Source organism: Schistocerca americana, chromosome 6 (assembly GCF_021461395.2).
Source record: "Schistocerca americana isolate TAMUIC-IGC-003095 chromosome 6, iqSchAmer2.1, whole genome shotgun sequence".
Taxonomy (NCBI): Eukaryota; Metazoa; Arthropoda; class Insecta; order Orthoptera; family Acrididae; genus Schistocerca; species Schistocerca americana.
This window is the reverse complement of record NC_060124.1, coordinates 362,498,996-362,620,891: the sequence shown is the minus strand read 5'-3', so window position 1 is coordinate 362,620,891 and position 121,896 is coordinate 362,498,996. Positions and strand designations below refer to the sequence as shown.

The 121,896-nt window shown below is 42.4% G+C and overlaps 2 protein-coding genes across 4 annotated transcripts; one reads left to right on the top strand and one right to left on the bottom strand.

The window, feature by feature from the left end:
• Positions 1 to 5,033: 5,033 nt before the first annotated feature.
• Positions 5,034 to 32,690, top strand: LOC124619621 (dynein light chain roadblock-type 2). Its single transcript, XM_047146129.1, has 4 exons — positions 5,034 to 5,192; positions 5,273 to 5,351; positions 32,088 to 32,255; positions 32,377 to 32,690. The coding sequence occupies exons 1-4, from the start codon at positions 5,190 to 5,192 to the stop codon at positions 32,418 to 32,420; spliced, it is 294 nt and encodes a 97-aa protein (XP_047002085.1). The 5' UTR covers positions 5,034 to 5,189; the 3' UTR covers positions 32,421 to 32,690.
• A 1,793-nt stretch (positions 32,691 to 34,483) lies between these two features.
• LOC124619615 (transmembrane protein 234 homolog) lies at positions 34,484 to 71,069 on the bottom strand. 3 transcript variants are annotated; one of them, XM_047146122.1, is made up of 5 exons: positions 70,800 to 71,069; positions 58,725 to 58,876; positions 58,491 to 58,557; positions 36,914 to 37,006; positions 34,484 to 34,658 (listed from the first exon to the last, which is right to left on the bottom strand). In XM_047146122.1, exons 1-5 carry the CDS (start codon positions 70,813 to 70,815, stop codon positions 34,564 to 34,566), a joined length of 423 nt encoding a protein of 140 aa, XP_047002078.1. In that variant the 5' UTR covers positions 70,816 to 71,069; the 3' UTR covers positions 34,484 to 34,563. The 3 variants fall into 3 exon arrangements, with proteins under 3 accessions (XP_047002078.1, XP_047002079.1, XP_047002077.1); XM_047146123.1 differs by lacking the exon at positions 70,800 to 71,069 and adding an exon at positions 70,410 to 70,743; XM_047146121.1 differs by lacking the exon at positions 70,800 to 71,069 and adding an exon at positions 70,011 to 70,091.
• Between the last annotated feature and the right edge of the window lie 50,827 nt (positions 71,070 to 121,896).

Sequence of the window (121,896 nt, the reverse complement as noted above, 5' to 3'; positions counted from 1 at the left end):
TTTGATGTCCATATATAACATCTCCTTTTGTCGTGTTCAAATAATGTGTTATCAACTGCTAATGAATTTTCTTTACAGAAACTAATTGCTCGTTCACCTCTCTCATTTCTTATTCCTAATCCAAATTTTCCTGCTGTATCTCCAGCTCTTCCTTCACCCACCACTGCATTCCAGTCCCCCATGATGATAACGCAGGCATTTCTATTTTCTTTCATTATTCAGTTTCCTGTACCTCTTTTTGCTTTCTTAAGTTTCTTCATATATTCATCCACTTCCTCATCTCTATGCTGGCTGGTTGGCATATAAACCTGTATTAACACCAAATCTTTTGAACTATACTTAGTTGTACCATCAATATATTGTAACTTCATTACCTTATTTTTCCGCTTTTTCCCTAACAACATTCCTACTCCGATTTCACCACTTTTGATTTTCTCTGAGTAAAACAGCTTATAATCCCCATTTTCTATCTTCCCATTCTCTCCCCATCTCACTTCACACAAACCGAGGGCATCGAATCTGTTCCTTTTCATCTCCTGTTTTGCATTCTCTAGCTTTCCTGCTTGCTATAGTGTCTTTTCATTCCATGTTCCAATTCTTATCTTTCCTTCCTTCACTGTCCCTTTCTTCCTTTCAAATATGTCTACTCTTTATGTGTTCCTCTCCCAAAGATCCAAATGAAGGGAAGTTTTAACTCCGGAATCTTCCACATGGAGAGACACACCATGTACTGCTTGGGAATGTAATGTGGTAGTTTCCCATTACTTTCTACATAGGCAGTAGGATCCCCAGCCTAAAATCAGCCACTCACTATGAGTCAGATGCTGTCTATATCCACCCCTCTGGGGTACAGTCGCTACTTGTACTCTTTTTGTACCCAAAGAGAGAGAAGGTGCCTCTTCCACCAGCTCCACCATTCTGAAGTCCATCTTCTCCACCTTCATTGCCGTTGAGGTCTTCACTGTATCCCTGGCAGGAGCCCTCACGGGGCACTACCTCCTGGGCCAGGTGAACCAAGGTTTTTTATCGAGGCATTATTCCTCCTCCTCCTCCTTTCGCAACCAGGCTTGGGACCAGCTATGGTGGATTTTGATCTATTTTAAAATATAATAATTAATACTCTGGGGAAATAGCAAAACAGAAATGAAATTCTTGTAATTCAGAAGACAATTAGAGTAATGGTAAGAACAAATAGCAGAACTCATTGCAAGCCTTTGTTCGCTAAGACTTTAACTCTAATTAATTTATGTATGTAGAAAGTGTTAATTACATACTGATTGAACTACCAAATTTAAGTGTAAGAAATTAAAGGCATGGTTATAATACAAGAACCAGTACCACTCTGCTCTTACCACAAAATAGACTAGCAAAAATAAACAATAGTCATACACACATGGCAATCAAAATATATAACTAACTGTGTAAAAATGTCACGAACATCCCAGTCAAACCATTTACTTAAGGAAAAATTGCATGGCTGCTTGCTAGCTAACCCACTTTCCTCTTTAGAAGAATTTTTAGAAATATCACATTCGAAAATGTAAATAGTGTATGTATCTAACATTAATAAGCAAATATACTGACAAAGTCTATTGCATGAACAAATGCTGGAGACTAAAAAGCAATCGGAATCTATTGAAGGATTGAATGTTTTAGATCCCTATATAAATCATTTTTGACCTTGTACTGAGAACATGATAGACACTGTTGGAACAGTTTATGTCACAGTTCGGGAAATCTCGGCTTCTGTTCGATCCTTTGATCAACCTGCATTCTAGTGACCTGTTGGTGCTATCATGATTATCTATAATAGCTTTTTAATGTACTATGAATTTCGACAATAACTGTGAAACACGCACTGAAATTCCATATAAGGTGGAGATCATACAAAACAACGGAAACTACACTGAAGCGCCAAAGAAACTAGTACAGGTATGCGTGTTCAAATACACAGATATGTAAAAAGTAGAAAACGGCACTGCAGTCGGCAACACCTACAAAAGACAACAAGCGTCTGGCGCAGTTGTTAGATCGGTTACTGCCGCTACAATGGCAGGTCATCAAGATTTAATTGTGTTTGAACTTGGTGTTATAGTCGGGGCACGAGCGATGGAACATAGCATCTCCGAGGTAGCAATGAAGTGGGTATTTTTCCTCTGCAACCATTTCATGAGTGTATTGTAAGTATCAGGAATCTAGTAAAACATCAAATCTCCAACATCGTTGTGACCGGAAAAAGATCCTGCAAGAACGGGACCAATGACGAGTGACGAGAATCATTCAACGTGACAGAAGTGCAACACTTCCACAAATTGCTGCAGATTTCAATGCTGGGCTATCAACAAGCGTCAGTGTGCAAACCATTCAACGAAACATGATTGATATGGGCTTTCAGAGCCAAAGGTCCACTTGTGTACCCTTGATGACTAAAACTCCGCCCAAACAGGCCACGAAGGCTCAAGGGTACCCTGGTATGTCTAGGTACGACTCTGACAGGTGACATATCTAAGCATCTTGTGTGATCACCTGCATCCATTCGTATCCATTGTGCATTCCTACAGACTTGGGCAATTCCAGCAGGACAATGTGACACCCCACACGTCCAGAATTGCTACAGAGTGGCTCCAGGAACACTCTTCTGAGTTTAAACACTTACGCTGACCACCAAACTCCGCAGACATGAACATTATTGAGCACATCTGAGGTGCCTCACAACGTGCTGTTCAGAAGAGATCTCCATCCCCTCATATTCTTACGGATTTATGGACAGCCATGCAGGATTGTTGGTGTCACTTCTCTCCAGCACTACTTCAGACATTAGTTGAGTCCATGCCTCGTCGTGTTGCAGCAATTATGTGTGCTTGCGGGGGCCCTACACAATATTTGGAAGGTGTACCAGTTTCTTTGGCTCTCCAGTGTCATAAACAAATAAAAGATTGCAATCATGATTTTGTGTAGTTCTCGAGCCCATAATCTAATGATGTCTGATGGCACTATCTCCAAGGTAGGTCATTTAGGTGTAATTTATTCTCATGATAAAAATTTACAGTCACTTTATTATGATACAGTTCGTTTGTTCGGCATTTAATTCTTGATTAGTTTTCTTGACTGTTTCATCTAAATGGTGCTTTCTTGTTTTCAGACTGATTAATTGTGGTAATGTTTTTATCTGTTGTACAACTATGTGAACAGGGGTGGAATTGCTCATTTGCAAACCTACTTGGTAAACCATTACTGCCTCTCATAATCAAATAAAATGTTGTATTGGCTTCATCAAGCAATATTTTTTGGAAGACAACATTTTCACCTTTGTTACCTTTACTTAAAAATCGACATAAAAGTTTCTTATATCCATACATATATACATACATACTGTATGAGAACGCATATTGTAAATTTGTTCAAATGCAATAGGAGTTTGTCCAGTGGTACGATTTAATGCTGTTTCTACAACTGTTTCAAGAAATTGTGTAATTGATGCAGAGCCGTAGCTTATCATTGTGGCTAGTTCATAGTTTCTTTCGTATACCTTGTACTCAGGCCACTAGGATCAAATGTAACATGATTGTTCAAATATTCTCGATATTGTATGGAGCACTGTGGTGAATTGGAAAATCTTGATCCTGCTCGAACACTAGTATCGTTTGCCCACCTCTATAATCCCCTATTATATGTAAAAATGAGAATAGTTATTCGAGACAAGACCATAAAAAGAGCAAGTGTTATTGAGATGTAGTGGCTAGTATTTGGAGCTTGCAGAAGAGATTTCAGCAATAATATCTTTGATGATTGCCTCTCATGATTCTAATTAGTCTCTTTTGTGCAATAAAGATTTTTGGGTTAAAGGCCAATTACCCAAAAACATTATACCACACCCCATAACAAAGTGAAAGTACTCAAACTAAACAGTTTTGATAGCATTCATATCACCAACAGTGGTGTAATTAACTTTTAGATAATTATTCAGATTATTTTGAAGTTAACAAATCACTTTTTGGAAAATTTGATTTCACCCTGGTCAGTTAGGTAACTCATTTTCCACTCTACATTTGGCTATGAACATTCGGACAAACACATGTAGCAAAAACTAGTGTCACTCTCCTTGATCAGGTATGTGTAAACATGGACAAGTGTACATCAGAAAACTTTGATACTGGCTATAGTGACCACCTCTTCGCAATTACAAACCATACCTGCAAGCTTTTCAGGAAACAAACGGCAATTATAAGATTAATGAAACAAGTGAACAGCACAAAAGCATGTAAACCTTTCTATAAAGAACTACAGATCTTAGCCCTTCCCTGTATTTATATACTGTAAGTAGTCATGCCTGTCAAAAAAAGTACACTGAGGATATCTCTTGTCTCAAAACAAAAGTGTCCATGACTACAGCACCAGGTCAGACAGTGAAATGCATGTTAATCATTGTCACACCACATTATGCCAAAAAGATGTATATCATGCAGAAACAAATCTATACAACAGCTTACCAAGCCATATAAAATGTCTTACAGAACTACAGATGTTTAAAAAGTCTGTCACAGCCTACTATCTGAAAAACTGCTACTATTCAATGTCACAGTACCTTATGTAACAACAAATGTAATTTGTATCTTTATCTGTAGAAATAAGTTATAAATATACAATATTTAAAAAAATGTAATTATTAACCGTATGGATCCAATCTGTTATAAAAATTTACATAGTGTATGTTTGATGTTTAAAAAATCAATATATAAAAAGGTTTTGTGTCCAATATGCTGTGTACGATATATGTACTGAAAAAGAGATTTATGTGGACAAATAAATAATTTCTAAGGAGTCTTGTTTTCACTCTGCCAAACGTCTAACAAATAAGGGTCGAAGTGTATTCTGTTATATTCTTTATTGCAGTTCTCTTTGGTTCTTGTAGTATCATAATAAATATAGCATTTGACAGGTATATGAACTGTTACGGTCTCCTTCAACTCGTAGGAGGCTACGAGGCTACAAATTACACATGAGCTGGTCTCAGTGAGGATTCTTCGATATATATCGTACAGGACGTTTATCGGAGTGAAGAGGATAGTCGATAACTTTAAAACTCCTTGCATTGTTGATTTGTTGTCAAGTACTGGAAGTATGTGCTAATGTCAGTGTCAGTGCTGTAAAATAATCGTAGTGGTGTGAAGTCCTGTACATTTATTACAATGGTACTCTTATATTTCTTATCTTCTTGGGCCATTTATTGGTGTCATTTATGTGTAACAATTATTGTGTATTATTCTTTCAGGCCAGTGAAGTTGAAGATACCCTTAAAAGGATTCAGTCCCATAAAGGGGTAGTTGGGACGATTGTAGTGAACGCTGAAGGTAAGTGATTGTTAATATTGTAATACATTGTTTTGTTTGACTGGCAGAACTGTTCATCAGCGTATGAATCATATACCGAAAAAGCGCTGTTGGTTGCCGCTTGATACGACGGTTAATAATCATGTTATTTACTTTCTTCATTTTCTCAGCGTCAGACTTTTTAACCTTAAAATGAAGCAAAGAATAACAATGTTTTCATTATTTCGTGAAAATCTTTCCCAGTGATGTGTTGTCGTTTTCTTTCAGAGTGTTGGATTCTGTAAGTAATTTCCAAATAGGAATGTCTTTTCTTTTAAAGTATCATTCAACATACGTGCTAGGTATATGCATGTAACATCAGAATGCGCGGGGTGGTTTACTGCATTGAAGCTTTTCGTGAAGTAAAGTTACTTGATGTTGTTCAACATACAACGGTTCGAAATGTTTATACTTGTTCGTGGTTCTCTTATGTAAGTAGAAGGATTGTGCTATCACTGTAATAGGAATGTGCATAAGCTCTGTGCCCCACATTTACCATTCACGCAATTACAGACAATGTAATGCATGATTTGAGAAAGAAAAAATTTAGATCTGATGTGCAGTCTGCTACAACTGGAGAAAGTCTTATGATGTAATGGAAATACTGTCACATCCACATAACTATTGTAGAGTCCATATTAGTTTTGATCAGACACACTAAGCATTTACAGTACAACATCCTTGCCATGTTGGATACACCAGTTCTCACCCAGACACCAATGTGAAGCATCATTGGGCTGTGTCATTACTTGGAGGTCTGACCAGTTAGGAACATCTGGTGTCATTGGCTCAGGAATATGCTTGTTGCTGAAGTGTAATCCAGAGAAAGGCTGGCACCAGGCCTTTCAGCCATACGGCACTATTACTATTAGCATTTGCAGTGCTGTAAATGTGTCTTAATGGTTTCTGTCTGACATTTGTGCTGTCTGAATCGTATGGACAGTATAACTTCCCACAGATGGTGCTGGAGAGTAATCCTAGCTCCCTTTGAAACCTACTCTTGTAGGATGGACAGCATTTAGAGCAAAAATGCATCACTGTTTTTATGAAAAAGAGGTGACATACAAAGGTAAATATTGTTTAAGTAATTTTGTATAATAAAAACTAAGGTTTTGTGATTACAAAATATAGACACATTTACTAAATAAGGTTGACAGCCAAATGAAACCAACTTTGACAGATTTACTCTGATATCTAGCTCCCAGCATCCAGCATGAAGAGTGCAAAGCAGTGTTTTTAATGATTCCTCTGCTCTCAGTATCCCACATTAAAAGTGTGAAGCTATGTTTCAGGCCTGCTATGCCCTGCATATGCCTTAATAGTTTTGATTTTATCGTACTGACTTGGTGTGAACCATATTTAAGGGTCAGTTTGTGTTCTTACAATATTGCGAAAAGATGTACTCTGAAAATGTTGAACAGTCTTCCATAAACTGCCCGATATCTTTGTTGGTGTGGCCCATTGATTTTTGCCATAGACCTGTGGAAGCACAAGACATACACATAAATCATGCAGCCCCATTTTCTTCCTACTGGTGTTTCTTCAGCAATAAGATCTGCTGAGCTTGAATGAAAAAGGCCTTAGAAAATGCATTGTCAGAAAGCTTAATGGCAGTGGCAGTTTTACTCATGTGCTTGTCAGCTGCTCAGCGCCTGAGTTGTATGGTAAGCGGTTACCTGTACTTCTTCTCTGGAGAAGTAATTTTCAGGAATGGCTTACATGAGGTTCCGATAAGTTACTTTCTCTGTATCTAAGCTGTTGCTGTTGTTGTTGTTGTTGTTGTTGTTGTTGTTATTGTTGTTGTGGTCTTCAGTCCTGAGACTGGTTTGATGCAGCTCTCCATGCTACTCTATCCTGTGCAAGCTTCTTCATCTCCCAGTACCTACTGCAACCTACATCCTTCTGAATCTGCTTAGTGTATTCATCTCTTGGTCTCCCCCTATGATTTTTACCCTCCACGCTGCCCTCCAATGCTAAATTGGTGATCCCTTGATGCCTCAGAACATGTCCTACCAACCGATCCCTTCTTCTGGTCAAGTTGTGCCACAAACTTCTCTTCTCCCCAATCCTATTCAATACTTCCTCATTAGTTATGTGATCTACCCATCTAATCTTCAGCATTCTTCTGTAGCACCACATTTCAAAAGCTTCTATTCTCTTCTTGTCCAAACTATTTACCGTCCATGTTTCACTTCCATACATGGCTACACTCCATACAAATACTTTTAGAAATAACTTCCTGACACTTAAATCTATACTCGATGTTAACAAATTTCTCTTCTTCAGAAACGCTTTCCTTGCCATTGCCAGCCTACATTTTATATCCTCTCTACTTCGTCCATCATCAGTTATTTTGCTCCCCAAATAGCAAAACTCCTTTACTACTTTAAGTGTCTCATTTCCTAATCTAATACCCTCAGCATCACCCGACTTAACTCGACTACATTCCATTATCCTCGTTTTGCTTTTGTTGATGTTCATCTTATATCCTCCCTTCAAGACACCATCCATTCCGATCAACTGCTCTTCCAAGTCCTTTGCTGTCTCTGACAGAATTACAATGTCATCGGCGAACCTCAAAGTTTTTATTTCTTCTCCATGGATTTTAATACCTACTCCAAATTTTTCTTTTGTTTCCTTTACTGCTTGCTCAATATAGAGATTGAATAACATTGGGGAGAGGCTACAACCCTGTCTTACTCCTTTCCCAACTCTTATAACTGCCATCTGGTTTCTGTACAAGTTGTAAATAGCCTTTCGCTCCCTGTATTTTACCCCTGCCACCTTTAGAATTTGAAAGAGAGTATTCCAGTCAACATTGTCAAAAACTTTCTCTAAGTCTACAAATGCTAGAAACGTAGGTTTGCCTTTCCTTAATCTTTCTTCTAAGATAAGTCGTAAGGTCAGTATTGCCTCACGTGTTCCAGTATTTCTACGGAATCCAAACTGATCTTCCCCGAGGTCGGCTTCTACTAGTTTTTCCATTCGTCTGTCAAGAATTCGTGTTAGTACTTTGCAGCTGTGGCTTATTAAACTGATTGTTCGGTAATTTTCACATCTGTCAACACCTGCTTTCTTTGGGATTGGAATTATTATATTCTTCTTGAAGTCTGAGGGTATTTTGCCTGTTTCATACATCTTGCTCGCCAGATGGTAGGGTTTTGTCAGGACTGGCTCTCCCAAGGCCGTCAGTAGTTCCAATGGAATGTTGTCTACTCCGGGGGCCTTGTTTCGACTCAGGTCCTTCAGTGCTCTGTCAAACTCTTCACGCAGTATCGTATCTCCCATTTCATCTTCATCTACATCCTCTTCCATTTCCATAATATTGTCCTCAAGTACATCGCCCTTGTATAGACCCTCTATATACTCCTTCCACCTTTCTGCTTTCCCTTCTTTGCTTAGAACTGGGTTTCCATCTGACCTCTTGATGTTCATACAAGTGGTTCTCTTATCTCCAAAGGTCTCTTTAATTTTCCTGTAGGCAGTATCTATCTTACCCCTAGTGAGATAAGCCTCTACATCCTTACATTTGTCCTCTAGCCATCCCTGCTTAGCCATTTTGCACTTCCTGTCGATCTCATTTTTGAGACGTTTGTATTCCTTTTTGCCTGCTTCATTTACTGCATTTTTATATTTTCTCCTTTCATCAATTAAATTCAATATTTTTTCTGTTACCCAAGGATTTCTACTAACCCTCTTCTCTTTACCTACTTGATCGTCTGCTGCCTTCACTACTTCATCCCTCAGAGCTACCCATTCTTCTTCTACTGTATTTCTTTCCCCCATTCCTATCAATTGTTCCCTTATGCTCTCCCTGAAACTCTGTACAACCTCTGGTTCTTTCAGTTTATCCAGGTCCCTTCTCCTTAAATTCCCACCTTTTTCCAGTTTCTTCAGTTTTAATCTACAGTTCATAACCAATAGATTGTGGTCAGAGTCCACATCTGCCCCTGGAAACGTCTTACAATTTAAAACCTGGTTCCTAAATCTCTGTCTTACCATTATATAATCTGGTACCTTTTAGTATCTCCAGGGTTCTTCCATGTATACAACCTTCTATCATGATTCTTAAACCAAGTGTTAGCTATGATTAAGTTGTGCTAGTGCAAAATTCTATCAGGCGGCTTCCTCTTTCATTTCTTAGCCCCAATCCATATTCACCTACTACGTTTCCTTCTCTCCCTTTTCCTACACTCGAATTCCAGTCACCCATGACTATTAAATTTTCATCTCCCTTCACTATCTGAATAATTTCTTTTATTTCATCATACATTTCTTCAATTCCTTCGTCATCTGCAGAGCTAGTTGGCATATAAACTTGTACTACTGTAGTAGGTGTGGGCTTCGTATCTATCTTGGCCACAATAATGCGTTCACTATGCTGTTTGTAGTAGCTTACCCGCATTCCTATTTTCCTATTCATTATTAAACCTACTCCTGCATTACCCCTATTGGACTTTGTGTTTATAACCCTGTAGTCACCTGACCAGAAGTCTTGTTCCTCCTGCCACCGAACTTCACTAATTCCCAATATATCTAACTTTAACCTATCCATTTCCCTTTTTAAATTTTCTAACCTACCTGCCCGATTAAGGGATCTGACATTCCACGCTCCGATCCGTAGAACGCCAGTTTTCTTTCTCCTGATAACCACATCCTCTTGAGTAGTCCCCGCCCGGAGATCCGAATGGGGGACTATTTTACCTCCGGAATATTTTACCCAAGAGGATGCCATCATCATTTAATCATACAGTAAAGCTGCATGCCCTGGGGAAAAATTACGGCCGTAGTTTCCCCTTGCTTTCAGCCGTTCGCAGTACCACAGCAAAGCCGTTTTGGTTATTGTTACAAGGCCAGATCAGTCAATCATCCAGACTGTTGCCCTTGCAACTACTGAAAAGGCTGCTGCCCCTCTTCAGGAACCACACGTTTGTCTGGCCTCTCAACAGATACCCCTCTGTTGTGGTTGTACCTACGGTGCGGCTATCTGTATCGCTGAGGCACGCAAGCCTCCCCACCAACGGCAAGGTCCATGGTTCATGGGGGGGGGGGGGGGGGGTATCTAAGCTACACAATCCAAAACCCCCTACCACTGCATGACTGACTTGGTTGCCCCACTGTTCATGACTCCATACAGCTTTGCACTAGCATTGAAATATTGGCATTGGCTCTAGTGACTTACTGGTAATGATACAGGAGACTGTCACCACAACACACGCTCATTACATTAATTACCAATGGCTGCTATCCACCAAGCTAAGCAGAGAAGAAAACAACAGATCTGATAACTGGTTTTGCCATTCACAAATTATTTGTATATGTTGAGAATAGCAGTAATGCTGTTCATCCCTCCATTAGTTTCTAGTGATGACTCTTCATCCAGAGCTACATACTGCCTTTTACCAGTGGGAAATCTTCAATCCAATTTCATGTGGAAGTGGTTGTAGCTCTTAAGGTACGCATTTTAGAGCTCATGTTTACTAGCCTTTTTCCATTGAATGATAGTTCCTGTCATATTCCTGAATATTTGACCATTGCTCCTGGGACACATTGTGTAGATTCACCTGTTTGCAGTAGATACCAGTTATAAGTGCTGCTAATTTTCCTAAATATTCAGAGTACAGTATAACAGACCATTTTTAAGTCTCAACATCTGTAGATTATCTTTATAATTTCCACATGCATATGATTTTAGAAATAAGATAAACTTGATTCACAATTTCATTTTTGTTTTGCTGTCTCATCATCGGTGCACATGAAGTTAATAAATAACTGGGCAGAATGTTTCAAAATGCTGCTGACTTACCTGATCAAAGTTGTGGGGCATGTATGATAGCTCTTTGATGCATTGTGCCTTTAAACTTGTGAGAGCCATCCCAGATAGCATTCCCCCCCCTATCCCATTAAAGTATTCACAGTCTCATGAAGCCTGTGGGACACTTCTTTGGACAGCTTGCTGATCATATTGCTAAACCACATTGGACTTCTATCATACTTCACCTTTGTTGGTACATCCTCATCCAGCATGTGTTGAATTAGTACAAAATGCTATCAGTACCAGTAAAAAACCTGCAAGTGAAATTTGCGCACATTCACAATGCACTTGATTCTGAAAGAAGACACTGGTCTTCAGAAGCAAGAATTGTCATATATATATCAGTCTGTTGCATATTTTCCCATTTATGCCATGTATACTCTCTTCCTTGGCCAGTTTTTTTTTTTTTTGTGGGGGGGGGGGGGGGTAAACTGTATTCATCCTGTATATAAAGGGTTTATCAAAGGTAATCATCAGATTTTTAAAAAATGATGACTATTATGTTATTTGAAATATGTGCATGAGCAAAGTACTGTTGGAAAGAGCAAACTGTAGAGTTTTATATGGTTCCTGCTAGGTAGCAATAGTGTAGCCCACCTTATTTCTAGTAAAAATGGTGTCGGGACAACACAAAGCATTTTGTATTTTATGTTTTGCAATTGTGGGCGAGTGGTAACTGTTCAGCATGACTATCATACTAAGTATGACGCTACAAATAATTCAATACCTTCTCTTGCTGACAGTACACGTAATGTAATGGATGATGATAAACAGAAGCGCCCCACCCCCCACCCCCACCCCCCTGCGGGTCCGGGGGTTAGAATAGGCCCGAGGTATTCCTGCCTGTCGTAAGAGGCGACTAAACGGAGTCCCTCCCCCTCAAGGGGGTAGTTAGCGCCTGCGTCCCGAGACGGACGGTTCCATGACATATATTTGCGGTTATTTTGGTTTTTCACTTCTTCTGGTTTCTTCCCTCCTTTGGTTGGTTCCTTTCTTTGTTCTTCTCCATCTCACTGTCTTACTTACTCTTTCCCTTGCCTTCTTCTCCTTGCCTTCTCTGGTCTCTGCCTCGGCGTTTGAGACAGTCTGTCCTTTCTCTCCCTCTCTCCCCTCTTCTTCCTTCCTCCCTGTGCGTGCCTGAAGGCCGACCCACGCGTTCGCACGCATAGCCGGTGACGGGGTAACGCGTAACTCCCCGCCCTGGGTAGACAAGTAAGGCACGCACGTACCCCCTGGTAAAGGCCAGGCCGATTGGTCCCTCTGTCCGTTTTTCAGGAGGTGTGACCTGAGGTGTAAACATTCACCTAAGGCGGGAGTGCCCTCTGAGAGGGTCCCCACAAGGAAGGAGCGCGCCATCGGAGACGCTGGCAATCATGGGGGATTCCTCCGTAATGGATTTCTCTTCTTCTTCTCCTCTCTCGATTTCTGCCCAAAAACGGAAACTTGACCAGCCACCAGTGACAAAAGTACTACCGCTTGCCCCAAAGTTCCTCGTAGTTTCTTGATCTGAGGACGGAAAGGAGTTTTCCTCTGTCAACCCTTTCGTGATCCAGAAGGGCGTAGATACCATAGCCGGATCTGTCAAGTCTTCTACCAGGTTGCGTAACGGTACCTTGTTACTAGAAACTGAGAGCACCTTTCAGGCACAAAAACTGCTTCGGGCCACACTCCTGTACACATTCCCTGTCCGGGTGGAGGCTCACCGCACTTTGAATTCGTCTCGTGGTGTGGTATATACTAGATCACTCGACGGATTGACTGACAAGGAGATTCAGTCTTTCCTCGCTGAGCAGGGCGTGACGGCTGTCCATAGGGTCATGAAAAAGGTCAACAATGACCTTGTACCGACCCGGACACTTTTCTTGACCTTTGATAGTGTTCAGCTGCCGTCTCGCATCAAAGCGGGCTACGAGGTTATTTCTGTTCACCCCTATGTCCCGACACCTACGCACTGCTACCAGTGTCAGCGTTTTAATCACACTCGCCAGTCTTGTTCCAATGCGGCTAACTGTGTCACTTGTGGCAGGGATGCCCATGAGGGTGACTGTCCACCTCAGTCTCCTCGTTGTGTGAACTGTCAGGGTGACCATGCAGCGTCCTCCCGCGACTGTCCCATCTACAAGGAAGAAAGCTGTATACAGGAAATTCGGGTCAAAGAGAAGGTGTCCACCTCGGCTGCTCGCAAGTTATTTGCTAGTAGGAAGCCCACGCTGCTCCCAGCGGGGAAATACAGTACTGTCCTCACCTCTCCTCGGACTACCAGGGAGGTGGCGACGCAGACATGCGATCTGACCTTGAGCACTACGGTCGTCCGTTCGGCCAGTGCTAAGATCGCCCGGTCGACGTCTCCTTTTCCTCCCGTCACTCCTCAGCCACAAGCACCTTCATCAGCTTCTGCCAAGACGAAGACCCAGAAGTCAGACTCACGGACCTTCAAGAAGGAACCGTCCCGTGCAGACTTCCTACGTACCTCGAACTCCCAGCCATCGACCAGTACTTCCCCTAAACGACCTTCCAAGAAGGCTCATAGGAAGCGCAGTTCTCCTTCTCCGCCACGGCGTATTTCTTCTGCTGTGCCACCCAGCGGTTGCCGCCCCAGGCCGTCATTCATTTCGCCTGGCCGCACCGCTGGTAGCCAAACATTTGGCCGTTCACCGGCGGAGGAAGCTCCCCCTCCCGGCCATCTTAACAAGATGGCCGATGAACCTATAGAACCAATGGACGATGACTGTCCGTCTACTGATAGCGGCGGCAGTGCTCGCTCGAAGCCAGGCCCTCAGCGGCCTTCGAGGTGACCCCTTCTTGCATCTTCTTTTTCTTTTTTTTCTCACGATGGCACTTATTTACTGGAATATTCACAGCATTTGCTCCAACCGAGAGGACTTGAAGTTGCTGCTCCGCTTGCGCCGTCCGCTCGTCGTAGCCCTCCAGTAAACGAAGCTATGCCCATGCGATCAAATTGCCTTGGCACACTACACCTCTATGTGTTTTGACCTACCCGCTGTGGCAGGTATTCCGGCTCATGGAGGGGTTATGTTGCTGGTCCGGGATGATATTTACTGCGATCCCATCACATTGCACACCGGCCTGCAGGCAGTTGCCGTCCGAATTACTCTCCCCACTTTTACATTTTCTATTTGTACCGTTTACACTGCATCGTCGTCTGCCGTTACCAGGGCAGACATGATGCAAATTATTGCTCAGCTACCTGCACCATTTTTGTTAACTGGAGACTTCAATGCCCACCATCCCCTTTGGGACTGTCCAGCATCCTGCCCGAGGGGCTCCCTGTTAGCAGACCTTTTCAACCAGCTCAATCTTGTCTGCCTCAATACTCGTGCCCCTACTTTTCTTTCGGACACATCTCACACCTATTCCCATTTAGACCTCTCTATATGTACTACCCAACTTGCACGCCGGTTTGAGTGGTATGCACTTTCTGATACATATTCGAGCGACCACTTCCCGTGTGTTATCCATCTCCTGCATCGTACCCCCTCTCCGTGCTCAACTAGTTGAAACATCTCCAAAGCAGACTGGGGGCTCTTCTGCGATAGTCAGGTCGCACACCTCACGGAAGTCATTCTCACTGCTGCTGGTGAATATTCCATCCCTCACACTACTTCTTCTCCACGTCGAGTACTGGTCCCCTGGTGGACCGCAGCATGTAGAGACGCTTTACGTGCTCGTCGACGTGCTTTACGCGCCTTTAAACGCCACCCTACAGTGGCGAATTGTATCAATTATAAACGACTACGTGCGCAGTGTCGTCTTATTATTAAAGAAAGCCAGCTGGGCTGCTTTCACAAGCACCTTCAACAGTTTTACTCCTTCTTCTGTTGTCTGGGGTAGCCTGCGCTGGCTATCTAGCACTAAGGTCCACTCACCAGTTTCTGGCTTGACGGTCGCGAATGACGTCCTTGTGGCCCCTGAGGATGTCTCCAATGCCTTCGGCCACTTTTTCGCAGAGGTTTCGAGCTCCGCTCATTACCACCCTGCCTTCCTCCCCCGAAAGCAGGCAGAGGGGGCTAGGCCACCTAACTTCCGCTCCTCGAATCTTGAAAGTTATAATGCTCCATTCACCATGTGGGAACTCGAAAATGCACTTGCCTGGTCATGGTCCTCCGCTCCAGGGCCTGATTCTATTCATATTCAGATGCTGAAGAACCTTTCTCCTGTGGGTAAAGGTTTCCTTCTTCGTACTTACAACCGCATCTGGACTGAGGGACATGTTCCCGCATGCTGGCGCGAGTCTATTGTTGTACCGATTCCAAAGCCAGGGAAGGACAAGCACTTGCCTTCCAGTTATCGACCCATCTCGCTTACCAGCTGTGTTTGTAAGGTGATGGAGCGAATGGTTAACTCTCGTTTGGTTTGGCTGCTCGAATCTCGACGCCTACTTACCAATGTACAATGTGGATTTCGTAGGCGCTGCTCTGCTGTTGACCATCTGGTTACCTTGTCGACCTTCCTTATGAATAACTTCTTGCGGAAGCGCCCGACCGCGGCTGTGTTCTTTGATTTGGAGAAGGCTTACGACACCTGTTGGAGGGCGGGCATTCTCCGCACCATGCATACATGGGGCCTTCGCGGTCGCCTCCCTCTTTTTATTCGTTCCTTTTTAATGGATCTACAGTTCAGGGTACGTGTGGGTTCTGTCCTGTCGGACACCTTTTGCCGGGAGATGGGGTGCCACAGGGCTCAGTTTTGAGCGTCGCACTCTTCGCCATAGCGATCAATCCAATAATGGATTGCCTCCCAGCTGATGTATCAGGCTCCCTTTTCGTGGACGATTATACCATCTATTGCAGCGCGCAGCGTACATGTTTCCTGGAGCGCTGTCTTCAGCGTTGTCTTGATCGTCTTTACTCCTGGAGTGTCGCCAATGGCTTCCGTTTTTCTGCCGAGAAGACGGTCGGTATTAACTTCTGGCGTTACAAAGAGTTTCTCCCACCGTCCTTACGACTCGGTCCCGTTGCTCTCCCATTCGTGGAGACAACAAAATTTTTAGGTCTTGCATTTGACAGGAAACTTAGCTGGTCTCCACATGTGTCATATTTGGCTGCCCGTTGTACCCATTCTCTAAATGTCCTCCATGTTCTCAGTGGTATGTCGTGGGGAGTGGATTGAACCATCCTACTTCGCCTATATCGGTCGATCGTCTGCTCCAAGCTGGATTATGGGAGCTTCGTATACTCCTCTGCACAGCCGTCCATCTTACGCCGCCTCAACTCCATACAACATCGGGGTTTACGTCTTATGATCGGAGCGTTTTATACTAGTCCCATCGAGAGTCTTCATGCTGAAGCCGGTGAATTGCCACTCACCTACCGGTGCGATACACTACTTTGTCAGTATGCCTGTCGGCTACTGTCAATGCCCGACCACCCGTCTTATCGTTCCTTTTTTGACGACTCTCTCGACCGTCAGTACTGGTTGTATGTCTCTGCCCTGCTACCCCCTGGAGTTCGCTTTTGTCGCCTCCTTCAACACCTTGATTTTTCACTCCCTGCAACCTTTAGAGTGGGTGAGAGCCACACGCCACCTTGGCTCCAGGCTCAGGTTCGCGTTCACCTTGACCTCAGCTCGCTCCCAAAGGAGGTTATCCCCGGTTTGGTCACCACTCCCGTTTTGTCGAACTTCGTTCGAAGTTCATTAATATGACCTTCATTTATGCAAATGGCTCTAAGACCAATGACGGGGTCGGATGTTCTTTTATTGTCGGGGCACAAAGTTTCAAATACTGGCTCCATGGCCATTGTTCGGTCTTCACAGCTGAGCTCTTTGCCCTCTACCAGGCTGTTCTTTACATCTGCCGCCACCGACATTCTGCTTATGTCATCTGCTCAGATTCCCTGAGCGCCATCCAGAACCTCAGTGATCCATATCCGGTTCACCCTTTCGTGCACCGGATCCAACGCTCTCTTCAGCAGCTGGTGGATGACGGATCTCCGGTTAGCTTTATGTAGGTTCCAGGTCATGTCGGTATCCCTGGGAACGAAGCTGCAGATGCCGCGGCCAAGGCTGCAGTCCTCCAGCCTCGGACAGCTTCCTGTTGTGTCCCTTCCTCAGATTGCAGCAGGGTCATTTGTCGGCGCATTTTATCGCTGTGGCATGCCGATTGGGCTGCACTTACGGACAACAAGCTTCGGGCCTTGAAACCTCTTCCCGCGGCTTGGACGTCCTCCTCACGCCCTTCTCGGTGGGAGGAGGTAGTTTTGGCCTGGTTACGAATTGGACACAGCCGGTTCAGCCATCGCCATCTGCTGACGGCTGCGCCGGCGCCGTTCTGCCCATGTGGGCAATTGCTGACGGTCCGCCACATTTTAACGTCCTGTCCGGATTTTAATACACTGCGTCTTGATCTTGGCCTATGACCCAGGAGCAGCTGCTCGCGTTCTTCGTTTTGTCAACTTGACAAACCTGTTCAAGGACATTTGATTATGCTGCTTTTTTAATCCTATGCCTGTCAATCTGTCTTTTATTGTGTTTTCCCTTTTAGTTGCTGTTTTAAACTTGTGCCTCGTGGTGCATTCCTAACGTAGTCTGGGCGCCAATGACCATTGTAGTTGTGCGGCCTAAAACCACAAAAACAAAACAAAAAGGCCGAAATTCTAAACATAGCTTTCAAAAACTCGTTTATGGTAGAGGACTGCAGCATCATTTCCCCTTTCAGTTATCGAACAAACGCAAGGATGGCTGACGTAGTGTTTAGTGTATCTGGGATTGTGAAACAGTTAAGATCCTGCCAGGAAGGCATCTGGCCCAGACGGTAGCCCCATAAGATTTTATGTTGACTATCTACAAATATAGCACCATTCATATCCATCATCTATCAGAGATCATTGGAGCAGTGGAAAGTTCCATGGGACTGGAAGAAGGCCCAGGTCATTGCAATGTATAAAAGGGTAGAAAATCGGATGCACATAATTACTGGCCAATTTCACTGACATCGATTTGTTGTAGAATCATGGGACATATTTTGTGTTCAGACATAATGACCTTTCTAGACTCTGAGAAGCTCATCTGCAGAAACCAGCGCAGTTTTAGGAAACAGCGGTCATACGAGACACAACTGGCCCTCTTTGTGCATGATTTAATAACAGGTTCTAGATACTGGCTCCCAGGTTGATGCCATATTCCTCGACTTTCAAAAGGTGTTAGACTCAGTTCTACACTGTCACTTGCTCCAAAAAGTGCATGCTTATGGTCTATCTGTCGGCATATGTGGTTGAATAGAAAGTTTTCTAACCGATGGAGAGCAGTATGTCGTCCTGAATGGAGAGGCTTCAACAGAAACAGCTGTACGATCAGGTGTGCCCCAGGGCAGCATAATAGGTCCACTGCTTTTTACGATTAACATAAATGATCTGGTTGATGGTGTTGACAGCAGCATTAGACTGTTTGCCAATGCTGCTGTAGTCTGCAGGAAAGTAGTATCATATGAAAGTTGTGAACAAATCAATGAGGATTTGCAGAAAATAAATGCATGGTGTAATGACTGGGAGTTATCTCTCAATATTAGTAAGTGTAACCTACTGCGCATAACAAAGCAAAAATCCCCTTTAACGTAAGAGTACAAAATAAATGCCCAGTCTTTTGGAAGTGGTAACATCCGTCAAGTATCTGGTTGCGACTGTTAGAAATGATCTCAAATGGAATGATCAAATCATACAAATAATGGATAAGGCAAACTATAGATTGCAGTTTATTGGTAGAATCCTGAAGCGATGCAGTCCTTCAACAAAGGAAATTGCTTACAATACTTAAGTTTGTCCAGTCTTAGAGTATTGCTTGTCTGTGTGACCCTTACCAGTTGGGTCTGATTCGAGAGATTGAGAAGGTCCAGAGAAGAGCAGCAAGATTCTTGACTGATACATTTAGCCATCACGAGAGCGTTACAAATCTCATAGAAAGTTTGAAGTGGGACACACTTGCAGATAGATGACGCGCTAAATGGAAGGGGCTGCTCACTAAATTCCGAAATCCGATCTTCGCCGAGGATGTAGAGCATATTATTACCACCAGCTTTCAAATCACGCAATGATCACCATTCAAATATAAGGGAAGTTAGAGCTCGTACTGAGGCGTTCAGACAGTTGTTTTTCCCTCGCGCGATCTGCAAAAGTGGAGCAGAGGGGGGGGGGGGGGGGGGGGATATGACTTCGGCGTGAATAGTGCTCTCCGCCACACACCGCTTGCTAGCAGAGTATATCTGTAGATGTATGGTATGGATCCTCCTACAGCACAGAGCATTCGATGGTAGTATGAACAACTCTGAGAAACAGGTTGTTAGTGTAAAGGCAAATCGCCGGGCCGTCTCCGAGTGTCTGACACAGATGTTGAATGCATCCATCATAGTTTCACAAGGACTCCAGAGAAATCCGTTCACTGTGCAGTTGGCAGCCCAAAATGCCCTTGATCCTCCTAGCTTGTGTTGCATCGATGTTAACACGTGAAGCCATACAAAATTCAGCTACTGCAAGCACTTCATGAAGGTGACAACAACTTGTGGAGCTCTGTAATTTTGTTTCTGCAAAAAGGACGACGACAGTTTTATTCCACGCTCAGTGTTGAGTGATGAGGCAACTTTCCATTTAAATGTAAAGGTGAATAATGCGAGAATATGGGGAACAGAACAACTACATGAAGTTGTATAACATGAGACACATGTCCAAAATTTAATGTGTTTTGTGCAGTTCGAATCACATATCTCAATATGCTTGAGAACTTTTTTTTCACACTGTTGGAGACTGATTCAAATAACTTCATTTACCAACAGGATGAGGCACCGCCACGCTGGCACCTGGAAGTGTGGGAACTCTTTAAGTCAAAGGATTACTGAATGACGGATCAGTCGCACTGGACCAAATGATTCAGCCTTACATTACTAGCCTCCAAGGTCACCATACCTCACTGTACGTGATTATTTCTTGTGGGGGGGGGGGCGGCGGCTTATAAAAGACTCCATTTATGTGCCTCTGTTGCCAACAACAATGAATGAACTGAGACACTGCATAACAGTGACTATGGAAGCTGTAACTCAAGACTTGCTCGATCTAGTGTGAGAACAATTTGAGTACCGCATTGACGTGCTGTGCATCTCTGGGGGGCATATTGAACACCTATGAAAAGGTATAAAAAATCTCTTTGGGTATCCTGTTCATCAAAAAAAGGAAAAAAAATTAAGTGCAAATTTTTATTAGTTTCAGAGATATCAATGTGCCAGATTGGAGGATTCTTTTTGATACACTCTGTATATTCCAGTAGGAAAAGTAGGGACACACAATGAACAAACCACCTTCCTTATGAAAGTCACTATGCACTATTCTTGATACCGAATGTACACAGAAGATGGTCACACTGCAGAGCTAAATTTACTGAGAAAGATTTTTATATAGGTGGACAATGGACCAGAATCAGCTGTCATCACATTTTTAGAACTGAAAATGTTCTCTGTAGGAATCAAGATGGCTTATGAATACAATGATCATGTGCAACCCATGTAGCTGATGTGTTTCTTGATTTCTGGAAGACTTTCCTTACAGTTCCGCACTGCCATCTAATGAACAGCTGTGTGACTGGATTTAAGAGTTTACAGCAAACAGAACACAGCATGTCACTTTCAGTGGAGAGAAGTCTTCAAACGTAAACATAACTTCAGACCTGTCCCAAGGGAGTGTTACAGAACCAGTACTTTTCACAGTGTCTATAAATGAACTAGCGAATACTGTTGTATGTACCACAAAGGTTTTCGTGGTTGATGCTGTTGTAGATAAGGAAGTCACCACGCCAGAAAATTGTATCTAGATGCAGGGAGATCTACAGAAGATACACTTGGTGCAGACGATTTAAAAGAAAAATTCCCTTATGGTTTGCATCTGCAAACATCTTTATCAGTACCCTTTTAACTACAGGAGAGTTCTGCATACAGCCACATGGCCAGGTAGTGGAGGTAAAAGCAGATCTTTGTTGTCAGTGCTGTTTAATAGAGCATCATTTGGTGTGTTTAAATTTGTTTGTGAATATTTCAAATTCCAGCTGTGAAATATAGGCTGTGATTCGTTTCCTCAGTGATAATGGCATGAAAGTGGCTGAAATTCATTGTCAGATCAGTGATTTTTATTGAGAAAACATTGAGTGATGGGATGATATGGAAATGGGTGGGAGCTTTGAAAGATGGCCATACAAATGTGCATGACTAGGAACTAAGTGGGCGACCTTCATTGATTACCGTCAGTTTGGCACAGAAAGCTGGTGAAAAAATGAAAGAGAACAAAAACTTTACGATTTTACAGAACTTTTAAATTATCGAAAGTTACGCTCATGATGGATACCAAAAATGCTGACTGAGGTTCACAAAAGCAGGCATTTAGCCAGTTCTTTGACTTGCCTGGAGTGGTACAGAGGGGAAGGTGATAAGTTTTTAAGCCAGATTTTTGCGGGTTACGGAACGTGGTTGGCTTACTTTGCACTTGAATCAAAGCAGCAATGCGCAGAATTGTGGCATTCAACATCGCCCAAAAAAGTGAAGTTCTAGCAAACAATTTAAGCCGGGAAATTGTATGTACTATTTTTTGAGACAATAAGGGAATATCACTTGTGGATTTTTTGCCTCATGGTAACTCCATAAAATCTAAGGCTTAATGTGAGAACTTAAAAAAACCACACTGTTAAATCCAAAATGTAAGGTGTGACATGCTGAGTAAGGGGATCACATTACTTCATGACAGTGTCTGAGGACATGTGGCCAATCAAACTCAAGAGCTGATTGAATCATTTTGCTGGGAATAACCTGTTCACCCTCTGTACAGCCCCTATCTAGTGCCCAGTGACTATTTTTTGTTTCTACATTTAAACACCAACTGGGTGATAAGTGCCATGATGATGATGAAAATGTCGGAATGACCCTGTTCCATTGGTTATCTAATTGGACATATCTCTACGAGGACGGTATTCAAAAACTGGTTCTATGATGCAATAAGTGCCTCAGTGTCAGTGGGAATTGTGTAGAAAAGTAGGTTAAAGCACAAGCTTTCATATAAAAGTAAAATTGCTAAGTCTACTTGTTTTATTTTTATTGTAAAATGGTACTTAAAAATCATGCCTCGTATAATGCACCCTGGGGGCTCAGTTCAGTCTGCCGATGTGTCTAGAAGGATCATTTGAAATGTAGACACTGCACACTTGTCATGTTGCAGCAAGATTTTTGCGGGTTACGGAACGTGGGTGGCTTACTTTGCACTTGAATCAAAGCAGCAATAAATAAAAACAGCATCCTATGTAATGAACAACATGGATTCAGAAATAAGAGGTCAACGACAACTGCTGTCTATGAGTGCATAAATTCCATCCTAAACCTGATGGACAAAAAACAGGAAACAATAGGAGTCTTTATTGACTTGTCAAAAGCTTTTGACATGGTGGACCACAAAATTCTGCTATCAAAGCTAGAAAGATATGGTATTCGAGGTCTGTCCAACAAGTGGATCAGTTCCTTCCTGACAAATCGTATGCAGGCAGTGTGCGTCAAGCACACAAATATTGAACTAAAAACTGTATCTAATCACTTATCTGACTATAAACAAATAAAATGTGGTGTACCCCAAGGATCCGTATTGGGACCCCTTCTGTTTCTTCTGTACATAAATGATCTAAGCTTAAATATTGATGCACACAAATCAATCATATTTGCAGATGACACCACGATTCTACTAAAAGGAGACGACGATGAACAGTTACAGCAGACAGTAAACACGGTCACGAAACAACTTAGCAGCTGGGCACAGAGTAATCAGCTTGTAATAAACAGTAAGAAAACCGTTGCTCTAAAATTCCACAATGTTCCTAACAAGGACATGTTTATCCCATCAGTCTCTATCAATGACGAACCAGTTGGTAACAGTACTGAAACCAAATTCTTAGGACTTTGGCTGCAGAGTAACATCAGATGGAATAAGCATATTGAATGTCTCAATGCAGAACTGAGCAAAACATGTTATCTTCTTTGTTCATTAAAATCATGCTGTAGTGAGAAAACAGTATTGAATGCATATCATGCGTACTTTCATTCTCGTCTTAGATATGGGGTCACCTTCTGGGGAAACTCTAAAATAGCTAATAGCACTTTTAAACTACAAAAAAGGGCCATTAGAATCTTGTTTGGGTGCAAGCCTAGAGACTCTTGTAAACCCCTGTTTAAGAAATCTGCTATTCCCCCATTACCGTGTGTATACATTATGGAAACCCTTTTGTTCTTTAAATTAAATGTAATAGGCAAGGACCAGAGGCTACAAAAAAACTGTGATATACATGAGCACTTTACCAGACAAAACAGGAACTTACATATGACTCAAATCAGCACAGCACTGTGCCAAAAAGGTACTTTTCACATGGGAGTTAAGCTTTATAACAAACTTCCTGAAAACATAAAAGCTATCACTGAGGTCAATACATTTGGAAAATCTCTAAAGTCATATTTACAGCATCACTGCTTTTATTCCATTGAAGAATATTTAAATTTATGAAATGTGTTATATAAATACTTGTGTGTAAAGTGTATTATTGTAAGCTTAAATATGTATGCCTTGAAATTACTTTCAGTCTGTATATTTATAACTTGACTTGTCCAATGTCTTATGCATAAGCTGCTATGTAGACAACAGGACCAATAAAATACAATCTACAATCTACAAACAAGAAGAGTAATCAGCATGGGAAGTTAGTCACTGAACTGGTACACATCACTGCAGTGTCATTTGGATGCAAGGAGCATAGAATGAGTTCTCTTCAGCATTGTGTGCAAGATTTGTCAAACACATGGCGATTTTTGTAGAGAGAATGTGGAAATGGCCTGGTAACAATAAATTCTCAGGAATTGTGTCCCATAGGTAGTATATAGGGCCAGTAGCTTATATGGATGCTGGATGCCTCATTGTCAAGGGTAATATAAGAGCTTTTCAGTGTCAGGAATGGGTCCTCCAACCTATTGTCCAAACCTGCAGTCCACATTTTGGTGGTGGATTCTTCTTGAAAGATGATAATGCAGATGCATACTGTGCTCACCTCATGAACACCTTCCTCCAGGATACAGGGATCAACCGAATTGAACGGCCTGCAGTAATTGCTGAATAAGGCCTGTTGAACATAATTGGGACCACTTATAACCTGCAATGTATCATCACAAGAATCTTCTTCCCACACTTTATGACCTAAGGAGAGCCCTTGCAAAGCATTGTACAGGCTTGAAGAGTGATGTCTTGTCCCCTTTGTTAGTAGCATACTGGGAAGGATTCAAGCACATTATGATGCACAGTGTGAAACAGCACAGTGTTGAATGTTAAAGAGCTGCAGATTTTGATTTCACAGATGTGCAATTTTAAAAATATTGCTTTTATATTGGCTTGTTTAAGGTAGGGAAGGTTAAAACAGGAGGAAAGATAAGTCAGACCCCAGGATGAAAGAGAGAATCTATCGTTAAGATGAAGAGAGACAATAGATGAAGGGGGAGGCTCTGACAGCTCCTCCTCCATCTTTGTCTCCCCTCATCCTCACAAGTGCCTCCCTCTCTTCCTGAGGACCAGGCGAACTGCCTTTCCTTTTTAATCTTCCCAGCTTTTGGAACTATTAGCCTTGTACGTCTGCATTTCTATAGGCAGTACTGAAAATTTTTCCTGCAGAGGGGAAGTACTGGCCTGCAGTTCTCTCATAATTTTATAGTTTCCTCAAGTGACTCTTCATTTTGATGGCACTATTGTTTTGTTTTTATTCCACAGTACAGTTATTGATTTCAGATTCATAAGACTTATTTTTTCCCTTCTCCCCATGAATCCAAGCCTACACATGTGTGCAGATATGCAGGTGGTGCAATTTTTTGTAGTTTGTATGCTGCAGTAATAACTAATGTTACTGATAGTTGTGCTTTTACACAGTTCAGATTTTAATATGTACATCCAAGAATGTGCCCTATTCATAGGCTTCTGTTCATGCTTTTCATTAATTGTTGCTGCTGACAATAACATGTGTTTTTGTGCTGTTAAGGGAGTTACTTCACAGGAATCACTTACTAATTCCTTGAAACATATTGACAATACTTCTGTCATTGTCTGTTTAATTGTAACACTTGTCACCCAGAAAAGTTACCATCTTGTCATTGTCTGTTTAATTGTAACACTTGTCACCCAGAAAAGTTACCATCTCTTTTTGATGTACTGAAAGCAAAAAGTCATGCACATGTACAAAACAAATAGGAGTATACCCAAAATTGAGTGCTGTGGGCTCCCACTGGTGATTAGTCTCTCATGACTAAAATCCCCCCTCCAGTGTAATTTGGTTTATTCGGCACCACTTACTGCATTCTTTTTGTTAAATACTGCTCAAACCAATTGTTTCTAAACCCATTAATTAAAGCTTTTCAAAAATGTGCTTCTGGTTTCATCTGCAGGTCAAAATGGTGCAAAGTTAACTATATTAGAAACTAAACCTATGTAGTGTGTTTGCATTGAAACCAATAGTCATGCATTGCTGTCTGTAGCTATGATCAGAATATAGTTTTGACACTTAATTAGTTGCATCATTTTTAGTACATGTTGAGTTTGTTTGCCTTGAAATTAAAAAATGAAAAAGAATATAGTATTCCTTTGCACCCTGAAATAACCATTTACAGTGTGGATTTTTATTCCTTTTTTGAAAGAAAAAGATGATAGCTATTATTTTTTTAAAGAACCTTTTAAATTCCAAATGACTGCTTTTTAAATAAAAGTTCCAGTAATCTGTTATCAAGTTATATAGAATAAAATGTTCATTCTTTATTGTCTTACTCGCAGGCTGTACAGGTACCTTTAGTGTGAGTTGTAAGTCTGCTTCTTCGACAGTAAAGACTTTACTAAATACATATTTTGAAAAAAAATAAATACAGAAAATTTTTGACACTTCCGGAAAAACTTCTGGAGGGGGATACTTCTTGGCCAGTACAGTTTTCTGGATGTTTTGTTGCATACTCACACTTTCATGCGGGATCACTGTGGGTTCTACTGGGTAGCACCTGAATGCAAACCATGTATTCTGTGCAAGTATTCTGTCAGTTTGTGTACCGAGACCACAACAGTTAGCTGAAAGGCGAGCAAAGACTGCATTAGACAAACATTGATGGTAGGTAATAACAAAGCCAAAATAGCAGCCCTACAGAGAACCGTGCAGTGCATGGTTATTGTCAGTAGGCGGCAGCCGCCAACTCTGCCACAAGCATTTTGCCACATGACAAACATGGATATACTCTTCCACACTGTGCCTAGCGACATCACTGGATGTATGCATAACTATAGCGATTAACCCATCAATATTTTTGTTGAATCTGTGAGTGGGACCAGAACCATTGTGGACAGTTTGGGGAGGATAGGGCGGGCATGACCTGTTGCAAAGGTTGGGGTGTGGCTTCGAATGCCAGTGCAGAGTCGGGGGAGAGACTGATGTGCCTGGGTCCAGATCCATAGATAGGGTTGATGGACAGTGGATGATGACTCGAGAACTAGGAATTCTAGGCACCTACTACCTGAATTTTGTCCTGAAACAGGACCTCGGATCGATGACTGAGTTTGCCTCAGATGGCGTAACTGTAGCTGGCGTGGTACCATTACCAGTGAAGGATATCCCAACTTGTGGCAGCTTCGGTGTTCAGTTTGATTTCTGCACCTGGACTGTGTGATACTTTTACAATTTTGCCATTAGACAGGTTAGGTCAGCTGAATTTCCTTTTAGTTGACAATACTGATCTCTCACAGTCCATGGAAATTGAAGCTTGAATTGCTTGGGAACTCTTCAAAGCCTTAGCAATACAGATAACAAACTTCAGATAGAGAGAGATCTAATTGCAGTCACGTTTGAGCAGAAACTTCACTGTTTGGTCCTAATCTAATCACTTTGTCATGGAGTAATAATTGTGAGTTTGACGTTCCACAAGATTATGTAAACTTGCATTTTATTCATTAGCTTGGTAGTTCTTTGATTCATGATGCATAACTGTCTGTGTTGCCTTATGATATCAAAGGAACTCTCAAAAAGCAACTGACACATGCATTTTTGTAGCAAAATATTCACTTAAAAATGACTGAATAGTGGTGAGGGGCAGCACTGGCCACTTTTTGCGTAAGATAATAGATCTTTGGGTTTGTAGATAATAGAAAGGCTCTCTGTTGCTCAGGGGACAGTCCTGAAAACGAAGTGCTAAACACATTTGCTACCCTTCCCAGTCCTCTTGAGAATCATTGAATGACTGGAAAACCGTGATTGCAAGAAGCGAGATTGTATACTTGCCGGATCCATCAGCTCCTGTACAATTTCAAGCTACTGCACAAGTTATTGTTTTCCAGAGCATGAATAACTGCTTGTCTATAGGGTTTGAAATACTCAGCAAAATAACTGGACAAGTCCTATTCCAGCACAGGATTGATTTCAATTCAAAAAAAAATCTTCGCCACCATTTTTTGTAAGTTGTTTCTTCAACAACATGAATTTCATGAAGCAAAAATTAATTACAAATGAATCACAGAAGGTATACTTCAAAGGTGTAGAAATACACACAACAAAAACTTGTATGATACCTCTTGCCCTCTGAAAGTTTCTTGAATAACTTGCATGTTAGTGTAGGGGAAGACTGTTGGTGGTTCAACTGGGAAGCACTTAAATATGAACCATGTTCGTTGCACACCCGTATGCCGTTGGTTCGTTCACTGAAAACACAACTGAGTATTGAATGGTGATCAAAGACTGCACCTATCTGCATAACATTGATAGTAGGCAACAACAAAGTCAAAATTGCAGTCTAGGAGACTGCCATCAGCAGTTAGACCATAGCACTTGCTGCAAACATTGGCTGATTGCAACAAGTGACGCGTGGGGGCCCATGGCATGGTTAGCTAGGGGAAAAATAGATACTACCTATAGGAAAATTACATGCACTTGCGGGGAAAAGAGAAGCTACTGCATGAATATCAAGAGCTCAAATAGAAAACAGTTACTGAGGAAAGAAGGGAAAGGTGCAAAGGGTATATAGAAGGTCTATACAAAGGAAGTGAACTAGTGTTTGGGAGACAGATCCAAAAGGGAGGGTTTGTGAATGAGCCATTGAAATTCAGCATGTTGTGATCAGCAGCGTGTGCTACTGGATGGCCAACTCTACTTTTGGCACAGTTTGGCAGTGGCCATTCATTCAGTTGAATTGCTGGTTACTTGTCATGCCCATGCAGAAAGCTGTGCAGAGACTGCAGTAAAAATGGTATATAGCATGATTGCTTTTATAAGTTTTTCTGCTGTGTTGTAGCATCAGGCTTTTTCTCCTCAATACCAGCTTTTCCGAACTACATAGATGGGAATTGTCCTTGCAACACGCCTTCATCCCTGCAATGCTCCTGGTCTGGTCTCCAGTAGCGCACTGCCCACATCAACCTCCTCCTAGGCTCAGGATTGTAACTGCATCCAGCTTTCACCCACATCCTCTTCCCCAAAGTCTTGCCTTTGTGTGTTCTGTAACCCCCTCCCAGTCCACTCCTCCATGTCGTAGTCATTGTGTACTGCATGAATTCAGTGGTGCCCGTATGTTGCATTCCTACATCATGCACCTGCTGCCTCTTCCGTTCACATTCATATCCCACACACATGCTGCCTCCCTCAGAGCTGTCAGCCACCCTCCTACCCTCTGGCTCTCCAGTCTCCCTTCTCAAACTTGACCCAACACAAACCCTCTTCCTAGCATGTATACACATGGGCCTGGGTGTGCATGCACATGCTCTATGTCGAGAAAGGATTCATACAAAAGCTAGTAAGTTTCTAGTCTTGTTTATGTGCCTCTCAATGACTCAGTGCCTCTTCTATATGGGAAGACAGCTGAACTTAACTGTGCATTATCACTCATTAACATCACTTCCCTGCCACCATCATTTACGAGTGATGCAAGGTAATGCTGTGGAATTGCCTAATTCACACAGATTCAGCAAGGCCTTAATGACCATGTTGTTGACCAGCATTGTACCACTACCATTGCCTTCTACATCTACATCTACATCTGTACTCTGCAAAACACTCTGCAGTGCATGGTGGAGAATGTGTCCCAATGTACCAGTTATTAGGGTTTGTTCCCATTCCATGCCCATAAGGAGTGCAGGAACTATGATTGTTTAAATGCCTCTGTGCCTGCCTTTGAACAAATACCAAGATCCTGTCTCCATTGTGGGCTTGAAATATTTTTGAGCCCCAAAAAAAGGCCATCCTTAGAGACTGTGAACATAAAACTAAGACTAATGCTTCAATCATCTCTCTGTATCACTTATCACTTTTGCACTCGAATAGTTACCAGCACTGTTCATGTCTACCTGCTGTAATTTGAATGTGCAATTCCTCAGCAAGTAGTATTAGTAATTTTTCAACAGCATGGTAGTTGTTAGTTAACCCAGATAACCCTGACGTCCTTCTGGAAGGACGACGTAACTCACTCTTGAAATTATTTATTTTTGCGAATAACGCATTGTTGCAACGGACTGTGACGCATTGTTATATGACATAGGCAGAGTCAGTTGTGCGCTGCGACAGCCAGTTTGACGCTGTCGTTCATAGTGAGTGAGAACCTGTGTCTTGAAAATAGGGCAGATTTTACCGTGGACGAACTGACTGACTGACCTTGTCATCGATGGGTATATATATTTTCTTTCATATCGCGTCAATAATTCTGAAACTTGTCATATAATATCTTCAAGAATTAACCTATATTATTTATGGGCTCATATTACGATTGAAAGTTTTCGTCATTTGTAATACAATAATGTTTTCAACCGTCCTCCCAGAAGGACGTCAGGGTAATATGTTGTCATTTTGTATTCACAGAAAACGATGTACACTTACGGAACTTTTGGACATGTTAGAATCAAAAGATGAGGAAATACCTAATACTGGTGTGAATGTAACATTACATCCTCCTCTAAATTCAACTGATGACGTAACAGATGAAGAATCGGGTGCTGAAGAAAACCCAAGTGTAGATAAATTACCAGCAAGTCAGCTCAATGCTAATGCACTACATGACCTAAAAGAGAGGGGTGTGGAAGCAACAGGAACAATAAGAGGAAACAGAGTTAAGAATTGTACTCTATCATTTGTAGATAAAATGATAAGAGAAAATAGAGGATCATATGAAATTTGTTCTGACTCAGCATCCGGGATTTCCATTGTACGTTGGAATGACAACAATGTTGTCACTGTAGCCACTAACTTTGACAGAGTGCAACCACTACGCTCTGTAGCAAGATTTTCCAGGGAACAAAAGATATGGATTAGCGTGCTTCAACCTAACTTATTACACTCCTACAATACTCATATGGGAGGCATAGATCGAACTGACCAAAATGAATCCCTATATAGATGCTCTATAAGAGGGAAAAAGTGGCATTTCCCGATCATTGCACATTTTATAGACATTGCAGAGCAAAATGCCTGGGATCTTTACAAGCACAACGAATAACCCATAGATCATCTGACATTTCGTCGTTGAATTGTCACTGCATTTCTTGAAAGTAACAAAAGAGTCACTACCAGCAGAGGACGTCCTAGTAAGAGGGCAAAACTAGAGTCCAGATTTGATGGAAGAGAACATTATGTTGCTGAATTACCAATGGGCGGGATGACAAAAAAGAAGCAGCAGCTGAAATGTCGAACTTGCCACAAAAAAAACTACTACTAGCCCTATGTGCGTAAAATGTGACGAACCACTTCATATTTGTTGCTTTTTGTCTAATCATACTAGTGCATAAAATATGTGCTTAGGTTATTTTCTTTGTTTTTTGTATTTATTAGCTGTTTTAGCCCATACTTCAAATTTATTTATGTTTATTTGAAAGTATAAAAACCAAAACAAGTTAATTGTGCAGTGTCATATACTTTAAAAACAAGTTCCCTTATTGTCCTGATGTCCTTCTGGAAGGACACCCATTTTTGGAAATACTAAATAAAAATAAATACTCAAAATTGTTTTTACTTTCTTCCTTACAACCTTGTGAATGAATGTAGATAAGATATAAATCAATTTTGAAAAACAAATAATTCAGGACTATCTGGGTTAATAATAACATTGATTTAATTTCAGTGTGATTCTGTTAGTTCAGTTAACACATGATTTACCTGTTATGGTGATATAATGCAATTGGCAGATGGCGAATTCATATTAATTTTGTAAAGACTGATTCCAGTCTCCATTTAGTCACCTTTATTTAGGTTTTCCATGATTTGTGTTTGTTGTATTGAGCAATTTTTATGGTTCCTCGAGCAAAGTTATGACTGCTTTTCCTTTTGTCTTTGGCCCCTAGGGTAAGAGTTCAATACCGTTTTGGTGAACATTTCTCCAGTATTACTTCCACATGCAACGACATTGTGTAATGCTGAGTTCAAAAAAGAAATGTTTCAGCTTTTCAAATAAATAATGTGTTTAGTTAAAAAATGTGCCTTTGTATTGGTACACACTTTATTTCCAGAAATGAGTTTTTGGTGTGATGTAGCATTATGAAGTGCCATTAGTGTATACCCTAAATAAATATTAAAATAAAAGGAGCTGTCGGAACATATCAGTGTTGGGTGTCGTAAGTATGCAGAAATGGTGTGTATGCCTATAGATACAAAAATAAAATATGCAGACCACATTTACCAGCAGCACCATGTATATGATGATTGTCATCCTTGCTCAACACAATTTGTTTGGAATTCAGTGGGTGGGAAATGGTTTTTATGCCCCCCCCCCCCCCCCTCGGTTTCTTTCAATCTTTGTCATATTTCTGCTACCTGTGTATGTTGAAATGTCAGAATGTGTTACTAAACTGACAGAGGGAAGAGCCGTCATTACAAAATTAGTTTGTTCTTATTTCCAGGAATTCCTATTAAGACGACAATGGACAACACAACTACTGTTCAGTATGCGGGGCTGATAAGCCAGTTGACAGACAGAGCTCGCAGTGTTGTTAGAGATTTAGATCCTACCAATGATCTTACTTTTCTTCGGATACGGTCCAAAAAACATGAAATATTGGTAGCGCCAGGTGAGAAACCAAATTTAAACACGATTTGTTTTACACTGCAATGATATAAATTTTGAATAAATTGTTGAGTAGTTACTGTTTTGAAATGTTACTGTTTCATTTTCTTTTTTTTTTTTTCCAGACAAGGAATTCATTCTTATAGTAGTGCAGAATCCAACAGAATGAACTGCAGGCCAAAGTGGTGTAATCTGGCACAGCGTGTGTTCATCAGTGATCGTGAACACAGTTTTAATCTGTTGCAGAACTTCACTCACAAATAATTTACTGGAATATATTCTTGTTGCATTTGCTGCAACATGATACTTAACATTTTTGCAAGCTTTACTCCTTATTTATTGCCATATGCTGATTTTGCAAAATAATGGAAAATGATTTATGTGTATTTCTGTATTCTGTTAGCATTTTTACTAATAAAATAAATATCATGTTACCATATACATTCTTAGGAGTACCAGCTACTGAGCTGTGCATTTGTTGAATAGTCACTGTATTTTTAAGCTTTAAATAGTAAGATGTCACTCAAACTAATGCATGATCATAAACCATTGTTGATGAACAGATGTTGAAGCCCAGCATGCATATTGACTTCCAGATGATTCTCAACGAGTTAAGAGTGCAGTACCTTAGATTTTGTGTTGGTATAGTGGAAGTGTGGTAGCTGTAAAATTTTTAAAATGTGTAATGCAGACAAAGTTACATTCCTGCATATGACACTACATCATAACCATGTAATTTATACAGTACAGTTAGTAAAAGTTTACCTTCATCTGTGTACTACAGTTTGCAAAACATTTTGTTACAGTATTAATTTCTCTCACTTTGCCTACCAGTGCGTTTACGAGAGAAATTAATTTCACATCTGTTTGGAGAGATTGAGCCATAAGATGACTGAAATGAGATCTTCCAGTTTTCTACACTAGTTTTCACAAGTCCACCATTTACATTTCTCAGTTAAAAGAGCTGCTCCTCTAGTATGACCGATGGTCTTGTTTTGTGCTCTTCCCTACTTCTCATATTAGGAATTAATCATTTTGATGAAAGTTAAATCACTTGATCTGCTTTATATTCTGGGCAATACAATCTGCAGTCAGCCATAAGAAAAAGTGCTTGTAGTTTAATGTTACTGACAAGAAAAATATCTAACAAAAAAGCTAAATGTTTGCTAAAACAATAAATGTGAGTAGAGAAGTACTTTCAGAGGCATATTTCCCACAACAGAAGTTCCTGTGTTGTTGTATGCTCTTCCATTATTTGTCAACGAAGCAGCAGAAATGTGACTTTTCATTAAAATGATTGGAAAAACAGTGGAATGGAATGGTAAGCAAAGTCGAACTTGTAGACATGCTACATCATTTCTGGTGCATCTGCACTGCAGTTGTCCAATACCAAATGCAGCATCACTTTATCAAATGATGCAACAGGAGTATCATCTTAGTAGCCTGGTTGTTGCCACATGTATGGCAACATAGCTCTTTACCTGGTGCAGAAAGTTGATTGTAAGTAGATGATGAAATATCAGTCGAGGGTTAACAAATATTGTTTAAAGCAAATATTTAACTGTGTGCTATATAATTTCTCATTTATTACTCTTCTGAATTTGCTTGTGTATTGCATAGTTTTGCTTCTTATGTGACGTGTCCTTCAGTAGACTTTAGATTCGTCAACCTTGAAACTACTCTCTCTGGTAAGTGTTTGTTTTGGAATAGAACAGCAATATTCTCAATGAAAGAGCAGCCTTTACAAAGCATACACTTTTTTCTTGGTTGAGGTCAATGGAGGCTGCAGGAAATGGGAGTAACAGGCTCAATGCCCTTCCCACACTGCAGCTCTGAACTTTTGCTTGTGTTGCATACAAAACATTTACACTCACTGCTAGAAATGATTTTCCTTTTCAGAGAAGTCATAGGTAATGCTGCCATAGTACCTGAAAATGATTTACCACCTTTCTAACACCAGCAGCTTAATCAAAGCATGGAAGAATGTAGTACAGCATTCAGAAAAGCTTCTACAGTGCTTCTTCACACAAAAGTGTTTGATTCCTAGGGTTGACAGTGAGGGGACATAGTCCACCCTCACTGAGGAAAAGCCAGAATGTCCAGACAAAGCCAAGAAAAATGTGTAGCTGTACAATATGCATAGTGCCCCCCCCCCCCCCTTACACACACACACACACACACACACACACACACACATCAGGAGAGAGTAAGGAGATGACAAACTTCAGAATATTAGGTTAATACGCAGTAAAGAAATCTTTTATTTTATACCGTCTCATTTATGAAACAAATACAAAAATGATACCATAGCTTCATCCAGCACCACCTCCTCCATTTTGCATGAGGAATTTGTCCACACAGCAAAGTGATATTCCACACACTATCAATGTAATGCCACACACGGTCTCTGTAGAAATAAGTTCAATATTGATTAGCAGTAAATTAGCAAGCAATGTGAACAAGTATAATTTTAAAGCTATAAATATCATTTGTATTACTATCAAATTCTTCTTCAAGTAACACTGTGTGGAATCAGACATGCAGTTTCAACAGAATAAATATAGGATAATATACTAACAGTATAAAAACATACTTAAAAATGTGGATTTATTCCAACCTGTGAGAGCCCAGGTATCTCATATTGACATAATTTATCTTTGTAGTTTTTTAATGTGACTGCAGAACTGCTGCTACGTCCACTCTAAAAGCTAGATAGTGTACCATCTCTATTTTGATATTTTATTACTCTTTTCTGTGTAAAATTAACAGAACTTAAGTTATTGACCTTAATAAGTTCATCTCCCCCCCCCCCCCCCCCTCCCCCACCCAGTTTGTACCAACCAAAGTTGCCTTTGTGTAGGCATTTGATTAAGTGAGCTTTTGTTCAAAGCAACACAAGAAAATAGTAAATACGGAAAGGAAAACTTCAGAAACAAACCACACGTGAAAGAGGTAGGTGTGTGTGTGTCAGAGTGTGTGTGTGTGTGTGTGTGTGTGTGTGTGTGTGTGTGTGTGTGAGATATATATATATATATATATATATGAACTTCTTAATGATATTCTACACTCTACAAGAGTGGGCACATTGTACCAGTTGTCAGGGATTGACATTCTGTTCAAGTATGGATTGCAGGAAGAATGGTATGCATTGTGGGAAGAATGATTGTGACATCTCATTGAATCGGGTGTATTGCCGGTGGCCTGCGTTTTTCTGCAACACAACCTCGGCGTCTTCATCAGGTGCTTCCTGTGACTGAACTTTCAGCACGTGATGAAGACGCCAAGGTATGGTGTCGAAATATTGTGTCAGAAAAACACAGACCACCGGCAGTACACCCAATTCAACGAGATTTCACAAAATCGCCAGGAAAGTCTAAGGAATTAAGAATGATTGTGTTTGGCTCTCTCTCTGTGTGTTGTAATTATTCTAATGTTGTCCTCACAATCCCTGCTTGAGCAGTACATAGAGATTGTAGTATATTTGTAGAGTCATCATTTACAGGCGGTTCTTGAAACTTCGGCAATACACTATCTCGGGATGATTTACATCTATCTTGGAGTGTCTGCCCCGCAGGTCAGGCAAACCTGTGACCATTCATGCTGCCCCTTTCTCTATATGTTCAATAACACAAGTTAGTCCTATTTGGTACAGGTTCTACACACTTCAGCAATATTCTAGAATGGGTCACATGAGTGATTTGTAAGCAATCTCCTTTGTAGATTGATTGCACTTCCCCAGTATTCTCCCAATACCCCGAAGTTTGACTGGGTCTATGTGATCATTCCATTCCATGTCCCTACAAAGTGTTACACCAAGGTATTTGTATGAGTTGGCCAATGCCAACTGTGACTCATTGATATTATAGTCATAGATACTACTATTTTTTCATTTTGTGAAGTGCACAATTTTACATTTCTGAACGTTTACAGCAAGTTGCCAATCTTTTCACCAGTTTGGAATCTTTTCCAGATCTGAGTGAATATTTATACAGCATCTTTGTAGACAACTGCATCATCTGCAAAAAGTTTGAGATTCCCATTATTTTTGTCGCAAGGTCTTTAATATACAAAATGAACAGCAATTGTCCTAACACATTTCCCTGAGGCATACCCAAAGTTACTTCTACATGTGATGATGACTCTCCATGCAAGATAATGTACTGTGTCCTACCTACCAAAAAGTCCTCATTTCAGTCACAAATTTTACTTGATACCCATATGACTCTTTACAATAAGTATAGGTGTGGTACTGAGCCAAATGCTTTACAGAAGTCAGGAAATATGGAATCTATCTGACTGCCTTGATCCAAAACTTTCACTACGTCATGTGAGAAAAGTATGAGTTGTGTTTCACATGATTTATGTTTTTGGAATCCATGCTCTTGATTAGTGCTGATCATGGAGCGCATTTAACTAAGCCAGAGATTTCACATTCTCGAAGTCTCTGACTTGCTCTGATTGGACAGGACTTGTGGGAAGTTCAAATACATTGAGCAGGCTTCTGTTTTCATGCGACATTTTTGTTATATTTGGTTATAAAAATCTTCAGAAACTATATATGTGTGCTTAATGTTGATATTCTACAGTTTTTGTGTGTCATTATTTTGAGGCATACTTTACTTTGTGGTATAATGAATTAAACACTTCTGAAGCTGTACTCACTGGCATTGGGTAAGCTTTCTCCCAAGATCCAACCTGTAGCTGCAGTGAACACAAATGTGAGGGAATTTGCTACTGGAACTGCCAAAGACATTTCTGAAACAATGGATTAGACAAATGAAATATTCAATAAAAAGTACAACTGTTCATACAAAATAAATATCCATCAATTTTACTGGAATGTAATGTTGTAAATAGTACTGGGAGCTGACCAAATAATATATAAAGTATTGTATTGAAAAGGAAATACCTCCAAATGTTTTGCAAAATTATATTTACTCGGTCACAAACCAGCTTTTGCCTTCTTAAGCAGTCTTTAGGTGTCACCTGACATTACTGAATAAATATAATTTTGCAGAACAGTGGGAAATGTTCCCTTTATAATACTATAATCTTGTACTGACAACTACCTATCAAAAAATTTAATTCATCTTTAATTAAAATATCATTTCTGGTCGAAGTGGGAGAAGCAGGACAGCAAAGAGGTAGGGAAAATAACTGTGAAAGAGATAACTATGAAAGAGGTACAAGGAGCTGGGCTACACAAATGGAAATTGGGAAATCACCAGGGCCTGGAAATGTACCAGTAGAATTTCGTGTGGCCTAAGTATTCTGTATGAGTACCTAAGCATGTTATTTAATAAATGTATGAGGTACAGGGAAGGATTTCCAGCGGAGTGGAATTTAACACATCTAAGCCCCACACGTAAAAAAAAGGGGGGGGGGGTGCAAGTAAGAAAGTGTGTAGCAATTACCATGGCAGCAGTATCACAAGTTCAATCAGCCAGGCTGTAGGTGAGGATTTTCAAATAAAAAATGCAGAACATTTGTAAATCAAGTGGAAGAACAAATTGGCTTTAGAAGAGGCAGGTCAGTGTAGATAACATTCTTACTCTAAGGCAAATCATGGCGAAGAGACTGGAAAGGAATTGAAGCAGTCATTTGGTCTCCATGGATATTGAGAAAGCATATGACACAGTGCCACTAAAGCTGTAGTTTGAGGTGCTGTGGTCAGAGGAATTAGCAAAAATTTTTGTAAGAAATATCATAAACCTCTATAAGTCAGCAGAATGTGTTATTAAAGTGGGGAAAAGAAATCTGTGGATAGGTCTTCAGAATAACTAAAGGATTGAAGCAAGGATGCTCTCACATTCTTTGAGATGCATGTGCAGAAGATAGTGGATCTATGGTGTAGAAAGTGCATGGGCATGTGAACTGAAATAGGGAACCACTGTATGTAATACTTTCCTGCACTGATGATCAGGTCATTGAAGCAAATGATGAAGGGGAGGAAGTTTTTGGGAGAGTACAAAAAGTGAGGTTCGAAAATTAATTTTGAGAAGATGGAGTATGTATGTTGTGGAGAAGAGGGAAGTAACTTGTACATTGGCGGACACCTCATTAAGTATGTTAAGCGTTTAAGTAACTGGGTAGCATTCTATCGTGATGTATATTACTGACCTTGCTGACAATATTGATAGTAATCTCAGACTTCTTGCAGATGACAGAGGTATCTATAATGAAGTACTGTCTGAAAGAAGCTGCATATCAGATCTCGATAAGTTTTCAAAGATTGGCATCTCATTCAAAATGTTCAAAAATGTAAAATAGTGCACTTCACAAAGCAAAATAAATGTAGTATCCTATAATATCAATTGGGCAACTCATGCAATATACATTGGTGTAACACTTTGTAGGGATATGAAATGGAATGATCACAAAGGCTCAGCTGTGGGTAAAGCAGGTGATACACTTCAATTTTGGTAGAATACTGAGAAAATGCAATCAGTCTACACAGGAAATTGCTTACAAATCAGTCATGCGATCAATTCTAGAATACTGGTCAAGAGTTTGTACACGTAGCAAATAGAACTGACAGGGGATATTGAACCTGTACAGAGAAAGAAAGCATGGATGATTACAGTTTTGCTTGATCTGTAGGAGAGTGTTACAGAGATACTGAACAAACTGAACTGGCAGACTCTTGAAGATAGATGTAAACTGTCCTGAGAAAGTCTACTCACAAAGTTTCAGGAACTGGCTTTAAATGATGACTCTATGAATATAATACAATCCCCTATGTACTGTTCACATTGGAATCAGGAGGACATGTTTAAATTAATTACAGCATGCAAAAAGGCATTTAAACAACCATTTTTCCCTCGCTCTATATGAGAATAGAATGAGAAGAAACCATAATAAGGGGACGCCGAGACATACCCTCTGCCATATACTTCACAGTGGATTGCAGAGTGTAGATGTACATGGAAGACGTGATACAGACAGCCAACGGACCAGGCATGGAAAGGCAGCTATCCAAAATTTAAGTCCTATACCTTGGTCTCTCAGAAATGAGTTTAAAGGATTTATATAAATCCACTGTGGAACCAATAAGAAGCTATGGGACTGAGTGCTGGGAACTCACAGAAAGTAAAGACTTAGAGCTTCAGAAATGAACCACTTGAGAAGAGCATGTAGAATTTCCCTTCTTGACCTAAGAAATGAGGAAATTAGAGAAAGGATGCAGACTGATTATAGTATTATGGATAGAATAGAAGAACAAGTTACGATGGTTTGGGAATGTCAAAAGAATGAATGAAAACAGATGGCCCAAGAGAGTACTTTCATGGCAACCTCTTGGAAGCAGAAGAGGATGAGCAAGAATAATGGGAGCACTATAACCGCTGAATCTTGTGAAAGATTAGCTCAGCAATATTTGCTATCCAGATACCCCCAAAATCAGAGACATCAGTGTCTCAAAATCTTCCTATTTCAGTTACTTCCATTCACTGATGTACTATGGGCTCATCTTCTGGGGTAATTCACCACTATTGAAAGAAGTATTTATCATTCAGAGAAAAATGTTGTCAGAGTTGTATCTGGAATTCCTGCAGGAACTCATTTAATCTTTTTACCAAGTAGGGATGTTGATAACCATATCACAATATCTCTTTTCAATCATGACATTCATGCTTCACAAACTCTCAAAATGAATAACATCACCATCACAACACAAGAAGGAAATGTGCCATATCATGTGATCCAAAGAATCTGGCTAGTGCAAAAAGCAGTAAAACACGCTAGCACAAAAATCTTCAACTCTGTTTGAAGTTTATTTTGAAAAATGAAGAAACCACAGGACAGTTGCTTGACCCACAATCTTTTATTGTGTACACAAGGGTTTTGGAACACTTACAGTTCCATCATCTGCTGTAAAAACTAAAATCACTTTATCATGTGAGGTCATCCTCACCCCAGTGTTGTCATGGAACCAAAGGTTCTGGGTCAAAAGTGTGAAAGGGACAAAAATTCCGTAACCACTACTCCTCCTGTGCTGCGTGATCTGTTTGTGATCCTGGTGACACAGCACAGGGGGAATAGTTGTTATGGGATTTTTGTCACTTTTACCCTTTTGACACGGAACCTCTGGTTCCACGACAACATTGGCATGAGAATGACTTCAGATGATTAAGTTATTTTATTTTTTTACACCAGATGGAACTGTGTGTGTTCCAAAACCGGTCATGAATACAATAAAAGATTGTGGATTGCAGCTGTCCCATAAGGAGAACACAATTCCAAGTAGTATTAAGCCCATAGGAGGTACTGACTGATTATTTAAATGTAAGTTAAAGGAATTTAGCTTAAAAACATTTATATGCTCTATATGTATTCTGCAACAGGGACAGATGAGACTATTTCTCATATATTTAGGTGTTTTCCCATTTTAATGTCTCTTGTTGCTTTAATTACACCTTATAAAACACTTTGTGTTCTGTAAGTTATGAAAACGGTCCTTGCACTTTCTTGGATCATATCTGAAATTTATATTTCAAACCTGAGGGTGTGATTCTGTGGTATATCATGTAAGGGCATCATTCTTGTTTGGTGAGCTAAATCTCTGTCAGCCATCAGCCTCTGTTGGTGAGGAGATTAGCAAGTCACTTATTTAGCTTTCCTGTTTGTTTTCATAATTTAATTCTTAAGTTAGTAGTAGTACAATGGATAGGGTGCATGTGTGCTGTGTGCAGATGCAGGAGGAGCTGGCCACAGTTTGCAAACAGCTGAAGACACACATTGCCATGGTCAGCTGTCTGCAGGCTGTTGCCTCGGGGTGTGGCGGAAGTGGAGTAACTGATGTCAGTTGTTTCACCCATGGGCTTTGCTATCGAGGCACCTTCCAGCATACCTGATGTGGGGGATCCACACTCACTGTAGAGTGAGTGGTGGGTTTTTACGTAACTGCATCACTTGAGCCAGAGTGTCAACATGGAGGCTGGCTGTCTGGCTTTGCCCATTCACTCTGTAATTTGACAGGTAGCTGACACTTCAGCAGGGTCCGAGCAGGCACATGGGCGGGGGGGTTTACTAGTTATTGGGAACTCCAATGTTAGGTGCATTATGAAGCCCCTTACGGAAAGAGCAATGAGGGCTGGAAAGAAATCCAATGCGCACTTGGTGTGTCTGCCTTGGTGGCCTCATCCAAGACTTGGAAGAGGCCCTACCTGTGGCTACTGACAATGCAGGATGCAGTAGCCTGCAAGCTGTTACTACAATCAGCACCAATGAGACCTGCCGTTTGGGTCTGAGGTCATCCTCAGTTTTTACAGGTGGCTGGCGAAGTGAGGAAGACTGCTGGTCTCACTCACAAGGTGCAATCAGAGTTCACAATTTGCATCATCATGCCCAGAGTTGATCGGGGCCCTTTGGTTTGGAGTGTAGTGCAATGTTTCAAGCAAAGGCTCTGTTGATTCCATGACATTCATGGGTGCAGATTTCTGGATCTGCATTATGGGCTGGAAAGTTGTACGACTCCCTTGATCGGTCAACAGTGCACCACACAAAAGAAGTAACTACTGAGATAGCAGAATACTTGTGGAGTGCACACGAGATATTTTTAGGCTAGGCAGTAGTTTGAGGTTCTCTGATGGATGCTTGCCAGTTGATAAGCAGGAAGAGAAATCAGATCGCATACAAAGTAAGGACACTTCGACTGTCAAAAGTTTAATGGAAAATTGTCGAAGTATATGTAACAAAGTTCCTGAACTTACTGCACTGCAGAGAACTTGTGGCATTCAGATTATTCTCTGAACCAAGAGCTGGACGAACTGAAATAGTAGGCTCCAAAATATTTCACTAGGCATGGGACACACATGAAAAAGACAGATTATACACCATATGAGGGAGAGGGTTCATGGCTGTTGACAAAAATATTGTGACTATTGATTGCAAAACTAAGTCATCTGGATCCAAGTAGCAGATCTAGGTGAACTCAAGTTAATTATTGGATGTTTTTACCAGCCACCCTGTTCTATGTCAGCAGAGCACGAATACCCAGATCATGCAGTATTACTTGGAGGCAACTTTAATCTACCAAGTATAGTCTCGGACATTTATGAATTTACTGCAGGTGACATTGGCAGACAGTCTTGTGAAACACCTTTGAACACTTTTTTCGAAAACTGCCTTGAACAAGTAGTTAGACAACCCACACACACTGGAAATATTTTAGACCTTGTAGCTATGAACAGGCCTGACCTTAGTGCGTGTATAGAGACGGAGGTTAGTGATGATGATGATGATGATGCCATAATAGTGATAATGGTTAGTAAAGTTGATAACTCCATCATGAAGGTAAAGAGAGTATTTATGCTAGAAAATGATGATAAGCAGTTGATAGCATGCTACTTAGACAATGAATGGACATAATTTTATTCCAATATGATAGACACAAAGGAATTACAGGCAAAGGTGAAACTGACTTAAATTGCTCTCTGGAGACATGTGGATGAAGGATGGAAAAGACCCTCTGTGATTCAATAATAAAGTTTGGAAAATGCTGAGGTAGTGGAGATTGTTGCATTATTGGTTAAAAAAAGAACACACAAATATCAAAAAGCAGAAGTTCATGGCAATCCGTGCGTTTGTAAGAAGATCAATGCATGAAGCAAACAGCAACTTACACCGTCATACCTTAGCAAAAGCTCTTGCCAAGAACCTGAGAAAATTTTGTTCACATATAAAATCATTTCTACTGCTGGCAACATATATTTTGCATAAGGACCATGAGTATCAGATGGGAGAAATTAGGGCTTGTACGGAGGCTTATAGCCAGTAGTTCTCCCTTGCTCTGTTTGTGATTGGAACAGGAAAGGAAATGACTAGTAGTGACACAAGGTACCCTCTGCCGTGCACTGTACAGTAGACTTTCAGGGTGACACAGAAAAACAGGAATATTTCCACAATCCAATAAAACTAGAAGCGATGAAGGAGAGAAAATGCTCTCATAATAATTGAAACTTTACAACTTTAACATTTATGAAACATTGATGGCATTTGTCATTTTTTTTAAAACTATATCCTTTAGATGGCATCTTCCTGTACGAATACATTTGTGAAATCGGCTGTTGAGAGTCCTCTCTGACTGCCCCTAAATCTCTGTTTTAACTCATCCAGGGTTCTTGGTTGAGTCGTGTAGACTTTGCTCTTGAGGTAGCCCCACAAGAAAAAATCACAAACAGATAAATCTGGCAATCTAGGGGGCCCCATAGAATATTACTGAATCGTGAGATCACATGGTTACCAAACAATTCTCGCCTATATGCCACTGATTGCCATGCAGTGTGTGATGTTGCTTCGGCCTGCTGAAACCAGGCTTCTTGAATGCTTGGAAAGTTGTTCAATGCAGGTTTAACAAAAGGTCATAACATCTCCATGTAACGATTGGCATTGACAGTTATTGTGTTTCCCTGTTCATTTGTAAAAAAATACGGTCCGATAATTCCATGTGATGAAACATGACACCATACTGTCACTTTACTAGTGTGTAAAGGGCGCTCATGAATATCATTGGGATTTGTGTTTGCCCAGTAACAGTAGTTTGGTTTATTCAAATAATCTGTGAGATGAAAAAGTGCCTCACCCGATATCCACTACTTGTTTAGAAATTCATTGTCATTGTTTATTTTTGTTATTACTTATTGACACAATCCTAATCGTAACCAGTAATCATTGTCCTTCAATTGTTGCACCATCTGTAGTTTGTATGGATGACATTTTAAATCAAGATGAAGAATGCTGCAAGTACTCTCCCGAGACATTCCAACCACTGCTGCTTGCTTATGAATTGAATGCCGTTGGCTCTGTAAGACAGACTTGCGTACAACACCAATGTTCACTGGAGAATGCACACTTAATTTGTCATTGTGTTGGTTTCTTCTTGAGGGCAGATCCAGTCCCTTCAAAGTTATTAATCCAACATTTTATCATGTGTTTTGATGGAACAGCATCATGACGTCCTAAATTATAAAAACGTCGAAACTCCCTCTGCACCGCTACCAAACTATCATTGTTTTTATAAAACATTTTTATGGCTAACACATGCTATTGTCCATTCCACTGATCCATGATTACTGAAATGGCGGACTGTTTACTCGCTAACTATCACAATTCGCAGTGATGCCACATGCCCATGGCTGCCCCTACTCATTTCAAACATTACCGTTATTCTGTATCACCCTGTATAACCTTCCCAGTAAAGTAATGGCTTCTACAAGTTTCATTGATCACATAAACTGTAGTTTCTGTTGTTTCCATTTATTGCTTCTAAATTTCTCTCAGCTTGTTCGTTAGTTTGGAGTTAAATTTTGTGTCTGCAAACATAGTCACATTGCTTTTCTGAATAACAAAAAAAATCATGTTTAAAAGCAGCAAAGTGCCAGTCAAGTCTGAAGTCATTTTCTTCCACCACACTGTAAATATCTTAGTAGACTAATGCTACAGAAAATGTAGGTTTGTGGTCTTTATCAGTCATCACCATCCTGTGTTGCTGCCATAGATGAATCTTTCATAGAACTCGCTATCAGTTGCTTTTACACCACTGTCTTTCAAAAACTGCTGTGCAAAGCATTTATTTTAATGATCAAGTACTCCATGTTATCTTCATAAAGTGTCATCTCTTTCAGCAACAAATTCAAACTATTCTTGATGAACAACTTTAACAGACACTTTCACAGTCTAATACAACAGCGATTGCAGTTTTATTATTGATTAATACCCATGATATACCACAATTTGCAACTGTTTGGTCAATTTCCTCTAGTCTAGCCTTCTTGACAGAAAGAGAGTTGCAAAACCAAATACCTACAGATACCTTAATTTTATATATTCTTGATAAGTGACCTATCTTGGCACAAGAAGAAGGCAATCCTCATCTACACCGAAGAGCCAAAGAAACTGGTACCTGTCAAATACCATGTAGGGCCCCCACAAGCGCACAGAAGTGCCGCAACACGATGAAGCATGGACTCGAGTAATGTCTGAAGCAGTGCTGGACGGAACTGACGCCATGAATCCTTCAGGGCTGTCCATCAAACCGTAAGAATATGGGTGGGTGGGTGGGAAGGGGGGGAGGGGGGGGTTGATATCTCTTCTGGACAGCACATTGCAAGACATCCCAGATGTGCCTATAATGTTCATGTCTGGGAAGTTTGGGGCCAGCAGAAGTGTTTAAACGCAGAAGAGTGTTCCTGGAGCCACTCTGTAGCAGTTCAGGATGTATGGGGTGTCACATTGTCCTGCTGGAATTGCCCAAGTCTGTCGGAATGCACAAGACATGAATGGATGCAGTTGATCAGACAGGATGCTTACGTACGTGTCACATATCAGAGTTGTATTGAGATGAATCAGGTGTCCCATATTCCTCCAACTGCACACGCCCCACACTATTACAGAGCCTCCACCAGCTTGAACAGTCTCCTGCTGACATGAAGGGTCCATGGATTCATGAGGTTGTCTCCATACCCTTACACGTCCATCCGCTCGATGCAATTTTAAACGAGACTCGTTTGACCGTCAACATGTTTCCAGTCATCAACAGTCCAAAGCTGGTGTTGACGGGCCCAGGTGAGGCATAAAGCTTTGTGTCGTGCAGGGTACATGAGTGGGCCTTCGGCTCAAAAGCCCATATCAATGACGTTTTGTCGAATGGTTCACACAATGACACTTGCTGATGGCCCAGCATTCAAATCTGCAGTAATTTGCGGAAGGGTTGCACTTCTGTCACATTGAATGATTCTCTTCAATTGTTGTTGGTCCCATTCTTGCAGGATCTTTTTCTGTCTGCAGTGATGTTGGAGATTTGATGTTTTACCATATTCCTGATATTCACGGGACACTCATGAAATGGTCGTATAGGAAAATACCCTCTTCATCACTACCTCAGAGATACTCTGTCCCATCTTGGCTCGTGCGCCGACTATAATGCCACATTCAACCTTACTTAAATCTTGATAACCTACCATTGTAGCAGCAGTAACTGATCTAACAAACTGCACCAGACACTTGTTGTCTTACACGGGCGTTGCCAACCACGGCACCGTATTCCGACTGTTTACATAGCTGTGTATTTGAATACACATGGCTATACCAGTTTCTTTGGTGCTTCAGTGTATAAGCAGACTGGTGTGTAGCACATCGACACACATAACAGAGGGAGCAGTTGCCTGGGCTGAGAGAAGTGGTGAGGGTCTAGGTAAGGATGCACAAGTCAGAGCAAGAGGGGGAAGGTTAGCAGGATGGTGCAAGACAGGTCTTTGAACATATGTCTCAGCAACTGCACAAGAAGAAGAAAGGAGTTCAGAGGGTAGAGTAGGTATGAGGGGGGTCCCCATAAAAATCCAAAATAACATTGCCATGGGTGGAGCTCATGTAGTATGCATTTCTGCTCGTAGACGAGTATAGCACAACTCATTGCCACTTCAGTGCTGCCTATTGTTGACCTGGCTTGTTCTGTTCATCTGCAGTGATTGTTTTTGCTAGTGCTGTTTTGTTCGTGTTTTGTTTTTTATGATGGCAAATTTAAGTCAACAATGTGCAGCTGTGAAATTTTGTTTTCTACTGCATAAAAATCCTGTTGAAACTGTTTTAATGTTGAAACAGCGTACCAAGACAACACTATGGGAAAAACTCAAGTGTACGAGTGGTTTGCTCAATTTAAAAATGGGAACATCTCAATTAATGATTAACCTTGTTCTGGATGTAAGTCCATCATCTGCCCGAATCAACGAAAATATTGGAAAAAATCGAGAGCTCGTGCTTACAGACTGTCAACAGACAACTGATCAATTGTCAGAGATTAGTGGTTTGTCTTGGAGCTTGGTTTAGTAAAAAAAAAAAAAAAAAAAAAAAAGAGACTTGATTTATGGCAGATAGGAGACTGATTCTTTCACCACGACAATGCACCTGCATCAGAAGTCATCTCTGTTAGACAGTTTTTGGCTAAAAATGGCATGGTTCCACTGCCCCTCACACTTTACACATCTGACCTGGCACCGTGTGACTCTTTTTTTATTTCTACACGTGAAAAGAGGCATGAAAGGACACACTTTACTCGTCTGACCTGGCACCATGTGACTCTTTTTTTATTTCTACACATGAAAAGAGGCATGAAAGGACACAGTTTGTGGAAGCAGTCAAGTAAAAAGCAAGGAAGGAGCTGTCAGCTAAGATGACTATAAAAAATGTTTTGAACAGTGGAAGCACATAGGGACAAATGTATTAGTTGTAGTGGAGAGTATTTTGAAGGGGATAAGGTTGTTTAGCAAACAATTTGAAAATATATAGCTTTTAAAAATTAATTCCATTTTTTTGGGGTACCTCCTCATAAAATACATACATAGAGAGGCAGTACACAATTAGGCCAGGGAAGGGGTGGTGTGAACAGAAGAGAGAAGGGAAAAGCTAAGGAAAGGCAGTGGGAAATAGGTTAGGAGAGGTTCAGGTCAGGGGAATTGTGAGAGGTCAGCATATGCTGGAGAGACAATTCCCACGTGTGTAGTCCACAGAAACTTGTGCTGGAAGCAAATATCCAATGGCCCCCATAGTGCTGAAATCAATTGTGTTGTGGTGCGCAGCATGTTCAACAACTGGATGGTCAAGCTGAAAGTTTGTCAAAGTTTGGCAGTGGTCATTCATGTAAGTAAACAGCTATCTAGGCCTACCTGTCATGCCCACATAGAGTTCTGTACAGTAACTGCAGCAAAACTGACACAGAACATGGCTATTTCCACATGTGACTCTGCCTTTTGTGGGTAGGAAATGCCTGTGGCAGGACTATAGTAGGAGATGGTGTGTGGGTTATGGAGCAGGTCTTCCATCTGGGCGAACAACAGGGGAATGACCCACAAGGTGCAGTACTGGGAGTGAGATTGGAATTGGGATGAACACAGATATTCTGTAGGTTGGCTGGGCTGTGGAACACTAGTTGGGGTGATGTGGGTAGGATATCTCATCTCCCACAAGAACCTTCAACTTTTCCAATTCCACCTGTCCTTCACCATCTGGTCCATCATAAACATACAATCCAAGCTCAAAGCATACTTGACAGCCTCTACTCCGTTCACAAAATCCTTTTACTGTTTGACCGCAACTTCTGGAGTGCCATCGCTGCAATAGAAACGTCTGCCCTTCAACAGTTGGAACAGCATGCTACTCCTCTCCTATGCCTGCATGGTATTACCTGCAACCAAGAAAGATCCTACCAATCTGATCTAGCCCCCACTCATAGCTCCCTCGCTGTGGCTTGCTGACTTACTTCCACATTCCCAAAAACTTCCTTACGCCTTCCATGAAACACAAAGCTCCCTTAACACTATTATCAACTTTTCTGCCAAAATTCTGATCCCTGCATAAGTTTGAGTACTTTCTATATACCGTATTTTTAGCCCAAACCCTAAGTTCAACCATACTGGGCTCGTAAAGGATCTTCTTTCCTTTATCATTCTCTGCAGTGGATACATTTCTTCGCCATGCACCCCACTAATAACAGTCAACCAAATCTCCATACAAAACATTGTTCAATCCCTTGCTGTACTTTGATGAGTCTGACTCATGAAAACAAATGCAGGCCAAACATAAACATAACAAGTTACACATGTGAGAACAGAAGTTGGGCCAAATGTAAACATCTAGCCACACACGCACGAAAAAATGTTCTGAACAAGTGTAAACATCATGATTGCATCCCATTAGACAAAACCTTGTTAGTTATAATTGTGGTTTGGTTCTTACCATTATGAGAATTGGTCACAATTTATTAAATCTACATTATGCGTGCTAGTGGTTTTGTACCCTCATTTTTGAATAAAAATTTAATAGACCTTTACATAATGTCAAGAGTGGGGTGTTTACGCGGAAATAGTGACGAAAAATCCAGAGATAGAGACATCTTTGTACAAAAGGGAAAGTTTGCAAAGCTTTCAATTGCAGATAATGATAGTAAGAGAAAATACAATGCCTCAATCATGTGTATGATGGATCAGGCAGGAAGTGAAAAACACACCAATCATTTGGAAATATTGTGAAACTTATGGCATAAAAGCCTCTATTTCAAATCATTTAACTGAACACCCAGGATTATTAGAGTTATTTTTTATTATGCTTGATAACGAATTGTGGGAAATATTTTCCACAGAAACAAATCTCTTCACATGTCAGATAACAGACCATGAAGGGCACAAAGCAGAAAGAGGAGGACACTTGATACCCTGTTGTTTTTGACAAAATGAAGGCCAACTATGCACTGTGCATCTTGATGGCTCAAGTCAGAAAACTAAACATCCAAACATATTAAGACCAGTAGCACAAATGTGAATATTTTTTTAAAAAACTAATGTCTCTTAAAATATTTAAACAAATTTGGAGTTTCTTATATTTTTGCAAAAATGAAACTACTGACAGTACCAACCAGTTTTGAAACATAAGATCTATTATTTGGCCTGAAAAAGTTAAAGAAATTCACATACCAGATGAAAATGTCAGATAGACAGGTTTTAATGAAAGATTAAGTACATTTAGCATACAAACAATCTACTCTTTCAAAAAGAGTGAGATTTGCATTAGAAATTCACAAACTACCAGAGGCAAGTACTGGTTATTGTTATGGTTTCAAAATATTTCCTGGCCAGGACAAAACTGATAGCAACAGCAGTATATCAGAGAATGCTTTCATTAACTTGTCAATTTTCATAGTGAATAAGGAATATACTATGTTTCTTGACAACTGGGACTTTTCTCCCAACCTGTTTTTAAAATTACACCACGAAAACATAAATGTTATCAGGACGGTATGCAAAATATGTCAAAGAATATTCAAAAACTAAGAAAGGAGAATGTTTATGAGAAAATTGTAAAAATTTGTTGGCTCTGAGATCAGAATACAAGCTTGATGTGTAAATGATATTAATGAAATAAGACACTGTAGAGAGGGTTGAACACACAGACAAACAGTTTAGAAAAAAAATGAAGCACCAATGCATCCTCGAATACAATAAGGGAATGGGCATAATAAATCATCAAGCTCAAATGTTGGCCTGTCTCCCAATCATAAGAAAATTCCTCAAAGGATACAGGAAACATTTTTGTATATATAACAGACATGGCTCTGTCCAATACGTACATTATCCATAAAACAATACACAGTCAAAGAATGGAAAAATATTTTGATTGTCAAATAAATCTAGCAGAGGCAATTTTTAAAAATGTCCAATTACTGGACTTTGTAAAATGAGGAAAACATCCACTAGGTGAAACACCTCTTCAATTCAAAGTACAATATTGTGCCCATTTCCCAAGGGGAACATATCAACCTGAAAACTAAAAAAAAAACACCCAATAAGGAAGTGCAAAGTTTGCGTAAAACACAAAGCATGAAGTGAAATGACTTGGGAATGATGGAGTGTAAAGCACCTTTACATCTACCATGATGTTTACAAAACTACCATACCACGCAAGACTACGGTACTAATTTTTGGAGTTGTAGGTATTTTCCTATTGGAAATTCATTAAAGCGGAGCATTTTTTCTTGTAGTTAGATTTTTTGTTGACAATATCTGTTTTTCGGAATTGTGTTATAACATACCTTCTTCAGAAGTAACACATGAAGATGCCATAGAGGATTATAATTTCTATTAAATTATTGTTTATGTATAACAATATACATTCATATTTATATTTTGAAGTAATGTTTGAAAGATTTTATTAATAATATACATATTAAAAAAGGTACATTAACTGAATTAGTTCTGATGTCCACAAGAACAGTATTGCATGAAAAAAATCAGCATTTATCTACATACCAAGTATCCAGAAGTCAGCTTGTATTGCAACTGTCTAGCACAGCATGTTGGCCTGTTTAGCACTTGTCATCTCCAACAGTTTGGGCATGGATTTCTTTGAACTAAATGGCACAAGGGGATGAAACAGTTCTGACTTCCCTCCAACCATGATCTTCCTTCTCTTTCATCCCTTCCTTGCAGTCATCCCTTTGTGACCTGACTTCACCTTCCTATCCTACATCTCTTCCCAGTGAGTTCAACACCACTCAAATAGAACATACAGCTATCTGTTATCTGGAAACCAATCAAGATCTTATCATCCTTCCCCACAGACCAAGACATTACCACAATGGTCATGAATCACAGTGACTATGTGACTGAGGGCCTCCATCAACTTTCCAACACCTCTGCATACAAACCTTACAGACATGATGCCATTCCAGAAGTCCAACATGATCTCCAGCAGTTCCTCAAACCCTTAGGTCTCTATCCCAAAACTTGACACCTGAATGCATTTCCTTCCTCACACCAGCAATCCCCCCCCCCCCCCCCCTCTTTTACTCTCAGCACCCCTGCCTTTTACATACTCCCCAAACCCAAATCCTCAGTCCTCCCTACTGGTCATCCCATTGTGGCTGGGTACAATCTGCCCACAGCAAACCTCTACCTTTGTTGACCAATACCTCCAAACTATTGTCTGTAACCTCACACCCTACATTCAAGAAACTGCTCACTTCCTTCATGCCTTTTCACAGTTTCTGTCCCGTTACTCCTAACTCCTTGTAGGTTACTGTGGGTGCAACATCCTAATACACCAACAACCCTCATGCCCATGGCTTTGGAGCCATGGAACACTACATTTTCCAGTGACAGCCTGCCTGAGACCAAACCTGTCCCTTTTTTCCTAATCCTCATAGCCAACCACATCCTGACCCACAATTATTTCACTTTTGAATTCCAAACCTATAACCAAATCAGTGATACTGTCATGGGTACTCACATGGCACCATCCTGTGTCAACTTATTTATAGACCATCTGGAGAAATCCTTCCTATCAAGTCAACACCTAAAACCCTTGACAGGTTCAGATGCACTGATGACATTTTCATGATTTGGACTCATGATGAGGACAACATTTATTCATATCCTCAGCACCAACTCCAAAACCTGCTCCACCTGATCCTTCTCAGCTGCATAAGCCATCTTTCCAAATGCCAATCTGCACTCTTAGACAACAGCTCCATGAGTACATCCTTTTACATCAAGTGCACCAACCACATACAGTACCTCCACTTTGACTGCTATCATCCACTCCATGTTGAAAAGCCTCTTCTTTACAGCTTTGACAGCCATCTGCCTTGGAAAGCCTGATTTGACAAAATATACTGACAACCTTACCAGAACCTTTATTGACAGACAATATCCTACCAGCTCAGCTGTATACAGATCTCCCTGCCATATCATCCTCTGAGACCGGTAAATCTATTAACCACCCATCGATGAACACTCCTACAAATACCCAGTATCAACTTGACCTTGAAAAGCTTAACAACCTCCTCACAAGTGCTTTGATTATGATACTTACCCAGAAATCTACTCACATCAACCAAAGCAGTGTCCCTTCACCGATCCACCTATAGACTATCCTTGTCCATCCATATTCCAACCCAGCACTCGTTGTTGTCAACCCAGATGCAAGGCCTATCCCATGCAGCCACCTGCCGCCTCCTGTAGCCCAGCAACAAGCATTTCCTACCCAGTAAAAGACAGGGCCACATGAGAAAACAGCCGTTATATGTCAGCTATGTCACAATTACTGCAAAGCATTTTCTGTAGATATGATAGGTAACCAACAGTCTAATATAATGAATAGCCACCGCCAATCTGTGGTGAGCCGCAAACTTGACCATCCAGTTGCCCAACATACTGCACACCCCTATATGAGTGACTTTCAAGATCGGCTTCATTACACAGGCTGTTGCATTCTTCCTTCTAGCACACGTTTCTCTGAACTACACACTAGGGAATTATCTCTCCAGAATACCCTATGGTCTCACAATCCTCCTGGATGACACCTCTGTTAACCCGTTTCCAACTACCTCTCTCTTTTGTCCACATCACTTCTTCTTTGTAAGATTGTGTACTTCTTCCAACATTCATCCCCCCCCCCCTTTCCATGAGGGGGGAGAAAGGAATGACAAGAAAAGGGAAGGGATTATTGATGTCAGCTGCATTGGGGCTTAATGTAAAATCAGCAGTGACAAGCGAAAATGTCTGCCGGATCGGCAGTTGTGTTAACCACTGTCACACCCAGACACAGTGTTTATAGCAATTGTGTGGACCAGCTTGGTATGCCTCTCGGCCGACATAAACTCCCACCAAGAGCCACCTATCCACAGTTCCTGCCGATGCCATGTCCTCCATGCTCACTAGTTTGAGATTCCTGCAGGAGGTCAGACATAATCATGCATCCACACTGAAGAAGGTGGATTCATTGCCCATCAAGGCATATCAATTATATGAATGCTTGATGTCTCTTCTTTCGGACATGGTTAATGCAACTGCCTAATAATCAGGAGATCATGGGTTCAAATCCTGGTCTTGCACACATTTATATTCATTGCTGCTGAGTCTACGTAAAGTCCCAATGCAGCTGATATCAATAATCCCTTCAATTTCCTTTCCTTTCTCCCCCCCCCCTCCCCGCCCCCCCTCCAATTAAGTTGTGGATTCTGCACTGTGCCTGTTCTTTCAAACAAGTCTTCAGGACATGGACAGGGACTGTGGGTAGGTGATGCTAGGTGCAAGTGTGGGTCGGCCAAGAAGTGTGCAAAGATAGTCCACAAAATTGTGATAAACACTGTGTCTGGGTGGTGCAGTGCTTAATGCAATTGCCTAGTATATGGGAGATCCCGGGTTCAAATCCCAGTTTAACACATTTTCCTAGGTACTCATTTAAAGGTGCCGCCAATAAGGCATAGTTACAAATGAAATGCCTATATAAGTTTGTGACACCTAGAAACTGACGAACTCATGTATTGTTATTGGTTGTGGATGATTCAATATCGTCTTGACTCTTTCTTGTGGGGGCTGTGTTTCATGGGTGTTGATGGTGTGCACCACTGGTGCTCCGAAAACACACTTCACTGGATTTATAAGCAAACTGTGTGCACAAAGACAGTTGAAAAGCGTGCATAAATGCTCTAAATACACTGCCCCTGATCTGGACATCACTAAAACATTATCAATATAGATAAAACAGAAATTAAGATCATGTATCACTTTGTCCATAAACCCTTGAAAAGTTTGGGCACTGTTGCATAGACCAAATAGCATCCTAGTAAATTCAAAAAGTCTGAATGGGATACACTCAGCTGCTTTGGGGATGTCCTCTGGCATGACTGGTTTTTGATAGTAAGCTCGCAATATATCCATAGCAGAGAAGATGCATTTACCATGTATGTTGTGTGCGAAGCCCTCAATGTGGGGCATGCGGTATCAATCAGGAATAGTCTGTTTGTTGAGCTGATGATAATTGCAACAGGGGCACCATCCATTAGTTTTCTGTGGCAGGTTGTGGAGAGGCAGATACCAGTTGCTACTAGATGGTTGACAGATTCCCTGCACCAGCAAGAATGCAAAGTCCTAATTTGCTGGTTTAAACTTATACAGTTTCAAACACAGTGGTCATGCATGGATGGTGTTGTGTAGGAGTTGTTAACATGTAGCGCATCATACTGTGTTGACTGGTGCAAGTGTGGGTGACTACTGCGTAATCTCCAGATACTGCTGAAGGAGTGCAACATATGGTGAATCACCCGTTACTGTTCATATTCCGGCACTGTTCGTATTCTGGCTCCTTAGGTTGGTTGTCGTGCCCAGAAGACTGTTGTGTTTGAGGTCTGAAGAAGTCCAAAGTATGAAAAAAGTCTGCTCCTAATATCCGATATTCTATGTCAGCGACTATGAATTGCCATTTGAATCAACATTGGAGACCAAGATTGAGAGCTAATGTTCATATGTCTGACTGGTGGAGCCAATGGCGGTAAACAGGTGACAATCGTCACGACTACCTGAGGTAGGCATTTGGTTGGGTTAACTGACACATCTGCTCCAGCGTCTGTCAAGAACCGCTATTTTGTGTATCGCTCAGAGATCTGTTGAGTCAATTGCCATCAGCAATGAGCCCTTGTCATTAAATGGCAGGTCACATTTCGTGGTCTCTGTACCAAATCATCTGTAGTACCAACATATCCTCAAGGTTGATGGCGAGCAGCTACGACTCCAAGTTGAGCTATGGTGCCGACATTAGTTGGTACTAGAATGCACATTCACAACCAGTGCTATGAGCTCTGCCAGATGTGCCTGTAGCGATGTAAATGTTGCTGTGGCGGGACTCTCTGGTTGTGGTGTAGCAGTGCCTTTCTAGCACACAGATACCTTTCGACTATACGGTTGGCTGTCAGCGTGAGTGCGTCTAAAGCTCTGGCACACACCGTAAGTATCTTTTGTGCGCCCTTGGGCAGGCGTGACATCCAGATACATCTCCGTATGTTACAGTGACTGCATTATTTGCCAAAGTGCACAGACGACATAATAACTGCAATGGTGTTGGATCACCAAGCTCTTCTGTGTGCAGCAATTTCTCCAGTCTCTTGGTCTCTGACTGTTACAGTCATTGATTAGTGTGATTTTAATCGCTGAGTACCATTCCACGGCAGGGGAATCACCTGTTCATATTCCGGCACTATTCATATTCTGGCTGCTTAGGACATCCTTTGCTTTGCTGGCCATCTTTTCATTTAGTGCCGCAATGACGTAGTTATACTTCTTCTCATCGGCAGTGACATGTGCCAACACAAACTGGCTCTCCAATTGAGCAAGCCAAAGTATTGGGCTTTGTTACCAAAAGGGAGACGGTTTCGTGGATACATGGCTGGCTGCTGAGATCAATGGCATCTCACTTGTGGCTGCTAGTTCTGACACAAGTGTAGTCTATGCTCCTCTGTAAGTTGCATGAGAACTTCACAGCATGGCTGGCATCGTTGTCTCATGTGTACATTGTGGTACAAAAGGTTTACATGTATGCTGTTGCCGACACAGTCATTTAACTCACTAAGCAGCGTGATAATGTGGTTGTCACCATTAAATGTTTGGTATTTGACAAGATTTGTGTCAACATTTACAAAGCACAACTACAGAGACAATGCATAAAATACATCTCTGGTTACATATGATGACCAAAAGTAAATAAAAAGAGTAAACAACACTATGACTACATAACGTCTCATAAACTTCTTTGACAAGCAGCACTTTGCAGCAAGATAATTTGCCACTACCGCTACAGATAGACTGCTACTCCTCATATAGAGGAGAAGTTAAGTAGCAGAAAGGCACAACCAAAAGACTGCTGTATGTTTAGGCTTTTGGCCAAAAGGCCTTCTCCTAATGTAGAAAACACTCATGACTGCTGTTTCTGACCACAGAGACCAGACGTAGTGGTCATATATATATATATATATATATATATATGTGTGTGTGTGTGTGTGTGTGTGTGTGTGTGTGTGTGTGTGAGGGGGAGGGGGGGGGGGAGAGAGGGAGAGAGAGAGAGAGAGAGAGAGAGAGAGAGAGAGAGAGAGAGAGAGAGAGAGAGAGAGAGAGTTGTGCTTGCGTCAATGTATTTATTTATTTTTTTACTTTTTATTTATTTAATTATTTATTTTAGAAGAATGCCTTTTGGCAGCTCAACTGTATGCTTTCTGTTGTGGCTGTCTGCGGCTCAACATCTCCATATGGTGAGTAGCAACCAACCCTTTTCATAATATTAATGTTTACTCTCTCCAACTTTTTGGTAGCTTGTTGGGTCACTCCAGTTAATATGTACAAACGTTCCAAAACTATACATAATCTTTTTTAAGTGCTCTGAAGTAATATGGTATAAAAAAACTGCATGATTCCTAATGACATCTCCTTCATGCAATGTGCTTAATGTCTCAGAGTTTTGAGGCAGCTATAAAGATAAGTTGCACCATTCAATTTTCATTCTTATTGACTCAATACATGGTTTCCATTTCCAAAAACTTATATTAAAAAGTGACCAGCTGAAAACGTTTCATCTTATATTGGCAGTAGTACAGAATAAGCATGTCACACATGTACTTATCAACTTTTCCCATACAATTTTTTTACTGTGATAATTCTATAAAGCATACTTCCCTGAATGTTGACCAGTGTATCTTTTTGGGCATATATTTTAAAATCCTGTATTTGCAGTTACAATGTACACTGCCCATCAGTTGTTGAAGGCAGATGACACAATTTGACCTCACTGGTTTTCTGGCAGTGACTGATTAATAAGGTACTTTAGAATATTCAGCCAAGTTGTTGATTCCATTTTTCTGCAAGACATTCGACAGCTGAACAAGTTGTCTTCTTCAGATGCTGCAAGCTGTGTTAAAGAGGTTACTAACTGCCTGGACTTTAGTCAGACTTTTTAAATCTTTCTTCACCCACTCATAAGAGCTGTTATCCCAGTAGGCTGGGAGTGGGGTAGATGGGTTCCCAGTCGAGAATATCTGGGAGGGGATTTCCAGTTGATGTATTTGCCTCATAACCAAAGGAAACCTCCCAAAAACTTGTGTGTGCATGTGCATGTGCGTATCAAAGCTCCTATTTATAGTCCATTTTGACTCTTAGTGTCCACTTCACCCCTTGATGCTCATGTTTTTTAAGAGCTTACAGTGACATTCAGTGAAGCACACATTCTCTTAGTATTTTCTAGGTCTGGTGGATGAGACACACAGTGAGATTTTGATAAACTAAATGCAGGATCCAGAGTCCTGGTTGAATTTAAAATTCCATCCTGGTTTATTATGTTTTTCATCTTTTTTTCAAGAGAATCTTTAGTTACAGTGTCTCAGAAGCTTGGAATTTGCACCCTGACTCTACTCTCATTACATTTCATTTCACGATTATTGTTCACATAAAATATGATGCAACCAGTAACAAGATGCAAACACCAAGTTTCTCAGACAGCCTAGTTAATGCGTCTACCAAAATAAAGATGTTCAAAAACCTAATAAACCAAGATGGAGATTTCAGTTTAAGCAAGACCTTAGATCCAGCACTGGAGATATTGAGAATTCAGCAGTCATCTCAGCCATCAAAGCAATAGAGGACATACCAGGGGCTGGGAGTTGAACTAATCTACAAACACCATTGCAACACCGACTATACTTCATGGATGGCTGGAGTTCAGGCATGAGTACACATGGCAAAACAGCATCAGTGATCAATATATCATGCTGGAAAATTAATGCAATCAATGCCTTGGCTGAACAACGAAAAGCACGCCATCAGAATGTTATTTTCTTTACAAAAATCATGGATTATAATACGCGTTTTAAGTCATATGAAGTTCACAGATTATTCACAGAATATGGTAAATAAGGTAAAAATATAGTCACCTGTATTTTGAAGAGCCAAAAAGTAAAACAGTGAACCACTCTGGTTTAAAAGGAAAGGTGTCATGTACTGTAAAAGATGTAAATTGAATTTACAGACAGCTATACATGATGATTACAGCTTATAAATCAGAAGCAAGAATAACATGAATTGCTTGTATTATAAAAAATACTAGTTGCTGAATATGTAGAAGACTATGAATGTCAAAGAAAAACAATCCATAGTAGTATACAAACCTTCCAATTACTCAATAGGAATTTAACTTCTTTAAAAAACTTTTTGGTAGAAGATTTTTCACTAATGTCCTCTACCCCTGAACTTCCTTTTTTGATGAATGGATTAGTGCAGCCCCATAGAATAGCCGCAACCACAAGGCTCATTACAGATGCTGCAAACAGAAATAGTAATTTGATACTATGTGAACGCTTTTTATTGCATAAGCGGTCATATCGTAACAAGTCTGTTTGATGTACAGCATAATATTGTGTGCTATTACAATCATTTGTTTATATCCAATGGTTCTGCAGTGAGCAATTGACTAAGGAAATAAATCAATGAATCAAAGTAGCATTGATACAGTGACTGTACACATCATGTTAGTTATCAGTCATTAAGATTGGATTTTGTCATACATTTAACACAATGCCACTCTTCTATCACAGTGTTTCTTAATGATTAGGGACAAAAGTCTTATGCTACACATAAGAAAGCTAGATTATAGACAATGTCCAAAATCAGCAAAGAGATTCTGGAAACATAGTGGCACTGGTAGCTTCAGTGTTGACAACTCCAATAGTTTCAACACTTATACAGACCATGGGAAAAATCATACAATTTCAGACTGACAAAGGACATAATTTGCAAGCTATGGCTAGGGAGGGAAAGCCTGGAGAATGGACAAAAAGTTTTACATGCTAAAAAGTAGTTATGGAAGGGGAATACAAAGCCTGGTGCAGTTACTAAGTAGCTTGTGTTTCTAAGACAAGTGAAGAGATCAGCTATCCTACCTATGAGGTAGGGGAATATTTTGGAGAAGAAAATTATTTTCAACTCTTGGGGTGCAGGAAGCAGCTTGCATTGCAACTTCTATTAGGCTGTAGAGTTGGTTACCAGGCAGACTCCTTGCACTGGTGTGCAGATTATTATTCAAGTAGTACAGTAAATTGTACGTGAACCTTTAAAGGGCAAATGTTTAAGCAGAGCTGCGACAATCACTAAAGAGAGGGAGACATTCACACATGGGCATGATTCATGGATCATCTCTCGCTCAGTATTATCATATTTAGTGTGGTCATTTAGAAAATGCTCCTGGTATGCACAACTTATTGACTGAAGCAGTTGTCTCACTAAATCAACATTCATAGAATCCCAATGATTTCCAGTGTTTTTGGTAGGAATCTTTCATGTAAATTACTTCAAAAGAGGGTATGTACCAGCAGGCAACATGTCATACAGCTTGAAGTGTACATGCATGATCTGAAGAGAACTAGGACGAGTTTACTGTACTCGCCTGGACACCAAACGCCCATGTCATGTATAATCATTGGAGAAACCTAGCACAGCTGGCCATAGCACTGGGGTTGGCATAGCTCAACATCGTTTTCAGTACCTTCCAGAATGTCGCTGACTCTCTTCCTGCATGTCTGTGCTGCAAAAGTTGGTTATTCAGACTTCTGACAGGTGGTTACATTAATGTGACTGAACCATGTATAACCTGAATGTGTAAACAGCAGTACACTTGTTTCCTGAAGCTTGTGGTCTTGGGTTTTGTTGCTTGGGCCGTATTGGATTAGGGCATGAATGTTTTTGTATAACAGAAGACGCTCAAATTTTTTGGCATGTGTGTAGGCTCAAAATGTTTCACTTGAAAACTGGGTTTCCAATGTCTATGAAAAGGAAAGTTTACAATAATTCTTTATTAGATGTTTTAACTTTTGATAGTAAAATATGGACTTTTAATGTGAAAATCATTGAAAATGTGAGAACTGTTCAGAGAGGAATAGGAAGATTCCTGTTGGGAATAATTAGTACAGACAAAAGAAAAAAATGGATTATGGAATAGGCTGGGTTGGAAAATGTACTTACACTGCCATGACATTAAATGTAGCCACAGGAATGGCTGGTGGACAGATGAAAGAAATGCTTTGCTTAATTTTAAGTGATGGTTTATGGTGAAAATATTGCCCTACAAAAAGTTTTATATTACTGTGAACCCTTTCCAAGAAAAGATAACAAATGGAGCAATGTAAAATTTTATGAACTTCATAATATAAGCATGAATGATGAGGACGAAGAGGCTGGTGACATAACAGAGTAACATGATTCAAAAGATGTAGATGTACAAACAAATGTATATTCAACACGCCAAAAGTCAATCAATCATGTACTCAGGGAATGTAATACCATAGGATATCATGCTCATCGTTGCTGTTGAGTTACGTCATATTTACACAAAAAATATGTTTGAAGTTACAATTATTTCATTATTTTTGTGGACAGTGGGATGATATGATACATCACTTGGTGTCAAACATTTAATAACATTTCTCAGTCCTTTATTATGAAATATAAGCTTGTTATGTGTCATAACTAAAATCCTTTGCATGTGTGAAGAGTGTTGAATGAGCATATTTAATATGGCATTTTATCACCTACAACTCATCATACAGCTGCAATTTTTTATTGAACTTATGTGTACAACTCTTGAGTTGATTGTACCATTTTTCATGAAGTGCAACACTTATGAAGCAAAACATTATGACTGGATGCTTAATGGCATGTTGGTCCATCTATGGAATGCAGTACAGCATCAATTTTGTATGGCACTGATTCAATAAGTCCTTCATAGATTTCCAGTAGTATGTCACACCAGATTAGGTTGCACAATTCCTGTAAATTATGAGCCAGTGTTTTGTGGGCACCGAACTGGCATCCAGTAGCACCCCTGATGTGTTCTATCATTTCAGATCTGGCAAATATGGTGTATACGGCATCAATGTCAGTTCACTATCGTGCTCCTCAAGCCACTGTAGCACAATTCTAGCCTTGTGATGTGGACAGTTATGCCAGGAAATGCCATCACCATCACAAAAAACATCAAGCATGAAGGGGAGCAGGTGGTCTACAATAACATTCACATAATCCACAGCTGTCATTGGCATTCACTTACTACAACGGGTCCTATGGCCCATTGCATTGTAATTGACAATGTCACTGCATTAGCATAGACACATTTAGGGGTCATCTACTGCAGAGCCCCATGTTCAACAATGTGTGCTGCATGATGTGCTCTGAAACACTAGTGCCTGCACCAGCACTGTACGCTTGTCATCAGATCTGCCACAGATCGCCACTTCTCTTGCTTTGCGGAGTGGGCGAGCTTCTGACTGCCACATTCTCTGATGAAGTAAGGACATCTGACTCCTTGTTCTTTGCTTGTGGATTCAGTGCCTTTCAACCACTTGCTACAAATGCTCAGGATAGTAGCATGCAAACAACTTCACCATTTCTGACAAGCTCGTTCCCTGGCGCTGGGCTATAATAATCTGCTTTTGTTAAAATCACTAATGTCAGTGTGTTTCCCATTTGAAGCCCTTATCATCAATATAATTATTCCCTGTTTGTCTCTGGTCCATTTATATACTTCCCTTACAGTGTCAAATGCCGACGACAACACCAGGTGGCATTCAATTTTGTGCTAGTCAGTGGTTATAATGATTTAACTAGTCACTGTAGGTCAATAATGATGGTGAAGAGCAACTGCACTGGATTATTTGCTCTAATAATAAGCAGGGACTTTCATAATTGCTAAAATTAGTTTTTGTAGTTTTCTGTATTTTTTCTCCTTCGAAGGAGAGGGCACATCAGTGGTTCTGAAGTGCCCTTAATGCCTAAACATAATACTTGTGTGAACTGGGTTGGTGTCATCTATGAACGTGGATTCCTGGTTAGTGAATATCATCTCTGCAATAGAAGGAACTTATTCACCTAGAATATCCAGAAAATCCTTGACTATTGTTGGTCCTTAAAGAGTATTTGGAGAGTTATTATAGTTATTAAGACACATGAACAGCAGGATTCAAGTCTTCATCCAGCAATAAAGATTTTTTATCTGCTATCTCTAAAACATTTCTAATGCAAGCCTGGATGTTTCCCTCACTAAGATTGTGACGAATATTCTCATAAATTCTTTTCCAACCTGAACATATATTCGTCTTCTAATAACTGTGGACTCAACAAAATGTTAATCCCTCTTGTTCCCCCTCCTTCATTACATTAAGTAGCTACAGGACCACGATAATACTATGAAACTGTAATCTGTACCATAACAGAGCAATATCCACAATGAACAGTGAAAATGAAATTTCATGTGGCTAGGGCCTCCTATTGGGCAGACTGGTCATCTGGTGCAAGTCTTTTGGACTGACGCCACTTCAGCGAGTTGCGTGTCAATGGCGATGATATGATGAGTAAGACAACACAACACTCAGTCCATGAGTGGACAAAATCTCCGAGCCAGCCAGGAATCGAACCCTGGCCTCTTTGCGTAGCATTCTGCCGTGCTGACCACTCAGCTATCAAGGCGGACACAATGAATAGTGCAAAGTACCATAGACGGAAGTGTTTGGGTGTCCACTGTTCATACATTCAACTTCTTGCTGAAAACAATGCAAAGGATGAGGCATTGGACCATATTACTCTTTTCCAACCAGAAGAGTTCCATGTTGCAACTTCTTTCTGGCATCTGAGTTTTTACAGAATGGCCTTTATTGTGATCTTAGGCTTGGAGTCCGTATCCAGCAGCAGTAATCCACTCTGTGTACTTCTCATTTACTATAATAAAAAAATATATGTTTTGAGATGCTGACTCAGTTCAAACACCATTATCTTAAAGTTCATTAGTATAAGTACTTTCGATTTTGGTGTTCTCGTCATACACCTCCTATGTTAAAATTACCTCAGATCTCATTGCTCTTGATACAAGTAAAATACTGGTAATGATAGATACAACTGCAGCAACTTAATGCACTCGAACAAAACATCTTAATGAAAATTCATGTGTCTTTGCCAGTTTACCTCATCTACACCTCACCAACTGCACAAAGAAATAGAACTACTATATCATCATATGGCATGAAGGCACTGCACTCTAGAATATAGGAAATTGTCCTTTACCATAACCATATGTTTAAACGTCCTTGTTTTGTTTGTTGTTGTCTTCAGTCCTGAGACTGGTTTGATGCAGCTCTCCATGCTACTCTATCCTGTGCAAGCTTCTTCATCTCCCAGTACTTACTGCATCCTACATCCTTCTGAATCAGCTTAGTGTATTCATCTCCTGGTCTCCCTCTACGATTTTTACCCTCCACGCTGCCCTCCAATGCTAAATTTGTGATCCCTTGATGCCTCAGAACATGTCCTACCAACCGATCCCTTCTTCTAGTCAAGATTTGCCACAAATTATTCTCCTCCCCAATTCTATTCAGTACCTCCTCATTAGCTACCTGAACTACCCAACTAATCTTCAGCATTCTTCTGTAGCACCACATTTCGAAAGCTTCTATTCTCTTCTTTTCTAAACTATTTATTGTCCACGTTTCACATCCAAACGTGTCTACACTCCATACAAATACTTTAAGAAAAGGCTTCCTGACACTTAAATCTATACTCGATGTTAACAAATTTCTCTTCGTCAGAAACACTTTTCTTGTCATTGCCACTCTACATTTTGTATCCTTCCTACTTTGACAATCCTCAGTTACTTTTCTCTCTAAATAGAAAAACATCATCTACTACTTTAAGTGTCTTATTTACGAATCTATAATCTATTTCCCCTCTGCATCACCAGATTTAATTAGACTACATTCCATTCTCCTCGTTTTGCTTTCGTTGATGTTAATCTTATATCCTCTTCCCACTGCATCACCAGATTTAATTAGACTACATTCCATTCTCCTCGTTTTGCTTTTGTTGATGTTCATCTTATATCCTCCTCTCAAGACACTGTCCATTCCGTTCAGCTGCTCTTCCAGGTGCTTTGCTGTCTCTGGAAGAATTACAATGTCATCAGCAAACCTCAAAGTTTTTCTTATCCATGGATTTTAGTTCCTACTCCAAATTTTTCTTTTTTTTCCTTTACTGCTTGCTCAAAGTACAGATTGAATAACATCAAGGATAGTCTACAATCCTGTCTCACTCCCTTCCCAACCACTGCTTCCCTTCGGTGCCCCACGACTTGTATAACTGCCATCTGGTTTCTATACAAAATGTAAATAGCCTTTTGCTCCCTGTGTTTTACCCCTGCCACCTTCAGAATTTGAAAGAGAGTATTCCAGTCAACATTGTCAAAAGCTTTCTCTAAGTATACAAATGCTAGAAATGTAGGTTTGCCTTTCCTTAATCTATTTTCTAAGATAAGTCGTAGGGTCAGTATTGCCTCACGTGTTCCAACATTTCTGCGGAATCCGAACTAATCTCCGCCAAGATCGGCTTCTACCAGTTTTTCCATTCGTCTGTAAAGAATATGCATTAGTATTTTGCAGCTGTGACTTATTAAACTGATAGTTCGGTAATTTTCACATCTGTCAACACCTGCTTTCTTTGGGATTGGAATTATTATATTCTTCTTGAAGTCTGAGGGTGTTTCGCGTGTCTCATACATCTTGCTCACCAGATGGTAGAGTTTCGTCAGGACTGGCTCTCCCAAGGCCGTCACTAGCTCCAATGGAATGTTGTCTAATCCCGGGGCCTTGTTTCGACTCAGGTCTTTCAGTGCTCTGTCAAACTCTTCACGCAGTATTGTATCTCCCATTTCATCTTCTTCTACATCCTCTTCCATTTCCATAATATTGTCCTCGAGCACATCACCTTTGTATAGACCTTCTATATACTCCTTCCACCTTTCTGCTTTCCCTTCTTTGCTTAGAACTGGGTTTCCATCTGAGCTCTTGATATTCATACAGGTGGCTCTCTTTTCTCCAAAGGTCTCTTTAATTTTCCTGTAGGCAGTATCTATCTTACCCCTAGTGAGATAAGCCTCTACATCCTTACATTTGTCCTCTAGCCATCCCTGCTTAGCCATTTTGCACTTCCTGTCGATCTCATTTTTGAGACTTTGTATTCCCTTTCGCCTGCTTCATTTACTGCGTTTTTATATTTTCTCCTTTCATCAATTAAATTCAATATTTCTTCTGTTACCCAAGGATTTCTACTAGCCCTCGTCTTTTTACCTACTTGATCCTCTGCTACCTTCACTACTTCATCCCTCAGAGCTACCCATTCTTCTTCTACTGTATTCCTTTCCCGCATTCCTGTCAATTGTTCCCTTATGCTCTCCCTGAAACTCTGTACAACCTCTGGTTTAGTCAGTTTATCCAGGTCCCATCTCCTTAAATTCCCACCTTTTTGCAGTTTCTTCAGTTTTAATCTACAGTTCATAACCAATAGATTCCTTACGTCTAACATATTGTATGCTGATAATTACAGGTCTATGGGTGTCACAAAATTAAAATTTAATTACCTATAATTCTGAAACTGTTAAATTCATTATCTGATAACTACAAGTACATATAAAGATTGCTGTCATTGTTTGACTTTTACAGATTACTTACTGGAAGGGATTGATAAATTTTAACAGTTAATATTTTGATAACCACATTGGAAAACAAACTTACTGCTGAAAACATGAGCTCTTTACATGCTTACGGTATTCATTCTTTTTTGTGTGTATAGAATATTTTATGATGAGACTAATCTTCTGACTCAACCATTTTCTCATAGTTACTTAGGGTCATTGACTCTTGGTGCGTATCAGTTATATTTTAGATATGTGCCTTGGGAATGATGGAAACAGATGTTAGCATCATGCATGTTGGTAGGTACTGAGACGTTTCTTCAAAGTTTGAAGGGGAGTATGTGTATAAATTCAGATGCTCCTCTGTAATGATCTGAAATTATCTTGCTTTTCTTGAAGTATATCTCCCCTCTCGATATCTTGTTTCTTCTCTTGATAGGCTTCATTTCCTTAGCAGTTTGGTCTGCGCTGAAAATTTAATCACGCTTATCTGGTTCCAAAAAACTACTACATAACATGCACAACTCTTCTAAGGGGGGGGGGGGGGGTATATATTGTTTCAGATCATAAAATATTGAAACATCACTTTGTAGTAATAATTCGGCAATTAAATCTATCAATACAGATTGTTTGACAGTTCACAGCAGACTACCTCGTCTGCTCTTTCCTTCACAACATAGCAGATTGTCACCAGGTGCACTATTCCATGTAGTGCAGTGTATCTCCGAGGCCAGAGGGCAACTTCATGGAGTTATCACCAAACCAGCAGGTGCCGCAAATAGTGACTGAATTGCCAGTGTTGCCTGATCTTGTAGAAATGCTGCAGCCATCCTCACTCAATTACATGCACAGACAATATGAAATCCCCATAGAATATTTATGTCCAAAGTCACTAAATCCACTAACTGTATGTTTGTTGATCGTCATTTGTTATCATTATAAACACTGTCAATACATCACATTGCCACTACGCTACATAAACTGTCAAATTCACTAGATGTTACTCAACGAAAATGTGGGTGATAACAGTGGCTGGAAGCTATTACATACTCAAATTCAAAGTGCATAATGAACATCAGGTAGTGTAATACTTGGCGACTTAAATAATTTTGTGTGCATAACCGGAGAATAATGCTCACTTGTCTCATGATGTCTCCATTTTCTCTAGATCCTAGTATAAATAACTTTCAAGCATGTGCAACAAGTTAAGAAATACATTGGTGTAGTGAAGCAGTTTTAATAGAATGTTTCTGTATATCGCGCTAGCTATTAACTGGTAGTAATGATGGTAAGTGTTATGAAGAATCCGAAGTTAAAGTTGGTCCCATACTCAGTGTTAAGTTTAAATGACAGAACCAAATTGCTCTCCTGCTTTCTGCCAAGGACATAGAGAGATATATTGCCCGTTTCTTGCTCCAACTGGTTAACAAAATTCCAAATGCGATTTCATACTGTGTGCATTAGTGCAGTAATTGTTAGTGCCATGTAGTGTTGATTCAAATGTGTATAGAATGTAAGGCATGAAGAAATTGAAAGCTCGCTGCTGTTGCACACCTCACTCTTCCCAAGTAGTTTCAGGATGCAGCCACCATACCTAACATCCCCATCTGACAGTCTGAATACCATCACTTTTCGCTGCTCCATTAATCACTGTGGAAGTCCTTGGGAGTTAAATACGGACAATGGTCCAATGCCTGATAATATGGATATGTAATTCATAACCTCTCCTCCAGTTTCTGATGATGAATATTTCTTCTACCTCCAAAACTCAGACCAGTTACCTTCAAGTTAAGAGTTGTCAACTATTGTGTCTCAGCATCCTCATCTGCAGAGCCACAGGGTGTGACATTAAACATAGGAATTTTCATTTCTCTCTTTATGCTAAATGATCAATTGTATATACCTTTTAATCATCAATTACATCCCAAAGTTGCTATTTGAAAAATAATAGAATCCTAAAATATTTTTCCATGTCAGGATGAATATGAAACAATAATTTATAAAATTGGGTGATACTACATACTATTAATGTTTTCTAAGTGACTCCTTGGCTGCTTTATTTCCTACCTTATGTCTGTTAGCAACTTGTTCCAAGAGTTCTGCATCAGTATACAGATCCCACTGTGGATTCTAGACAAGGTTGTGTATACATGACTGGCAACCTCGTATGTACAGTATTCATACACTGAGTACTGAGAATTACATGGCAACTCATCTGTTATGGTTTTGATTATTAGATACAAATTATATGAAAGAGCAACACTAGTGTCACTGAAGTGGAATTTCATATTTCTCTGAGAGGCATTGGCATGCTCTCTTGTATTCACTGGTGCACACAGTAATCACTGATGATGGTGAATAAAGTACTTATTTAATTCTGATATATTAATGTACAGACTATTACTATATAAAACAAGGAGTGATATCCCACATAACATGCTAACATTTTCCTCTTCTGTGCAGAACTGCCATAAAGTGCTCTGTGAGAAATGAAACTAGGCCTGTGTTTAATTGGTTTTCATTGTTCTGTCATCTAGAGATACTAAGGAATTTAAAACATCAGGTGTGTCGGCACTTGCCTCTCTTGTAAGGTTCTGGAACTGTCAAAAGTATTTTAAAAACTTGCAAGCTAAGGCATCTGTAATTCGCAGACATACTTTAAAAGGATAAAATCATATTTCAGCAGTAACAGAAGGCAGGATATGACAACAGAATCTTGATGCAGATCTGAAATCAGGCATATTAAGTATGGTGTACGTCAAGGATCTGTACTTCGCCCACTCTCTTTACCTATTTGTAAACAATATTCAAGGTAAGAAGGATATAAAAAGTATTGAATGCTTCTAACATGAAACTAGTGAATATTGAAGAAAATCTGGAAACATGAGAAAGAATTGCTTTCACGCTAGCAAATAATACAGCACAGTGGCCCATACAGAAATATTTAACTATAAATCTAAAAAAGACAATGTTCATGGTGCTCACACACTGAGAAAAGGAAGATCACATAGGTACACTCATATATGAAACAAGACTGGAAGAAGTTAGCTCGATAAAAGATTTTTGGGAATTACATCCACCAGTAAGCTTCAATGGAGATAACTTATGGACAATGTCTATTGCAAATTAAACACCATTAATACTTATTATGAAACAACTAGCAGATTATGCTAACAAAAAACTTCTACGTACAGAGTACCATGCATTATTTGAACCACACTTACAGTTTGGAATTACTGTTCGGGGAAACTCCTTCAGCAATAACACAAAAAGAATTTCTGTATTGCAGGCAAAAGGCCATTAGAAACATTTTCAATAAAACAACAAATCTATGATTCATGTAGGACTGCATTCTGTAATCTAAAAATGACTTTTCCATCTATGTACATACACGAAACAATGATTTTATTCACGAATGGCAGTACATTACTAGAAAGAAATGCAGATGGTCATTCACAAGATATAAACGCCACCTGAGAACTCCTGCTTGGTCTTGGCGTTTCTTGATCACTAAGAAAGCCAAGCAGATCAAAATACCATAACGTTGGCTGGTATACTTGATCTACTCCTACACCAGATCTAGATTTCTGAACTTTGGATAACTCATTTCGAGCATTGTATGCTGCAGTATTTTTGTCTCGGTCACTATATTCTTTACTTTTAATCTAAGACTGGTAAAGCATCATCTCAAGTCTACAGTGCAGCATAAGCAAAAGGATATTAAAAAACTTCTACACAATTCAGCATCATCATGTAAACGAATTATTTAGTGGAGGAAGAATTTAACAGTGTGAAGTGAGGAATGCTATTATTACTGGTATGTATGTATTGTAATCAATTGAAAATATTGTAGTATGATGTACGTAAATAGACCTTACGTGTAGTAGGCCATGTTGTTTCATATTGTAATATGTAGGCTAATGTTTTTAAGATTTTAGGTTAAGCTGACCTGTATCACAGACATACAAATTGTACATAATGAAATTGCATAAAAATCAACAAATCTTTCTCTCTCGGGCGCATCGGCATTTGATGTTTTAATATGCATTTTTATACCTGTAAAGAAGTGAAGAGTTTGCCGTGAGAATTTTGTGTACAGCTATCTGATGCTGCATTATTATGGATTTATTATTTACTAATGCTAGAAGCATTCTACTCTATAATAATCACAATCCAACAACGCAGTATTTTCATTGTGAGATGTTATGAGTTTCAGTATTAAAAGTATTCAGTTGTAAACAAAAGGAGATTTCAACAGCATAATTCTTTCTATTTTATTACAATGTAACTTTATTACTAAGACCACTACTATATAATGTACACATTAATAATTAAATATGAGTGGTACCGTATTTATTATTACAAATAATCGGAGCATTCGTAAGTATAAAGTACGCGGTGTATACAAGTCGTGCACCAAAACATCAGAATATTTCTCAGTTGTCTGTCACTATTCAGAAAAATTTCTGAAACACGGGTTTGGCAAAAGTGGCATTTAAAGTGCCTTGATGGCGAGTTCTGAAGGGGACGCTACCACATAAATTGCATTCTTTTATTAAAAGAAGGCAGTAACGCATAACTAAACTGTCTGCAAACACTAAACACAAGATATTTCTACATTTCACCAAGGCAGCACAGAACAACAAAACCCTCTGCAGTACGAGTGACGACTGTGTGAAATACACAACCTTCTGAAAACAAAACAAAAAAAAAAAAAAAAAAAAGATATGTCACTCACATGTTGTCCCTCCCATTTTGCGATGTTAGAAATGGTAACTGCTATCCAAACAAAACAACCATTGTAGCCCGTTCTTACAATGTGTGAACTGTGAAATTAATTGGTAAGTGCTAATAGTAATCTGAACACTGCGATATCAAAGGAAAAATCAAGTCAATTTGTAGCCTAAAATTATCATCTCAGAAACTTATTTCAAAATACGCAGATAATAAAAAACGACTTTCCCTTCGATAGGCTCTAATTGTGGACTGGACTGCGAAGAACAGAAAATCCTATAAGTTCCCTCATCGTTTAAGCAAACTGTTACGCATCCCTTATTTGCCTGGCAGTTGGTGCTGCGTTTATTATGATGAAAAGGTGACAGAAGAAGAAAACATAAAGGCGACTGTGGGTAAAAAAAAAAAGCCAGAAATACCGGGTGATCAAAAAGTCAGTATAAATTTAAAAACTGAATAAATCACGGAATAATGTAGACAGAGAGATACTAACTGACGCACATGACATGGGTTTTTATTACAACCAAAAAAATACAAAAGTTCAAAAAATGTCCGACAGATGACCCTTCATCTGATCAGAATAGCAATAATTAGCACAACAAAGTAAGACAAAGCAAAGATGATGTTCTTTACAGGAAATGCTCAATATGTCCACCATCATTCCTCAACAATGAAACAGTACAATGTAATGTTTCGATGCGCTGTTTCGAAACAGTGAAACAGTTTGTGTTTTGTAATCTAATAAACCTACACATTTTATCATCTTGAATGTCTACTGTATAAGTATGTCCACATAAACACAAATGAGTTGCGAGAGCGCTAATCATATCCCAGAAAGTATGAAATTATCACTTAGGCGTCTTGGCAGTTTCGTATTTCTGCAGAAAATGCGCTGCTTTCGTGTCGTGTGGCTTTCATACTTTTCAATTGGCTGAGGACAGCCATAGCTGAAGACAGAAAATCCACCACGAACGGAACTGGAGGTGGGAGCAAACTGCAGAAACAACGGATATGCTACTGGAATTCCCACATTCCGTTAGTATGGGTAATATACCCATCCTGCTAATTGCCATGCACACAAAGAGAATCATTGAGGATAATAGGCACAGTGACTATAGACTCACAAATAACGCCAAATTATTTGAATAAATAACAAAATATAACAGAAAAAAATTTTGTCTTTCAAGGTGTTTCGAACCGTTACTATAAATTCACCATGCTTCCTAGTCCTTCCCGTTCACCATTACACAATCAGTGATACGTCAAACAGATTGCTTGCAATTATACCTACATCAGATTTATGTATATGTCTAATAACTGTCACTCTACGCCTTTTTTTATTCAAAATGTTGTAGGCTTACTTACGTTTCTTAATATGATTACTGTACTTGAACAGAGAAGCGTATGTTATCAAAAAGTGTAATTTAACTGAATGATTTTCACATATTTATTATTTTGAATGTGAATAGTATGCGTTGTTTTATTGCTTGGTTAGTGTTTATAAAGCAGATATTACGCCATTTCGGAATATGACAGTCAGCTAGAAACGAAGCTTTATTTTCGGATATCTTAAGCTTCATGCTATCGTTTGTCACAAAGATTTTGACACTCTTGAAAGTATTTCATGAAGTGGTATGTTAAATGTGTTTCAGTACCCGTGCCGAGCCCGAATCTCGTCCGACACAGAGGGGGATGAAACATCACTGTTTCGATACAGTTAGTCCGTTCCAAGCACTGGTGGACTGAAACAGCCTTATCCTGAAACAACGATACAGTTTCTGTGTCTGGCTCGAGACCGAATGTGGCCCAGTTATCCGAGACAGGGGTGGAACGAAACACCACTGTTTCGAAACAGTGACCCGTAGCCGTTCCGAAACACTGAAACACTTCCACGTATCGATACACTGTATCGAAACATAGAAACAGTGGCCAAGTCTACTCAACAATAGCTGTAGTCGAGGAATAATGTTGTTAACAGCACTGTAAAGCATGTCCGGAGTTATGGTGAGGCATTGGCGTCGGATGTTGTCTTTCAGCATCCCTAGAGATGTCGGTCGATCACGATACACTTGCAAGCCACTAATTGCACGGACTGAGGTCTAGGGACCTGGGAGGCCAAGCATGACGAATGTGGCAACTGAGAACACGATCATCACCAAATGACGCGCGCAAGAGATCTGTCGAACATTTTGTGAACTTTTTTTTTTGTTCTAATAAAACCCCATGTCATTCCAAGCATGTGTGTCAATTTTTACCTCTCTATCTACATTATTCCGTGGTTTATTAAGTTTTCAAATTTATACTGACTTTTTGATCAACCGGTACATTTTGCCGGAGACGTTTTGTTTGCAAATTTCAGGTCACAGCAAGGTTTTCGATTTTCTGCACAGGAAACTGCTGCTACAAGGTTGGTAATACATTTCGTTAGGTGGTAGCAGGTGACTTATATTCCAGTTTGAACTATTTAATTCCCCATGTCAGTGATTAATGATTATTTAAAAAACAGAGAGATATTTAACGGAAGCTCTTAGTCGTTGTATCATGGATTATTTTATAAAAAAGTTATATACACAACTTTAATCATACAAGGTTAAGCCCGGTCCACACGCAACGATCTGTATGCGCAGACATCGGTGCAGATGTCTGTACATGCAAAAGATCGCTGCAAATGTGGTGTGTTCACACGACACAAACCCCAATATACTACTCGCCTGTCATCTGTCGGTGTAGAAAAATCAGTGGCAAGCGACTACGCTCCCCGTAAACGTCAAATATTTAATTCAGTTATTTTGAAATATAGAAACGGAGGAAGTTCTGTTGTGGTCTGTGTTCGCAACTTGTGTTGCAAAAAACACTCAGACCAACCGCAGGAAACAGAGAAAGCGGGCAAAATGGTGTAGACAGTGGCTGCTAAAGCGAAAGCAGTTTTCTCACGTAAATTTACTGAGAGAGTTGCAGGACGAACCTAACGACTGGCGAAATTATTTGCGGATGGATGTCGAAACTTATAATTATCTCTTAAAGCTTGTAACCCTTCATATTATGAGAAAAAATACTTGTATGAGAAGGGCAATTTCTCCTCATGAACGGCTGGCGGTAACATTGACACTCCAATTTCGTCTTCAATTGTACTCCTGCTTTGTCTTGGCGTTTTTTAATCACTAAGAAAGCCAAGCAGATCAAAATACCGTAACGTTGGCTGGTATACTTGATCTACTCCTACACCCGATCTAGATTTCTGAACTTTGGATAACTCAATTAGAGCATTGTATGCTGCAGTCTTTCTGTCTCGGTCACTATATTCTTTACTTTTAATCTTCCACAAACATGGGTGGTTTCTACATATTTCAATGAATTCACTTACAAACTCTCGAGAATACTGACGAGTATCAGTCAATTTAATGCCCTGTGCACACAAACACTAGACTGAGCAAACAGCTGTTTCGCGCCAGATTTGCGGCGATCTCCTGTCCACACGCTCCAACTTGTCTGCGCAGATGTGGTTTGAACCCACAGATTTGAGAGGTTTCGCTCAAACCTCCAATTCCAACTTCCAGGTTTGCACACACCTCAGGTTGGTGCAAATCTTCTGTCCACACGCAACGATCTGTCTGCGCAGATGTGACGTGCGCAGACAGATCGTAACGTGTGGACGGGCCTTTACATATAGATTGGCCCATAGGGCACAGTGTTTTCCGCTGCGAGATGGGCGCTGTGCATCAAACTGATCACATCGCTTGTTCATACAATTATTTATTAAATTTCATTAACACAGCACTTTATAAATGGAAAATATCCTTAAAGGAAGCCAAAGATGACAAAAGAGCACAACAACAATAGAAACGTTAATCATTCGATTTGCTTATCGTTAATTTCAGGCTGTTGTAATAAGTGATCAAGTCACTTTTTCATTAGCTTCTTAATAAATCTCACTAATTAAACTCAGTATAAGTGACATATGTCTTTACAGAAAGGCAAAAGTTGACATTAAAACACAACAACAATGATAATATTACTCATTCATTTGTTTCATCACTTTTGGACTGTGGTAACATAAGAGGAATTTTAACGAAGTCAGAACAGAAAGTTTCAATGTGCATCAAGCAGATTGGCTTGTGATACATTTTACAATAATATTTTGTCAGTCTTTTCCTTACTGTCCAGGTATTTCACCTTTTCCTCTTGATTCCAGTTCCTTTTCTCTATTTCTGTTTCTGTCTTCTGCTGTTTCTTCGCACTCTGACCTATAACATTGTAGCCTCAGATGAAAGTCCATGTGAATTCCTGAGTTGTCCAAGCTTTTTCGAGCTAATGCTCGGTTTACACTAGCAAGTTATTGCAGCAATTTACTTGCGCGGAGGAACTTGCCGCGCGATTTGCGAGTGTAAACATATCGCCAAGTCGACTTGCCACTGTAGCAATTTATTGCGGAAGTGACTTGCTGCACGTTTTCCGCTTCCAGTGTGAACACCACGCAAGAAGTATCTGCAAGTAACTTGCAGCTTTTAGGATTTATTTCTATTTCCTGCAAGTAGGAAGCGCAAGTTATAGTAAGTATGTCGTCTGCATAACATTCATATTTAACATTTTACTTAATGTGGTGACTTAATTTTATGCAACCATCTTACGTATTATATGCAAACAAATTTCAGAAATAGAGGAGAAACGGGAATGGATGAAGCAGGATACAGAACATTTTATGGAATCTGTGGAGAGCTACCCCGAAATACGGAACGTGCATAACCGAGACTTTAAGAATAGAGTGAAGAAGATGAGCGCTTTAAATGAAATCTCGTCGATATTCGACACATCTATAAAAGAAGTACATATAAAGTAGCATAACTTGAAGACACAACCCCTTTGCCACCTGCATCCACTCGCTTGTTGTTTATGAGTCTAGAAAAAGACGATGTGTAATTATTACATTTTCTATTTACTTAGCTTTTCACTTTCCATTTTATGAGCATTAGAAAAAAAAAACATTTTTATAAGCATATCATTCTGTAAAATGCAGTTTATTTCAATAAAAATTTAATTTCATTGTTGTGTTTTCACATACCTTCAAATAATTTTCCCTTTTCAAGACGTTAAAAAAGGCTCTACATATGTCGGGTACGATCAGAGAAATCGTGCAGACGGGAATATGAAACAAGTACATTAGGGACTTGTATGAGACTCCTACAAAAAAAATATTTCAAAATTCAAACTTTTTTTGGTTGTATGTTTCACATAAATAAATGAAATGCTTATTTTTTTCGTAGCTCACCGGTAGCTATAAATCATAGAGTGACTAGCAAACGTTCCTTTGCTAAAATTGCAGTACCGAAGTTTGTGTCTCGTTTTGATATGACAGGCGCTATCAACATCAACAAATACTCAGGATCATTTGAGGACATTCTGCAAAAGTATTCATGCTCTCGATACTAAGTTCTTGCAATAGGTTATTACAGGCACCATTTTGCGATCTTCTCATTATCTACTCTCTAACCAAAATACTTCTCTTTTTCTTTTTCACGTTTTGCATTACAATTACAAGAGCTGCAGCATATCTCACCCGCCTACTTGTCATTTTACACTTCGGCTGACACTCGTAGTGGTACTGAAAGCATATGTAAACAGTATCAGCAAGTTGTTGACGCAAGTTTCTTGCCAAAGAACTTGCGGAAGAATCTTGCTTAATTCTTGCGCTGCTGTGTAAACACAGCTGCAAACGGCTAGCAATAACTTGCTGCAGTAACTTCTGCAAGCGACTTGCTAGTGTAAACCCAGCTTAAGTGAGGTAGAAGTAATGCATGATCCAATTGTTTCAGGAATCCTTTTCTTTGCTACAATTCTCATTGTTGCCACAAGAAATTACTTGCGCGTTAATTGCACTCGTACTGATCCCTGCAAAAAGTATAACCATGGGCGAATAGCGCACATTTCTTGCAACATTGTACAAAGTAGTAAACTTATGTGTTAGCGTCGACTCCACCTTTGGTGCTATTGTAAAATGTTACAATGGACAGATTCCGTTTATCTCTAGTGTCAGAATCTATTGAATTATCTTCATGCAAACTTGATGCCAAAATCACATCCTTCCCGTTTTAGAAACATTAGAGACAAAGACATCGTCAGGAGCGCCCCAGGGAAGTGTGATAGGACCACTGTTGTTCTCCATGTACACAAATATTGGGCGAACAGGGTGGGCAGTAGTCTGCGGTTATTTGCTGACGTGATGCTGTGGTGTACGGTAACGTGTCGAAGTTGAGTGACTGTAGGAAGAGACAAGACCACTTAGACAAAATTTCCTGTTGATGTAGTAATGGCAGCTAGCCCTAAATGTGGAAAGATGTAAGTTAATGGGGATGAGTGGGAAAAACAAACCTGCAACGCCCGGATACAATATTACTAGTGTCCAGCTTGACACAGTCATGTCATTTAAATATCTGGGCGTAACATTGCAAAGTGCTACGAGGTGGAACGAGCATGTGAAAACTGTGGGGGGATGGCAAATGGTCGACTTCGGTTTATTGGGAGAATTTTAAGAAAGAGTGGTTCGCCTGTAAAGGAGACCGCCTATAGGACGCTAGTGCATACTGGTCTAGTACGATTTAAGGAAGACATGGAAGTACTTCAGAAGAGGGCTGCTAGATTTGTTACCAGTAGGTTCAAACAAAACTTAAGTGTTACGGAGATGCTTTGAGAACTCAAATGGGGATCTCTGGAGGGAAGGCGGCATTCATTTCGAGCAACACTATTGAGAAAACTTAGAGAACCAGCATTTGAAGCTGACTGTCCAACGATTCTGCTCCCGCCAAATACACCCTGCATAAGGACCAAGAAGATAAATACTAGAAGTTAGGGCTCATACACAGTCGTAGGGACTGTCGTTTTTCCATTGCTCTATTTGCGAGTGTAACAGGAGAGGAAATGACAAGTAGTGGTACATGGTACCCTCCACCACGTACCTTACGGTGGCTAGAGGAGTATCTATGTAGATGTAGACATAAAAAACTAGAGTGTAGTCTTTCTTGAAGCCAAAAAGTGAACTGTGGACAGCTGTTCCTGTAATGGTAGCACACTCCAGAGGAACTTCACACTTATTTTTCATCGTTCCAACAAAGGAAAAAAATTCCTTCCTAACTCTTCTATCAGTTGTCTGCTGTTACGTTTTGACCGAACTGAAAGTAAGTTCAAACAGTCACAGAGAAATATCTGGCGATTTATTGTTTATATGGTATAATCCTTCTGGCTGGAACCCAATGTATATTTCCAAACTATGCAGGTAAAATACTTGCTAATCTGCAAGCGCATATATCTTCCTGGTTTCCTGGGTATGTGTTGGAGAAAAATGCACCTTCCATGGAATCCTTCCAGTTCCTCATCTACTAACATTTTTCCGATGGTGTAGGAATTCTAGCAGTTTAGCACGAACATAAAAAATATTTCCAAAATTGCTGTTGTGTGTCTCCTTTCATCGCGAATCACATGACTGTCAAATCTAAGGCAGCACATAATGACTTTGCAACGTCTTATGTTAATTATAAGGAGAAATTTTGTCAATGCCACACCATCAGTTCCCCACAGATCCTCTGAGCATTGTGTGTTACTTCTGTTAACACTAGCTAAGAAACCTATGAAGGCTTTCAATTCAATAACATCTACTGGTTTTATGTCGCTCACGTGCTAAAATGAAGTTTTGATGCTCTGAATATACTGATTTGTATACAAAACTATGCTGTCACATCATTGGTCGGTGTTGAAGTTACTGTAAAATTCTTCGCGGTATCAACTGTGATGTTTATTATTAGAATTCACCGAGGGTGTCTTTTCCACACCATCCGTGCACTGGTTACCACATAATGATTGACTGATATGGCTTGTATGAGTTGGGGAAATAGTTTTGGTGGATGGACAGCAACTTCTGGGGGTTGCTAGCAGCGAAACAGTGATCGTGTATATGAGTGCAATATGAGGAAACAGTCGAAAGGGAACGCAGAGTCGTCAGCTATTCCGTCAGTGTGAGAGACGAGTCTAAATGTAGAGCTTGTGAATGACCTTCGGACTGTAGTTTGGAGACCTACGCCAACGCCATAAAACTCTTCCAGTTTGCTTATGTTGTAACTGTCTTTTATTTAAAATCATCCAGTGGTATGCTGTCTGCCGTAAGAATATGATTTACAACGTGCAACGTCTAATTTCCTTCGAAAGGCCGTGGATCAGAACTTCTTAATGTCAGTTTAGAACCTGGCACAGGCCTCGAAGTCATGGCAGAAAAAAACGACAAGTTTGGCATTATAGAAAAGTGTGTTAGAAGACAGTGTTTGAAACAACTAAACAGGACAAGAGGTATTTAGTATTCTGCGGGATACAATCATTCGCCTAGAGTGTAGCTGGTCAAACTTTAAAGTGGCCTCTGTAGGGCCTGTATATTTAATAGGCGGCAGTAGCAGTAGCAGTTTGAGGTGTAAATTCGGTGAGGGACTTGGTAAACCGTTAGGAATGCTTGGGTGGCTGAATGCTGCGGTATTCTGGGGGGCATTGCGAAATCTCTTTCCCTGCGCTGGATCCCCACTGCAGCTTTGCGTAATTGCGTTAGCATCAGTGCCTAGGTGACTTCTAAATCGGTTGAGCTTTTTTAGTTTTTAATTTTTCTCTGTTTGAGGGTAGTGAATAACGATGATAACATGTTGGGCCGATTGATTTGAATGGACAAGGATCTGTAGTACTCTTATATAGTTTGGAGATGTATCACATTGCGCGAATTTCCATCGACTGGTCAAAACATGTCAATATGTACTAGACCTCGTGGTGAACACAATGTATGCCGCCAGCTTGAATAACGGTAGTCGCGTCATCAGATGACGTCACAGACAACAGCGCCCTCTGGTGCCGGTACTGTGTACTAAGTCAGTTGGAGTTGGAAGCTCTTGATGAACGCACTGTTTTCCGCCATCATGGATTACGTTACAGATGAGAGCAGCCTCTGTTGGTGGCGATGTGTACTGGGCCTCGTGGCGAACACACTGGAAGGCCGTACTGCATTAAAATGGTTAAATAAAGACTTATGTCCAAGTCCTTTCTCCACAAATCCTTAGGAGGAGGTAGTGGTCAGGTCACTGAGGTTAGTACAAGTGTCCTTTCTTTCGCTCCATTTTCTTAGCTTAGTAGAGATACGCGAACTGAGCTTTGTTTACTGCCATAATTCAAACTTGGTGCCAGTTCATAGGATGCAGTTGCGGTCGGGTGACAGGTTAGTGGAGGTAGGCCAAGTGAGCTATCTTCCCGCGATTTTCTTAGCTTAGTAGAGATAACTGCGGTGTGATGCATTATCCTGTTGGAATTTGAACTTCGTGCCATTTTTCTGGGGGAGGTGGCGTTCGGGTGACAGGTTAGTACAAGTGTGCTTTCTTTCCCGCAATTTTCTTAGGTTGGTAGCGAAACCGCAAGTGACTTTTGTTTACCAAAAAAATTCAAACTTGGCGCTGGTTCATAGGAGGAAGTGGCGGTCGGGAGACTTACATTAGTGGAGGTAGCCCATGTGTCCTATCTTCCTGCGATTTTCTTTGCTTGGTAGAGATAACCGTGGTGTGGGGCATTATCGTGTTGGAATTTGAAATTCCCACCGTTTTTCTGGGGGAGGGTGGTGTGGCACTTTCCCACTTAAAGCCACCATCTTGACTGATGGTACTTGCATCATCACCTGACGTCATGGCCGCCACGTTGGATGATGTAATACACTGTTGCCAAGTCTACACAATGCCATCTTGGATGGCGTCATCGCTGCCATCTGGGTACATCTGGCAACATGCAGAGTGCGCTGGTAGTGGCTTTGCTCCAATACTCCTGTGATTGAATCTACCCTGCTTTTCCCCCTACACAAAATGCAATCATTCTTGATGATTTAATAATTAATGAATGTTGTTAGTAAAAAAACAAGTGATTTCCATAATTAAGTGTTATTAGTAGCTAGTAAGTAACATCCAAAGACATTATTAATTATTGTGTCTCCGGTAAGGCAACAAATGAAGCATGATCGACTGAGTGAAAAGTTAACATTAATTATCAGGAAAATCCGAAATTTAGTCGCCGTTACAGTGAAGAATTTTGTGGCTGCTCATCTGATATATAAATCTAACTAAAAGCTGAGCATATAGAGTAGATAATACATTACATCTTCCGTCAGAGAAGTCGACGACAGCAGATCGATGGAGGGCGGTTACAACTGGCGCCCAGCGCGTGGCACGAAGAACGGTATGAAAACAATTATTATGTAATAAACAGTGGAGAAATTTAACTGCTGTGACTGCATAATGAACAGTGACTGAAAACTTTCGATTATGAGCAGGTTCACATGACAAGCACTTAACGCACGTCTACAACTATATACATTTTATTCAGGCCGTACACATGCTAACGGGCGTTTTAATACAGCATGCTTTGAAGGCAGCGCTAGCGCTCGACTGTTGTCACCGCTCGCTTTGAGATCATTGGCTTTCTATGATACCATTCAGTTGAGTGCACGCTTTTGACACAGATAGACGTGTTTTTGGGTTCGCTCAGCTCATCCAGAAATAGTCCGAAATGTAAACGGAAGCTTTGAATACCGAAATATTTATAGATGAAATAGACAAAAGTCCTGCGATGTGGAACATGACAAGTAGCATTTATTCACAGAAGAACTTAAGGAGAAGGGCTTGGGAAGAACTCGTTGTCGTATTCTGTGAAGGGTATGACAATGAAGAAAAGAAGAAATTACTATGTGAATACATATATTTATACACACATAAAAAAGTTTTGGATCACCTCGGTTCTGAGAGTTCCGGATCCCGTACAGAAAATTGGAATAGAGATCAACATAAATATCATTTCCGCTCTTCTTATTGTTCGTGAAAACCATACATTGCACATTGCACCACCATACAGCGAGACCTTCAGAAGTGGTGCTCCAGATTGCTGTATACACTGGTACCTCTAATACCCAGTAGCACGTTCTCTTGCATTGTTACATGCCTGTATTCGTCGTGGCATAGTATCCACAAGTTCATCGAGTCACTGTTGGTACAGATTATCCCACTACTCAACGGCGATTCGGCGTAAATCCCTCAGAGTGGTTGCTGGGTCATGTCGTCCATAAACAGCTCTTTTCAATCTATCCCAGGCATGTTCGATCGGGTTCATGTCTGAAGAACATGCAGGCCACTTTAGTTGAGCGAAGTCGTTATCCTGAAGGAAGTCATTCACAAGATGTGCACGATGTGGCGCGAATTGTCGTCCATGAAGACGAATGCCTCGCCAGTATGCAGCCGATATGGTTGCAGTATCAGCCGGAGGATGGCATTCACGTATCGTACAGCCGTTACGGCGCCTTCCATGACCACCAGCGTTGTACGTCGGCCCCATATAATGCCACCTCAAAACAACAGGGAATCTCCACCTTGCTGCACTCACTTGACAGTGTGTCTAAGGCGTTGAGCTTGACCGGGTTACCTCCAAACACGTTTTCGACAACTGTCTGGTTGAAGGCATATGCGACGCTCATCTGTGAAGAGAACGTGATGCCAATTCTGAGCGGTCCATTCGGCGTGTTGTTGGGCCCATCTGTACCGTGCTGCATGGTGTCGTGGTTGCAAAGATGGACCTCGCCATGGTTGTCGGGAGTGAAGTTGCGCATCATGCAGACTATTGCGCGCAGTTTGAGTCGTAACACGACGTTCTGTGACTGACCGAAAAGCATTATTCAACATGGTGGCGGTGCTGTCAGGTTTTCTCCGAGCCGTAATCTATAGGTAGCGGCCATCCTCTGCAGTAGTAGGCCTTGGGCGGCCTGAGCTAGGCATGTCATCGACAATTCGTGTCTCTCTGTATCTCCTCCATGTCCGAACAACATCGCTTTGGTTCATTCCGTGTCGCCTGGATACTTTCCTTGTTGAGAGCCCTTCCTGGCACAAAGTAACAATGCGGACGTGATCGAACCGCGGTATTGACCGTCTAGGCATGGCTGAACTACAGACAACACGAGCCGTGTACAGACAACACGAGCCGTGTACCTCCTTCCTGGTGGAATGACTGGAACTGATCGTCTGTCTGACCCCTTTAGTCTACGCGCTGCTCATGCATAATTGTTTACATCTTTGGGCGGGTTTAGTGACATCTCTGAACAGTCAAAGAGACTGTGTCTGTGATATAATATCCACAGTCAACGCCTATCTTCAGGAGTTCCGGGAACTGGGGTGATGCAAAACTTTTTTGATGTGTGTATTTTCAGTAAGTCTGTGTTACAAATAAAATATTGCGATCTAGCCAACCAACTTTTCCTTCGTTGATGAAATAATTTGTTAAATGTACTCGAACGTTGTCTGCCTGTCGCACAGCACTCCCGGTATAATGTGAGATTAGATTTTTCAGTGGTGGAGTATGAAGAGTATCTTCATAATTGTAGCCATCCATCATTGTGACATAACTGTGTAGTGTACATATCGATTTTACGAACTTTTCTGCAAAACCGGTGTTAACATCTAATGGCCTATGTAAAATACGCCATTTATTGCACATTATGCCAAAAGCACATTCGACATATCGGCGTGCTAATGTCAAACGGTTATTAAATATTTTTTTAGCCTAAGTTAGTGACCTTCCCCCACAAATCCTCAATGTAATTGCGAGTTTTTCTTCTGGTGAAATACAATATCACACAGCGTTTTTATCTGCTACGAGTTCATCGTTCATGAGAGCCAGTAAATCATCAAATGATTTGATGCACATTCTGAAATAGTTAAAATATTTGGGTCAGTATTGCCTTACTTTAGAATGCAAGTTATGTACTGGCTTTCAGTCAGCATGTATGAAAATTTGGGTTGACCCAATATCTCCGTCTTCTGTCGCGTCGTTTTTGTCGTCGGTATAAAATCACCGTTAAAACTGTTTCTACGTCCGTCTTCGACAAATATAGAACCCAAACTGAACCAGGGCGGCAACGCGCGTTCAACGCCTGGCAAATGAGCAACAAGTGAACATTATACTTAAGCGCTTGTCATGTGAACCTTCTCTGTATGTTTCATGTTCTCCACTACGACAACCCACGATGCACACGCGACACGAGCTGATTGCGGACGTAAGAGCGCATATGCGAGTGCGGCCGACAACGACAACAAATAATTGACGTGTGTTACTGCGGCTCGGACTTGCATGTGTAAAGACATTTTATTACTGCCTAAACAGTACCTCATTGTACCGCACTGTGCTTCCTTCTAATTGTAACTGCGTGGATAAATGAGGCAAGCCTGTGATTAAGAAACTGTAAAGTGGTTAGAGTTATATTTTATTTATTATGTATTATTCTTTTGGTGTTATTCTGAGATTATATATTGATAACAATGAAACAGGGACACCATTTAAGTTCCAATATAGATACAAGTCTAGGGACTTTCCGGAGAGAAGATACGAGCGAGGACGAAAATCGTGTGGAAAATTTAGATGTTAATAGGATAGAGGATCTGTTGGAACCCGAAATGTCAAATATGAATAGAACTGTTTTGGTAAGTAGTAATGACCATACGTGACTAGTTTGAAACTGTAGTAATCCTACCAGTGTGGTCAATATTCCATCTGGAGATATCAGTATCAATAAGCTGTTTGCATTTCTAGTGAAATCAAATCGGAACAAATAGAGCTAAATAAACAACGTGATCTCAGAGAGCAAAGCCTTAGAGAGGAAATTTTAGAGCGAAACAAACAACGCGAACTTAGAAAAAGGGAACAAGAGAAACGACGCGAACTTGTGGAAAAAGCTTTTCGGGAGGAGATGTTGGAATTACTGAAACAGCGAGATTATCAAGACCAAGAATTAAAGAAAGAGGTATTAAAGATTGTTAATGACCTAGAATCACGTAGTAAGAAAAGGGATGAATAGCTATCTGCCGAGATAGATAAATTAACATTAAGTGTAAAATCTTCTAATGAAATGAACGAAACGTTGCAGACTTTGGTCTCCAGATTAGAGGGAAATGTAGAGGAAATAAATGAAGAACAGATCGACAAAATAACTAAACAAGTAGAAGATTTAAAAAAGAACAGTGCTGGAGTTTATAGGCGACTATCTTAGTAAACAGACGACTAAGATGGAGGAGGATTTATCAGAATGGTTAGAAGCAAAGGCGAGAGAAGTTTACACGCAGGATGAACACAGTATTTTCAAAGCTAGACAGTTTCCAATTTTTTCGAACAACAAAAATTCAGACACCCAATGGTGTTTATAAAAAGTTTCAGAAATGTATTTCCCCTATCTTGGAAGGAGCAAGATAAAATACAGTTTATAGCATCAAAGACCAGTGGAGACGTTTCATTGTGGGTATCAAAAGCAGCTTAAAGCTGCAAAATCAGTAGAGATTTTGAAAAATTATTCTTCGCGAAATATTGGCCGCAAAGCAAGCAAAATCGATTTGAGAATGAAATTTATAGTCCGGATCGCAGAAAATGGAGAGGCAAAGGACCTGCTAATATAGCAGATAACTGATGATGATGATATAGTCCGGAATTTTATAATCCTAAAAAAAGGGACTTTGCGAAAATAGAGCACTTGCCCGCGAAAGGCAAAGGTTCCGAGTTCGAGTCTCGGTCTGGCACACAGTTTTAATCTGTCAGGAAGTTTCACATCAGAGCACACTCCGCTGCAGACTGAAAATCTCATTCTGGAAACATCCCCTAGGCTGTGGCTAAGCCATGTCTCCGCAATATCCTTTCTTCCAGAAGTGCTAGTTGGGTTGGGGGGTTCTTTGGGGGAGGAGACCAGACAGCGAGGTCATCGGTCTCATCGGATTATGGAAGGACGGGGAAGGAAGTCGGCCGTGCCCTTTCAAAGGAACCATCCCGGCATTTGCCTGGAGTGATTTAGGGAAATCACGGAAAACCTAAATCAGGATGGCCGGACACGGGATTGAACCGTCGTCCTCCCGAATGCGAGTCCAGTGTGCTAGCCACTGCGCCACCTCGCTCGGTAGAAGTGCTAGTCCTGCAAGGTTCGCAGAAGAGCTTCTGTGAAGTTTGGAAGGTAGGAGACGAGGTACTAGCAGAGTTGAACCTGTGAGGACGGGTCGTGAGTCGTGCTTGGGTTACGCAGTTGGTAGAGCACTTGCCCGCGAAAGGCAAAGGTCCCGAGTTCGAGTCTCGGTCCGGAACACAGTTTTTAAACTGTCAGGAAGTTTTATGAAAATACTATGAAAAGTACATCAATAAAACTCGATACTGGGATAATCCCATTAGTCACAAAGAAGTTATTGGGATTCTCAAGGGAAAATTACCTATTTCTTTACGTGAGAAATTAATAAACGTACCAGATGACGATGTTGACCAATTTTCGTCAGATATTGATTCCCTGGACATAGTTCAGGAAGGAGCTACGAACATTGGGAATCAATTTCATTGTACTAATTGTAATCACTCTCAACAAAATAATTGTTGCCGGCCGGTTTGGCCGAGCGGTTCTAGGCGCTACAGCCTGGAACCGCGCGACCGTTACGGTCGCAGGTTCGAATCCTGTCTCGGGCATAGATGTGTGTGATGTCCTTAGGTTATTTAGGTTTAAGTAGTTCTAAGTTCTAGGGGACTGATAACCTCAGAAGTTAAGTCCCATAGTGCTCAGAGGCATTTGAACCAAAATAATTGATGTAGTGACAATAACAGTAATAGTAAAACGAAAGACAACGGGAGGAGTCACCAGGTTAAGCGAAATCAGAATAGTGAGTATAACAATCAGGATAATGATTAACAGTCTGTAGATAAAACTTATAAACAAAATAATTCTAATAACAATTACGGGAGTAGTGGACAAAACCGTAGTAATAATGCTGATTATAGCAATAGAATTAAGCAGAATCAGAATGGACACAATTCAGATGGAAGACAGGCTTATTCAGTGGGGTAATGGACCGAATATTCAGTGGGGGGCTCCCACAAATGTTATTACAGCTAACAGATAATTTGTACCATCGCCCGTAATGTCTAGGCCTGAAAATATCTCTACTAACAGTAACAATGGACGGAATGGTCAGAATTCTGGGGTTCGGATGGTGGTACTCTATGAAACGCTGTAAGGTTATGGTTAGGTGGTTTCTTATTCTATGACTGAACACAACTGTGTAAGATGAAATGACATCATTTAATACTGCAATTTTGTCACGGAAATACACGCTTTTACACAGTTTAAAATGTGACAATGTTAAGACAGTTGTCGGAATGACTCATCTCGGCCTCTCAAAGTGAACTAATCCTAAACACAGCAATGTTAAATTTTAACTCTCAGAAAGTTAAGTAATTCTAAACACAACAATATTAAATTTTAACTAGAAGTTTCTTTACAAAATTATTCTTACGATTACATCATGATGTGGGTCAGCACTACGATAAATCATCCGATTCCGGTTCAAAGTTCGGTACTGTTTTTAGGATGACAATCAAGTCTACGGAGGATGGTGAGTTTTGTGACAAGTCGAGCAAAAGATTACCCAAGGGCGCTCGAGTTTACAGTCAACCGATAAGTTTACGCCTCTGCACGCGGTATTTACCTTAGCTGCGATGAGTTGTCGTCTGCCTGGCTGCTCTCGTCCTCTGAAATTCCTATAAAATCTAATTAAACCTTTGCTGAATTTTCCAGCAGAAACTCTCCCTATGTTTCTCGATATGCGAGAAAAGATGAACTCATCCCTAGTCTCAGACTATGTCGATATACACGCGCATGGCTGGAGCAGCATGCATATTATAATGTTCTCTCAGTTCTCGCAAGAACAATTAACTAATTGACTAGCTCGTTTCTCCACAGTTGGAGCTCAACGATGCTACAGCGAATTTCTAGCTGGAGGTCAGCCACTGTGAACACAGTGTTCACACAAATTCCTCCTCTGCGTCGTACAGAGCATTATGCGCTCCCTTCTGCACTTGACGTCAGCTTAGAGAAGAGTCCCCGAAAATTTCCCTCTCGTCTATCTCCTTGCCGAACTCTCTCCCCACCTGGGTCCTTTCGTTCTCCACGTCACGGCTTTTTTCGACCAATAGGAGCTTTCCTCTTATATTGTGGAAACACTCTCTACCAATTGCAAGGGTCCTACCATTGAACTGCGTCGATATCTCGGCACTTTACTCCTTACTGGTGCGTTTCCGCCAATCGGACGTTTTGTGCCTGCTCCAGATGCCTAAAAAGTTACATGTTTTTATCACGTGTGTACCACTTGCGGTTCACGTGTTCGAATGCATCAATGGTTTTGTTCGTATCCCTTTGGCATTCTGAATCTAAAGCTTCTTTCTGTCCTACTTCTGGTGGCCCCGTTACTTTCCCTGCAGTATGCGTCACCTATCCGGTCGCTGGCTCTCGCTGCGGGACGCGCCCCCTCAAGCGGGGGTAGGACGTCAAACGGGCCGACTTGGAGCAGGAGAGGCACCACAGGACATTTTATTTTCTGCTGTCACAAGTAAATTCATAAAACTTTCTCAGCATCACCAGGAAGGATTCAGGATTCACACTCATAGCAGTGGAAGCGCAAAAACATAACAAAATAATTTTTTTTTTGATATGAAATTTCATCATCTTTTCACTTACTGTTGGCTGCATTTGTTGCTATAGGTACATTTTTCTTCACAAGTAAGAGAGATTCTTTGATGAATTTTGCACAGCATACAAACCATACTTACAGGTGTACGAAACTCTAGAATTTTCCAAATCTATTAAAAACTGTAATAAAAATTGAGATAATTAACTGCAAAATTTGATTTCTTTTCTAAACATGAAGTTTAAAACGTATCAGCTCATTCATTTTTTCATAAATTAAATAGATTCTAGAGTTTCAGACACCCGTAAGTATGGTTTGTATCCTGTGCAAAATTCATCGAACAGTCTCTCTTACTTATGAAGAAAAGTGTACCTATAGCAACAAATGCACCCAATAGTAAGTGAAAAAATGATGAAATTTCACATGTAAAAAAAATTATTTTGTTGTGTTTTTGAACCTCCGCTGCTACGAGTGTGAATCCTGAATCCTTCCTGGTCATGCTGACAAAGTTTTATGAATTTACTTGTAAAAGTATAGACAGTGGAAATTAAAATGTCCTGTGGTGCCTCTCCTGCTCCAAGTCGGCCCGTTCGACGTCCTCCCCCCCCCCCCCCCCCCCCCCTCCTAAGAGCGTTCTGTAGTGCCTCCCGTGGTGCGGCCTCTGCGTCTGCGTCTGCCTGTGCAGGCTTCCACACAAAACGTTTCCTCTCGCTGCTTGTTTCACCTTCTGCTCACTGGCATGCATTATATAGGAGTGGTGTGCTAATGCTGTCGATTGACTGTCATCTCTTTTGCATTACATACTTATAGGCAAATCTGACCATTACCGCCAAAGTAAGTTAGGTGTCATATTCACTTTCCCATTATGATGTATAAAACGATGTATATGTAAGGTGCGAAATTGGCCTCCATTTATTCTGCCACCTTGCAGTGGGAACCACAAGGCAGATGCAACAAACTGCACTTCAGACCATTAAAATTGCTACACAAAGAAGAAATGCAGATGATAAACGGGTATTCATTGGACAAATATATTATACTAGAACTGACATGTGATTACATTTTCACGCAATTTGGGTGCATAGATCCTGAGAAATCAGTACCCAGAACAACCACCTCTGGCCGTAATAACGGCCTTGATACGCCTGGACATTGAGTCAAACAGAGCTTGGATGGCGTGTACAGGTACAGCTGCCCATGCAGCTTCAACACAATACCACAGTTCATCAATAGCAGTGACTGGCGTATCGTGACGAGCCAGTTGCTCGGCCACCATTGACCAGACGTTTTCAATTGGTGAGAGATCTGGAGCACGTGCTGGCCAGGGCAGCAGTCGAACCTTTTCTGTATCCAGAAAGGCCCGTACAGGACCTGCAACAAGCCGTCGTGCATTATCCTGCTGAAATGTAGGGTTTTGAAGGGATCGGATGAAGGGTAGAGCCACAGGTCGTACCACATCTGAAATGTAACGTCCACTGTTCAAAGTGCTGTCAATGTGAACAAGAGGTGACCGAGACGTGTAACCAATGGCACCCCATACCATCACGCCGGGCGATACGCCAGTATGGCGATGACGAATACACGCTTCCAATGTGCGTTCACCACGATGTCGCACAACACGGATGCGACCATCATGTTGCTGTAAACAGAACTTGGATCCATCCGAAAAAATGACGTTTTGCCATTCGTGCACCCAGGTTCGTCGTTGAGTACAACATCGCAGGCGCTCCTGTCTGTGATGCAGCGTCAAGGGTAACCGCAGCCATGGTCTCCGAGCTGATAGTCCATGCTGCTGCAAACGTCGTCGAACTGTTCGTGCAGATGCTGGTTCTCTTGCAAAAGTCCCCATCTGTTGACTCAAGGATCGAGACGTGGCTGCACGATCCGTTACACCCATGCGGATAAGATGCCTGTCATCTCGACTTGCTAGTGATGCGAGGACGTTGGGATCCAGCACGGCGTTCCGTATTACCCTCCTGAACCCACCGGTTCCATATTCTGCTAACAGTCATTGGATCTCGACCAATGCGAGCAGCCATGTCCCGATACGATAAGCCGCAATCGCGATAGGCTACAATCCGACCTTTATCAAAGTCGGAAACGTGATGGCAGGCATTTCTCCTCCTTACACGAGGCATCACAACAACGTTTCACCAGGCAACGCCGGTCAACTGCTGTTTGTGTATGAGAAATCGGTTGGAAACTTTCCTCATGTCAGTACGTTGTAGGTGTCGCCACCGGCGCCAACTTTGTGTGAATGCTCTGAAAAGCTAATCATTTGCATATCACAGCATTTTCTTCCTGTCGGTTAAATTTCGCGTTTGTAGCACGTCATCTTCGTGGTGTAGTAATTTTAATGGCCAGTAGTGTAAAACCACCTGCCCTGAGCCTTTGCAGTGTAGCTGGCAAAGAGACGGGAGGCAATAAAATCTTAAAGGCGTTTGTATTGAGGTGTGATGATGGTACGGATATTAGAGAAGAACTCTTAGATAATCCAGGAAAATTAGAGAATAGTACTATTGAAGTGGTGCAAGCCATGGTTAAAGTTAAAATCTTAGATGAAGATATTAGCATCTTGTTGGACACTGACGCAACTTTTAGTGTGATGAATATGGGACGTTACCAATATTTGAGAAGCAAACAGAAGTTGCCAGTATTACCGGTAGCCAACTGGAGCATTAGGAACACATTCTGTGCCCATAAGGGCCCAGGTACAGGTATAAATACTAGTGAAAGGGTAACGACTTATTAGCACCTTCTTGTTGGCTCCCAATTTACCTTATCCATGTATTTGGGTATAGGATTTTATGGGGAACGAGACGTAATGCTTGACACTGCGAAGGCTGTGCGTTCCTTAACCAATCTGGTATGGGTTATTGAGCTACGCTTAGTACGGAAACTGGAATTTCAAAACAAAATATGTAATCAAATTAGAATAAGAAGCAATAAAGCTAAAATAGTCTACTTCAACAATAAGGATCTCATATATTCGTTAACTGATCAAGGAGCGTCAAACGTCAATGAACTTATAAAAGTTAAAACGCTAGAATACGAATATCTAACTAATAAGCAAAGGTACGAACTAGCTGAAGTGTATCGGAATCATACTAATGTTTTTGACAAAAAAACCTTGTGTTACAAAGGATTATGAGTACGAGATGGATGTATACCCTCCTCAGACGTTCTGTAAAGCATCATACTCAATACATAGGGCAAAAAAGGAAAAGGTGGAGAAGTATATTCAAAGGATGTTGGAAAGGGGCATTATTGAGTCTTCCACTTTTCCGTACAGTAATCCCTTGGTAACTATGGGGAAATCGGACGATAGTTTGCCTTTGGTTCTGGACGCCAGAGATATTAGCAACATCATCTAACCTGTACGTACCAGACCGGTAAACTTAGAAGAATTAGTGCAGAGTTTTCACGGGCTAAACTATTTAACTTCTCTTGACCGCCGATCATCTCACTGGCAAACTAAACTAGCTAAAAATTCTAGAAAATACACTACTTTATATTTGCCGGTAGGAGCTATCAATTTAGAGTGATGGCCTTCTGTTTAAACGTATGTGTAAGCCTTTTTATCTCCGCGCTCGGCACGGTGTTGGGTTACGATTTACGAGAGAAAGTGACCACTTACGTCGATGATTAGGTACTATCCACTGCTGCTTGGGAAGAGCATGTTAATATGGTGAATAGGGTGCTAGGTAAGTTCAGTGAATACGGTGTAACAGTGAACCTAGAAAAATCTAAATTTTGCCGAGATAAAATCAAATTTCTAGGGTTTATTATTTCGCAGGATGGGATAGTACCTAATCCGAAGAAACTGGATGCGATTAGAAATTGTCCATATCCTCAAACAAAGAGACAATTAAAATCTTTTCTAGGTATAGCGTCTTCTTTCAGAAAGTTTTTACCCAATCGCTTACTAAACAATGATGTGCTTTTGGGACTACTACAAAAGAATGCGCCTTGGAAATGAAATGACGAGTGTAGCATAGCTTTTGACGATATACGCGAAGCTTTGTTAAAGGCAAATTTCTTGTGTCATCCTGACATGAATGAAGAATTTTGTACTATGACGGACGTGTCAGCAACGGGAATACGTGTCATGTTATTCCAAGTCAAAGAGCCTGATAATTTGTAAGATATACACTTTCTAACTGCGAGAGAGCATCATTACGACCGAGTGGGAGATATCAGCTGTGGCGTGGGCTCTCAGGAAGTTTAAATATATTGTATACGCAAAAAGGGTAGCAGTATGTTGTGATCACAAGGCTTTGACCTTTCTTATAACGTGCAAAATTCTTCACTCAAGGTTAATGAGATGGACTTTACTATTACTGGAATACCAAATAGAAATAAAATATATTAAAAGTAAAGACAATATTGTAGCTGACGCTTTATCTCGATTACCTCAAGGCAGTGGTGATGAGAGTCAGCTAACCGAACCGAATCAGAATTTTAAAATAATGGTTATACAAAACGTACCTTTTAAGAACGAGGTAGAATATTTATGTAAAAATATGTCCAAGTTACAGAAACGGGATCCATACTGGAATAAGATTATCTGTAATCTACAGAATAACATTAGTAATGCACATATGCTGAAGTATAAGTTACATCTAAATATACAGGGTGTGCACAAAGTCTTGCTCTGATTATAACAATTTATTACAGACTAACCGTTTAACATAATAATTTACATTTGATGCCGTTACATAGGTTAGTGTTATTAGTTTTTTTAAGACCACTTACGTTAGTAAAGCTCAACGTTTGCTCCATTGGTAGCTCGGTGAAGGTTGAGGCGGTATTCCAGTTCCCACCAGGGGAGTAATGTCCATATCGGTGGATTAGAAGGAACGGTCCAACACCCTGGCCACCCCGCTCTCCAGACATTAAGCCCCTTGACTTTTTTTCTGAGGCTATGTCAGGATAAAAGCTGCTGTGGGTACTGTGACAGAACACATGTTACGAAACACCTGGCGGGAATTGGAATATCGCCTCGACATCTCCGAGCTACCGAGGAAGCGCACGTTGAGCTTTACTAAGGAAAGTGGTCTTAAAAAAAAACTAGGAACACTAACCTATGTAACAGCATCAAATGTGTCAAACGGCTATTCTGTAATAAATTTTTATAATCAGGGCAAGACTTTGTGATCACCCTGTACTATTTCCTAAGATTATGGGTGGGGAAGAAAGATGGAGAATGTGTATTCCAACGGAAATGTTTCCACAGTTCTCCGATATTCGTCGGGCACTTTAATGCTAATAAGTGTTCGGAGAAACTGGAATAATACTGTTTTGTTCTCAACATGAAGAAGAAAGTATTTGAAATCTTACTTAAGTGTAAACTATGTCAAAAGGTTAAACCTATAAACTATTGTAATGGACTATGGTTACAGCCCGTAGTACCTTCAAAACCTCTTGAACTTGTGTCACGTGACATCATAGGACCATTACGAACGGCGAAAGGAAGATTGAAAAATGTAATAGCATTTTATGATGTTTTTCGAAGTTTCTGCTAATGTATCCGTTACGATCTACTAAAGCCAAACCAAACTGGTAAATGACTAAAATCCAAATGTAGGCAAACCCACGGCTATATTGACTGATAATGCTTCGTATTATGCTAGTAAAGCCTGGCATGAATGTATGGATAATTTAAATATGACATATCTTTGTATCTCGTTACCAGGTCGAGGCATCGCTTGTGGAGTGCGCATTCCGGGACTTCAATATTTTTGTTAGAACATATATAGACAGAAACCATTATAGATAGATAGAATACGTAGGTATATTTGAAAAGCTCTGTAACGAAATGTCTGAACACCCAGTGTAGTCCTGTAGAAACGATCTGCCACAAGGAAGCATCCTGGGAATGGATTAAGAACTTACCGAGAATAGCTGATCCCATAAAATACAGAAATGTACTTATTAGTAAAGTTCAGCTAGTCTTGCACAAGGCTACGATGTCAAGGAAACGAAAGTATGATAGGAAACTAATTAAAGTTAATACATATAATTTGAATGATAAAGTACTATTACGGAAACACGCCAAGTCGTCTGCGGTGAAGAAGATGAATAAGAATGGCAACTTCGATATATCGGACCGTATAAGAGAATCAAGATTCGACATCTGGGCTAGTTAGGTATTGGGAGATATCCATAATGGGGCGGCTCGCCAAAGGGTTGTCCCTCATAAGGACCTGAAGAAATATTGTTAATGAGAAGAGAACGGAGAAGAAGAGTTTAGTTATTGTCTTTAGGATAACTTATATTCTTTGTGTGATTTCATGTAAATGTAAGGGAACCACTGTATCTTAGTGTATGTTTTACGTATAGTTACTTGCATTGTTTATGAATTTACTTTCTATTATTATGTTGAACAATTGCATCGGATGTAAAGTCAGTTTCATGAGGCCAATGTATGTAAAAGCGCGATGAGTACTGAGGCAGTAATACAGTACGTAACGCGAGGACAATTGTCCTAAAGGTTAACAGTCAATTATTTCCTATTTAATGGGGTTTGATCCTAAATCAATGGAACACACTGTGTGAGTTTTTGCAGTATATGACCATCGGCTGTGACTGACCTGGTATCAAGCACTGGCTTGAGGTTTGAGTCTTGGTACTATACGTACCGATTTGATGATGTGTGACTGCGTGTTTGAAGATAAACGTACCGTAACTGAATAATAACGTGTGAGACAGAAGCTTGGTCAGTCGTATCATGCGGGTTACGTGTTCGGAACTGAATAAAAGACAGAATCTGGGCTCGTGACGCGCGGGAAGTGGTTAATTAAACGTCGTGTCATTATGTGTTTGGAACTGAAAGGACAGAATCTGAGCTCGTGATGGGGAAAGTTGAATGATCATGTATTGTGACTGTACATGGGTAGAACTAAAAGGACGGAATCTGTTCACGTAACTAGTTGCACAATTATTAAATGTAATTAATGTGAATGTTACTATGAAAGGAACCCGATGTTGTTATGTATTTAATACATGACGATGTAGAATCTGTGTTAAAGGCAGTGTCGTGAGTGATTTGGTGAAAAATGACTATGATTGAGTCCATTTCGTGAGGCTCACGAACACTTAAGGAGATAAGTACTTTAAGTATGACTAATTATTATTGTTTTGTCTTGAATCGATGCAATTGTTGCTACCATATATATGCACAAATTTTATGTTCCATATCCACATTATCCACGAGAATGAGTTGTGCTGAACCACTACCTTCGAGAGTCAGCTCTGTGGAATGTGAAGACGCTGCACAACCTACTGATGGGGCGAGAATACACACCGACGCTGCCTGCATCTTACGGGGCGAGATAACATGCTGAGGCTACCATAACTATCTGGTAATCGAGATGACGTGTTGTCGCTACCTGAAATCTCTGAGTGGACGAGAGCACGTTATGACGCAACAGAGAACTTCTACACGAAACGAGATTCAAGATGCTGTACCAGTATCTTGTTGAGCGAAATCACAAGCAGTTAGAAACCAAGACTTTAAGAAGACTGGAACAACTATCACCTAATAATCAGGTGGTCGTCTAACGCTGCTTGCGTCAAGATTGACGATGATATCAAGAAAGAAACCTGCGGGGGGAAAACTCTGCAAAATAAAACCCGACGCCAGAAAGCGATGATGCATTAAAACTCAATGGAAGGTAAGATGATGTCAACAAGTACTTCATCAATCAACAATAAGAAATCATATGCACCAATGATAAAGATATAACGTCTGCCCGCCCGCTTAGCCGTGCGGTCTAATGCAGTGTCGTCTTGCGCCTCGAGCGAGCAGATCGTAGTTAACTTCCGCCTATGCCGCAGCGCCACTTGTGTCGAAGCTACTCAGTCTTGTTGGTGTACCGGCCGGAGTCACACCGTAGTTGCGTAGCGGAGTTTGTTGTCGTTTTGCTCTCGGCAGCGGTGTTTCCTGGCCGCACCATGGTGTGTATCGAGTCTCCTAAGTCTGTTCCTCGTCGAGCTACTGTTCGTTTCAGTTTTGACAAGAGTACGCGTCGTGTTCAGCCCGGCTCTTTAGAAATTCACGATTGGTTGGCTGATTTTATCCGTGTTACACACACCTGATCAGGTAGATACTGCTTACTTTGATTCTGACTTGTATGCATTCTTTGTGAAGTTTACACATCGAGATGGTTCCGTTAGTCAAGTCCTCCTTGAAAATGCGGCACTCGAGTATACTTCGGTTAGATTTTATAACCTTCCTCCTGAAGTGGACGATTCATTTCTTAAAATAGCGTTGCTTCTGTTTGGAGTAATACAGCATATCTGATGGGAACGCTGGTCAGCACTACATCGCTTCCAGTGTTATAATGTTATCCGAACTGTGGACATGTGCGTTAAAAAGAATATTCCTTCCCACTTAACTATTTGTGGTTACCGGATCCATGTTACGTATGCAGGGCAAGAAGGAACCTGAAGATGACTTGGACAGGATTTGTGTTTGGTGTAAAGAATGGCAGCTAACTCTAAATATAGATAAACGTAAATTAATGCAGATGAATAGGAAAAAGAATTCCGTAATGTTTGAATACTCCATTAGTAGTGTAGTGCTTGACACAGTCACGTCGATTAAATATTTGGGCGTAACACTGCAGAGCGATATGAAGTGGGGCAAGCATGTAATGGCAGTTGTGGGGGAGGCGGATAGTCGTCTTCGGTTCATTGGTAGAATTTTGGGAAGATGTGGTTCATCTGTAAAGGGGACCGCTTATAAAACACTAATACCACCTATTCTTGAGTACTGCTCGAGCGTTCGGGATCCCTAGCAGGTCGGATTGAGGGAGGACATAGAAGCAATCCAGAGGCGAGCTGCTAGATTTGTTACTGGTAGGTTTGATCATCACGTGAGTGTTGCTGAAATGCTTCAGGAACTCGGGTGGGAGTTTCTGGAGGAAAGGAGGCGTTCCTTTCGTGAATCGCTACGAGGAAATTTAGAGAACCAGCATTTGAGGCTGACTGCAGAACAATTTTACTGCCGCCAACTTACATTTCCAGGAAAGACCACGAAGATAAGAGAGATTAGGGCTCGTACAGAGGCATATAGGCAGTCATTTTTTCCCTCGTTCTGTTTGGGAGTGGAACAGGGAGAGATGCTAGTTGTGGTACGAGGTACCCTCCGCCACGCACCGTATGGTGGATTGCGAAGTATGTTTGTAGATGTAAAACGGTCATCTCAGATCCGATTACCCGCACCGTACTACTGTTTTGACGTCGTCTTATCAAAAACGTCTTCCTTTAACATTAGCAGTGTCTTTCTCCAGCCTTAAGCGATGTTGGGGCAACATTACTCCCTTCTCCTCGCGAATTTCCACAGTTACCGGCGCGTTCCAGTGCGGCCCTTGTCCATGAGGGGCCGACGGCTCCTGCAGCGCAAGTCAAACGCCGGCGGACTGAGGACGGTACAGATTTCGAGAGCGTCCCTCTCCAGTCTCGTTCTTCTGATACGGCGTTGACAGAGAGTGCACCTTCTGGCGATAATGACGTTAATTGTGATTCCAGTATTACCAGCGATGAGGTAGCTGCTTCTGTTGATGTTGAAATGTGTTGTATCTGTGTCCCCCACTTCACCTGTAGACACGACTGTTTCCGTGAGTTCAGATGTTCCCTCAGAGAGGTTGCTTGTTAGCCAGTCTTTACAGTGTTCCAGTGAAAACCATCCCTCCTCCACGCAGAGACGGTGGGACAATAGGATTCTACGGGTTCTCATTCTGATGATCAGGTGATGCAATCCGACACCGGCACTGCTGTACCTGATGTTGCTGTAAGTCCTCTTGAGTTGTGCTCCCCGATTTCCGAAGAGTGCAGTGGAGACGGCTCCTCTATCAAATCAGAGCTTGATGTGCCTCCAACCCTTAGACATCAAAAGTGTATGTTTTCACGGAATGGTGTGAAACAGCGTTTTAAACCTGCACGTGTAGCGGCGCACCGTAAAAAGAAAAACGAAGATTCCTCGGCTTCCGCTGGGGAGGATTAGAATTATATCTTCATTCCACCGCCTCCGGACGTTGAGGAGAGAGGGGCGTGATGACTGCATTTTCCTTAGTTTTGTTTCTTTGACCTTACATCTGATAACGGATGCAGGCATATACATTTCTAGATATGTTCCCAATTACGGCTTGCTGCGTTACGCCAGTTTATTTACGATTCCCAAGCTGATATCGTGTGTTTGTAAGAGGTGGTGTTTGATGTGTTTTGTCTTCCTGGATACTGTTTTTCAATGTTGGGCTTGAGAATTCTACCAGTATGGCTTTGCTTTGAGATGGAATCCCCCTGACTAACTTCGATAACCTAGATCGCGGTATAGGCTGTAGTTTTTATGACCACCTTAATTTTTCTTTACGCTCCGTCTGGATCCGGTCGTTCATCCGAACGCGCGCGCTTTTATAAGAAAGAAGTTGTTTATTTACTCCGACGAAACCCGCGCAAGGTTTTGCTGGGGGCGATTTTAACTGCGTCTTACGTTCTGTAGATCAGACCTCCAATTATACATATCGTCGTGAACTTAATGATATGGTGACGTCTTTGCATCTCCAAGATGCTTGGGTTTGCAGATATCCTACATTCTTGGTGCGGTTTAAGTTTTTTACAGCTACTTCAACACATTTTGTTGGCCTGTCTCCTTTTAACTGCGCTCAGGCAGACGTTTGCGCTGCCTGATACGTTCCCTGCCCTTTTAACAGATGACACTGCCATGGCAGGCTTAGTTTTGCGTTTTATTCGGGCAGGGGGCTTTTATCACTTGATCTAAGTGTTTGTCATTTTTTTGTGTTGAGTCTGGACTTTAGCCTACGATTTTAGACTGGGTTTTTTAGTGTGTTTCTTGGTGGTTGGCTTTTCCTTTTTTGCATCTCTGGTCGGCCAACCACTGCCACACTCTGTGATTTTAATTCCTTTTGTCTGGTCTCTGTCTGAGTCTTTCTTGTCCTGTCTTCTCTTGTAATCTCCATTGTTCGTTTTTATTCTTTGTGGGTGTTTGAAGATCTTGGAAAAAGGGACCGAAGGCCCTAGCAGTCTGGCCCCTTCAATACCACAAACCAACCAACCAGCTACTTCAAGTAGGCGATTGGACCGCTTTTATTTATCTGCCCCCATCTGTAGTTAGCTACTATCGATTGATGTAATTCCTGCCAGTTTCTCTGATCACTGTGCTATTTCAATGACTTTTAACAACATCCCACAAGTCCATCTTTCGCGCCCTTTATGGAAGCTGAACACCCTACATCTCACGGACCCCTCTCTGGAAGGCATCATCGCCGACGTGTGGCGGCGGACAATCCAGTCCCAGGCGCATTTTACCTCAATTCTAGAATGGTGGGTTACCTTTGCTAAACCTCGGATTCGAAATACACTCAAGCATTTTAGCGCTCAAAAAGCGGCCGAAATAAGGCAAACTAGGGAATTTTATTATGCTGTCCTTCGCGATCTTTACGATAATGCTCGTAATGCCCCCTTGAGAGTCGTAGACGTCCACCGTGTGAAGGCAAAACTTCAACTCAAACGTAGGCAAATGGATGGTGTCCAATTGCGTTCCCAGCCTCGTTCAATCGTACAGGATGAGTTGGCCTCTCTCCATCATCTTCTTCGGCTTCACAAACGATCTCAAATTACGTGTCTTACTACCATTCGTTCTCTAGACAGGCGTGAGTGGTCCTCCCAATCTAATATCAGGCGTGTACTTTACCAGCACTTTTCCGAACTTTATTCTGAAGTGGATTCAGACGGTTTACCGTCTGTTGATTTTACCTCCCTCCTTGATAGTGTTGTTCCACCAGCTCTGCAGGAAGAGTTTTTATCTGTATTCCATAGCGATGATATACTTGATACTGTGGCTCGTTCTCCCTCCCACAAGTTGCCTCGCTTCGATGGCCTTTCCAAAGAATTTCATATTCGATTTTGCCCCCTGATAGGAGATACGATAACTTCTATGGTGAATGAAGAATTCCACGGAGGCCTTATCACGCCCAGCTTCAAGGTTGCTAAATTTTTCCTGATCCCCAAGAAGCTGGGACGTTTGCCCTTGGAACAGGTCCGCTCGATAACCCTCTTCAACTATGATTATAAAATAGTGGTGCGAGCTATGAATAGCAGACTATCCGTGTTGTTGGCTACCATCATCGCGATCCATCGAAGTTGTCTTCTGGGTCGTATTCTCCTGACTCTCATTGCTGAATGTCGTGATTTAATTTCGATTGCTTCCATCATTCCTATGCCATGTGCTTTGCTTTTCATTGATTTTCATCAAGTGTTCGACCGCGTTAATCACGGATTTCTCATGCGATTATTGACGACTGTTGGTTTTAACAATGCTGCACGACGGCTGTTTAGCTCTCTAATTACTGGTATTTGGGCGTCCATTGATGTAAATGGCTATCTTACTTTCCCCATCGCGGTATGTCAGGGTGTCCTTCAAGGGAGTCCATTATCTATGTCGCTCTACGTTCTGTTTCTGGAACCCTTATTGCGATCTATAGCTGTTCGTTTGGGTGGCTGGTCGCTGTTGGGAGAGAGGTTTACCGTTCGGGCATATGCTGATGACGTTATGGCTCTTCTCCGTACCCCTGATGCTATACCACTGCTGTAGGAAGTTTTGGATACTTTTGGTCGTCTTATGGGAGCGCGGGTTAATGACCAGAAATGTCGCTTACTCACAAGCGAACATCCCCATCGCACCCCCCTCTGATTTAGTTATAAGTTGGCACAGTGGATAGGCCTTGAAAAACTGAACACAGATCAATCGAGAAAACAGGAAGAAGTTGTGTGGAACTACGAAAATAATAAGCAAAATATACAAACTGAGTAGTCCATGCGCAAGATAGGCAACATCAAGGACTACGTGACCTCAGGAGCGCCGTGGTCCCGTGGTTAGCGTGAGCAGCTGCGGAACGAGAGGTCCTTGGTTCAAGTCTTCCCTCGAGTGAAAAGTTTACTTTTTTATTTTCAGATAATTATTATCCGTCCGTCCGTCCGTCCGATGCGAAGTAACTGCGCCGTAGTATGGGGACGCTACACCTAAACGGAAAAATTTGAAAACGTTAAAAACATGTTTTGACAGAGCACAGGAAAAACTGTGCGACTGTGAAAAACTGTTGCATTCATTTGTTGCAGTTAATGTGACAAACTCTTATGTTTTCATCACATTTTTGGGAGTGATTATCACATCCACAAGAAAACCTAAATCGGGCAAGGTACAAGAATCTTTTTACCCATTCGCCAAGTGTACAAGTTAGGTGGGTAGACAACATATCCCTGTCATGTGACGCACATGCCGCCACCAGCGTCGTATGGAATATATCAGACGTGTTTTCCTGTGGAGGAATAGGTTGACCTACGACCTTGAGATCAAATGTTTTCGGTTCCCATTGGAGAGGCACGTCCTTTCGTATACTAATCGCACGGTTTTGCGGTGCGGTCGCAAAACACAGACACTAAACTTATTACAGTGAACCGAGACGTCAATGAACGAATGGAGAGATCATAACTTTGCGAAAATAATATAAGTAAACTTTTCACTTGAGAGAAGACCTGAACCAAGGACCTCTCGTTCCGCAGCTGCTCACGCTAACCACGGGACCACGGCGCTCTTGAGCTCACACTATCCCTGATGTTGCCTATCTTGGGCATGGACTACTCAGTTTGTATATTTTGCTTATTTTTTTCATAGTTCCACACAACTTCTTCCTGTTTTCTCGATTGATCTGCGTCCAGTTTTTCAAGGCATATCCACTGTGCCAACTTATAACTAAATCTGAGGGGGGTGCGATGAGGAGGTTCCCTTGTCAGTCTGGTACCGCGCGCGGCAGAGTTTGAATCCCCGCCAGACGTCATGGACGTCGAAGACCCCTAGAGGTGTCTGCACCATCGCGCCGTAAGCTGTGGCGGCGCGCGCCTCCTGGCCCGCTTTTAGTGTGAGGGCGCCACAGCGGAACACGTGGTCCCAGCGGCCAATAGCGGCACCCCTGATGGAGTACTTGAACGCCTGCCTCTCGCTCAGCCAGCCAGTCTAATCTCGCGTATGTCTCTGGACACATTGCCTCGCGTTAGACAGCTTACTTTCTTTCTTGTTCTGTGTAAGAGTGTTCGTGATTGTTAGGTTTACTTGTGACTCCGTTGTTCGATCTTGTTGTTGTCTGTCCTCTCCTTCATAGTCTTGTCCGTCTTCTCCTTCGAAGTCTTGTCCGTCCTCTCCCGTTGTGTTGTTGTTCGCGGGCCTCTCCGCGGGTCCCACCACGCTTTCCATCATTTCAACCCCGCGACCGTCCTGGTCGCAGATACAACACTCAGTTTTCGAGGATTTGACGCTGTTGAAATTCCATGGGCTTTAAAGGTCACCTGATACCGATCATTAGGTGTTCTAATTGACAGTCGTCCGCTGAAGATGGATACGATAAACTGGAAGTCTGTCGCGGATAAGATTCAGGGAGCAATCATTGAACACGAACGTCGCTCTCTCTCACTTCTTCATAAGGTCCGGGCCATGGAAACGTATGTGTTCAGTAAGGCTTCTTTTATTGCACACATCTTTCCACTTCCTGCGATGATGTACCCCAAGTTGCAAAGTTTAACTGGACCAACTCTATATTTCGCGTGCGTTATGGGGTAATGGCGCGCCCCTGTCTGCCACTAACAGCCCGCCTTCATGACCGTATCCGACCGGAGAGTTTAACACCTCTATTAGATACTTGTAGGATTCGTTATAAACTAAGGCACGTAAAGGAATTTTTATTGAAGTCAGTTATTTAGGAGTAAATATCCTAAAATGGTTCAAATGGCTGTGAGCACTATGGGACTTAACTTCTGACGTTCAGTCCCCTAGAACTTAGAACTTCTTAAACCTAACTAACCTAAGGACATCACACACATCCATGCCCGGGGCAGGATTCGAACCTGCGACTGTAGCGGTCGCTCAGTTACAGACTGAAGCGCGTAGAGCCGCTCGGCCACACAAGCTGGCGTTTTGTTCTCACACTTGTGGCATTGTTTTATTAGGGACAAGGGTCCCTCCTCCCGCCTTTAGAACAACCAACCAGCCACATATGGAGCCTTTTTTTCTAACCGTCCACAAGCCACGATGCCATTTGGGATCCGTGTGCAGCATGCGCTGGAGTCACTTGGTGTGGCGCCAGTGCGACCAGGGTTTGAACCGTCTGCCACCCTGATTACTCGAGCGGCCCCGAATGATTTTAGATTTGGTGCGTTACAGGAGAGATAGCACTCCTGTTTCCGTTTTTAATGCGGTCTTTTCTGCCGTTTTATCTGAGCACCACGACCATGTAGCTGTTTTTACGGATGGGTCTAAGCAGGGTGACTCAGTTGGTTGCTCTGTCGTCTTCCCGGATCGTGCCTTCAAGGTCAGACTGCCTCCTGAATTTACCATCTTTGACGCAGAATTATATGCAATCTTGCGGGCACTGGAGCAGATGAGACTTTCTCCCAGTGTTAGATTTCTCGTCTGTTCAGATTCTTTGAGCACCCTGTACTCTCTCCAGCGTTAGTACCCATCAGATAAAGGAACCCAGACAATCCAGGATGCCCTCCTCCAATTACAGAAACTGGGGAAAGAGATGTCTTTCTGCTGGGTACCAGGGCACGCGGGAATTCTGGGGAATGAAAGGGCTGATTGAGCAGCCAAGGAGGCGTGTCGTGACCGTCAGCTCTTTCAGTGTGCTATCCCCCTGCATGCCCTCACCTCGCTGTTGAGGTATAAAGTCCTGTGTCGCTGGGAACATGAGTGGCTAGCAGGGACCGACAACAAGCTCCATGTCGTCAAGCCCACAACTCGGCCGTGGCGTACTTCCTTCTAGCCACGTCGACCGGACGAGGTCCTCCTCACTCGCCTTCGCATCGGCCACAGCCCTATGACGCATGGCTTTTTACTCTGGCGAGAGGATCCTCCGATGTGTGGTGCTTCTGGCGTGCAGATCACGGTGCACCACATTTTATAGGACTGCATTTGATTTGGTGACCAGCAGACTGCAGCGGATTTGCCGGCGGATCTGAAGTCTATTTTATGCAATGATCAAATGACTGTGGTTCGCGTTTTAAATTTTTGTGAATTGTCCCACGTTTTTAACAAGATTTTGGGAAGATATTTTTAATGTGTCAACAGGGTGGCTGGCTCACCCAATTTTTTAAGGTAAGTGGTCAGCCTGTCACATTTCCTTCAGCTTTGTTGTGTTTTGTTTTCCCCTCTGTTTTAATTTCTTGATTAGCTATCTTGCTCCTCATTGGTTTTAGTGCATGTGAAAGTGCCTGTGTGATAGTCATTGTGTGGTCGTTTCGTGTGCTTGTGTGTGCGACAATTTTCGTTCTTATCCACATTCGTATCCACATTCGTTTGCTTTAATCAATGTCAGGGTGCTGATAACCTCACCGTTGGGGGCCCATAAGATCCCAAACCACACATCTCTTCCACCAGATGGTGATATCCCACAGCATGTACTGGCTACGCTGATAGCCCAACTGCCATCGCCTTTTCTGTTAATGGGCAATTTCAACACCCAAAACCCATGGGGTTGAATTGGGCGCAATGGCCTGTGGCACTATCATTGTGCAAGTGTGGCACAGCTCGACCTTTCTATCTTAAATAATGGTGCCTCCACACAATTCAGTGTGGCCGCAGACCTCTCTGTCTGCAGCCATGGCCTTCTACCATTTGTCCAATGGAGTGTAATTGACGACTTGTGCGGTAGTGACCACTTTCAGATCTGTCACTGCCACAGTGTCACTCTCCTGGACGCCTATCCCAGATGGTCTTTGAATAAGGCTGACTGGAACTCGTTCGCCTCCATTGTCACTATTGAGCCTCTTTCTCCTGACACCATTGATGTGGTGGTTCACATGATCACCACCAGCATCGTTTCTGCAGTGGAATCTGCAATTCCCTGTTCCTCTGGGTCCTCTCAGTGGAGGACTGTGCCTTAGTGGTCACTGGAGATCGCTGACGGGATTAGAGATCACAGGCGGACCGGCCAACGTCATAATTGGCACCCGTCACTGGAACACCTCATTACCTTTTAGTGGCTTTGTGCCCGAGCCCATGCCTTATTCGTCGACGGAAGCAGTAGCGCTAGGAATGGTAGGTCTCCACCTTTGGCATCTGTACCTCTCCATCGCAGGTTTGCACCAAGATTAAGCGACTCTATGGCTATCAGAGCCCTATCAGCGTTCCTGGGCTATCCCTGAATAGAGCAGTCTCTACTGACTCCGAATCGATTGCGGACCTCTTAGCAGAGCATTATGCTCAGTTCTGCTTCTACGAATTAACTGCTGACCTTCCTCTCCCTGAAAATGCGATTGGAACATGGGAGACTTCCATTCCATATGCTCCAACCCGAATCGTACAATGCTCCATTCAGTGAGTGGGAATTACAAAGTGCCCTATCTGCTTGCCCTGATAAGGCTCCAGGGCCAGATCGCATCGACTATCAGATGTTCAAACACCTCTCGGTGGACTGCCAGGGTCACCTCCACGACCTTTTCAACCGTATCTGTGTTGAGGGTGAGTTCCCGTCTCAATGGCAGGAAAGCATCTTCATCCCCTGTGTTGAAACCAGGCAAGAACCCACTGGAGGTGGTCAGCTTCTGCCCCATTCGTCTCACCAGCGTTCCGTGCAAGTTGCTTGCATGCATGGTGAGTCAGAGGTTGAGTTGGTAACTTGAGTCTCTGGGCCACTGGCTCCATCACAGGGTGGGTTCTGTAAGGGACGCTCCGCTACCGATAATCTGGTCTGCCTGGAGTCTGCCGACCACACAGCTTTTGCCTGCAATCAGCATCTGGTTGCCATCTTTTTTGACATGTGGAAGACGTACGATACAACGTGGTGGCATCACATCCTCACCACACTTCATGGATGGAGACTTAGAGGCCCACTCCCGATTTTTATTCAAAATTTTCTGTCGCTTCATTCCTTCCACGTGAAAATTGGTTCATCCCATAGTTACTCCCGAGTCCAGGAGAATGGGGTCCTGCAAGTCTCTCTCTTGTGTGTCTGCCTGTTTTTAGTTGCTATCAATGGGCTAGCTGCAGCTGTGGGAACGTCCATGGGCGTCTTTGTATGCTGATGAGTTTTGCCTGTACTACAGCTTCCCTGGTATTGCAGTTGCTGAACGGCAGCTACTGGGCGCTATCCACAGGCCGCAGTCTTGGGCCGTCACGCATGGCTTCCAGTTCTCGGCTGCCAAGATATGCGTCATGCATTTCTGCCGGCATCACACTGTTCACTCTGAGCCACGGCTTTCTCTTGATGGTGAACCTCTTGCTGTGGTGGAGACACATCGGTTTTTGGGCTGGCTTTTTGATGACTGGTTGACTTGGCTCCCTCATATTCGGCAGCTTAAACAAACGTGCTGGCGCTATCTTAACGCTCTTCGTTTTTTGAGTCATGTCAGCTGGGGTGCCGATCGGTCTACCCTTCTCCGACTGTATCAGAAGTTGATTCAGTCCCATATCGATTATGGGAGTCCGACTTACGGTTCAGCATCGCCTTTCGCATTGCGGTTGTTAGACCCCATACTTCACTGCAACATCTGACTCGCAACTGGAGCTTTCCGTACAAGTCCTGTAAACAGCATACTTGTGGAGGCTGGTTTCCATCCATTGCGGATCCAGCGCCAACGACTACTGGCCTCTTATGCTGCACATGTTTGTAGGTTGCCCAGGCATTAAAATTACCGCCTCCTGTTCCCCAACTCGATCGTCCATCTTCACGAAAAGGCAGTCCTGGTCAGGGTGTATGACCTTGGTTCGCGTCCTGGCTATTCATTCTGGGCTTTAGTTTTTCTGTCTCTCACCTCTTTTCTGGGCCTATTTTACATATACCCCGTGATGAGTGCCCCGCCTATGCCTTTGGCTGGATTTGGCGCAGGGTCTCAAGGACTCTGAGGCCCTTTGTAAGCTGCTTTCTTTCCTTTCTTGCCGCGTTTCAAGGCTCTGACGTGGTCTATACCGACGGTTCGATGGTTTCTGGTCGAGCTGGTTATGCTGCTACTCTTGGGAATCATTACAAACAATGCTCATTGACGGCTGGCCAGTGTTTTCACTACAATGATGGTAGCCATCTCTCGCACCCTAGAATGTATCCGCTCCCACTCAGGTGAGTTCTTTGTCATCTGTAATGACTCCCTGAGCTGTTTATGAGCTATCGACCAGTGTTTTCCTCACTCTCGTCTGATGATGCCTATCCAGGAGTCCATCCATACTCTTCCCCATTGAAGTCGCTCCATGGTCTTTGTGTGGACTCTGGGTCATGTCGGCATCCTGGGAAATGAACTTGACACGCTGACCAAACAGTCTGTCCGTGCACTGGCCCTGGAGATTGGCCTTTTGCAGTGTGATCTCCAGTCAGTTTTTTGGCAGAAGGTCCTTGGTACCTGGAATGATGAATGGTGCACCCTGCCTTCACCCAACAAACTTTGGATCGTCAAGGGGACCACCAGTGTGTGGCGCTCGTCCTTGCAAGCCTCTCACAAGGTCTCCTTTGTACTTTGTTGGCTATGCGTTGGCCACACCTGGCTGACACTTGGGCCACGAGGACCCACCTTTGTCGCTGTGGGTCAGCTTTGATGGTGGTCCACATCTTGTTGCACTGACCACTTTTAACTCCGCTCAGGCAGATGTTTGCGCTGCCTGATATGCTTCCTGCACTTTTATCAGATGACGTTGCAATGGCAGATTTAGTTTTGAGTTTTATTCGTGCAGGGGGTTTTTATCGCTTGATCTAAGTGTTTGTCCTTTTTTGTGTTGAGTCTGACCTTTGACCCACTATTTTAGACTGAAGTTCTAGTGCGTTTCTTGGGGGTTGGCTTTTCCGTTTTTGTTTCTATGGTCAGCCAACCACTGTCACACTGGGAGTGATGTTAATTCCTTTTGTCTGGTCTCTGTCTTTCTTGTCCTGTGTCGTCTCTTGTCATCTCCATTGTTGGTTTTTATTCTTTGTCGGTGTTTCACGTTCATGGGAAAAGGAACCAATGGCCCTAGTAGTCTGGTCCCTTCAGTCCCACAAACCAACCAGCTACCACATGCATAGGTTTGCCTTGTCTTCTATGCTCTCTTACGATAGTATCCAGACAAGGAGTATTCGCCATGCTGCCGTCAACAGCACGAAAACCTCTTTGAGCTTGGTGGATGACTACAGAATTCGAAATACTAAAGGCCAAAATTTTATTCAATAGCCACTCCAACATAGATTATATTGTAATTGGTCTCCAGTTAGAGAGATATCTTCAGTTGCGCTTTTTAGGCAATAAACAAGTGCGACTTAAGAGAGTCTTAGTTACTGCCACCAGTTGCTCATATGTATTTGGCTAGGTAAATGAACAGCCTCTCGGCTATTTCGACCAGGTTACGATGCCACCAGTAGGGCTAGCACATCCAAGGAGTAGCTGGCAGTCCTCGGCGGACCAGATGGATTGTTCCTCATCTGCAGGTGAATTTAGTCTTCCTCCAAATGATTCTCATAAATTGACGGTGAATCTTTATATGTGCTAGGATGGTGTTGCAGATCATTTCCCGCTGAAGGGATTCTCGGAGATGAAATTTCTCCCATATTCTCTGGCTGTCCCCATTCCAGGCTCCACGTGCACCTACCACAAGAGGAAGAACCTCTGGTGAATTATTAAGCTGGTATTTCCTCCTAACAGCCAGGAACAGATCCTCTCTGTTGTATTTGGCCAACTCCAGCTCATGGGGTCTATGAAGGCTACCCTGGTATTCGTAGGCGACTGTAGTTTCTATCAGGGAGCAGCTGCCGACTCCTGGTGCCCCATCGGCGTCGTGGATGACAAGAATATCTGGGACATTTCTATCTGAATTGGCCAGGGTCAAGGTAGGCCCATCCACAACCCTATAACCCTTATCAACCAGCACCTTTTTGATGGACATATTGGCGCCATCGTGACGCTCCAGAAGTGAAAAATGCGTCAGTGGGCACCTCTGGAGGACATGCTGCAACGTCTCACGACTATTTCTACAGGGCCCCCAGCCCTACAGTTGGCATTTGGGCCACAGATATAATGAGCACCCCTTATAGGCAGCAGTCCAATGCGCTGATGGATGCGCTAACGTAATCCCTTCCACTCCAAAAGGGAGGAGGGTCATTTATCCAGCTGGTGGAATTCCTTGAGTTCTGGCAGTACTCCAGTCCCCTGCCTAAAGCTGTTGAATGAAGTTTCCTTCGCCAGAAGTTGGAAATAGCTTCCTTGGTGGACTCTACTTCCTCTCTGCCCATACATAAATTCTTCTTGAGCCTGGCAACAAGTCTGTTGACCAGCTCATTTCCAAGAACCACACCCAGCCGGCACTCATATTTTGTAGTCATCAGAGGAGGATGGAACTTACCAGAATCCATAGGGCAGAAATTCAAAGTCCACCATCACGCTGCTTTGCATGGATGAAAGGGGTCAGGGTCATCTTACGCAGATGTTATATAACCTTGACGAATTGCCTGATACGCAGGTCCACATGATTCAACCTCTTCGCTGTAATCTTCATTGACTGTAGACTAGGTATTAAATATGTGTGTAATACAAATATCTTCTAGCTGGGCTTAAGAGCTGCTTTCTGAAGCCCTTCCAACATCAGCTGCAGCCTGGCAGGGGAAGGTGTTTGGATCCCCTGCGCATCGAAAGAATGCCCAAGATAGTTTAGCTGATCCAACACATTTAACGATGGGATGGACTTCCCTTCGATTTGGAACAGGTTCTTGGTCTCAACAGCGCAACGCTTAGTCCTGGCCAATCTGACAAATTGAAGGTTTGTCAGGACTGATTTCCATCGCAGTCGCCCGCAGGAATCTTTACACAGAATCCAAGTGGTTTCTCATGCCTTCCAGGGTGTCAGAGAGGAGGACAATATCGTCTGCGAAGTCCATGACAGCAATCTTCACGCTACCCAGCGTTGCTCCTTGATGTTACACATAAGCTTGTCCATTACAATGTTAAAGACAATGGGGCTTAAGGGGTCACCCTGTTCAACGCCCCTGAAGAACTCCACTGTCTCAAACGAACAGGACCCAGCTTGCAGACATGTTCTCTGGCCGCTGTAAGAGATCAAAATGTAGCTCACGGTGCCCTCGTCTACACCATGATTCCACAATACCTGATGGATCGCCTTCCAGTAAACCTGATCAAAGGCTTTTGTGAGGTCTAAGGCTACTACATGCAAGGGCTTTCCCAGTCTTCTATGTTCTTACACTGGTATCCAGGATGAGAGCATTCGCCATGATGCCGTCAACAGCGCGGAAACCTCTTTGAGCCTGGTGAATGACTACTGAATTGGAAATTCTGAACGCCAAAATTTTATTCAATAACCGCACCAACGTGGGATGATATTGTGATTGGTCTCCAGTTGGAGGGAGAATTTAGGTCGCCCTTTTTAGGCAATAAACACGTGCCGCTTTGTTGCAAGGCTGTAGGCGTTTTAATCAGGCCAAACACAATGTTCAAAAGGGCATTCAAGTCCGCATCTGGCATATTACGCATATTTTGAAGCATAACCCCATCTGGGCCCACTGCACTGTCTCTCAGCCTCTTCACCCAGCGTTTGTATTCCAACAAGGAGATGGGATCCAACAGAGAGATAATGAAATCCTCACCTCTTGGCTTTAATTCCATAGGTATATCCACAGCCTCTTTGGCGTAATAACCTTCATATTATTTCCACGGCTGGTCAGCTTCTGGATATACCAAATTCTCCAACTTGTAACCGTTCAGTATCTCTTTGACCAAGCTGGTCCTGTCGTTTAACCACCGTAATTGTATGGAACAGAAGCGCTAAGCTCTCTCTACTCTGCATGCTCTGCGATTAGAGTTTATACCAGAGCCTTTCCTGGGTGGCTTCACAACTCTTTCTTCTTTGCCTAGTTGTTTGTGGATTTGCTAAAGTAGATATGAAGTTTTGGAATGCATCATTAATCCCGTCCCAGACCACATTCCCATCCAAAATCACGTTAACTAAATGTTGTAAATTATCTGAGCACTTAGATAAGATCAGCTGCAGATGTTGTGCTATGGCTCAGTTTGAGATCCATCCCACTGTGTTATTGTTGCCAATTGGAGAGCACTCTGACTCAGATGGTTGAGGCAGTAGATCAGAGCTACTAACAGATGGATGACATTGCTCTGCTTCTGGTGGTGTGTCTTCCTTTAGTGCCGCTAAAGCATGTTTATAATCTGGCGTTGCACGGCGTATCTTGATGGCTTCTGCTGATCTGCCAAGTCTATTTCCTAACTTTGTTTAGCTGTGCCTGCATACCAAATCTGCCACTCCACTCGAGTTCCCACTTAGCCCATTCCTCAACTTCGGCATCAGAGCATAGTCCCTTCCGATATTTCACATTGCATTGAAGTTCAGTGGTGTTATATTCAGCAGGATGTCCCTTTCATGTAGCCGCTGTCCATTAATGGTTGTAAAACTGCGAGGACAGTGAGGACATTTGAAACCCCCTTGATCGTCAGGGGCTCGAGGGAGCTGGGTGCATCTCCTGACATGTTGCTGCTGTTGATGCACCGCTCTACCTGAGAGATCAATACCGCATTTTGAGCATGAGAATCTGCTATTATTATCTGCTGAATTCAGAGTTTTGCCAGGGGTCGAGTCATCGCTTGTATCGGTACTTAAGTGAGGCCCCTATCCATTCGGGACTTCCATCGTAGGCAAATTTGTTTGGTCCATTGCTTCCTAACGTCTCCTCACAGAGACAGGGAGTTTGGGGTGCAAACCCTAGTCCCCAAGGCCTCACGACCTAATGTGTGGTTCTCACAGCACCCCTCTTGATGAGACACCACTGCCCCCCCCCCCCAAGCGAAAGCACTGCCACTACAGGTCCAACACCACTTATAATGCCAGCATGGTCCCCCCCCTCCCCCACCTATAGTCCTTGTGTTAGTGAGATTCCTCTCACAATGATTGAAAGTCCCCGTTGAGGTCACTTGAGCGTAAACCTCTACAGCACATCATTATGCTGCCACGGTCTGCCTATTACCCATGTGACATGGGATATGGTAGGCCCATTACATCACGGCCCTGAGAAGGACACTGTCCTCAGGACACACAGTGGTCCTGAAGAGGACTCTGCCCCGAAAAGGGCACTTGGATACTAGTGAATCCCACAGTACAACTGTGGCCCGACACGTCAGATGACTACCCCAGCAGTCCCTTAAGAGAGTATAAGCTACTCTCGTCAGTTGCTCCCGTTTATTTAGCTACATATATCCGACTTTATTCATGTGAATACACAACAGGATAAATAGCAACAGGGTGGGTTTACAAATGGCAAAGATGTAACAAACACTAGACAGGACAGGAAAAATACGTGAACAAAGTAGCATTTGTGCCTGAAATAGGCGCCAGGCAGCAGCATAAAGTAACATAAATGGAGCCATCATCCGACAGCAGTCCGGTGCGTCATGCACATAGTGGCAGTCATGGTGTCGAACCACTTTGCCGCCTGAAAAGAATCTGCATAGCCATGACCACAAAATTATGAGGCCCAGCTGATGCAGATCTTCTGCAGAGGCAGGTGACCATACTCCCCTCCATGAGATGGTGGTGGTGATGTGCTGAACTTCTGGGTGTCTGCTCCTGATAGCCTGGTAGACGCCTTTACTGCTGTAGACCGTGACTTTCTCCTGGTGACACTGATCGACGTCCAAGTTAACACCAACGACCTGGGCATCGACGGCGTGGGTGGCATCGCCATGAATTGACATGATGTTTGACTTCTTGAGTCCCTTGGATGTTCGGAGGTGAGGCTCGAGGTGGACGTCGAAGCCCGCTGATGAAGGCCTTGGGCAATGAGGCCAAGGCATTATGTCGCTTCACGTGGGTGTCATGGCTCCTGAAGCAGTGCTGGACAACGTGATTTGCAGTTTCTTTGGCGATGCACCCTGCTCAGTTGTTGGTATCACCAAAACGAACATGCTGCAGCCTCGCCTGAGTTGGAAGGGCATTAATACTGATGCGCAGGCAGAAGATAGTCATGACCACTGATGAAGCGCCAGGGCTTATCCACCCAGCTATGTGGCCCTGGTGTTCGGGCAGACTTCCTCAGGGCAGCGCAATCCACTGATGAATGCAGCTGTCCAGCACACACCCAGCCAAGCTGATTGCTTGTATATATGGTGCCGTCATTTCACTGAAGCTGTTGCTCTAGCCTCCCAATTTCGCGCCCCAGAACTTTTGATGGACTGTCTGATAGGACTCCAGCGCCCGCAGGTTGGCGAGCCGATTCCACCGCAATAGAGGCCCAAGCCAGCGAGCTGATGGCACTCCCAACCCCCAAGATGCCACAGGGGTGTGGAAGTAACCAACAGGGACGTTTGCTGGCAGGCACAGCCAAGATCTCAATGCTGTGCAGATGGCGATGTCCATTGCTGACAGAGCCCCAATACTGGTCCTTGAGAGAGCCAGGCCATGATGGATCCCTGGCAGGATCACAGTTCTGAGGGTATGAAGACGTTGTTGAGGCTTCAGTGGTGCATTGAACAGGACGATTTCTGTCGCTTGACCTCCAACCTTGGGTGGAAAAGGCTGCGTCCATTGGTAGAGAACTCAAAGCCAAGGTACCGGAAAGTTCTGTCGATTGCCAGGGTTGGAAGGATGGTATACCCAGCCCTGAAAGTCGTGGCGTCGTCGACCTTGCTCTTCTTCTCGCGGCCATATGCAACCAGAGCGAGAGTAAAGCGCTTTCTGGGATTGACTTGGAGACCCAGGTCCCCAAGAACTGACATTGACGTGTCGATTACGTCCTGGAGCCCTCCTGTAGTCTCAGCAAACAGCAGGAGGTCGTCAGCAAAGGTGGCAGCATTGAGGCGTCGTCCCATCACATTGGCGCCAACATGATCTGGGAGGCGAGCATGCATGAGGTCCAATGAAAGGTTAAACAGGATGGAGGAGAGAGGGTGACCCTGCCTAACGGCCCTCCAAGGGCCGCACTGGACCCAGCGACTTCCCAGGAATAGAGATCACCATCTCTCCATCCTCGTAGCACCCCAGGATGTATCCAATGAACTCGTCAGGCAGACCATGCGCCTTCAGAGCAGGCCTTAGGGCACCCTGGTCAAGAGAGTCGAATGCCTTGGACACATCCAGGGATGCAACATAGAGGGAACAACAGTTCGCCCTGGTCTGAGTCATCGCCAAGTCCAACAAGAATATATTGTGCAACATCCCATCCTGAGTAAGGAATGCCCACTGACGCCTGTCCAACATACAGATCCACATCAGGCGACTTACCAGGATCTTATGGAAGACCCTAGCGAGGACTGGGCAAACCGTGATCAGCCGGAAGTCAGTGGGGTATTTTGAGGCGGCCTTCTTAGGCAGCAGGGAAGTATGGGCTTGAAGGAGTCGGGAAGGGAGGCGATGAGTCAAGAGGAACAGGTTTAACATTTTCAAGAGGACCTCACAGGGGAGATGGCGAAGCTGGACTGCCATGAGTCCATCAGGGCCCACAGCAGAGCGATGTGGTGGGAGCGCTGCAGCAACCTCCTCCATCATGATGGGCGCCCACAGGTGTTCGAAGGTCACCTCGGTGTGGGAAGGTAACTGCCGACTATCCACACACTCCACTTGATCAGATGGTCGCTGGGTGAAGAGGTCCTTCCAAAAATACGCCACACTAGGAGCAGCAGGTGGTTGGTGAAGGAGTGTTCTGCCCAGAAGGCCATTGATACACTGCGCCACGTTCTTGGAGAATGCATGCTGGCAGACAGCAAACTCCCACCTATACTCAGCCCATTTCTGCTCTGGTGGCTAGGACATCTGCTTGGGGGGGGGGGGGGGGGGGGGGTGACAGGGTTGTGGGGTGCCGCCTTGCTGTCCATAGCACCAAGGGCAGGTGGCAACATGCCCATCATGACAGACCTTGATGTAGTTGGTCCCAGGGCCAAGATGTCACCTACTGAGCGGCACTGACGATGGGAGGCCTGCTAAAGTCGACCAGATGGCCTGGTCAACAAGATATTCAGTGAAAGTAGAGAATGTGAAAGCTACAGACTTCTCCACAGTGAACACAGCAGCATCTGACGGACATGGTCCCTCCCCAGCAGCAGAGAGGGCAGCAACAAACTGGGTGACTTGGCTCCTGCTGCCACTTGACGCTGACCTTCAATGGATTCCAGCGACCAATGTGGGAAAGCCTTTATCTGCTCTTGGTTAAGGAACCAGGTGCCGTCGAGTGTTTGTGCTGCTTCAGGGTGGGCCAGGTGTACTTCTTTACTGGACAACCTGGCCTTCATCCTTTGGATGTTGACATCCGTGTTGGCTGCATCAGGATGGGCTCTGCAATGGTGTACACCAAGACCCATCTTGGTGCTGAAGCTCCGAAGGCACTCTGGACACTGGACATCAGACACTGCGGCTCGACCCAGGCTGGTGGCGTTGGATGGTGACCCAACAACTGACACAACACCTCCAGTGGGAAGACTGCTACCTTTTTCTGTGTGTTGGGGTCAGCCGAAACAAGGGGCAGCGGGGCAGGGAATCCCCTTGCCCCATACCCCCTGCGGGTTTGGGGGTTAGAATAGGCCTGCGGTATTCCTACCTGTCGTAAGAGGCGACTAAAAGGAGTCTCAAACGTTTTGGCCTATATATGATGGTCCCCTTTCGGGTTTGACCTCCATCTTTCCAAATTCTTCCGAAGAACGGGCCAACTGGGGAAGGGAGCCTTACATGGTGCATTTTGTCCATCATGCATTGAGACCTCTACCCAACTTTATCGTCGTCACATTGCTGTCCCACTCGTTCTCCATCTGTTGGGCGAGGATACGTTCCTGGGTGCAATTTCCATTATGCACTGTGCAGTGTTGGTTTTTGCGGAGGCGACGACCATGGACTTCCTTGCACCTAACATCCAGCACAGTAGCCAGTCCGTTGTGGTGGGGCCGCCATGTACCCTGTTGGTTGTAGCCCCCTGACAACACAGGGATTGCTCTGCTGATGCCTGCGCCGTTAACACCCCACGTATGCCAAGAAGTAGATGCCTATCTCCCTGGAGCATTGGGACTCCCGGCAATGGCCATCCTGCCAGGTGACCCTCCCCCGATGCAGTGCTTTAAGTGCTGAAGTTCGACAATATATCTTCCCGCTGTGCTTCCAGCCTCACATGTCGATATTGCAGATGCCCATCACATCCTGACACTCCATGTGCCCTGCCTCCCATCTATGTCAACTGTGGAGAGCATCATTCACCTTGCTCGCCAGACTGCAGGATCTTACAGAAACAGCGCAAAATAATTGAATATAAGAACGTGGACCGACTGACCTATACTGAGGCTAAGAGGAAATATGAACGACTGCATCCTGTATGGATGACTTCCTCATATGCCGCTGCAATGACAACTGTGTTAGCCCCATCTGTTCTGCGAATTCCAGTCGGATCACCAAGCTGTACATCACATGCCACCTTGCCAGTAGGGGGCACTATCCCCCCTGTTGCTCCTGCACCACCAACCTTGGGAGAAACACCCCCCCCCCACCCATTTGAGACGTCCGTTCCCGCTTCTAAGCTGGAGAAGCGTCCAACTTCTTCAGCTTCTCTCGCTCGCAAGTGGTCCCTTGGGTCCCTCCCTTCTCAGATCTCCACAAGTGGGAAGGCTGATGCCTGACAATGGCATAAGTGCCCCCAACCAGCTGGTCGTACGGCTTTGCGATCCTTCTCCGTCCTAGAAACTGAATTGGTGAAGCCCTCCCAGCCAGTGAAACCCAAGGAACAGCGTGAGAAATCCAAGAAGACCTCTAAGACCAAGGAACTTGTGGTGGCACCCACCCCCACCTCAACCTTCAAGCTCTGCGTCCGAGCATGAGGTGGAGATTCTGGCGTCCGCTGAGGACCTGGATCTCGCCGGCCTCTGACGTGATGGATAGTGGTTGCACAGGTACTCAATCAGTGGCAGCAGGTGACCAGGAGGCGTAATCAGCCTCCCCAGTCCCTTCACGCTTTTGTCGGCCATGGATAATGTCTTCCTCCAGTGGAACTGCAGCAGTTTCTTCCACCATCTTGCTCTGAGCTCCGACAACTTCTCAGCCTTCACCCTTCCCTCTGCATCCCTCTTCAAGAAACTTGGTTTCTGGTGATGCAAATGCCTGCCCTCTGTGTCTATCGGGGTTATTATAGGAACCGGGCAGCTTACGAAAGGGTCTCTGGTGGCGTCTGCATCTATGTCCTTCACTCCCTTCACAGCGAGTCTGTCCCTCTCCAAACACCTTTAGAGGCTGTCGCTGCTTGGATGTGGACGCCTCAGGCTGTTACTGTCTGCACTCTGTATCTTCCACTGGTTGGTGATGTCCCACAACATGGTCTGGCTGTGCTGATAGCCCAATTGCCGCCACCTTTTCTGTTACTAAGTGACTTCAACGCTCATAACCCTCTGTGGGGTGGATCAGTGGCAACAGGCTGAGGCAACACCATTGATCATGTATTGGTACAGCTCGACATTTCCCTTTTAAACGATGGTGCCTTCATACTTTTCAGTGTGGCGCATGGCACGTACTCAGCCATCGACTTTTCGATCTGCAGCACTAGCCTCCTACCGTCTCTCCAATGGGGTGTGCATGACGACTTGTGTGGTAGTGACCATTTCCCGATCTTTCTGTCACTGCCACAGCGTCCCTCTTCTGGGTGCACCTGCAGATGGGCTATGAATAAGGCTGACTGGGACTCGTTCTCCTCCATTGCCAGTATTGAGCCTCTTTCCACTGACGCCATTGATGCGGTGGTTCACTCAGTCACCACCAGCATCGTTTCTGCAGTGGAATCTGCAACGCCCTGTTCTTCTGGGCCCCCTTAACGGAGGACTGTGCCTTGATGATCGCCTGAGATCACTGAGGCAATTAAAGATCGCAGGCGGGCGCTCCAGTGTCAAAGGGCATCCCTCATTAGAACACCTCATCGCCTTTAAACGGCTCCGTGCACGGGCCCACCACAGCATTCGCCAACACAAGCAGGAGTGCTGGGAACGGTATGTCTCGACGATTGGCATCCATACCTCTCCATCGCAGGTTTGGGCCAAGATTAGGCGACTTCATGGCTATTGGGCCCCCGTCAGTGTCCCTGCACTTTCACTGAAAGGAGCAGTTTGTACTGACCCTGACAAAATTGCCAACAGCTTGGCAGAGCATTTTGCTCTGAGTTCCGCTTCTGCGAATTACCCACTGGCCTTCCGCTCCATTAAAGAGTGGTTGGAACGTCGGAGCCTTTCATTTCACATGTGCCACCCTGAATCGTACAAAGCTCCGTTTAGTTATTGGGAATTCCAAAGTGCCATAGCTGCTTGCCCTGATATGGCTCCCGGGCCTGATCTCATCCTCTGTCAGATGCTGAAACACCTCTCAGTGGGTTGCCAGCAGCGCATACTAGACGTTTACAACCGTATCTGGGTCGAGGGTGAGTTCCCGTCGCAATGGCGGGAAAGCATCGTAGTCCCCGTTTTGAAACCTGGCAAGAACCCACTGGAGGTGGATAGCTAACGCCCCATTACCCTCACCAACGTTATTTGCAAGTTGTTCGAACGCATGGTGAGCCAGCTGTTGAGTTGGGTACTCGAGTCTCGGGGCCTTCTGGCTCCATCTCAGGGTGGGTTCCGTAAGGCCGCTCTGCCGCCGACAATCTGGTGAGCCTTGAGTCTGCCATCTGTACGGCCTTTGCCCGCCGTCAGCACCTCGTCGCTGTATTTTTTGGCATGTGGAAGGCATACGATATGGCATGGCGACATCACATCCTCTCTACACTTCATGGTTGGGGTCTTCGGGTTCCGCTGCCGATTTTCATACGAAATTTTGTCTCGCATCGTACCTTCCACGTGCAAGTTCCGGCCTCCCATAGTTCCCCTCAGAGTTCAGAACAAGGTACTGCAGGGATCTGTCTTAAGTGTCTGCCTGCTTGTAATTGCAATTAATGGGCTTTTGTGGCGGTGGGAACATCTGTCTCAGCTTCCTTGTATGCTGACTTCTGCCTCTACTATAGCTCCATTGGCATTGCAGCTGCTGAACGTCAGCTGCAGGACGCTATCCGCAAGGCTGTAGCACATGGCTTCCAGTTTTCGGCTGCCAAGACCTGTGTTATGCATTTCTGCCAGCGACTCACTGTTCACCCAGAGCCACAGCTTTATCTTGACAGTGAATCTCTTGCTGTGGTGGACACGCATCGGTTTTTGAATGTGGCAGCTTAAACAGACGTGTTGGCGGCATCTTAATTCTCTGCGGTGCTTGAGCCACACCAGCTGGGGCGCCGACCGATCTACCCTCTTACGGCTCTACCAGGCGTCTGGATTATGGGAGCCTGGCTTATGGTTCAGCATCCCCATCTGTGTTGCTGGTGTTGGACCCAATCCTTCACAGTGGGATCCGACTTGCCACTGGTGCTTTCCGGACCAGCCTTGTGGACAGCATACTTGTGGAGGCTGGTGTCCCTCCACTGCAGTTACGGCGCCAACGTTTACTGGTTGCTTATGCTACGCATGTTTGTAGCTTGCCCGGGCATCCTAATTATCATCTCCAGTTCCCGCAGTCGGTCGTCCGTCTCCCAGAATGTCGGCCCCGCTTGGGTTGTATGACCGCGGACCGCATCAAAGAGTTTCTCTCCGGGCTTGGGGTTTTCCCTCTTCGACCTCCTTTCCAGGCTCCTCTGCGTACACCCCTGTGGTGTGTGCCCCGCCCTTGCCGTCGGCTCGAATTGGTACAGGGCCCGAAGGACTCAGTCCTTCCACCACCACTTTCTTTCCATCCTTGCCACGTATCAGGGCTCTGGCGTTGTTTACACTGACGGTTCGATGGTTGCTGGTCGTGTCGGTTATGCTCTGACTCTAGGGGACCACTATGAAGAACATTCATTGCTGGTGGCTGCAGCGTTTTCACTGCTGAGCTGGTCACCATCTTTCGTGCCCTAGAGTACATCCGCTCCTGCTCAGGTGAGTCCTTCGTTATCTGTAGCGACTCCCTGAGCAGTTTACGAGCTATCGACCAGTGTTTCCCTCACTCTCATCTGGTGATGGCTGTCCAGGAGTCCCTGCATACTCTTGCCCGTTGCGGCTGCTCTGTGGTCTTTGTGTGGACCCCTGGTCATGTCGGCATCCCGGGCAATGAACATGTTGACCGTCTGGCCTAACAGGCCATCAGTGAACCAACTCTGGACATTGGCCTCCCGGAGGCTGATTTGCGAGCAGTCTTACGCCGCAAAGTTTTCGCGGTATGGGACGCTGAATGGCGCGATCTGACCACACCCAATATACTCCGTGCTATCAAGGAGACGACGACTGTGTGGCGGTCATCCATGTGGGTCTCTCGCAAGGAGTCTGTTGTCCTCTGCCGGCTGCACATTGGGCACACTCGGCTGACGCACGGCCACTTATTGCGCCGTGAGGACCCCCCTCTATGTCGCTGCGGATCCGTTTTGTCTGTGGTCCACATTTTGTTGGAGTGTCACCTTTTAGCTGTGCTTAGGCAGACGTTCGCGCTGCGTGACACGCTCCCTGCCCTTTTAACTGATGACTCTGTTATGGCAGGCTTGGTTTTGCGTTGTATTCGGGCAGGGGGGCTTTCATCACATAATCTATGTGTTTACGTCCTTTTTGTTTTGATTCTGGCCTGAATTTTTAATGTGTTCTCGGTGGTTGGCTTTTCCTTTTTTTTCGTCTCTGGTCGGCCAACCACCATCACACTCTGTGTGATTTTAATTCGTTTTGTCTGATCTGTCTGCGTCTTTCTTGTCCTGTGTCGTCTGTTGTCTCCGTTCTTCGTTTTTATTCTGTGTGGGTTTTTGCAGTTCTGGAGAAAGGGACCGATGACCGTAGCCTTAACTCAGGTATTCCCAAGCCTCCATCGCGCAGTTTAGCATGGAGGAATGGCGTTGGAGTTGTCTTAGGCAGATGGAGAATTTAAAATTTTTGAAAAAGTTTTGGGAACATTATCAGCGATCTTATTTTAATATGATAATTAAAAAACAGTCTTGATCGCAAATTTCTTTTAATCAGAGTGACCGTTTTCAATCCTAAAGTATCGTTCTCAGACTCCACAACGGCAGGTGGACTTCCATGGAGCCCCCCCACAAACCAACCAACCAACCAACCAACCAACCAACCAACTTCCATGGAGCAAGCTGCATCGACTCACGACGTTGAACTGACCGTTCGGTTCAGCGTCGTAGGTCGGCGCAGCTGGCTCCATGGAAGACCACCTGCCGTTCTGGGGTCTGAAAATATCCTTAAGGATTGAAACCGGTCACTCCGATTAAAAGAAATTTGCGATCAAGATTGTTTTTTAATTATCAGATAGAGAATTGCCTTCAAAAACTGAACGATCAGGCGATCAAAGTAGTCCAGCTTTTTGGCTGTAATATTGCTGTTCTGAAGAACATGGACAAGCCTAGGTATTAAATACATATGGAGGACAGTTATCTTTTGCCATGGGTTAAGAGCTGCCCATTTGAGCCGGTACAACAAGGATGATAAAATTGATGGAGATGGAATCTTAATTCCATGGTGCTCAAACGTGTAGCCCAGGTAGTGCAGCTGTTCCTGTACATTCAAGGCAGGTATTTTTACGCCTGATAA

Coding starts and splice junctions, on each gene's coding strand:
- LOC124619621 (XM_047146129.1), top strand. Junction 5,352..32,087: donor GATTGTAGTGAACGCTGAAG/GTAAGTGATTGT, acceptor TCTTATTTCCAG/GAATTCCTATTAAGACGACA. Junction 32,256..32,376: donor TGAAATATTGGTAGCGCCAG/GTGAGAAACCAA, acceptor TTTTTTTTCCAG/ACAAGGAATTCATTCTTATA.
- LOC124619615 (XM_047146121.1), bottom strand. CDS start 70,038: ATGTACAATTTGTATGTCTGTGATACAG. Junction 58,877..70,010: donor TTTGTATGTCTGTGATACAG/GTCAGCTTAACC, acceptor TTCTGTTTGCAG/CATCTGTAATGAGCCTTGTG. Junction 34,659..36,913: donor AGAAAGCTTACCCAATGCCA/GTGAGTACAGCT, acceptor TTATTTCTACAG/AGACCGTGTGTGGCATTACA.